Raw genomic sequence first — 144179 nt, 5'->3', positions numbered from 1 at the left:
AAAGCATATTATCATCCATCCTAAAATAGCAGCAGTATAACTAGTGTCACCGCCATCGTGTACTGACAGCGTCTCTATTTACCAAGCTTGAAGATATACGTAATTTGTGATTGACAGTAATTTTAGCATTAAAACTAGCTATAATGGTATTAAGTACCTGATACAAAGTAGGTACTTGATAGAGGGAGTTGAAGATTTCACGCCCACCGTATTAAGAAGCCAGCTGCTCGTTTGACCCTCTGCGGCGATAAAGCGCCGGAAAATTGTATGAAGCAATTTCACAGGTCCTCTATACACTTCCAGTCTTATTCATTCTAATTTACCGTTGCAAGCTTTCAATCAAGAAAATGTCTTTCGGCTTCTCATTTGAACGCAGTAGACAGAATTTGCTCTTTGAAATAAATGGTTGCGTTGCCAACATTACTATATATATATGTTAAATAATGGTATGTAATTTCCGGCAACGTGGTTCATCTATAGGATGTAGGACTAGGACGGTGACAATTTATCGAAGGTATAGGTTCAATATTAAATGTTGTAGCTTGTTGCATATCAGGCTTTGGTTGTATTTATAACTCTTATGGCTTAGAACGCTTGCCAACTCCCATAATAAGGAACAAGAAAATAATTGCAAAACTTCGCTTGTATTACCTTACTGTTCTTCTTTAATTCGCTATTATAGTGCGAACATCATCACTATGTAGTATAGTTCATCAGATTTTTATTTCTATGTTATCGTATTTAACGAATAGCTAGAACTGCTGGAATTAAGTACCTGCTATTTTGCAAAGATGCGTTTATCACTCCGCCGAATACAAAAATCATCCGCATTTTACTTGTCTTCTGGCTTTGGACTGCAAGACTCAAGTAACCTAACCTATAAACCAATCTAAAACAACAAGATTTTGTGTTCATAAATTGCCTCCTCTACACGAGTATTCACTGTGTAAGGCCAGGAAGAAGCGCGCGGTGATCTCCAAATGATTTTGCGGCGACAGTCAGAGCAGGATGAAGACATTCAGTGTTTTTTTCAGCAAGGCCTATTAAAAAAATAATTTCAGATAATAATGCAACTTTTTGTAGACTTTTCACACTCTCACGAGACAAGACAAACATCCTTAATAAAACCCTGTTGGCACTACGTGACATTCGATTTTATACTACCCATATTTTTTAGATTAGCTATAGCTCAGAAACGTATTTCTTTCTTTTACTAAACAGCCGTACTTTCCAGTCACGTGACCATGGTGGTGCCACAATATCCTGTACTTTATAATGCTTTCCTTATAAATGCTAATTTTTAAGTACACCACATAGTTATTCTATGTAGTCCTTTATCGCAATATGGGTAGGGAGATGGTACTTCTATGGTGATTGATAACACTGTGAATGTTCTAAGCACCAGTCAACCTAGAAGTTAAGAAGAATAAGGTACCAACTTCTACCATCTTCTCCAGTAATTTACAGTAAATATGGGATGTGCTTCGCTATAACGATGGACTCATCGTGAACTTGTTAAGGGCTTTTAATCAAGCATCAATCAGATGAAAACATTTTTAGTGGAAGTAATTCTCTATTTTTTTTTTTAATTTAAAAGAAATAGAGATTCAGTTTAGGGAACAATTTACAAAATTTAGAGAAACACTTCCAGTTCTCTGAAAATGCTTTTTACAGCAAAGATACGTAATTTAGCTCCTCAAATAGCCATAAACCCTTTTGCCAGTATCTCCGGCAGGAAGATGGGCTAGTGTGACCCATTTCCAACGCAAGTGAGAAGTATTTCTGTTTCGATACCTCCGGGACGGTTCCACTACTCAGAATCTGTATGGCCCGTTTTGCAAGCTAAGCGAATCTATTGACTGTAAGGGTACTGTCAGGCCTAAGGACCTGTTCTATTTCTAAACGTGTGCTACTAGTGACCTATGAGCTCTTTCTCTCCGTGTGCTTTCCCTATAGTACGAAACTAAAGCTCAAACGAATGAGAAAAACCCATACATGGCTTTTATGTCATCCATTAACGTGGCTCTGCTTCCTCTGCCTTAAGCTTCATTATATTTTATGGATGTTCCCAAAGACCCTCCTTAGCTTCTAGTAGGTGTTTCTTCCGGCAACTCCTTTTGCTTTTAGAAATCTTTTTTAAGCGTCACTCTTGCGTTGTTTGTAGTTACTAGACGTCTTATCGAATTCTTGCGGACAGCCAGAAATTCCGATTGACCGTAGTTACTTCCTAATTCTGCTGCATTTGCGCCCTGTTTTTGCATTTCACCAGTTTTTAAGCTATTCCGGATCTTTTTTCTTACAATGAAACATATATACACTTCCACTAGACGCTGTAAAATAGTCGTGTCTTATAATTTTCCGCGCCAGGCTATGTTAACGATGACTCTTTTTTTAACATCTCAAGCCTTTAGTTGAAATGATACGTTTGCCGACGCTATCTGTATGCTGTCATACGATTCATTTCGAAGTCGTTCGCAACCCAGATCATAAACTTGTGCTTCGGGTGGACCATATCATGAGATCAATCGATAAGGCCTCGGATACTTATTAAAAGGGAGTAATCGATGATGCATTTAGCGTTTACAAGGCCTCAGTAATCACCCGTTTGCCTATTACGTACGTTCCCTAGCTGTGCGGGCCGGGCTTTTTATGATAAGGCTGTGGTAAATTTTTCAACGGTAAGTACCGTTACTTAATTTGCTTCTTTCATTGACTTTATATGGGCTTCAAAAGGGTTCACTTTCCAGGTCCGCTTAAGTTGCAGTAACATTGCTATTAGGGACACATGTACCTTTGAATCTCACCGCTGCGCAACCCCTGTCTTTTTTGCTTTTCGTCTCATTACTAGCAACATTCCTGCTGCAAACATCCTGATCCCTGTCCGTAATCAAATGTCCATGAACAAGTGACTTATTCGACTCTCTAGGTGGTAACCGCTTCATCCTTCTCCGGTTTGCTATTTCTTGGCGAAGGGCATGAATCGCTTTGCTCCATGGCATGGAGTGCCCTTCGCATCTTTCAGGTCTCTTTCAGCCTCGATGTGCGAAATGGCGCTACTTGCATTGTTTGTACTTTCGAGTATTTTGACCTCTTGAGTTGAACTCTGCCTAAAAATTGTCGACGTTTAGCTATCTAGTGTTTTTTGTGGTGCTAAAAGATAGATCAGAGGTTCAAGGATTTGCTTTAGGGCGAAGTCCGCACTCAGCGCATGTTTGTCTGAATGCTGTCTTAATCTTTCGGGCAGTCCGTGGTGCTGACCGCGAGTTTCTTTTTATTACAGTTTCAATAGAAAGAGCTTTTCGTACGATTTCTTGCCATATTCCTGTCTCTTCAACAAGTTAGTTTATGCATTCTGCAATCACAAGACCTATTTGATGACATTTTTGGCAGCGAAGCTCCGAGCTTCCTTTTAGCAGCAGTCTTAGTTAAAAACCTCGTTACAATAAACGTTTTATCCGTGGTAACTCTAATCGGCATGTTCAAAATGTAAGCCATCCGGACCCCCAAAAGAGCATAAAAATAACTGGTGACCTTTACAGCCATTCTCCCGACTAGACTGATAAATTTTTCAGATCAGTCTTTTCCAGTTTAACCTGACCCATTGGATACCCAACACCTTCAGGAAGCCTTCTTATCCTTTTTGTCAGCCTTTCTTGATCAAAATCCTCATACGCCATTTTGTGGCTCGATTTGAATATTGTCCTTATTAGAATTCACGTTTCGCTGAATCATATATTCAGTATATCAGCGAAAGAAGACCCATCAGCCCGCGTTTTAGAATAACCCCTACTTTGCTCACATCAGGCTCCGACTATTCAGGAACTTTATTGCTTGCAAAACATCTGCAGTTGCAATTTAATAACGGCAATTTCTACTAACTTTCGTAGGTGGCCTTCATCCTCCATACTGATAATATAGAAGAATGCAGCCGCAACCGAGAGGTTTATTAAGAGGCAACTCCGAAAACTTACCCAATCACAGGGCCATTATGAGCTGGCATATATGGCTTCGGCAGACGAGCTAGACCAAAGCCCTTAGGAAGGCCATGGCATCTTCCTTCAATTTCTATTTAGTTCAAATGGTAATTTCGCCCATCTGGGTCATCGCTTCTCTTTAAAGGTTGTTAAATCGGGACGTCATATCATTCCATAGCAGATCATCCGTCGCATCCTTTTCAAGTGCTAGGAGTATATGAAGTAATCCTTCTTTCAGAATGAGCCTCTGGGGCAGGTGGTATGTGTACATAGACCTTTTGATACCCTCACGGCAAGATTTTCCACAGAATTACATCCTTCAATTTCCTCCTGATGATCTGAAAAGAGAGTGTTTTCTGGAGTCGCATGTACAAAAAAATCCACAGTTGCTTTCAAGCGCTTCAATAGGTATAGACAGGCAAGCAAGGGAGGCGTACATGACTATTTTTCTTCTGTGCAATCTGCTTGCAAGCCCTGGCTGCTTCCATGATGTTCGAAAAGCAGACTTTCATTTCGGGGTGGATGTTGGAATGAATACAGCTGCCCACCCTTTTATCACTATCCCTAGATGTCCAATTTCTTAATAAGATCTCCCAGTGCATACGAGAAGTTATTTCCAATTTTCCAGAGTTCGGTTCAGAAATCTTTCGATCAGACATATACTTTACAATAGAGGTCCAGCGGCTTAGACGTTGTTAAACCTGCTCTATTCCCAGGTGGTCCTCTTACTATGTCGGGTGTTGGCGGATTGTGGAACAGTGTTCCCGTTTTATACGATTTTCGTGTGAAATGCTTTCATTATTTCTAAACCTTGTTTATTTCAAGGCCGACTTCTGTGACGTAGTCATTAAGAGTTGCTAGAATCTGTTATAAGCGAACTTTATTCACAGCATGCTCTGCGAGGTAATTGGTATACAAGACCGATTCTCAAAATTAGATATCGTCGCTCGGTGCGAAAGGGGAGATTATTAATGCGAAACCAGAGAAACACTGAATTCGTGTTTTTTCTTCACCCCAATTCAACATAGTTCTTCCGCGACGCTATCATCATATTGTATGATCAAAATTCTATGGGACCTATTTCTTTGGCAGTTTAACATCTTCGTTATCATTTATCGTAATGTCAGTTTGGTCGGTACAACAAATTTTGATCCTGAGGATATCGCTGCCTTAGATCCATTAATAATGGGGTCTTAGGAGACTAAAAATGATACTTTGAATTTTTTGTTTATAATTGTTTCCATAAATATTTGACAATATATCAGGCGGCTACAAGCAAATCTACCGGACTTCGAAATTGGATAACTTTTGAACTTGTTAGGCTAGAATAAGGATTTTTTAATATATGTTATTATGTGTGTAATTAGACTTACTTGTTAAACTTTTTACATATTTGTCCCAGTGTTATGGCAGATTCAGGACAGCCATATACCTGCCGTTCTTTTTGTCATATCTATTTCCTCTACTTATGGGCTGCTCGGGATAAATTGTTAGTGGGATATGCTTGTCCATTAATCGCCCTTTTTAGGGCTTGGAAAGTGCGGAATTTCATGGGCTTAGATTGGCAGAATAAGTGGGTTGAGGCCAGCCTTGGATATCCATTTGCTTCATCCAGGTAACTGAGGCATTGTGATAACGGCTGGCATTGTCGTTGCTTTTGATTGCCGTGCCACAGTCCATGAGTCTCTTAAAGAACTCGAAATAACGGCTACATTCATTGTTTCATTTTCAATGAATATCTCATAGTAGCAGATGGCCGTGATGTGCAATGCAGGTATCACCTAACGTCCAAGCCTTTTCAAGATTACTATCGAACTCGGTTTCTCTTAAGGGCAATAACCATTATCTCACCTAGTTCTTTTCTGGCTGAGGGTACAGATTGATGTCTCGTCTACTCGTGTTTCCAATTGATTTGGGATCAAACTACGGGTGACCCATTTTTCACTTAATTTCTGCATTCTCGGTATTTTTGTAACAATTTTGTAATGCGCTTGCTATTTAATGCCCATTTTCACCGACAAAGCTACTGGACTTGTTTATTAGCATGAAATGTACTCTGGGGCAATCGAATCCTAAAAATGCTGGCGAGTATGCGACAAACGAAGTACAACAATGTTCTTCGATATTGGGCAACACTTAGCGTTAACGCGCGATCCGTAGCGGATGTTCGCTATAGTCATTTGATTCGATGAATTTAATCTATACGATACTGGCTAAAAAACCATCAAAAAATATGGATCGAAGCCTTATCGCCAGTATCTGCTAAAAGATCATTAAGGGAGAAAATACATTTCAATGCCTGGGTCTACTTTGACTCTACCGCCCGTCCGACTTCTACTACAAATCCTGCCATCGATTACATACACATCTTATTACAGATAATTCCGTTGAAGCCTACTGCATAATTTTTGTGCGTAGTGATTGTCCTTCTAGCTGATTATCAGCTTGACAGTACATAGATGATTAGGCAAACAGTATGACGTCAGTCTGCTAAAACTGCATGCATATCAGACAAGCGTTAACACAGACACGCAGACATTTAGCTTTCATATAAAACTTTCTCGTTTCTGCTAAAAAAAGCAAAAGTGTCATTTCAGCTCTGTGATTGACTGGGATATCTAGGGATCAACGCACACGTGTGAATAATTATTACGGACATTTCTCATTTCCTCTGGTTTTAATTTCGATTTATCTGCCACTTACTAGTCATCGAAGGCCATCATCCCACAATTCACATAAATGGGACCGCGGGCCATCATGGCTTTGTGATGTAACCCGTCACCATCATATCTGGTATAGTTTGCTAGGAGCCGGGAATTGCCAATGGGTATAGGCATCCAAATCAGGAATGCCGGACTAATCGGCTTGAAGCATGAGTATGTATAGCATCGTGATAGATTATGCGCTTTTCCCAAACGCATGTATTGCAGTCATGGCACGTCCTCACTGAGTACGCACTCAAAAACCTAGCAGTCATGCAGATCTTTGCGCTTGCACAGGTTTTACTTAAACAGGTCATGGCATATTGAACTACACTTAATAAAGTTTTTGTTGCTCCGTATAAATGTGTTTGGATGAGAGTGATCGCATGCAATGCATGTATTATTAGCAGGACTGTTTCCCCGGCCGCTCTGCCATCGAGTAGGCTGTTCGTACCTAACCTGCAAGTTCTGACGTCATGCTTACATTGGTTTCTTTGTATTGGTAGACCCTTTACAAACAATAGAGATGCCCACTGCGGCCGTCAGGCCAACAGATCACTTATAAGTCATATTCTGCTGTTGTGAACATTCTAGAAGGGCCAACTTCATATACGCCAAACTCGGTCCGTGCTTTCGAACCTAACTGCTCGTGAATAAGGGTGCGTACAGGTTCAAAGATGAACAGATAGAGTAGGCTGGATATCGGACGCGATTCCTAACCTATAAGATGGTCGTGTAAAGTACTCAAAGACATCGTGTAATGTATTCGTGCATTATTCTATAATGAAGCGTTGACTGCATATTTATGCTGGAACAAATCACCGTGCTGTCGAAAGAAACTTTTACCAAGGTAGGCTCTAAGTTTTACGTTTTTACGTTTAATTTATACGTAATTCAATTCGCAGCGGAGCCGCGCAGCAAGCGATACGTCCTATGTGGTAATAACATCGCTGAATTGAAGCATTAGCGAACTTGCAGCGTACGCGTACGATTGAGTGGTAGTTTCAAGCGGGAAAATCCTTTCAGAAATTCTGACGATACTTCGGAATTCCCCTAGTTTCTGTACATACGATTATGGGCAGAGGCTGCTGTAGTCGATAGAGTAGGTAATTTACGGGTGAAATTTGGATCCTATTGGGGAGAAGGGGCATTTTTTATAGAATAACGATACCGTGTTGTAGAAGGGAGACATCTTGATTGATTCAGCCGCATGGGGAACTGCAACAATGAGATTTGTTTCCTCGAAGAATTTGTGCGTTTGTCTTTGTTACAGTTTGACGTTCTATTACTCGATCGATGAACTACATTGCCCATACTTGCCCTACATATACAAATCACAGTGTTTTATCAAGCATCATCGCATTTTATATGGTGCTCTTCGTGGAAACTGGCAACTTATGTAACATTTCCTAATCTAAAGTAGCCGTTCTAATTACGAAGTGTATGTATAGGTTTTCGGACTTTCATATCGTTTGCTGACTAGTTACCTAACCACCTCAGTCGACCACTGCAGTAATTATATATATATATATATAATATCGCATGTACTTCAGTTTACTTCAGTTTACCTGAGCTCATAGTCCCTCTAATAGTTGATCTTGATACAAGAAGGTGTTTGTGGTTTAATTCGTCGCTGACGCACATCCTTCATTTCGGTCAGCAACTGTCATCACGTGATGTCGACGGTCTTACATGGAACGTCGAGTCATATGCTCGACCGTTAACACATTGCTGCTCCATGTAATCATTCTATGTACAAGTAAACAGGGTGCTTACGTCAAAAAATGTAACGATCAGGACGGAAAAAAAAAACAGGGCCTTTTTCTTAGTTACGAATTTATTTTGAAACTTTCTAAACTAAGATAACGTTGATAATAAAACAGGAAAGTGACATAAGTCTGAAAAAAATTTATATACCAGTTTACATTACAATATAAGACTAAAATATATTCAAATTTAACCCTTTAAAGCATTGCACTATAAAGATAAAATCAGTGCGATCCGGTACGCGCAGAGTTGTCGATACAGAAAGTTGTCTTGAGCTGTTTTGTCAAAGTACAACCGAAAACGCCTACGTTGCTCGTGTTCGCTTTTGTAGAATTCAAATTTGGAATAAAACAGAGGAGTACCGCTAATTTTTAGTGTTTTTTTTTGCCTCGCTTCGTTTTTTGATGCAACGATAGTTTTCTTCTGTATTCACCTTCCTTCCTTCCTTCCTTCCTTCCTTCCTTCCTGATACTTCTAGCATCTATTTTATAAACGCGTTAATAAAACTATCTCTCTGCTAGTTTTTTTTCCGCAGAACTGGTACGGACAGTGAACCTAATTCACTTAAAACTAGTAAAAAAGGCTAAAGGGGTGCGGAAAAATTGGCCGAGAACTTGATTGGTTTTGATTTTATACTAGTTCAAATATACTATGCATGGAATATGTACATACGTAGCATGTCTAAACGTCGTCTACGGGCGCTTTAATGTATTTTTTTGGATTACATAGGTATGGCTACAATTTAATTGTTTGCCATTATTTTTGGCTGTGAAATCAGTTGTTATTAAAACGAGTGTTGTTATTATATGTGTATTTTCCGAAGTTAATTTTGAATCCGAACATTATTAAAAAAGCGCCTTTTAGCAGATTTTCTTTCCTGATTAACGAAACGTTTCGCGGTTTTCAATACAAATGATAAGTTATACTAATTTTCGTTGTACTTGTTGAATGATTACGACAGAGAAATGCTGCTTCCTATTGTTTTTCTTTTCAATACACTACCGTTCTTCGAAACAGCATCTCTGCTGATCTTTCGTTTTCTCGCGGCTACACTTCAGTGCATCATAAATTCATCGTACGTTTATTTGGTGTTTTTTTACCTACGTTTCTTAACATTGGGGATAATTCGCTCAACGATTCAGTCACTTTGTCTATGACGGCGTGATATACGGAGAAGTATTGTACCTTATTATGGACGAAACATTGCGTGCGTAAGTTTCATGCTGACAAACTGTGTACCGTTATTTGATTTTACGGTATCTTAAAAAATGCTCTTTCTGACATATTTTTTTTCGCGCTGTTCATTAGATAGTACTATAATCCTTAGCTGGTCCGACATAGCCAACGCGCAGTTCGGTCCAAGGTTCATTAGGTAGGGAACGATTGTTGGAGAGAACCGTTACCACTTATCGGTAGAGGCAAACTGTAATTATATCTATATAAAGTAGAAAATGTTCTTCGTGTAACGAAGTTAATCATCTGACAAAACTAGAGGGCAACAACCTGTTTGCCGAGCGAATGGCTGTAATTACAGCTAGAGAAGACGATGTTTTAAAACAATATATTAGCAAGGTACTAAAATTTATCTCATTAGGGTAATTATCCGTATCGACAGTTAATTGTCATCTATGACCGTGACTATGCAGAATGTGATACTTGTGTTCGAGATATTGTGCTGCACCAATACGCTTATTAACATTTGATCAGAGGCGCGTTGTTAATAACAACATACTATTGTATATACCTTAAACACAATCCTTAATAGCGCTGTGGAGGATCACGTAATATACGTTTGTGCAACGACTTCGTCTTGTGAAAAAACAACTTGGGTTCCGTTTGTTTTGGAAAATGTAGGTCTGGGACAGACGGAAGAACACAAAGAACTAGTTAGATTCTAACACAACGTTGAAATGTGTTCAACTAACTCGAATCGAATTCACTTGGTTGTGTATTAACCTATTTTATGCCTAGAAAACGCCCTTCTAGCCACTATCCATAAATAATGTCAATCGTTGGTAGACTTGACCTACCATCTGTCAAGCCACATGCACAGACCCATGTAAAACCAGTGTCCAATCGTCTGCTATCGTTTTGTATTGAGCTAGTGTTTAGTCTACCTATCTATATTTATTTCTACTTAAATTTCGTGTCCGTTCGCCCGTCTCTCTGAGTCAGATTGACCACGCAAAACGCTTGGTTTTTCTGGTTGCTGCAGCAATAAAGGATTGTACAAAAGGCGGAACCGGTTGGATGAAGTCCTTTTTCCGCCGGGGGAAGCCTGTCGTAAAGGGTTATGGGCTGCTCGTTTTATGCGATTGGGACTCTGTGAAAAGTTCATTCCTTTGTGATTTGCAGTTAAGATAACATAAAAATAAAGGTGGTTTATATCTGATTAAATATTGATACATTCAATTCACATTGTTTTTTTTCTGGCGAGGCAGTTTCTTTGTTTGGACGAAAGGGTATAATGTCCATAACTTAGTCTGCGGAATAGTTAATGTACATAAATTATAACGCTAATCAGATTTGACGATTTCAGGCTTTACCAAGCAGCTACAACACTATAATTTTTGTCGATTCGTGCTCTATGATTTATGACGCATATTTTCGGCACAAGAATTATATGCCTGCGACGACTTTTTTTCAGGGGGATGAGGTAGTATGATGCTGTTTTGGTCAATTTAAAAAAAATCATAAATCATCCGTGCGCATCATTCAAGAACTACAATCAGATATTTATGGATTTATGTATGGTCATCAGTCGAAGGTTAGATTCGAGGACAAACATCGCGATAGCAGGAGAAACGTAACTGCAACGGAATGGACGGAAAATTAGGAAGCTGCGATGAATAACGGAATCATTGTTACAAGATGTCTAAATAATTAGAGAATATAATTAGATAAATAATAAAAAATTAGAACTAGTGTAGATCTTTGATCGAACTAGAGTTTCAAGCGGATTATCAAACTGGTGCATATAAGAACGAGCTGATATGTAATAGCAAACGGGTGATGTGCAGTAGGGTAATTCCGATGGGATAGGCGTTATTATTTGAACGAAAATATTTAAACTGATGGCAAAAAAAAAGATGCGTGAGGTGAAACTTGTTTTTCCATGGCTATCCTCTAACACATTGTGCTCCCGTTTATTGTAAAGCGTTCTCTTCAAAGTACCCTGCTCTAAATGGGTTTTGGCTGACGATCTCTCGTAATTGCAGACATATTATTATTCCTTTCGATTTACTACTCGAATGCTGGAGACCACAAGAAACTTAAATGAATTTTACACAAATTCACGTTTTAAAAATTTATCCTCGGTTATTCTTCAATCGTGTGAGTTAAGTCTTTACAAACGGTTTTTTGTGACCGCTGTGTGTTTGTGTGTGTGTGTGTGCGTGTCGATAACCGAATGTTACTGTTATTACTATTGGCGCTTGTAAGTTGCATCGAATTTTTTAAAATAATATTTCAGTTTATTGAATAATTTCGATAATCTTCACATTGTATAGTTTTACATTTACATGAATTTGTCCATATCAAGCTCCAAATTTTTACGATCCGTACCGACATTCGTATTGCCTAATATACTGTAGGATTCCTTATGAGACCCATTTTTATTTTACTTTTACTTGCTGTTTATTCTAAGGTGAAACAAATCTGTCTTGCTCGCGCAAAATAAGACTTTGGATCAATTTGGCAAAATTGAATTATTATTACCACACAACCAGCTAGCTTGCCGATACCATCCTATCCTGTAATTTTTGGCAAGTCCGTGATCGTGCTTAAAGTTAGGCACAGGCTAAAGGCTTTAATATGAAGATAGCTTTATGAATTCACACAAGCACGCTCGGCCTAAGATATATCTTCCATATTAAAAGTTCATTTGCGATACGCTTTATACGGAGTGAGCTTAGGTTCAGTTTACTGAAAGCATCCCTTTCTAAGCAATTTCTCAAATATAATTAAATCCATAGCTTTTTAACATGTTGTGATTATTTGGTCTACATAAGACAGCTCTCCCTTTATATGGCAAAAATAACGTGCGTTTGGCACGCTACACATACAACAAGTGGCATTGTACGTTCCAACGTAGTTCCTTATTACATCTGTATCTGGACGACTGATCGCTTTACTTTTCCTTATAGTTTGACGTAACGTGATTTTTCTCTTAGTTTTCAAACGACTCATAAATATAATTTTTAACATTGATATTCTGAGACTGGGAATTGCTCTGCATCGTAAATTTACATAGCAATAAAAAGGTGTCTAAGCAATTTGGTTGCCGAGAAAAATATCAAATAATAAAATTAGATCTATATTTAATTGTTTAGCTTAGTTTAAACAAACTGTAAAGAAGCAAGGATTTGACAGAAACTATTTATATACAATCAATCAATTAATTAATTAATAAAATTTCTATAAGAATGGTAATTCGTGTGATAATACTTTTTATTACTTTTCTAAAAGGTAATCTAGGCTTACTTAAAACATCAAAGCAACTACCAACGCTGAAAGTTAACTATACGAATCTATTTACGGATGTAGCGTAGCGCGTTGTCTGAATAGGACCAATACACTTGGCTATAACTATGAAACTTTTGCGTCTAACATACGTCTTACATCTAAATACGTCTTTAAAGTTACCGAAAGAAATTATTCCTCTCTCAAAAGCAAGAGACATGTTCAGCCCGTCCTTGATCTCAACTTGGCTTTTTCCAAAAGAATTGTAGGCTGTTTTGTGGCGGCGCGTGTGGGAAGTATGAACGTACCCTCACCTCAATGGTACAATAGTAGATCTCTCACGATTGTGACAGATGTGCTGTATTTCTCACTGTTTCTTTAGCTCGAGTGATTTACTTTTCGATTTACACAGTAGCCGTATATATTAGGAAATGGCTGTTTCTCCAGGCCTGTGAAACACAAATAGACTTTATCTTTAGTTATATGTATATTTTTCATGCAATACAGACATATCTATAGATTCGCTCTTTCAGAAGCTCAAGTTCGTGAACCGTAACTTACAACATGCCATTCAACATCCCATCCGCAGAGGAACTCCTTCATAGGTAAGTATTTCGAGAAAAACAAAGGACCACACAACATGGACGTGTAGCCTTGTTACGTTGCGTCTCAGCTAGCTCCATTAATTTAGCCAATTATACCGTGTTTTTAGGAGAAACTAGTTTTTCATAGAGGATGCCGTTTTGATTTTACGGCATTACGAATTGCAGTTGCGTTTCAGGCGATTTACATACATTGTTCAGTTGTATCATATTTTACTCGAAGTGAGTAAGTTATAGATATATAACATCTGGAAGCAATCGCATCTGCTGTGGCATTTTCTCCTCAAGTGATACCTACTTATTTATGATTTTCGTATTCTGATAATGAATCTAGGTTTACCTATTATGATTACGCTATCTTCCTCTGCATGGTTGGGTCTTCTGGAGTGTTGGGTTTGTACTGTGCTTTTAACGAAGGTCCACAAAATACAATTCGTCAATTGCTGACAGCAGATGGAAAACTGCCCTCACTACTTGTCAGCACATCGTTAATGGCATCTTTCATATCAGCGTCATATATCCTTGGTAAGTAAGACAGTTACTCACAAAACGAATCGTCTACTGCTTCCTTCTCCTTCTAGTGCTAAGGATAGCCCTCAATGAGCTCTGGGTTTAATTATGATGCAAACCTGTTAAAAATATTTGTGTCCAACAATGCACTCAAGTACAGTATACCTATGGGTGCAAGTGGACAATAGCTTAATCTTGAAGTGGGTCACAAACGTAAAAACTGAACACATTTATAATACATGTGTACAAAAATACACTTATATGGTATAAAAGAAATACTAAAAAAAAGAGCCCCATTAGAGGGACTGCATTGGAGGCGTACTCCACCACAATAAAAATCCAGGATGTGCTAAAAAAACATGTGCATGTAACAAACGTAGAACTTAGTAAGCTAAACTTGAGGGCTTCTTCACTTCGTTTGATGACGATGACGACGCTGGCGATGAAAGTAATAGCGTTTGCACGCAGTGATCTATGCGACAAGAACGTTTGATTCTATTATTACTTACACCAACAATTGTATTAGGTATGGTTTAAAGTTGCGTTGAACTTCAGCTGGTAATAAGTTATGAGTATGATCCTTAGCTTATTGGGCATATTGGCCTTCTTTTTCGAAATAGGAAATACTTCTGAGATCTATCAGCATGGCACCATGTATGTTTTCACTGCGTTATCGTATTGTCTGGTCATTCCGATCACAGCTCATCTGTACATGCCGGTATTCTACAGGAGTGAAGTGCTCACGTGTTACGAGGTAAACGTGAAGTCACTTGACTAGCAAAGAAATTTATTTTAACTCATTAATATCGTTTATATATAGACCGCCCCACGATCATTAACAGTTTATCACAAAATCCGTCCGTTGGTGATACATACGCACGTTGGATCTTTACATATCAAATTAACGGGTTCTTATCAAATCGTCACGCTGAAAACGCGCTCACTTTTATGTAACAGTTGTTGAACGAACGGCTTTCCTGATCGTCGTACACCTTTAGGAATTTGTCAATATGTCATAATGATGATACAACATTGTAAGTTCAATTTTTCATAAATACTATGCGATCAGAAAACGGTAAAGTGGACGAATCAATAGATTATGATGTTGTTAGATATTTGTTGCGCTCTCGTCTCTTGTGTTCGAGATCTAAGATCTCGAGTAGCTTGTCGACTCAACAAAACAGTGTTCCGACATTTTACATTCAATTCCAGCTTCAGAAACAAGCAAAGTTCTCGTGAAAATTAACGTGCCGCAATTGCGTCGCACTTCTTCAGCGCTTGCTGATAAAGCCGTTGCAGAGTTCAGGGTCGAGTGAGACGACTATACTAGCTTTCATTCAGGAGGGGCCAATTATTTTACATAGAAATTTACTAATCTAAGAAATGTACACTTTTCCTGTTCATATCTACCCTATTCATGCTCAATCCAAATAAGTATATATCCACATACATTGAAAAACGGCCATCGTTTTAAAAAAGATCGTTTTAGGCCAACACTGAAATAAACAATTTTCATTGTTACATCATAATTCTCTCGCTGTTTAAGGGAAAAAAATGTCATATGATTTTTACATCCCTCTATTGAACATTGTTCTGCAGAAGCCGAAACAGATGACAATCTCTCGATTAGTGAAAAGTTCGAGCCCTATCCAAGTTGTTTCAACTTTTTGCCTGGTAGATAAATATGTGTATGATTTAGAATTGTGCGGTAGAATCCGATACCTTCCTTGTTCACTAGTTTCTAGTTCAAGTTGATCCTTTTCAATGACTTGTCATACCACTGTCAATTATCGACAACAGAGGTCCGAATCAGTCATTTTGCCAGGCGGCACTAATTTGTAATGTACGATTTAATCCCACCAAGACATTTTTCTTTATTGGCACATTATTGATATACTTTACGTCACTTATGATAAATCGTTTTAAAAAAGCTCAACTTCCTTTCGTTTCTGTAAAGTTGCACAGATGAAAATACGATCAAATAAATTCTTTCGGGTTTATTTGTCTAAGAGGAAAAAGTTTTAAACTATTTGACGGAGGATGTTTAGCTTCTTGACGATGTCCATCTTGTTCAACTTACACAATAAGTTTATGAAGCTTCTCTCTATTTGGTCATTGGAATTCGCTAGAATTTTTGCTTCTATCGCAAAACAAATTAAAGATGCAACGAATTTTCGTAAAAGGTTCACTCATCCTAAGGCGCACAATTTTAAAGCTAAGAATATTGAAAGAAGCCAACGCCGATTCGCCATGACCTATTTATTTTCAGATATATATACATATATTTTATTGCCACATAAAAGTCCGGAGTTGATTTTCAGAACAAGCGTTTCCTTATCTATCGGGACTTTAAGCTGACTTATAACCCATCTAAACGCGGTGACATTTTTTATTTACTAATAAACGTTATTTGTTGTAGTATCTCGAGCTACGTTTCAACCGCCTGGTCCGTTACATCGCTCTGGGATTTTACATCATACAAATGTTAATATACGTTGCTATTCAGCTCTACGCTCCAGCTCTTGCTTTATCCTATGGTGAGTCATTACAAATCTCTTTGATTGCGTGTGAACTTTATTCAAAACTGATACAGTATGGCGGCTGAGTGGTGCGTTAACTTAAGGCACGTTTACTTTGAATACCGATCTCGAATACTTGTTTACACAACGATGTACTATTTAAACCTATTTGCTACGTAAAGGAAGATCGATCTTGTTCAGTCTTCTCTCTGTTCATTGATACTGAAATATTGACGCAGTTGCGCCTAACGCTCTTGAGTACAATGCGTTGTGCAGTAATTAGAACTTTTGATTTCACTCTTCTAGGGGCATATGCCGACATAGGGCATAAGCTGACGTTATCGGTCCCTTTAACAAATAAATATTTCCGGATAGAGAAATAGAGGCATTTAGCTCACAACTCATCTTGCAGTCGTCATGAAGGTATAGGGTACTTGTCAAAGAGGTAGTTTTTATCTGCGTCACGTAGCTTACGCACTATGGGTCTCATCGGCATAAAGCTGGGATTTGACAGTAGGATTCAATATTTTTATTCGAAGTTTGAGCAGAATCCCTGAAACTTCTGCAAAAAAATTGCTAATGTTACGGTGGAAGCACAATGCAGCTGATTGCGAAACCATGACAAATGAGACACGCACGACGTTAATGCACGAATTTAGCAAAAATTGAAAAAGCTATCCACAGTCTATGGAAAGGTTCAAACTGACACCAAAGAAAATGATGGGATTGGAAAGGGGGCATTACGATTTGCCGCTTTCCGGCAAAATGATTGGTTCGAACCCCTTACTGTCAACAACTAACAACAACACTACTACAAGCCATAAAACAAACCAATCAGCGACGAGAAAACGCATCGATTTCTACCATGACAATGGTAGACCACGTACATATTTAACTACTCGGCAAAAGTTGAGACAGCTACGATAGGAAATTTCGATACATCCGCTATAAAACTTGCAGTATCAGACTATCATCTGCTGGGGTCTCTGCAGAGCATTTTTAATGGTGTCAGTTTAATTTTAAAGGAGAAGAAAACCGTAGAAGTGTTACAGTAATGCTATTATAATGCTGTTTGAAAAAAAATAACAGTAGGTCATTATAGTAGAAATAGTTGAAATAGCGTATAATTAAGTTAAAAATATTGTTCCGAAACACTGAACATACCTGTCTTGGTTTTGGCTTGAAAGCCGTTCGCATGTTTTTGACCACCCAATATGTACACAGTTAAGGGTATCTTGAAGGGAAGTGATACACACGTTTAATTTTTATTAACGTAAATAACAATTTACGTAAAAAAATATGATGATATCCTTTCTTTTTTGTTCTAATTAAACGATTCAGCTACCGACATCGGCCTCCGTTCATCAGTCGTTGTGCGATCGATTTGCATATGCCAATGGATGTCATAAACAAGCCATTTTCCCATTAACGCAAGTAGATTCTTTGTAACAGTATTGGGTCATCGCCCCGGATTTAAGCCAGATTGAATTAGTCCAAAGATGGATAATGCCCTTTCACAGAATTTCCGTCTTGCTCCATTTATAATCTTTCTAGACGATGTTAAGGGCAATATGCACGTATGTAGACAGCTGTGTCTGTTTAAAGTAACGATTTCAAACATCTGGACTTTGCGAACTTTATTGATCTAACTTTATTACGCAACGCACTCTGTAGTTCAATCGCGCGTAATTTTAAAATGGCGAATACCTTAAAAGGTAACTAAAGTGACTGACAAGAAACTTTAAGTAATCTTTGTTCCATATTCAGTACATGGTAATGGTGTGAACGATCGTTGGATGCACTGTTGCTCTACTTTGATTTGCTGTGTTTTATGATGCCTAGTGACCGGCATGGGATTGTGGACAGCTGTGCTGACTATAGGGCTCATCTGTACAGCCTACACCTCAGTTGGGGGCATCAAAGCTGTGGTTTACACGGATTCTCTTCAGGTAACTTTAATTAAAGCGTAATTATTCGAACGCCATAATACAATATGTACATTTTCAACTGCTGTACAGAACACGAGTCATCTTCACAACAATTCGCCTCTCGATATCTCGATGATAAATTAATAAATATATTATATTTTGTTTCACGTTTGATAATGAACATTTTTGTAGCTTAACGTATGTGCATGTGCGGAACTGTACATTGCAGGCAATGTTCATGTTTGCCGCTTTGACGGTTGTCGTGGTTTTGGGGTTCCAGTCTGTCGGGGGCTTTATGGCAGCTTGGAGCATCGCCCACGAAGGAGGAAGGATTCGTTTTGACGAGTATGTAGCTGTTATCCGATAACAAATATTTATATGAACTTGTGATGTTATGCTCGTATACGCTTATTACGACTCTGAATTACACAACAGGGCGGCGGCTGTTGTTACAACAATTGCGACGGTTTTTTTCCCAACCAAATTTTACTATCTGCTATTAAGTAGAACGAAATTATATTTCAGTACAAGTTTGGATCCTACAGTGCGACACACATTTTGGGGAATGATCTTTGGATCCTTTTTCTCAAACCTTGCGTCGTACGCCACGAATCAGATGATGGTCCTCAGATACTTCACAGTGTCCTCACTCACCCGCGCGAAATGGTAAGGTATAGGCAAGATACGTACAATACCGTGTTGACCCCGCTACTATTAGGCATATTTATCCGCATGATAGAGCGGGAAAAGGGAAGCGTACTCTTCAAAAAAAAGAAGTCACTGTAAAGAGGAGCTGACGAGAACGTTTACTTCGTATTCGTTTACTGGTCCAACGGTGTCTACTCTAATATTAGCATTATACAATGACGCGGCCACTATGATAATGGGCAATGATGTGGCATGAACGTATAGATCAGCATATTGTCGCACAACCCAAATCAAATACGGGAAAAAAAGAAAGTGACGAAAGTTTTAGGTAATCAATATTGCGGTTGTAGATAGTTATAATAATAAATATAATAGAAAATGAGTATTTGCGATAATGTAACTAATTATTTCTAGGCTGATGAAAAGTTTGACCAGCTGCAAAACTAAAGTCAAGATTATGGAAATTATCAATAATTAAAGGTATCAAGAATTTTTAAATCTTGAACAAAAAAAGGCGTACCAATCTTACAATCGAGTGAAGAAATATTTTCACCAAATCAGGCTATGAAGGTCGGTCGACCTGTGAAAAATTTCAAAAATATATAAATAATTAAATGCAGTTGCTGAGCTTTACAATTAACCCTGAAAATTTCGTGACTCTATAGCCTTTTAGCTTGATTTTTTTGTATATATATACGAGCCAATTAATAGCGGTAGCTCGTTTTAGTTAGCTAACGAAATCTGTACGTTGTTCATTACCAACGATTCAGGCTTCCGTAGAGAGCCTGCGTAATGTAACAACGATGTTATCAGGCAGCATTATGATGTTACGCAACATATTAGATATCACACAAACGTATATGGTCCATATGTTTGTGTGCTATTTTAATAAATAAACAAATGGGAATAGGTAAACAAAAGGCAGACGATAAAAGATATCCGGTAAGGCTAGTTCCTTTCAAGGATACTTGCTGTTACAATTGGCCGGTTTTAAGATAACTATACATTTTCGTGTACGTAAAGATGTTGTTCTTTACTTAAGAAACATAACTTCCGCTTCTGTTTTCAATCATTGACTACGTCTGATTTTCATCTCTATATCAAGGAAACGCTGTCCCGTTATTTCTTATAGCAATAGCCCAAATTTCATTTAGTTGTATTACCCTCACCTTTACCCGATAAACCATATTTTAGTTTTAGAACGAATTCAGAACCGTCTACTGTTGAATTCTTAAGCTGAACTGCTTTTCGATGCCAATTTAAAAACATCATCTCAAAACGTCAAATTAGAGCTGATTTGAAAATGATCAATAGTCTTAAAACGAGTAGTGACTTTATCACTATGCCCGTAGCTGATCTACATAATGGCTTTAATTTTCGAAGCATGGAAATCTTATAAACTGGTCAAATGAACAAGAGATTTTTTGTGATTAGGACAGGAAGGCTCCATACGCAAACACTAATGTTTTATTTCTATTCCGGTATGATACTTGCAGTTTATATCGAAGAAGCTCCTATCCCGTATTCAACATGTAATTATAATAATATGCATCATATTTAAATGTGTTATATTAATGCATAAATTAAAAAGATTTTTTGTTTTTCAAATGTCTATATCTACGCACTTCTTGGTAGTTTGTCTTTTTTTTTTTTCGATGCGCCCTCGCCCCCTGTTTCTGTTATTGGCCTCGTTGTGCGGCAAAGAGCGTTTTCTCTCAAGTTCGGGCTCCGAAAATGAATATTCTAAATGCAAAAAAGCCATTTTTTATAACCTAATCAATTTCGCGTTTGTAAAAAATCTATAGAAACAGCCGAGAACATTTACACCGTATATAGCAAGAGCTCGTATGACCGAAAGAACTAACTAAGGATGGTTGCTAAATTTCAAAGTCGCATGCTAGGCTCAAAAGGTACACTCGGTCTTTCTTCTGAGGTCGCTAAAAGCTGCTTGAACGTACCTTTAAAAGAAAACGGTTGGCAAACAACTTTTGAATTTACGAAAAAAAAAATGGGTTCGGAACACTCAGTTGTAGCCGGGCACCTTAAATCAATGAAATTTTCTTTCTTAACAAACTGCATGGAGCCTTGGCGTCCCATAAAAGGCTCAATTGAACACTGGTTTTTTGCTGTCTGTCAACATCTCGCCCGGCATTAAGTAACACGTGACCGCGAGGAATGGATCCATGGGTAACTACGTCTGACCCGCTGTTTAGTTAGAACTAATTGGCAGCGTTTAATGCTCTGCTAGATGCTCTAAAAACCAAGCCTGCTAATAAACACTTTTATACGACCCAGCTGCATAGAATGAACGAAGCTCTTTGACAGAAAAAGCAACTGACGAGGCAAAGTCACCTCTTTGACCTCAGATATGACAAGGGACGGATTGGCCAGACCAAAGTTTGTTGAGAAATGGAAAAAAAAGTGGTAATATGACGGCGAATATATAGCAAATGGAATAGTTGCTACAGTCTTGGTAATATACTGCATTGCTATTAAATGCATGACCCATGCAATAACTTAATTAAGGTATACTTGACTGTACATAATTTTCAGTGTCGTCTGGGGTAACCTATTTTATTTAACGTGGATTCTCACTCTCTCATGCTTATGTGGTCTGATGGTATACGCGTACTTTCACGCCTGCGACCCTTTGGAATCGAAACAAATTCAAAGTTACGACGAGCTGCTACCCTATTTCGTGATGGTTAAACTTGGCCATATAACCGGACTACCAGGAGTTTTTGTTGCTGGCATTTTCGCCGCCTCTCTCAGGTACACTCAAACAATCTCTAACTAACAATTAGGAAAAAATCGCTTTAGCAATATATTGACCACAAAACGTTATATCGATTAACAGAAAACGACTAATATTCCTGTTATTACTAAATCGTTTTAGCTCGATCTCTTCCGCTGTGAACGCCTTGTCGAACGTATTGTATGTAGATATAATTTCTCTGATTCAACCGAATCTTTCGAACAAAGCTGGATCTCGTATCATCAATCTGCTCGGTGAGTTCGCTGTTCCACGCACGTATCACTCTTTTTATTGATAGATATTTGTTTATCTTTAAATTAATCCAAGATCTAAGAACTCACTTCAGATCTTAATCAATTCGTTATATAATAATACAATAATGTGCGACCAATTCTGCAGATCCCTGGCCTTGGAGAAGTAGTTATCGAATCATTTCCTCTTCCTGCAAGGTTTAAACTTATTACTTAAACAGAATGTATGCGTTTAGGGTGGGGACAGGTAAGCTCGTATGGGACTTGCGCTTTATTTCCTAGGCCACTCCATTTTTTCTAGCAAAAGAAGGCTGGTCTATAACTTTAACACTACCAAACCTCAAAAATTTAGGGCCATATACAACGGCTGATTTTTTTCTTAAACTAAATTTATTTTGTTGTATTTAACCGAACTCTCGTTGAACAACGAAGAAGTAAAATAGCCCCGTTTACCGATTACAGTGTCGACTGTCACAAGACCACATTCGGAGGCAAATTTAAAACAAGTTACTTTTTCTAAAAGTCACTACGTTAAGCTACATTGCATTGATTTCTTTAAGAGCTATATAGGCTACTGCATTTTGAGCGTATGAAACCCAGCATTAGTGATACTACGGCTAAGCAGGATAAAATGTGAGAAATAAATGGCACTAAATCTAAATTTTACGTCATAAAAAACATCACAATTTTTTCAGTCGTTGTGTCATACGTTGCTACTACCTAAATTGCAGATAATCATAAATAAAATTGTAAAAAATCGTAAAAAACATAAATCAGAATTTGTCATGGATAGTTATGTAAATTAGACAGGCATAACCACGATGTACATGCTTCAGTGAGGTCAAATGGGCCTTAAAGAACGATTCACACGTTGTTACTGATCCTCTTCTTTTGCTGAATGATATCCATCTCGTGGATCTGCCGGCATTTAGGCCATTCGAAAGCCAACCCCATATTGGTGGCCCATGTAGCATACCACTGACCTATATAACTACACCTTGTAATGCTGGGTAAATAAATATAGATATCCTTAATTGATACTTTCTGGTAACTTGCAATAAGGTCATATAATAAAAGTCTTTGATGACTATCATTTTTCCTGTGGCACTTGTCCTTCCAACGATAACGCTAGGTAAAATTTTGTCTATATAGCTCCATTTATTTTATAACAGATGTCCACTACCAACTAGAATGCACTTCTTAAGATTTTTCAAACTACGGCAGAGAACATATGCTGTTGTGCGTTAGTGGATACGTCAGTCGGTGATGTTCAGGCAAGTAGGCTTCTGCTTCTCTTAAGGTTCCAGACAACACTTTTACTTATTAAATACGATATGATTTGCAGATTAGCAAACGTGACAATTAAGAAACAGTCAGTGGAGTAACGAACGTATCTGGTCGTGTTTATGTGCGTTATTGGTTTCTATCCAGGAATTGTAGTTGGGTTTCTCTCTGTTGTGCTTGTAGCTGTAGCGCAAACAATGGGCAATGTGCAGGCTGCTACAAACGCTATAAATTCAAGCGTCGGGGGGCCACTTTTAGGTCTGTTCACAACAGGAATGTTTGTACCGTTTGTAAACTCAAAAGGTATGTTCTTTTTTGAATACGATATATGCCTTTGCCGCACACAGATTCATATTAAAGGATCTTATGGGTCAAAAAGCTTGACTGTTAACGACTAACATCCAGCGCACTGACTCCAACACTATTATTGCTAATTCACGAGCCTAATTTGAAAAATAATCATTTTTGTAGGAAACGCAAAAGTATGCGTTGTTTTATGCTCTGCTTTGATTAAAAAACGAGCTTATATAATAATTTCTTTTATTGCTCACGAACCGCTTGCCTTTCAGGTGTTCTAACAGGGTTTGCCGTGGCTCTGAGCATCTCCTTGTGGCTCAGTATTGTAGGCTTTTTGTACCCAGCCAAAATTATTCGATCTCCACCTCCAATTTCTGTGGATGCTTGCAGGAACACATATATGCGTGTCACTAATTCGAGCAGCTACTTCCCACCAACACCAAAGCCATGGGCGCCAGGAGAAGGCTATATTATAGCTTATCGGCTGTCCTACGTATGGAACGCTGCGCTTAGTGTTTTTATCGTACTGGTGGTTTCCATTGTTACAAGTTTGCTTACGAATCCACAAGACCCCCGGACATTAAATCCAAATTTGATTGGCCGACCGTTCGACGTTCTTTGCCCTTGGATATCCAAAAAGATTCTTGATTCGTTGGCTTTTAACGTTGGTGAAGACTATGTAAGTTACAGTCCGTTATACATATATATATATATCTAATTTCTTATACAAAATCATCAATAATGTGCATAATTTTTCCGGAAATTTGGCTTGCAGCCCGAAAGCTAATTTCGATCTATCGCGGCCCTGGTAACGTGATTTAGCCCACGTGTAGGCATTACGGCCTCGTAGTACTTGAATGAAAAAAAAAAGCTCACTAAGTAATACATTTTTCCAACGGGGACCATGAGAAGCCGATATTTCTTGTACTCTCAGCACTTAACTTTTATTAATCAAGTGACTTAGCACTTATTAGACATTTCACTTAAAAGATATGAGATTGAGTAGTAACTGTTTAGAGAAGTGAACAAATGCTGGCAAAAAAAGGCTTGCCCTTTCTTTTATAAGTAGTACGCCAAATAGGTAAATACTGTAATTTATTATGTTTGCTTTTTCGGCTTTACTAAACTTTTTCTTACAATATGTGAGGTAGGAGCAACAGCGTCAACATAAGACTCTACTCTTTTGTTTGGTGACATATGGAAATGAATAGAGCTAGCAAATTATTGACATATGGTTCGGCTGCTTTTCCTGGCAGGATTCAAGAGGTAGTTATTAGCTAGGCTATTTGCTGATATATATATATATAAGTCATGCAGATTAAGAAAGATCAATTTCTTAGAATGAATTTATTAGAAAAAAGCCATTGATGAGGCCGATAAATCTATGAAATACATTTATTATTCGTAGGCCTTTCCATCGTCGGATTTTCTAAGTATCCTTTCTGTTCTGATTAGTCCAATCAAAACTGATAGTAGTATTTATTCTATTATTAATAGTAATTCTATTATAGCATAGTGGAATCTATCAAGAATTGTTTAAATATGTACGCATGTTTCTATAGTAAGAAGGACAACCAACGCACCACTTCTACCACCATCTTATCGTTTCTTTAAAAAATAGTGGAAAAACAACTGCCCCGATTGAAGCAGTCTGCGACATTTTTGCTAGCGATCTTTACCATATATAAGCAGCACTCGCGAGCCGTCATTATGACGGATACGACACGAAAAAAATACGAGTGCTTCTTTTGAGAAGTTAGCCAAAGTAAAAAGGTTGTGGTCTATCTTTGATCTTGACTACTTGTTACGCTAAATATGCAGTAGTGGTAGTTTAGTCGTCGTCGTCTTTGTTATATGTTCAAGCGTTAGCGTAATTAAAATCGTCATTTGAAAAGTCAAAATGTCCCAAGCTCTACCAGCCGTTGTACCGCGATGGTAATACCGAATGTTGATGATCTTTATACAAAACGATTGACCTGCATCTCGACGATGCTTCTTAAACAATAGGAACTCATCTTGGGAGCGCTCGCCATGGATATCCGAGTGGTATGAACGAGCATGTCCGCTCACAGAAAATGCTTTTGTCTCAAATCCTTTTACAGGAAATTGCAAACAAGCTGAAAGTTAGAAGCATTCCAGATACATCTGGTAATGATAACTCCGCCCACGTTGGCTGCGTAGACGATCCATAAGAACGCAGGCCAAGCGTTGGTAGTACCGAACAATGCTACCGTCATCAGCTCCATATTCGACTGAAAGGAAAGTCGAATTCGTTTTGTATTGGTCAAATTCATTCATTAAATGTGTAAGTCCTACGCGTATGTACCAAGAGAACTAACAACCGAGTTACGCACCGAGCAAGACAGCCATTTCGGTACGAGTGCACCAGTCAACGAAAATAACTTATCAAATATTATTATATTGCTGTTAACTTTAAGAAGTTTTATTAGTTAAATAAAAGAAGTTAATTTGTTCCGCAAGTGAGAACGTTCTCGCCAACATGCTCACTAACTACGATAGCTATAAGAGACAGTTGTATTGCTCGCTCCATACCTCTTTCAAGTAAATAACCTGTTTCAATTTGTTGACAACAAAATGTTGATACGTATAAAGTGGCTACTGATTCCCTACCAATCGGCTTAATTATCTTGACGTTAAGTTATTAATATTATCAATAATATACACAGTATTCCAGTGTTCTCAGCGATTTTCATCTAAGCACAAACGAAAAGAGCCACCACATCGATTCGGCTTTCGTCTGTACAGACGCGCGGTACACGGTCGCAAAACTTGCGACTTTTATAAACGCGTTCTATATTAACAAACGATCAAGTGCCGAAGCTTTACGGTAACTTCGCACGCTCGGCCTGATATCGGCCTGAGGCTGCTTCTAGGAAGATTCCGGTGCGTAACAGGCTATAAAAGCTTCGGACCGCTCGCATGAAAAACCAAATAGTCAGACTGTCCAAAAGAGCACAAGGGAAAAAACAGATCACCGCCATTTACTTCGTCAACCGAGTTCAGCCGACCCTAGCGCCCGTTGACGAAATGGTGGCGATTAACTGATTTTAACAAACCAGGACTTTGATACTTTCCGCCTCTCATTCCACTTAGCTTACGGCCTGCTAATTCAAAAATTATACCACAACAAAATGCTATATGTAAGCAGTTAATTGACCGCATGCTTCGATCTGTTATTCAAAATTTCAATACTTGGCTTGTCATGCAAACAAAGCTCGGAAAATCATCTAACTGACATCGTGTTACATACGATAAAACGCAAAAGGATCAGCGTTAAAATAAAATCAAACTTAGTTCAATCTCGATTCACTTTTTTTTAATTGAATTGACTGAAATCATTTAGCAAATAGTCTACTTTTAGGAATAATCAAGTTATTTGATTTATGAGCCGTTCAATTTACAGAAGTTCGCAAGATACGAAAACGAAAATATACGAATTCCTTCGTCCGTGTTTGAGAAGCGAGCCCATTGCATCTTACATCGATACACCGAATGCACGAATCGTGCACATGGGAAAGAAAGTTTACTACTGAAAACAGTGAAGCTGTCCCGACAACCGTTATACATAATAAAATAGTTAGTCGGTGATAGCAACAATCACAGAGCTTCATGCCCAAGATGTCTGTATATCTTTTTGACGTCAATATTGAACACCTCAGCTAGATGAAATAATCGTGAAGTGGTCGTGATCTGTGCGACTACAAAAAATCGCACGAATGATACACTTCTGGTTAATTAACAAAAATATTTTACTGTTAATAGAAAAAAAAGTTACTTGAAAAAACTCTTTAGACGTCTTAAATATGTATGTGACGTTTGATCTTATTACATACAAGCATTAGATCGGTAAGAAAGAACTCTGCTTTGGCAAGTTTTAAATTTCGCTACCAGTACGGTGTTTTCGATCTGTTTCCCTATTTAATTTAACTTCGAAACATTCATTTTGTCAGGCTTTATCAGCAGGGCTTTCTGTGTTATTAAATTATGAAACTAAAAGATTTCATGAGAGTGCTGTCCCGCTACCGGCGCACCAAAGATAATACTAGGAAGAGTTCTGCGTGAAATTAAAAAAGTAAAAGGTATTATGCATGGAAGACAATGTTCTGAAGATAAAAAGGCGGATCTCGCATAAATTGAATGAGAGTACCGTTGTTAATAGTGACGATATTATAAGACAGTTCTCAGCGACAGAGAACATCGTTTGTGTCCGGCATACCCTTCCATCAAGAGCTTAACTTGGAAAAATTTGGGGAAAACGAAGTTATGAAAAACGTAGACGCGTGATTTTATCTTTCTTCCACTATTCATAGAAGTTTATTCAGTGTAATCGAATTGTTCTAAGAATAGCGAAATTCAGTATTTCGCATCATTCCGCAGTGTATTTGCATTTAAGTTACCAGCGCTCAGTTCCACTGTAACTAGCAGCGGTGCTCTTGGCACCAGAACTTTTTTGGAAATCATCAAAATATATTATGCACCATCGTTAATTAGTATCTAACCGCGCGCATTATCGTCAATATCACTGGCGTAATAGTCGTCTCGAGGCAAGTAACTCAAAACAATAGAAGGTGCTGGCAATGCCTCTTAAATAATTTCTCAAGCGAGGCAGTAACAGATATCAAGCTATGTACTCTGAACTCCTGAATTCAACGAAATTGAAGAATGACTGTACGCTAATGGATTGATTTAGAAAACTGCTGGTTTTGCATCAGAGTCTGCTAAATAGGTTCTAATAGCTAAAAAACAGCAATATGTATTCCATCAGAATAGCAAGGCAAACGTTCAAGTTGAGTAATGAAAAAATTTTATGCCAACAACCGTCTACTTAAACTAGACTACCGTTTAGCTAAACACTGGACAACTGAGAGCTAAGAACATGATACATGACATCCACTCACAGATCACTTGGTTCCAATAAAGATGTGCACCATTATGCTAATGGCTGGCGATTTCTATAAGAACTAATTTAAATTCAATTTCTGCAGAAGTGATTTTTCCTCAGCTAACACAACCAGCGCTAACAAAGGATCATGTACCTTACGTCATTTACGTTGCCTAATCTCACGTATCTTAACAGAATGAATGCTCTCGAGTATGTATCCTTTACCGGCCTACGAAATTATACGTCGCAGAGATTATTTACTATCTTATATTGTTATAAAAATTATTGAATTTTCTACTTCCTAACCAAAAATACGTGTTGAATAGCTGTTTTTGTTCTTTTTAGTCATTGCTAAAACATATTAGACCATTATTAACATTATTGATTAATAAATAGCCTCAGTCAATACCTCACCCAATTATAAGGCCTACTGATTAGGGTTGGAATGCTATATTACTTACTAAAATATGGTAATTAATTGTATGTTGGGCTTCGATGTTTGAATATCGATAGGTGTTCCGTAATATATACAAGGTAAGTATTAAAACGATACTATCCAATTACTTAAGAACAGTGAGCTTTACGGGAAAAATAACATTGCCGTTGGACTCGAAGCGCACCTACGAGTTAGCTAAAATTGTAAGTTGCTGACACGAATGTCTCTTTTCGTGAAAAGGATCTGAAAGTCGTTTTCAGTAAATCTTCACATTCTAAGCAATGAACACATTTTGCTATAAAAGCGAGACAAACATGAGGTAAGGATGAACAATGAAAAGATGATGAACTTTCAGTAAAATCGTGAACTTCTCTCTGCGCCTGTTTCGCCATTGTTTTATCTAATACCACCCAACCTAACCTAGACTATACAGCTGCATGTATACAGCAGCAATTGTCCTATCGCTTTACGTTGTTTTAATAAGTCTGCCAGGGGGCTCCTTCAACTCTAGATTTGTCTCTCTTATGATATGTTGGCTTTTAGTTAGATTGTTACAATAAAATTACGGAACTTTTTTAGCACTGGGTGATTAACTTTTAGACGCACGTAAATTGGGTCGACCGTCGGCTGACCTTTAAAGGATATGCGTGAATCGAGTATCAAAAAGACGTTGCCATTTATAGAGTCGGTTGAGCCATTGATCCTGTTTTAGGCACGTTACTAAGGCTTAAGGTCTTTTTAATTTTTCCTTGTTTTAATAATAGATAATTATATAATAATAGATAGTTAAATTTTCTACCTCTTTACATATATACGTTTTGTTACGTAAATTCATTCTGTCCCCGAAGCCCCACCAAGACTAAACGTTTTTTTTTATATTTTTCCTCTGGTAAGTGGCTACATATTCTATTCAATAGAAATCTATTAAGTATTTCATGGTGATTTTATGGATTTCGGTTCATGCATTCACTTCAATCCTAGGTTGTCACCAAACTTTGGAGATTTTTTTTATCTCTTTTTGGAAATGAATTAAGAACTTTTCTCACAAAGATCAACTCTACATTAGCCGCTTTGACCCTCTAATTGTTATTTATTATAAACTGGCTTAGACAACCCTCTTTTCAGATAACTAGAAGACGCATTTTTGCCCCATTGTTATATAACCAAATCGATACGACTAATAGGGTTTTCGAAATTTTCGCTCAACAATACCAGTTTCAGGTTTAAACATGTACGGTGCGTATTGATTTAGTTCGTCAAGATCTATCGATTGGTGTCCTCGCTTTACATGGAGCAACAGGTAAAGTTTTCACCTCTCAAATGGCATTTTCGACGTGAAAATGGTGATTTGGGTATATAAAAATGTATTGCATTACGATTCAGCTGGTCGAGAGTTTTTGGTTGGTGCCAAGAAATACTCCTTATGTAAACCTCCATGCATGAAAATTTCCTTCCAGTATCTCTCAAGCGAAAACGCTAACATGCTCGGCTTTTGGCCGTTTTCGAGAACGAGCAGAAATATTAATTTTAGGTATTGACAAATGTATTGCATCTTCACTCAGCTCGTCCAGGTTTATAAACTGGTACTTTGTTTAGAAAATATGTTTTTCTTCTTATAGTATTTTTCTCAGAAAATGTTCTAAGTAATATTTTGAAAAATAATTTTTCAGCTAATATGCTTTTAACACCAATCAATACAACTTCCTAATTGACACTTACCACAAATTCGCTGAAAAAAGCCTTTCGAAGCAGCTCGAACCATATTTTCAACTCATTGTCACGTAGGCGAGCCGAAGCCCTCAATCGGTTTTTGACCATATTCACGCTGAAATAGCTGAAATTCACGCTGAAATTTTAGGTGTGGGGACATAACTGCATCTTTATTAAGCTTCTCAGGGCCAAGAAAGGCCCAGTCTAGATAGATTTCCGGATAAACGATCGGCTACAATTTTGTCTTTGGAACAATGTTTTATACAAACATTTCATTAAAATATGGTCCACCTTGGCCTCTGCAACTTTCTTATAAATATGCATGAAAGATTTTTGTTTTGATCACTCATAATCACCACTATTTCATTATTTCTGTACATATCCAATTTTTGTTTTTCTTCTTATTTCATTTAAGTATAAAAAAACGCATTTCACTTTTACTCGGCTCCTCGATTTATCTTGATCCGCGTCAGGAAAAGCTGCCAAAAAAATAGTACTTTTCCTCTAAAAAAAATTTCGAGATTTTCGTGTTTCTTGTAGAAAATACGTCAGAGGATATTTTGTTAGTTATATCAGCCATTTCAGCCTCCGGATTGACATGTGTTGACGATTTGCTTAGAAATCATTAACTGCTTTGGAATAGATACCATTATTTGGTATTTTACTATTTTCATAAAAAAAAATATCCATTTTATATTTAAGGGCATGAATTGCATTTTTACTCAGCTCAATGAGACTTATTGGGGGTAGCAAAAAAGCCCCCTCTCTACATCTGTAGGAAAGCATCTCGAGTTTTCATTCTTTAAGTGGCATTTTCGACCTGAAAATTGAGATATCGGTTTAGAAACATAAATTACATTTTAATTCAGCTTAGTGTGAGATTTCGATTGATATCAAGAATAACCTCCTGTATATAGACTTTCATGTAAAAAATTTCATTAACCCGTCTCACATCGAATAAATAGCTACTGTGTTCAGTTTTTGGATTTCTTCATGCCATTAAATTATTTTTAAGTGTAAAAATACATATAAGGTTTGTACCTAGTCTATCAAGATCGAACTATTAATAGCAAAAGATACTATCGCAAGTTTTTACCTTATAAACAGGCATTTTCGTCGTGAAAACTCGATTTTGTCCATAGGAACATGTATGGAGCTTCAATTGAGCTTTTGGCGGGAGTTTTCGAATGGTGCTAAAGAATTGGTTTGCTACATAGACTGCCATGCAAGTGTAGCTCGCATCAACCCTTATAGTTTTCCCATAGATATGTATGCAACTTTGAACAAGAACAAGGCAATCTAAAAGCGAACTCTCTAGTCGAAAAGACATTATTATTGAACGGGAAGAGTTGATTCGCGCTATCTTGAGCCAACTAAAAATTCTAGTTCGATTGCCGACTTTCAACGTTTTTTTTATACCGTTGTGGTTTCGTGATAATAATTATATTTTCCTGGTTCCGTCAATTTACTAGCAACATTATATCTAACTCCACGTATTCCATTTTTTTCAACTTAAGTAGCCTGACACTTCTATTGGCGGGCCACGCTTATCTCATTCACCTGTGTTGCACCCGATCTCTTAGATAGCCTATTTTTCCATTTAGGTCTATATTTCTATAAAAGCCCAGTTTCAGCTAAGTTCGAACTACATAAATTCTATTATCCCAGTGCAACCGTTTGGTTAGAATGGTTATATCCATTTAATCTAGTTTTTCTAATTTGTTACTTGGGGCCGGCGACTCTATTAATTTGGTATAGTTGTTCTAACAATGACTGGTTACTGTTTTGGAATAATTTAATTTTTCCCTTAGAATTGCCTAGTAACCCTTTCACTCTGCTGTAATTAATCCGCTCATCCATTGCAAGTGTCCTGCTGGTGGAGAAATAACTAAACTCGATCAAAAGGTACCTAAACTGTGTTCATCCTGTACATGGAAAATTGAACACTTGACAAAAATGTATTCACCCAATCGAAGAATTTTAAATACATATATACCAAGATGGCTAAGATCAATTATTTTTCAGATAGGGAACCTAGCGTTAGGCCTCCATGTAGGAACCGTCTAGCAAAAGAAAGCATTCGCACCTGGAAAAATGAATTGAGCTAGTTTTTCAGTTATAAACCATTTCAGCAATCATAATCTGTTTTACGATTAAGTCGCGTACGTGTAGAAAATCGACTTCTTTCCCTACATTAAACGCAAGTAAACATTACGTTTTATGAAAAAAGAAAATTTCGCCTTTTATAAAGAAAAAAACATTTCGGCTCCACTTTCCACACCGACTTTTTTAGAGTGAATCTTCAGTGGCCCACGAAAGTAACCTGATCAGACGACTTTAAGGGTCATCTTCAGTCAGATGAAGCTGCCACCCAAGTTTTTTTAGGGTAAAGCAGAGGGAACCGCAGACTCTGATCATAGGAATGGAGAGTATTAAAAAATGAGAAAGATTTAAGTGATAATTTGATAATCGAACTTGATAATGAGAGTTCTATTATTCAGGTTATAGGCAGACCATGGACAAAGCTTCGCGGTACCGAAAAACTAATACAGGTCTTACAGAGAGTAGCAAATGGCGCAGCGAGCATGCAGATGTGAATAACCCACGAAGCTACAGAACGTTTCATTTAGAGTTCGAACTTTGCGCCGCAGAAGAATGAAATCCGCTATATTAAAATATTGATGAAATTAAAAATAGCTGCTGGCAAGCTAAAAGTGTTATAAAAATAATGAGGAGAAATCTCGAGCGAATCCCAAATTTAGTTGGCAGGTATAGATATTGCGCAGAAAAGCTAAAAAAATAACAAAAGGTGAAACAAAATACTGGTAAAGCTTGATCGCAGATATAAATGAAGACCCTCGGGTCAAGTTATATAGGATGGTTCAAGGAAAAATTACCGAAACATACTTAAAGAAGAGAGAATCGGGACCTTAGAGAAACTATGTTCGCAGCACGTAGATCTTGCCCGAAAACCCCATGAAGTACGGGTTTCGAGTAATCACCCAGCAGCTGAAGAATACCGGCAGTCAAATAGCAGCTATACACCTAAGAGGATAGAATAAAATAAAGTATCTGGGGTAGGCGGCACCCCACCAATGGCGGTCAAGGTCTCGTTAGAGTTTCCTAACCTAGTCGCGAAGATGACAACCGGAATCATCAAAGAAAGCAGGATTCCAGTGGAAATCAGCAAGGAAATGAAAACTATAGAACCGTATGCCTTTCACTTGTTCAAGTTCGCGTGTTATATTATTTGAGGCAATCATAGAAGAAAAAATACGGACATTTGCAGGAGAAAATAGGCTTATGCCAGACAGTTTAATCACAGAAGCACCATTCATATTTTGCTGGGACCAAGGAGGAATTTTTAAGTAAGTTCCTAATAAATAAATAAGTACGTTACTGATAAGAGCTCATGCCGTTAATTTCATTAGACGTGAGGAATGTCTTCAATGGTCTTCTATGGAAAATCATCCTTCAAACTCTGACAAGAAGAAGCGTTGTTCCCAACCTTGTTAAGGCAGTCGTGGACTGCGTACATGAAAAGGTCATCAAAAGCGGGAGCAGGATAGTGCCAATGACTGGGGGGCGGGGGAGGGGGGGTACGCAGGAATCTATTCTGAGACCACTGTTCTGGATTATTGCATATGACGACATACTACAATTACAAAGTCTTCCAGGCGGTGTGCATCCAGTTGCGCATACAAGTGGCTTAGCTCTAACGAAAAAAACAGCAATGGAAATTGAATTGGACGTCAACAAAGCAGCGCAGGCTATCCAGGAATGGACGGCTGCAGCTGGGCTCTCAATGGTTCTAGAGAAAGGTTAAGGGAACGCGATTGCTAGGAGTCCCCCAAACATTAAGGGCTTCAGGAGCGCGGAGTGTAGGCGACTTGTTATGTCGGTAGCTGAGTCGACGACCTTTTCGACTCAACGCTATGGTACGAACCCACCCTAAACTACTAAAGAAGCATAGAAAAAAATGAAGAAGTCGCATCAAACAACTGCTGCGCTAGTCATCCTGTTATATAGAGCTTGTGAATGAGATAGGTTTTTTTCCTAGTTTAAGTTCTCACAGTGCATAGCGATTTTCAATCATGTCCGCAGAGGTCTGGTCTGACCTCTGCGACCATGAAATGGAGGAGGACATTGCCGATACACTGCTGACATGTGAAGAGTTGAATGTGCAAGACATGATTCCACAGCAAAAATTCTGATGAAATGGCAGCGAGAAGGCAATCGCGGAGCTAGGGCTTTCCAACACGCCGAGAAATAGCATGAAGGGATTTGTCGGATCCATATGCAACACGACGTACGCATAAGCGATCAACTTCTCCGTAGCTTCAGAAATTCTCAAAGAGAGTTAGATTACACCACAGTTAGAGCATGTTCGCCGGTGTTGGAATATACCGCATTTGGCAAAATGAAGAACCCGAAGGGTTATCCTAGCCATTCAACGTCTACTGCGCATACTAATAACTAAAGATTCGAACCGATGGAAGTGAAATTTGAGGAGGAGATAATATTTTGTTGAGTGCAACGGTTTACAACGTTAGTTCTGTTTCGTCTAAATATACCAACTATGAATACAACCTTCTGTAATTGGCAGCCGTTATGTATTGCATAACATTGTTGATCCGTAAACGAGTGGAGTATAGTAAATCTTGCCCCAACGTAGACATGCTGGATAGAGGCGGGCGGTAATATTAGCTTGGTGTGTGGGCGGTTTAAGATAGATGCGTTCCTCCTCCATTTAAACCTTGTATGAAACTAATGTTATTTGTAGTATTGTTGTATTGGCCAATTGTAGAACATTTCTTTGTAGAGCGTCGGTATGGGGCAATCAACCTGCCTGCAGAGGGATATCTATTATGCTAACTGTATGAGCCTCTTGTGGCTGTCGCTGCGTTGTACAGATGGACTTTCCTGGAAAAAACGAATTGCTATTAGGTATATATATATATATATATATAGATGAAGCTGATGGATGTATCAGAGCGGAAAATACAATTAGCATTCAGCCTAAGTGGGTGATAACTCTCCTTAGATGAGTCGGGCTAGCGAATACAGTGGTTCCCCTCAGGGCTTTTCGCAGCATCGAGCAGTACGCCCGCGTCTTTTCTTTCACCGTCTAATGGAAGTACATTTTACTGTTCATCCTTTTACCTCGCTACAAGTTGTATTGAAGCACCTCTCCCGTGTCCCCGTAATGATAGGGATGGATTATCACCGCCGACGGCTTAAACGGCATGGCTGCGAGTGAGCTGTTGCTGAAGGCGTGGTCACCGATGATTGACGGCTGTGCTTACGTGGTGGGGGTTCATTGTGACGGAACATGGGTCGATGTTGGGAGTGTCATCCTCTACCGGAACTTACTAACACGAGTTACAACCCTTTGAGTGTAAGGGGATTGCCTTTTGGAGCCCGCTGAATGACACTCACCCGACTAGTGAGGCAGCAGTGGTCTGACCGACCACCAAGTCGAAAACACAACACCTATCGGTCAGGTCGCCCCCAGAAAGCGAATGACTGTCGACCAGATCGCAACCTGTGTCAGGTTGCGATGGAAAAACCGTTAGTATCGGTAGTTGCGTCAGGCCGTAGTTCACATGTTCGGCGTTAAAGCAAGAGAAAGCTCAGCCGCGAAAGACTAGGGTTAACGGATGAAGGCGTGACCGATAAAGGAGACCAGACGTGTATTGTATGGGAAAGACGAGACCGTACGGAATCCCCAGAGCCAGACCGGAAAAATAGGACGTAGACAAGAACATCGAGACCGATGGGGGATAGTAGCGACGATGCGCAGCACAGAATAGGCATCATTGAGTGAAAAAATGTTACGGGTGTAACGAGTAGCACACTAAAGTGGGTTTAACATCGTTAAACTACATCGGTTATCGTTTGTTTTTTGTTTTATCTGTTTAAAATAGCTTTTATGAGTTTTTTGTTAAGTAGTTCCACCTTGTGTTGCGCTGTGCATTTTATCTTGATGATCAATTAATTCTTAATTCAATTTAAAGAGTAGTTTCCTCCTAATTTTGACCAGTTTGACCTCGTTTGAACAACTTGTTCGGTAACCGTTCATAGATCTTGAAAATCGTATATTCGAAAACAATTTTTCTTTTTTGTGGGAAAAATGCGAACAAAATTAAATTTTGAGTTTTTCTACATATAGTTGAAAAGTCGTCATATATAATAAGGTCAAAGTAAAGTTGAAAAATTAGTGGTACAAAAAATTGGACAGGGAATGCTTTCAATCACCGTAAACTAATAAGTTTGCATTTAAGCTAAAGTTTGAGTCATGTAAAGTCCTAATGATAGAGTTCCGTTATGTACGAAGCCAGAAGTTAACTTTAGAATTGCAGCTATAGTGAAATTTTTTTAGTTCACATTGATCATTTCTAAGCCAAATCTGCTAATTTCCTCGGATAACCGCATAAATTCTACATGGTAATTGATCCATTGCAAGGCGAGCACGAAGCAATCTAGTAAAAAAATGAGCTATTTATGCAAACTGAGCAACGAGGTTAGTAACACATTTTGATAAAAAGACAGCAGGATAATGAGATTATTGCAGTAGGATGATTTAGAAGGATGTATAAGTTAACTTGCATCCAACTAACCGCTAGAACAGGGCAATAGGATACCCACATTGGGGCAACGGCTTTCTATAGTTTGTGTGCAGTAGAGTTGTAGTTTATTAGATTGTGTGTAATAGTAGTCAAATTTATTAGCTTCTGGAAAATAATTGTAGTAAGGACACGTTGATGCGAAAACTTTACAACTGTAAAGGGGTAACATGGCAGATAAAGTAAGTTATAGCATACGTTATCCAATACCTTCCCTATCCAATATCTTTTAAAACCTAATGACGTCGCAAAATTGATTTTCTGATTGATTAGTAGAGGCGACAAAGCGTTTTCTTTCTTTAATAAATTTAAATACTATTAGGTGTGCGAAAGAAATTTTTAATATGTATAATAATAATAATAAATATTTACGTGATTTTTACTCAAAGTAAATGATCAAAAACGACAAAACTTTAAGACATTTTTGAAACTCTGTTGACTCGAGCATGGTTTTTAAATTAACAGTTTAAGACGTTACGGCTACCTTGTGTTCAAAGGCAGATCATTACCTGAATTATTTACTCCAGTTGTCGTAACATTTACCTTAAGCTACTTTTTCACATTTTAAATTAAGATTACCTATAGATAATAACACATTTTAATTATCCTTCTTTTCTAGGAATTTATTACTAATATATTCGCGCTAGTTGATAATCTCGGACAATGATATCGTATTTAATAATGAATTAAATAGATATCAACAGCCGTCTGCCTAACACACGACACGGAGTACAATCGCTGATTCCGTTGAACACTTCGACGCGCTACTAACACTGTGACATTGCCGAGTATAAGCATCTTAATAGGTTTATATATTTTTCTCCAACTCTTCACTTTTTGGCAATAATAAATTCAGAAATAATCATAATAAGAACATACAAAACAACAACAATATTACGAATACCATTACAATTATTTCTACATACCAGTATTTGTCGTTATCGTGTATATATATCGTCACTGTTGTTGTTAGTATTATTATCAATTATTAACTACGTCATAATTATCATTGTAGTTGTTTTCCGTGTATCTTTCCACTATTACTCTCACAAGGGCACAGGTGCAAAAATGTTCATGAAAAGGATATATGTGCGAGGATACGGCACCACATTTTGTTCACATATCTATGTGCAAAAAACGTTATTGACAACAACAGTGCTCGTCAAAACAATGCTAATCTAAGTCACGACGACAATAATAGTAATAATACAAATCATAGCAAAAGCTCGATATGTCGACCATTACGTAATATGGCCGTACATTACAACAGCCATTTAATGAATAAAATTAATGCTTCATTGTATAATTATTATATTATCGTTAGCGTGTTATAGTCTTGTATTTATTGTTGCTTTGTCAACCGAGCTAAACCACTGTCATCGTATAGCGTGCCGCTTTTACCCATGCTATTATAATTAATGTTATACGTTTTATGAGCATTGTCAAATATCGGGGGAAAGGGACGGAAAAAATGCGAACAAATGTAGAGTGACGCCATCTTCTTTTTATCCGGTCACTCTCTGTTACAATCGGCGATCTTCTGTTCATTCTGTATATAGAGAAACACACGTATTATATTAAATATCACATTCATACATCGGTACACACAATCGGCTGTCAATTACAATTAAAATGACAATAACTGTTGTCTGTTAGTCCAAGGTCGAGCAAGGCGTTCAATCAGTTCCTCTACATCGCTTTCTCGACTCCTATATCCGTTCTCTCACGTTGTTCTCAGTGTTTCGATTGCTCAAGTTAACAGAATTGGATACATAACATATTAATAATCTACCTCTTTGCCTTATAGCTGTAATATTTTTATACTGCACCGTTATTACTACTTATATCCTTTTTACCTCACCCCAACATTTAGAGTATACTGTAAAATGTCATATATGTCTTCCCGTTGGCTGCTATATCAATCTATTATAGTATTAAAAATGTTCACAGCATTTGTGTGTAATACCCCCATTAATTATTGGTGATGAATGTTATTATAACACAATGAGCAGAAAATGATTATGTTTTCACAAACAGTGTCCAATTTCTCCTTTTTTTTTTTTATTTCACTTCGTGCTGAATGAATACTTAAGGGGACTTTCTCCCTTTTTAGCACTTTAGCAATGTAATGAGGTGGGACACTATATATATATATATATATATATATATATATATATATAAAACAACAGCAATACTACCATTAACACGACTTAAATCTCTTTGATCCTTTATCGTTTTCTACTTCAGTACATTCTTTCTATACTTCTAACGCATTTTATACCTCTTTAAACCCAAGTGCTCCAAAGTGCGTGAAAATCCTCCCTTTACAACAATAATACAAGAAACCCACAAGGCAAAAATGTCGCTATACAAATACAGAATATATATATATATATATATATATATATATATATATATATCAGACAAATAAATAAATAGTTGTGGCTTTTCGCACGTAGCAAAACATTAGTTGATTAGTACCAAATGATCTCGTGAGCCCACAAATTAGTCCCCGACAGAAAATTGGTGGACGAGCTCTCGTTATGGGCCCCAAAGTCCGCCCATTCGTCTGTTTATTCAATCTGGCGACGAAAATGGTTGTCATTTTTCTCACTCGTATGCTTTCTTTAGCACTATTTATTTATCTATTCGTCATATATATCAACCAACTATGTGTTACAGTTTTACTGCCAAAAATGAAATGATAATGGCACATCCTAGTTAGAGTGCATACAAATATCTTATTGAGCTAGTACTTCATCGTTTTATCTGAACACTAGTATTAAAGATCTAATATTCTGTAGGCGGTTATTTACAAGGTTTCATTTTACCGCAAGCCAAATTTTTATTCAAGAAATCAATGATGACAGACATTTCTTAAGAACCGATCCAAACAATCTTGAATAAAGTATGTTTTGAATTGACAGATAGTCGGCCCTTTTGGTCTTTATGTTGATATATCAATTATAGCAGCGTAAATATACAAGACGCACAGAGGCGACCTCTGGCATGTCCATAAATTTACACAAGGGTGCCATTTTGTGTAGATTTTGAAGCTTTTGCAGTCGGGACGTTGAGCTACATACAGTCTGCCGAAAATTCAAGCTGCAGAATTGTCTCTTAGAACTGTAGTAGACTCATGCACCGGCTCGTTGGATGGATAGAAGTGGGCGAACGATAGCGAATTTGGTTACTTAGCGTTTGATCGCAACGAATATTTGATTAGAGGGCCAAATCACTATCTATTTAAGCCCTGACTAGTTAACGCCTCGCTTATGTATTCGCAAAATCTGCAAGGTAACATTGAATTGCTTTACTCATTTCTCCATGTGATGCTGTGTAATAATATATTCATTCATGCTCTACCATAAGCTGTAAGTTTGTGAGTCGCGCCTATAAGCGATGACTGTGTGTGTTTGTGGGTGGGGTATTCCACTGCCAGGTGTTGAACGACACTTCGGGCTATAAAAGTATGTTGGTTTAAGAGAATTAGGGCACAGCAAGTAACCTCACGCCGTTCCGTTGTGTCTGTAATATTTCGACAAGGGAAATGTGGTGAAGGGTATATATGTATACCCTTCTGATGATGAACTATATATATATATATATAGTTCATCATGGCGTGTTAGCATTGCTGCAACGACCATATCCATTGCCGGAACTTCTCCTGTATTGCCAGTATAATAATGGCAACGGTCTTTCAACAGTGAACATCGACCAGTTGCAAGAGCTTTTTAGCAGAGATCTCTGTCGTCTATATCTTCACATGATCATACTTCAATTCATGATGTCTGTCATAGAACAATGGATATTAAGACAATCTTAGACAATACACAGTTCGCTATAGACCTGACGTGTTAAGCAGTAATTATCTACGGCACATATTTCTCCCTCTCTTCCTCCATATATATATATATATATATATTTCACATGAATGCTACTCCTCATATGGTGCTTGTCCTTGTACCGAAATTGGTCCTTCGACATAGTTGGCCGAGGGCCGTTGAGCATATATTCATATCATTGTTCTACCAGCCACGAGATAGATAATTTCTTTGTTGTAAAGAAATACCATTCTTTTCTGCTTGTCTTTCGACCGATAGAATAGTCATGATGTGACACGGATTTATCGGCATGTGCTGTTAACCTTCAGCTTCAACTGCTTATTCGAGTTAAGACATCGAGGAGCAAGTCATGCGCGGAGAGCCCATTTGTGTCAGAACCCTATCAAGCCACTGAAGTGGCCCATTCAGATGAAGTTCGATCCAGCAAGGTGTTGAGGTCACCGTTTGACGCCTGAAGAACTCATATGAAAATACAATCAGAAAGTTTACTTTATACCATCTGCGTTAAATACGGTCTTATCGCTAGCGAAGTAGCGAAGGATTTGAAACCCAAAAAATTAAATACAGTACAAGAAAAATGGTGTGATAAAAGCTGTTTTAAAATAACATGTGTAATGTACCTGTATTCGGCGCCCCATCCTTTAACAAACGACATCCGAATAGTACACATTCGCGTAAGTTGATAAACTGCTTCAAATCCCTGGGATACGCTTTGCGTGAGAAGGGCAGCAAATTCTTGGTTATTGAAGATTTTCAGATTGCACCCAGGGGGTATCTTACATACCGTCGCAGGATGCCAACCATAGCGTTGATTGCAATTGGGACTCTGAACGAAGATTGAACTCTCCGAAAGACATTCAGCGAACACCTGTTTCAATAAGCATAAATAAACTAAATAATCCAATTGGACCGACAGCTTGGGCTGATAAATATGCAGAGAGTAAAACCTCTTCGCATATTTATTAGCCCAAGCTGTTGGCGCGTAAACAAAGCTTGCGTCACGCACGTAGTATACTATGTCTCTACGACATGGTTGGAAGCAGAGACCTTTAGTTCTTTTAGCTAGATATAAACAACTAATTAATCACTCCATCCATATTAAAACACATACCTCTCCTCCGATATAATAAAGACGAACTCCACGCGTGATGTGCTTTCGCGTCTGTTCCACAACCGGATTGCGGTTTACATTGGACAGCAGGCCAAGGCAAAAGCGGTCACAACTTGAGGGGTCCGTGAAACTGGAACACATTAAACGATGCTCAACTATTTTACGCAAAGCGCATAATAATTCATAAGCTAAATATAATTAATTTCTATGCGCTATAGTAAATAACTGTTTTAACCGGGATTCTTTCATATTTTTCGTTTCGCCACAAAAGTATCATTTTCGAGGATCTTTCATTTTGAATTATATTAGTCTACCATAAAGAAAGGAATAGAGCGAAAAGAAAAAGCGAAGAGCTTACCCATCAACGGTTAACGATGGCTGCGATGCATGAAAACTGTCTCCAACACGAGTATTTAGCTCGTAGTACGAGATACTACACCAGAACTGCGGTTCGGTGTAAGTGACAGGATGAAGTTCGCCTACGTCGGTGGCAACTTCAGGGACGCTGTTAAGATTTGCTGGGGGTGGTGAAGGCGTCGCCAGCTGTGGGGTTCCCTGTAAAACGTAAGTTGCACAATAAAATCGATAGAGTAAACATCAAACCAACTTGCATAATACAAATTTCGTAACTTGTTAGTTCGAGTAATGGCCAAACCGGTTCGTTTTCAAGTCTCGTTCTCTACTATTTTGTACTGTCAACGGAAGTGATGGTTCCATCATTTTTTAGCATTATCTACCTTGTTCTAAAACTATGTGAGAGTACTGCTGACAAAAAATATTTATCCATCAAACAGTCCGAATCAAATATTCGAAGGTAGATCGATCCTAAAAATTAATTTTTCAAGTTCCTCCTCAAAACTCGCTTTGGTACAAACGCTCCTTTTCAATTAACCATCAACATACACAGCACAATAAATGAAGTGGTAATTAGAATTATCGAGCAAGATGTTCTTTGTAGTATATTGAATTTCTCTCTAAGGCTACACGAGTCTAGCTTGACTCGTATACAAGAGAAAAACGCCTTTTCGGTTCAAAAAAAAAGAAGAAAGAATATGCTTGTGCTGTATTGATAAACAATACCGTATAATCTTATAAGTCATACCATTGCGTCCATGTTATCCATGCCGTGCGGCGACTGCTGATCCATAAGCGAAGACTGTTGGGTGACGTGCGTATGCTGTCCCCCCTGCTGAAGGTTGTTGTTGTTGTTATTGTTATTGCTGTGAATAGCCATATTTGAGCCGCTGCCGGCTCGGAACTCGGGACTTGTCGGTGGGGAGCCCGGAGACGACAGATCCTGGTTTTGCAAAGGAAACATCATAGTGACTTTGTGAGGTCAACCTACACTTTCCTTCCATAATAAATAACACGAGAAACTTGAAATATTAAATTGAGACAACTGGTTCCTGCTCTCAAAACTTACGCAGCGATAAACAAATTAAAGGCATTTCCTCAAAAATTGCGCCCCAGTTCTTTCGTTTCTTAAAGAGCCAACATTTTTTAGAACTTCATATTGGACCGAAAAAAAAACTATTGCAAAACCTATCAGTTTATTAGATACATATTTAAATGTTATAATAAAAGCCGTTCCAATAGTACGACTATACCTACTTCGCTCATATAGCCGGGTGGCGGAGTGTCAGGTGGAAATTCTGCATTCTCAGGCACCGAGTTGTCGAATTCGGGCAGTTCATAAAGACCTGGTGGAACATCGCTCGCTACGTATGACCAGAGCAACCCGAAAATAGCAATTAAAAATTATATTCGAAACCAAACGCTTTCTTAGGATGGTGTTTGAATGAAAAAATAAAGCATACGAAACGAAGTAAGACAGCCTTGTTAGGGAACAATAGCCGCGTTGTAAAATAAAACCCAAAAATTTTCAACATTTTTTTGTTATTACTGGAAAGACAAACAACGTAAGAACGTTTCTTACGATTATATCTTGGTACAAGTACAGTAGGCAGTGGTGGGGCTTGAACCCGATCGTAGTGCCAAGGATTCACGCATACCACATCCTCTGGACCCCTATGAACCGTGCGAGCACTGTGACACTGGGGCATTGGACGTAGTTCATTTGCATTTTGTAAGTCTTGCCATCGCCACAAACGACAATAGACCACGTGTGGGACACCCTTGCGATGAGAAGTTGACTGTGCGCGCGTTCCATCCATAGAACTGCGATGATAGACAAAACGCATAATATTCATGTTGACTTGTTCTGTAACTTACTAGGTAGGCTACTTTTATTAATGAATTCATACCTCGAACTGTAAAGCGAACTACTCATTTGTCGATGACCACTTGTGTAATCAAAGTTGGATATCAACATTCTTGTTATAGTAACAAAATGCAGCAAACGTCAAATGAATAAACTGTAAAAATCCCCTAACAGAAAGTACGCCAGTAAATTATAGACAATTTACTTCTCACTTCAATTTAACGATAAATTTAGAATTCAAAATTACAGCTGTAGTAATGCGAAATGCATTAAAGTGGATTGTTGCAGAAAAACATATCATGCACTTCATCATCACACGGGACTCTAGTAAAAGTCTAGTTGAAAACACTGTCCTTAGGAAAGAGTGTTAGTGAGACATATGAGTGCAAAGAAGAACGACAAGATTGAAAAGACTTCATTACTCTTCCGTCTTTGGAGGCAAACAGCTCTCACTAAATGCTCTACAGGCCAGACAAAACTGGCTTCAAATATAGAGTTTATATGAGCAGGACTAAGACCTAACTGGGCCTGGACCTCCTTCCCAGTCTCATATCTACTCCCGGTGGTAATCTCCTCAATTTAATCGGTTTATTTTTATCTCGCTGTATGACTCCTTAATATGTAACGCAGCAACAATCGTTCTGTCCGCCGACGCAGTGTTGAAAAGAAATGAAAAATATCGATTCACATTTGTGATTGACTCAGTGTTTACACTCAAGCTGGCGCCTTGAGTTCAATGCATCAAACGCAACTTCACGCATAACATCCAAGGCAGAGAACGATGGAGTCAATCTGATTAATTATTAATCTCTTTGTTGATACAGAAGTATACACACTAAATACTATCTGCATTATTTGTTCAACAGACCATACATTTATTACACTTGCATAGAATTTCATTGCTATCATTAAAAATTTATAATTAAAAAAAATTAAAGTTTCATACAATCCGCAGTTATTATTATTGAATGAAAATTAGAAAAGACTCAGTAGGCTATATCCTTACATTTAGCTGATTTGGTTACTTACAAGTATGTAATCATATTCAGTAAAAGTTGCCTGAACATAATAAATATATATATATATATATATATATATAAAGATTTTTAAGACATTCAATTTACGTGAAGTGGTTATTCGTGTGATCTTTTACGCTTCTGCAAGTTTTTTTTTGCAAGATTTTCGTATTCGACTCTAATTCTACAAGGCATGATGATGCTTAGATAAACAATAAGTAATTCGTTTGTTCAATTAGTACTCAATGATGAAACAGTTAGTAATCATCATCTTCGTTATTGGTTAGCGACGTCGTGTATATAAAAATTTTAGTAAGACATTAAGTAAGTTTATTTCTAACTGATGGTAGTTAATGTCTTTTACGAAAGTTGTTAATTAGCGTTAATAATAGTAAAAGCATTTCAATAAATTATATGATGTGGGTGGTGCGCCAAAGTACTTCATTGGAGTTGCCTTAGATATAACAAACCATGTAAGGACAAAGGTTATTCGAACAGAATTACTGACATCATTTAATTTAAATAAATAAATTTAAAAAATAACAGTAAACAATACGACAGGAGCTTCTGACACTGGTTTCACTCAAGCTGCGGCAAACCAGTCTACTTCGTCGGTGCAATTGTTTATATTAAGAATATGGTTCAAACGTCTAGGGATGCTCTTGAATGTACCAGCCGGTTCGATAGAAGAAACATTGGGTGTGATGACGGCGCAGATTTACTTCCTAAATTTTAGCTTTTCGATTATTAACGTCTAGGTGCATCGTAATACCGTGGGATGGTGACGCACGATGTATTGGGATCTTGTTTAACGATAGCTTTTTCAAGATCTTCGAGTGCTGTGCCCTGTTTCGCTATCTTCTTGACCAATGCGCGCACAGCTTTCTCTCCCCAGCGCTCATCAGATTCACCACCCTGCCGATATTGCAGCAGTTTTTTTACCTGTATTGATGAAAATGACAAATAGCAAACAAAGCAGATATTCATGTGCTTCATATATCCGTAGAATCAAGGGTCTCTTAAAAGAGTTTACATTATGTAAGTAATTTATCGATTGCACTAATCAATGCCATCTAAGAAGCAATGACAAGAATGATTCGGAAACCGTTACAGGCCATAGACTCTTCAAGTCATACCAAGACAAAATTGACCTGATATTCTTCCATTCTGATCTTTGCAACAACTGTCATCGAACAGCTTACTATTTCGGTATACACATATCGGACTTGACTTAAAATGCAATACTGTCTTGATTTACTTTTTTGGTTGCTTGACGAAGAGGTCCTTCTTTGCAAGAAAATAAAACAACAATGAGCACAGTTGCGCGAAGCCCTTTATGAAAAGCAAATGTCTAATGAAAGTGACAAACAAACATGGATGTGGAATCTAGAGCAATGAATCGCTGGGAAGAGATCATTCAAAGAGTTAAAACAGCGGAACTGTTAATTGGGTTTGTTGATCTCCTTATACAAAAAAAGTACAGCACACAAAACATTGATATTAAATTTGATTACTTACTTCCAGCTGAATTTATAATTGATAATTATTTTATCAATTAACTAAAAAGTAGAGAATAAAGCAAAAGACTTTGTCGATTACTTACGGATTTTCCAACCCGAAACAAACATATATTACCTATGCCAAGTCCCCCGCCCATTGTCTCACACGTTGTAACACTTAACACAATATAAAATAGTATTTATATCTAAACGATGAGTGTGATATATCTATTATTGAACCAATCAACCAACACAAAGAACCTAGCCATGAATTTCAATGAAAAAATGCTGGAAGTCAACATAATATTTTAGAAAGGCTATTATATGTTTCGATTGAAATTATTTTTTAGCATAAATTATTATCTTTTGTCATTTCAGTATGCACATTCGGCCTCTCAACTGGCGTAGCCCATAATATCTCTATGTACACACGCCATAAGCGGCATTCGAACGTTAACAAATGCATTGCGAGACGTTGTTTAATTAGACTTCCTTTAGAAAAATCCGCTATTGAAATATTTGTTGCTCAAAGGTTGTGAGAGTTTAAAATAGTCAAACGATAAAATATATATTTTATGTACCGCTGCTCGCTTATACTTCTCATTCATTACCTTCTAAAATACAATAAAAAAAACTCTGGTTTCGGCACTGGAGAGGAATTTTGTCGTAGTAGCGACTTCTCCTTCCTTGCTATAGTAGTCAGTTTTATTCTGAGGGCTGCCAATCTTCGACGTTTTGAATGGTAACAAACCTTTAAGAGTGAAACTGATAACCAATGTCATAAACCTCATTGGTCACAAAAGTGCGACTCACCATGGGGTGCTGAAATGCGTTTGCCAGTATTGAAGCCATCTTGGTCTACTCGGGTGAATTGTCAGACTTTACCGTGTAAACACTCCACTTCCTGGTTTTCACTCTGCTCACCTGAAACTAAAAGAGCACGAATACATTATTCCAACATTAATTATTGCCAATACACAAATTATTCAAGGTTTGGTACCTCTGTACAATCTGTAAGGTATAATCTGTAACATTAAAATTAAGCAGTCGATTGTATATCAAATTATTAAAGCTTAGGGTCGTCCAGGCTTGTTGTTAACTAGAGCTCACCTATAGAATATATACTATATTACATCGGTACCCACGGCGATATTTTAACGACCGGTAGCCTACGCTACGTACAATAAAAAAAACGGTAACACATATTTATGTACGCATGCCAATAGATCGGTGTCAGTAGCTTTTATCTTGAAAGTCGCCCAAAAGTTTCCTTTAGTGTCTGCGTCGTTCTTCCTAACTGTGGTGTCATAATGAAACTGGTGATGAGTTACTTTCAGCGTCAATCGATTAATTGTCTAACCGTAGATTGTCCTGTTCTGTATCATTGTCTCTCATGTCTTGTATATATGTACATATACGTAGGTATTTCTCTATTTGCCATTGTGTTCAACAAGAACAATCTTCGTTCTGTAATAATACTAATAATCTATCTTTGTTGTTATTATTAATAAGCGTCTATTATGTGCCTACTAACATACTCTGGACGATAGCTTTTTTGGGAGCTGATCGAAAATGAACTAGACACTAAACTTTTTAATGCCGAATTCGCTCACGATGTGTTACAACACCAGGGGCATTGCGCCTGCATCAGTTATCCAGTGATGTTAATATGAGCAATGACGCGCTTTGTTTTGCACCAGTGTTTCTAGTTGCTGCGCTCCCAGCCACGACACGTTGTGGTCGGCCGGTGCACTAGCACGTACTTGTCTTCAGGCAGCAGCAGTATCGTAGGCAACAGTAACTCAAGCGACAGTGGTCACAGCAGTAGAACTTCCAATCTGCTGTCGTTGTTACCGCCGCCTACTTATGGTCGTCGTGGTCGTGAATGATGTCTCTGCTTGTCTGTATCCTGTCCATTTCCTCTCCCCAACCGCTGCCTGCCCTCCAGGGCAAACGTGTTGTATTCTATGGGGAGAATACGGCAGTGGCGGTCACGGTTGCGCCCTCGATTCCCTCTGCTTATATCAGTACCAACAGGGACCGGAACTAATGGCCAATATTTTGATGATGTTCACGGCGGCCATAGCGGCAATGCCTGTCGCCGACGTCACTTTGCCGTCCGTCAATGTCTTTTCGTCGCTCTAGCTGCTGACTATTGGCCAGTATGTCGTTATAATTAGCTCTCTCTAATATGGGCGCCGATGTTGTTGTTGATGAGGTTACATTGCGGTTGTTATTTGATAAAAACCCCCTCTTCTTTCGCGGGGAGCGATGTTATTATTAATCAAGTCCACCACGCAACTGGCTGGCCGCGATTCTGTCCTTTAAATCGGTACACTTCTATTTACCTGTATAAGAACTTTAGAGTACCTAGCTCCTCCACGATATGGCTGGGATTCTCTTGCTCCCGCCGATGACTGGATCCTTCTCTCCAGCAAGCGACACCGGTCGCAGTGGGATATACGCGCCGTCGTAGACTCTTACCTTTCTTCTACCGCTGTTGTTAGCGCCGTCTTCGCCGGTAAACGTCAGCACAGTCACTGCTGACTCGATCGCTCGGTCAGTACCAGACGGAGCGACTAAGGCCCTCAGCGTTCGCGTGACGACCGTGGATAACAGGGTAACCAGGCAGGCTTGTAACAGTACTAATCGAGGTGGCTCTTACAGTTGTCGTTGTTATTGCCGTTGTGAAATGATGTGATGACCACGCGCACACGCAGGAGTCCATAGCCGCGCGGTAAATACCAGATGGCACGGGACAAAAACACTGAGCAATATTACAGGCAAGGAGTTTCGACGTACACTCGCGTCTCTTATTATGAACCGAGATCACCAACGGTACTCAAACAAACGAGTTCTCGGCTCGGGAAAACACCCGAACCTACTTTCCCGTATGAAAAGTGTATCTCAGCGGGGGTACCAGCAGTAACAATAATAATAATGGTCGTCTGTAAATGACGAGAGCTCACGGCGAACCCAATAGACGATGCTACACAACTCTGCAGATAGCCTGTAGCTTTCCAGTGACCACTGCACCGACTAACAGTATAACCAGGAAGATAACAAAAATACTCACTACAAAGAGACGGGTCCAACCCTTTGCGAAATCAACACGATCGGCATTCCCGATCGGAGCACACGATACTTTCACAACAATTACTCCCGAAACAACAACAAAAACATACATATGTATACGTCTTATGGCATCGCTGCTCTGTTGTAACAACAGCAGGAGCAATAACGCAGTGAGAATAATAACAACAACAGCACAGTATCACTAGTGCCGTCAGCTATAAACAGTGCTCACTGCGGCAAAGATGCCGGGCCGGGCCGCACCGAGCTAAACTGGCAGACAGCGATGGACTCCGACCCAGACGGCGACATTCTCACTCAGGCCGGGTGCTTACCCTCACTCTTTACTCGCTCAGGTAGGTTTGCCAAAATTTGTTGTTGTGTCTTATGCCGAAACATCCGGCTGCCAGTAGTAGATGTTTTGAAGAAGGTCATAGCGATGATCTTTGCATCACTTTTCGTCTGCTACGAGTGCGAGCTCCGCTCGCTCAACGAATGTAGTGTTGGCTGTTTAAGCAAATGCGATGGACTTGCGCATCCATAACAAGCAGTTGATGATCGTGACGTGTGTTGTCAATTCACTTTATGGCATTACGGCCAGCGGAAAGACCTGGCAAGAAGTGGCGGGAACTGGTGGTCATAAACGTAGAACAAGGGGGCGAGAAGATACACCATCAGAGCAGTAACTAGGTGGAAAATCGATATTCATTCAACGTAGATTCTCGATACCAACATAATGATAATGTTTAAGTACGTGAACTTGAAAAAAATGTTTGCAAGCAAAATAATACTCGTAGTAGTAGTAGTATAGTAATAGATTCGTGTTTAACGCATTATATATACTCTATATATATATATATAATATATATATATTATATATATATATATATATATTTCAAGTATATAATAATATAAGAAGAATAAATATATACATATAATAGATGCATTGTATACCATAAAATTAAAACGTTGTTGCGGTAGACCTTAATTTCCATAGCCAAACACAAATTTACCCCTTTTTGCTAGCTACAGCAGATAAGGCACTACATTCTATCCCGTTATTGTATTTTAACGAATACTCTGTGGCCCAGAAGAACACACTTTAAATATATTATGAATGAAGGATCTAATGATATTTATGGTGCTCAGTCGTAACTCCAGAACTCTCTATTTGATTAACTCAAATCATTCGAAAAATAATGCTAAATCTCAGCCGAGTATCTTCGACTAAATTTCGTAATTACAAGTAAAGCTTCTAAAATAATAAATGAAACTGTGGTGGATAAAAATATCATCTACTCTAACTATAATTCGAGCTTACTTTTAAAGGCAGTTATCTTTTGTGTAGTGTCTCTTGATTTTTCTTAAGTAGACATTGTGGTCTATATTCGAACCCGAGCATAGACATACGGGTCATTTCATGCTGGGAGTCAGCCCTTTGTCTGATGGAATGCCTGACGGCGGTACCGGACGTAAAAACTCGAGGAGGGTTTCCTTGATTTGCTGGTAATAATATCTCATATACATTGATCTACTAAACCATCTAGCCAAACCAAAAGGGAGTATTAGAAATAGAGGTGTTCTAACTGGGCCTTTATACAAAACTGTTAAACCATAGTTAGCCACTGTCAAACCAAGTAAGTTAGGAGATGTTTGTCGGACAGTGCCAACTGCAGCCTTCTCTTCTCCTTTAACGAGTGCTGTAGGCGATCGCGCAACTTCATTTCTGTCTCGTTTAGCGCCGCCTTCTCTAAAATTCTATTCACTCTTGTGGCTGTTTTGCCGAATTTGCACCTGGCAACGAATATAAGAGATCGCTTCTCACTCTATTGCTCACACATACGACTTGTTCATTGCTAGGTAATGATAATGCAATGCGCCCAAGAAATGATGTCCACAGAAATCAAGTGAGGTGAAAAAATAGGTATTAATAATTAATGTAAATATCGTAAAAAAATTTTAATATTTTTATATATCCTATATGATTTCCAACTTTGACAAGGTATTAGCTGTGGAAACGTTTTTATAAAATTTGAATAATTATATTCACTAATACATCTTCTTTAAGTTGGATCGGAATCAAATTTATCGGCGACGTATTAGCCCTGAGCCTGGCGGTCCTCTGTGTTGCTCATTATGTAGTTTGAAGAACGCAGTGGACACAATGTGTATTTTAGATGGTCATTTCTGAAAAGCTGAGCGAGACATGTCGACAAACGAAGCTCAATCGGATCAGGATCAAAGTGCTAAAAAAGAGGATGAAAAAAAAAGCCTGACAGCGGCTGAAGATGTAAAGGATCCTTCGACAGTGACAAAAGAAACTGCGAAGGAATCTGAAACGACTAGTTCAGGTATAAAAGCTGCTACAGCCTTGCATTTGATAGGCTAGAGTCCAGTTATTTAAATTAGTTAGTTAAATTTTGTGAACTTTGTTACAAAGATTTATTCTTAACTGTTCTATTATTGTGTGTTTTTCGTTATGACATTGTACTACTACTGACTAGGTTCAATTACGTTTTTGTACGTAGCATTCAGACGCAATCAATAATAGTACTAATACGAACCCAATAAGGCATTTCTTGAAATGAGATGCACGAGATGTAAGTGTGTATCTATACTTTATTTGCTTGCTTGCAAACTTCGGTCGTCAGCGATGTTTTGAGGTTTCAAAAGTTTTGAACTTACATTGTGTTAATAGAGGCTACATGCAAATACATAATCATGATATAATGATAATGTATACGTATGTAATATGTGGACAACAAAGGTTGACAACAAATTATTCAGCCAATGATACTTAACACATCTATGCAATGCATTGCATGACCGCTAGCAAAATGAATAATAGGCATGCTTCAACGAATACATCATTTACAGTAGGCCCCGTGATAGCTGAGTGGGCAACGTACTTGCATGCTAGTCATATGCTGATAACACGTCACGGTTTAGGTTCGAATCCGGGCATAGACACGGTTACTCTCGTGGTGGAGCAATAACATACATGAAACTCCAAACAGAAGCTTGCAGTAGTAGACATATAAACATGGTTCCTAAGAAATTTGAAAGCGCTAGTTTTTATCTATGCGCTTTGAATCACTACAGCATAATTGCTGCCTATTTCATCACAGCTCATCGACGCTCGATGCCTATTGCAAAATGGGCAACAGGTCCAAGGTTGTATCCAATCATGTAAGAGCAGATCGAACGTATTTGTACGATTTTAAAATGCAGTTTTTATTCCGAAGAGTAATAGTAGACCGTATTAGGTGTTATACTTTTCACTTCCTTGATTCCGAAACGAATTCCGTGTATTCGTTAATTGTCTTAACTATAAGCGATCTTGAATAGTGTCGTTCCGGCAGGTACGATAAGAACGGAGGTGCGGTGTATAAGTTCTTGCCAAAGTTAGCAACCTTGTTGGAAGTTTATTATATTGTACAAACATATATGGATCTTTTGTTGTTGTTGTAGGGGACATTCGTAGATTTCAAAGTTTCCGGGACAGATTGCGGTGGTGGTGAAGTTCTGACAGTAACATATATTGAAATTAATGCAACTCTTCAGTTTGGAAATGAAAGCAAAAGATACAACGATGTTGTGAGAATATGCTTTAAGTCTGCATTATTCGTTGAGCGACCAGAACATTCACATATGACTGCGGCAGTCCAGAAAGCGTTCAAGAGATGATGTGAACCTTCGGACAGAGGTTGATGAGCTAAACTTATTATTCTTTGCAATTTTTTGGGACATTTAGGTATAAAATCGAGGGCTGGCTCGTACTAGAAGCCAAACTGGGTGGGTATCTTCAGCGGACCTACGCAGTGGCATGGCAACCATACAAGACCCTAGAAATTATCAGTATATATTATAATATAATTAATCCTAATACCTAATCATTTCTAATTTTCCACAAATTCTTGCTGATAATTCTTGCCGACGCTGGGGCTTACTAGCATAACAGATGCGCATTAGCTACCCAGATCACGCCGGCCCAAAAGGTGTTCAGCCCATCATTACTTCTATTGGGCTCCGTCAACGAAGCTTAGTATAGTTCCTATGTAAGGCACTCCTAATGATGTCACTATTATTTTTTGTTGCAGACAGGACATTCTGATCTAACGGTAATTGACAGTTCGTTTTCTCCAAATAATTGACGTTTCTTCATACTTGTGTACAGTAATCCTTGTTTGTCTGTCTTATCTGGCCTTTTTTTTTGAAAATCCCTCGCATGTTATTGTCATTATAGTACTTTTCATGTTTTTCATCCGGTGCTCAAGCCGGTAAACATTGCTTGGGACGATTGGCTCCGAACATGCAACAGTGTCTAGGCAGGGATTCAGATCTAGACCACTACGTGCCCGTTGTCCGCAAGTTTAGCACACAATCAAGTTACTCACTGTGCTATCACGTGGACTCATTGTAGTACACACTGATCATTAGCGTTTGTACGAATATGTAGTGTTTATGCTATGACTAAACGGAACAAGTTCACGGACGAACAGAACTTGCGAATATATTTTTTGCTTGTTTTTCGATGCTTCTATAATCGTCAGAATCCTATGGTCTTTTCAACAGAGGCTTATTGGGCGCGAGCAAAATGGGCAAAGGTACCGCAACCTATAGAAAATCACGCAAAACAGTGTTCCCGACGAGTAAAGGAAATACGGGACTTTTCGAATAGTCTGCCTGCCATGGCGGGGGTAGTATGGATCGAAGTTAAGGTGTGCCGTCACAATTCTGTAAATCTATCATTTTTTTAATGGTGAAAAATAATTGTATTATTTTGAATCGCAGGTGTCCTAATACAAAGCACTATCTCAGAAGGGTTATATTATTCTACTTCCCCGAATTATTTATACATTGCGAATACATTTGGCGTCTGTGTTTGAACATAAACATGTTCGAAGGCTGTCTTTTTTATTTCAGGGTGAAATCGACTGCTTGGAGAAGCGTCTATATCAGCTCGGCACGACCCTGAAGTCACTGCAAAGCGCAATCGGCGATCTCAGGCTGAAGATGGCAGACGAACGAGCACTTTTTGAAACACTTTCAGGCTTCGAATCTCTTCCGCCTCGGGGAAAGGAGATTGTTGCTAGTTCCTACTTCAACCTTGTGGTGATGACATGTTCCTTTTTGATATAAGAGGAGGGCAGGATCCAAGAGATACATAAATGGGGTTGGCAGTGAAGATGTAGATTGATAATTGAAGTAGAGGCAATATATCTACAGCTTTTAATTGGAATAAATGTGGGGAGAGAACTACTTCGAAAATTATTCGTGGTCGAAAAAATACGCAGATTGCGAATTCTACTGTTGTAAAATCACGACATAGCAGAAGCGACTTAATACGATCTCGTTAGTGTTCAGTGTGTGTGTTACAACTGTCGTATTTCATGTGGCGAACGTTTGTGACATAATCGCTCCAAGTAAGCATTGAGGGCTCTATATAATTAGGGCCCATTGGCCGATGCTTTGTGTGAGAGGACATAGTCTATAGTGTAGAAAACTATTATATGTTCTGGCAGTTTGCAGAGAGATTTAACGTATGACGTAAATACTAGAATCACGCAGACACCTTTTAATACACCTGAATTCCGTTTTTGCGACAAATGTCACCACCAGTTTTCCCAGAAATGCGCCATATAGATAGAGCTAAGAAATCAACTACCGAAACACGTAGGCGTGTTCTATCTGGGCCAGCTTATTTAAAGCTGAAATCAACAAACGGCTGGTTTAGGGCTGTTTTTATGACACCACACTCGCTTGCCCGTTTGCTATTCATAGGTTAACTTTCATGTCAATTAAATTTGCGTACTGCACTTGAACACGAGTTTAGAAACACAAATGGTGCGGAGCAGGCTATGAATTCCCAAGTGCGACATACGAAAGCCTCGAAGCGGGATCGTTCTGTGCGTCGTGTCATAAGTAGCTACAAAGACTAATGAGAAACCACTCGTGCTGGAAGATCGCCAAATGACCCTCAGGGCGCTTGTGGAAGGTCTAGAAATCTTTTAGGAATTAAAAAAAACTCATGGGTTCTCTAATACAATAATGGATTCGTTCCCACATAGTTACTAATGTCGCATTTTGCTGCTGGATGCTTGTTATCTCTCTCGCTCCCCTTATTCTGAAACAGAAGGGTTGAGAAAATACGAGTAAATAAGAAAAAAGCAAAATAACAAAGCCTGTGAGTATGAACACTGTTTTAAAGATTCATTAATATCTGCGTAGAATATGATACGGATTACACCTACGGATACAGCATGGATGATCGGTTTATCTGCATTACGAAGATTTCTTGATGTTTAACCTCTAGTTGCTGAGACCCAATCAAAGGAGCAGATTATGATATTGACAACGTGTCATTGGTGTCTGCCGTATACAGATTCGGGTATTTCATCTATTCAAAGGGTTTCTAGGTCGGCTTAAGGGCATGAGTGCGATGGACACTGGACTGTGTCAAAACAGACGAAAGCCTTTGGAAAATAACAGGGAAACTGTTAACGAACTTTTCCGGTTGCTTTTTAAGGCACAGCCAATTTAAGACCAATGGCAAGTGAACGCTTGCGTTCTGGAATGATGTATCTTGGCGAAATCTATAGCACGACGTTGTTATGTCAGCACTACATCAAATTTGAAATATTTAATGAATGTTGAGCAGATATAGCAGTTTGTATGTGTGGCCACTCGTGGTGGTGATAACCATGCGTAAGTGAAGCCTACTTTGTAGTTGATAAGGATACGCAGTGTTGGTTCACAACGTGTTCAGAATATGGCTACCCAAAAAGGCCAAGATTGTAGTATTTTATAGTAGTATACAATCACAAGAACCATGTTACAACAAGGGCAAATACCCCTTTGCCTCTAACATCACCTGTACTAAGTCTGGACCAAAACTGACTTAAAGTAGCGAACGGATCAGTGGTGTCAAAAATTGGTGGCTTTCTCAACATTTACTAAATCGCAACATAATAGGCGATAAATTAAACTTCGGAAACGAAATTACATAAATTGACCGTTATATTTTACGTGATAGTGTTAGGAGTACCGCCTGTCGTAATAGTTGCATAACGAATAAACGTTGCAGAAGCGTTAGGCTCATCTTAGCGTTTGTGTGGCGATCAGTGAATAAGCCAAACCTAGTTTTTCTTCGTTATCACCTGATTTCGGTCTTAGACTAGTGAATCGGATCGTCGCGAAAACTTTTTGCTTACTCTTATAATATTGATAACTGTTCACTGTTAGCCTCCTTGGCTCAATACTGGGAATAATACCCAATTCCGTGGGATGTAACTTTCATAGAAAATCTGACGTGTCAATCGAATAAGATTTTGTCGGTCTGTAAGTTACGGGGCAAGTTCCCAGTGCGAGAATGTTTTATACTCATTACAATTACCGAAATCGGAGAAATATATTGAGGTGCATCAAAGGTACAGGATTTAGCGTAACTCGATTTTATCGAGTCACTATCGTTACTTCAGAGACCATTTTAGAAACTTCCTAGAAACGAAAATCCGCCAATTCTTTCGCCCACCAATGCTCTAACCAGAAAGATCGCTTTGCGTATTGCTCACAATTATAATTTATGTTAACAGGCAACAGACCTGAGGAGAAGGATGCAAAACCTTGCAGCTCGAGTCAAGCAGATATTAAGCATGCGAGCACCTGAGGGGAAAACAGATCCGACGTCGCAAGCTATGTTGCTTCGTAGGGTTATAGTCAAGAATCAGGAGATTTTATCTGCTACGGCCGCCAGAATGTATAACATTCATGAACAGGTTTGTTTCATGAGTAAACTATGAAGATTATGAAGACTTGATTTTTTTTTTCAATACTTTTGGTGCTCTGGTACCTGTGAGGCTTATCTAGTTAGGCATTAAAATAATCGTAGTAAGCAAAAACAAAAGTACTTCGAGAGTGAATAAAGGAATGTAGCATGTCCATTTTGCATCTTGTTCTTCAGTTTGTATAAACATCATCCAAACCTGTCAACAGCCTAAAAAAGTGGAATTTAGAAGATGTATTTCCGCTTTTTTTTCTACATGCAGTGCATCGACACCCGTAAATACATGTGAAAGAAGGAACGTCAATGTAATTGCAGAAGAATTTATAGATAAAAATACATAGAGTCGGTGCTCAATCAAGTAGACTAATAAACTAATTCGGTTAGCTTAAACGGCCGATTGCGCAGAATTTAAACGAGATGTTTTCGAACGGTTTTTAGCCTTCTACACTGGTAGCCTATAGATCTATAATAGGTCGACATTGCTTTTGTCGTTGCGTAAACTCAGTGATAGGAATCGAATGAACTGTACGCGAAGTGGAAGGGCCGTTTTTTTATTATTTGTCAAGTCCAAAACATTAGTTCGTCTCGCATAACGTACTCCAGAGCAGACTGAAAGAGCGTGGATTTATTATGTTATTATTATGATGTGGAAAATTACGGTTCTCCACTGACTGAAAAACGCTACCTTTATGGTATTAAATTTGTTAAAAAACCATGAGTTAGGTGCTGCAATGAAACGAGCAAGCGCGTTTTCATTGGGCAAATAAAAAAAATATAGGTCGTTAAGAACTGGGAAAAGTGTCAGACGAATTCCATTTTTAAATTTTCGGAAAAACTCTCATCAGCTCTCTGTATTGGCGAACGATTTTTTGACAACTAACCCATTTATACTACCAATCAAATATCTATCAAAAGTTATATAATTCATGATTTCTGATCAAGGCGTTGGGATGATACATTTTGCACATAAGATGCTGGACCAGCAGGAGGTTATCGAGAGCAATATTCTGTCTCAAACCAAAAAATGATTCTCTGATGGTGACTATGTTCTCATGCACGATGGGACGCGTGTCACATATTTTCTAGAGTACTACTAGACTACTCGCTACCAATAACATTGGGCTGCTGCTCACAGAGAAAGCAAGATCATCAAATCATACAAAAGATCGGGAAAAGCAAGACATAACAAACATCCATATTTTCCGGATGAAATCGTGTGTGGTAACGGGTAACATTCACTGCATTAGCGGCATGTCCTAAAGTGTAGCGACAGGATATCGTTACAAGAGGTAGTACTATAACGTACTGATAGTCGCAACATGTGTTTGATCTTTAATAACATGTACTGTACCTTTGTAAATAAAAGAACACCGCTTTCATAGATCAATGACCGCTTAAAAATATTTCGCTTTAAAGCTGCGCGTAATTTCAAGTTGAAACAATTTGATCGACTCTAGATAGAGTCGTTACAAGCGAATTCGGCGAATCTTTTTCTGTGAATTAGTTGTATTATATATATTGATATATTACCAGTTGCTCTTTCAAGGGAACGGAAAGCCCTGCAGTCACACAGATTCAGATCGGAAAAAAATAAGCGGGTTGAAGTCAGCCTTGAATAGTTTTGTTCAATCCAGGGAGTAACTGGGGCGTGGCAACGGTCTTGCGTTGTCATCAAATAAACAGACTGCGTGCGAACGGTCCATGAGTCTTTTGAGACAACAGCCGAGCATCTAATAGCAGTAGAGATGGCTGTTGCAAGTACTACCGTTTCTTTACGTCTGAACCTACTCAACAATGCCACCAATGTCGCAACAATGCTCAACAATGTCGCAAGGTTGTTTCCTTGCCTAATGTCGTCGCCAACATTCCGTATATCTCCGCACGGCTGCAGCCTTCGAGAAGCAAAAATGTAACCAATGAACATTGATCTTCGAAATTAAAATAAGGATCCTTTTCTTATTTTTCCCTTTTTACTTATTTCTCCCGAAGTAAACTCACCGGTTTTCACGCAGAACGAGTATTTACGATCCAAATCATTTGTTAGTGTCGCGTAGTTAAAGATCTTTAACTACTCCTGTAACTAACTCCGCTACTGATATATAGGGTTGAAAATACTAATAACAAAATATATCTTGTTATCGAGCAAACGCTTTGGGACAATAGTCTGCTCTTAGTGAAACTTAGCCTGAATAGCGCTGCCCGTTCTGACTGGATTGATACGGATCGATATTTTCCTGTATTGAAACGGCTCGGTTCCTATATTGCAGTTTCGCAGGCCGCTTTTTGGCTGTAGATTTTAATTTTAATTTACGATTATTATGCGGAGTTTTTCTTTCCAAGTATCAAATTTTTGCATCACGTTTTCGAGTGGCTTGAACCTAAACCTTAGAAAACTTATAATGAAGAAGCCATTTGATCGGCCGAAGCTTGAAAGGTAAATGAGCAGCAGGTGTCGCTGTCTGTCTCGGCGCTGTTGTGAATGGCATAGCAGTGCCCAAAACATCTACTTTGTGGTGGCTTATATTTTGTGAAGAATGCACATGTGGTAACACCACGTAGGGGTTTAGGAGTTTAGAACAGATGGTTTAAGCTCTGTTGTACCGGGTAAATCAATATAGTCGATAAGCTGAGCAGCTTACCAACAACGTATCAGCACGAACCGCTACCATAGGAATGTCGCTTGTGAAAGCAGCACGTGTAAAGAAAACAATGTCTGGGCGCTCAGATGATGAGTAAGCGTCAAAAGAATATCGCTGATGCTCAAGTCTTATGAGAAAACATTAACGTTGCTTGCAAGGTGTACTAATCCTGCCTTATCCGTGAGGTAACCAGCACTTAGATTGCGAACTACGGTATCCACAGTGATCAAAAGGAGTCCATAGGTGTGATCTTCGAAGGGTTTTTGGTGACAAAATATTGCTTCCCCAAAATATCATGCTACTGTACTTTTACCCGTATCTAAAAATACTACTCGAGGTCTCCTAGAAGAGCCAACATACAAGGAGGTTGACGGGCTGTGGGAACTTTGATGATCATTGAAATATTGCTTTCTGCCCTGATACGCTGGCAGCAGTTCACTGTGAAATGAAGTGACATTTCAGAGAATTTACTGAAGAGCATATGGCTCTCTAAGATAGTGATTTTCAACGATTCGGATCTTCAACTATTTAGGAACTAATCAGGTAACTAGCCCTGTTTGTAGTCCAACTATCTCTAGTTATAGTACGATTTTTGTGTTGTAACAGAGCGGCCGCTGATTTTTTTTTAGTTTTAGAGTTTTAGAGCGTAGACATTATTACAATGCGTGATTCCCGTCGAGAATTAAGTGTTCAGTTATCTTGCTTCTATTTGTAAAACAAATTGTTTTTCTTATACATGTTTATACGTGTTAATATGTATAAACCATAGAGGTCTATACTAGGCCGTACCACAAGGCGTTGCTGTGAATAACAGCCACACACAATGAGGAGTCAGGGAGTTACTATCTGCTCGGTTATACTGCGCTCTCAGATCGAGTGCCCTAAAATGCCACGGAATGATTTAGCGCCTCGTTTTGACAGTACTTTATTGTAATATGTTCGATTCAGTGTCAAAAACAATGGCACCCAAAGATTGTACAGGTTAAGCTCTACCTCAACTAGAGTCAATTACCCCCCCCCCCCCCACTTTTTCTAGACCTTCTAATACCTCCTAGCCCCTAATTTTCACAGGCAGCCGTAAAAATTAGGAAGTTACGAGGCTGAGAGCGCTGAGACCAAGCACTATTGTCACCTGGGAGGCCTTAAACGGTATATACAATCGACTGCGATCTTTTTTCATAGCCTTCTCGGTGTGGCATCTCAAACAGTTAGGAAAAGCCAGTCTATCGAGAGCACGGAGATAGTTTCTGATGCTGCGGAGTAAGCAGAATCTGTTGGAATGATGCAAGTGGAACATCTTACAGTGTAATTAGCCGCATCTGACAGCGAGCCTGTCCTTTCCTATAAATGTTTTTCCGATGGTAACGTTCAGAGAGACAACGGTTAGGTCCTTCTTGCATTGCTGCTCAGTGTTAGCCACATCGAAGGCCTACTAGCCTCTTCACTTAATGCCGTCGGTTGAGAACTTGTATCGCGCCGGCCTGGCTAAAGTCGTCGACATTCCCGAATGCACGCCTGTACTGATCCTGCTGAGTCTATTCGACGCCCACTTGTTTCAGTTGTAGAGAAAATGTTATTTTTTCAAACTTATGGTTCTCACATTGAGGTTCAAAAAAACTGTTTCGGAAAAATTCACTGATATAAGAGAAAGGCAGCTGAGAAGTTGGACGGACAAGCTTAGGGCTGCTATAGTGAAGACAAAATCTTATGAATCAAGTCCGAATTCATAGAAGCACACTCAATGCGATTGGGAAGGACTCGTCGAGTCTATTACACCTCATCTATACGGTTGTATAAACGAAGCACACAGACAACTTTCGGTTATTTGTCTAGCAATGTATTCGTTCGTTCTGACGAGTGACCTGCAGATGTTGCAGAAATTGCTCGAACTAGCATTTGTTTTTCCACTGAAGATCTGGGACAGCTCTCCATGCGAGATATGATAACGGTACACTGGGCAGGAACTATCCCGTGATGTTTCGGGTTGTCTCCGTGATTCGAATTTCAGCGTGAGTGAGATATAACTCCTGTTCAATCCGAAATACATCTTTAAATAAGAAAGAATAAAAGTTTACAAGTAAAGTTTTTCCTTTCAGGAAACGGCACAGACTACGAGTGAGCCAGTCAGATCAGCTCTCCGAACCAGATTGTGTAGGCTAGAAGGTTCAACATTTTGGGCTTCTAGAACAACTTCATAATGGAAACGATGGCGTGTCTTTTCAGTATGTCCTTGCTCGAAAGTCGCGTCTAATCAGGCATCATTATGAATCGTTGATAGTGTTTCGGAATTGCCATTGAGTTTACGGTTCCGAATCTCCTTCTCCCAATTTATCCCTGACCCATAAGAATGGGGAACATCTTCTTCCAGCCAAAAGACCTATTCTGGCTGCGTTCGAGTAACCGTTGGCGTCCAACAGACGTCTTAAAAACTGCACACATGTAGACGATCTGTTGCTGCGTTGGAAGCAGGGCTTGATTCAATGCTCTTTTCCCTCCAGTAGAAGCATTTTTAGACTGTAAAATTACGCGCATCCTTGTTTATCTTCATTAGGGTAATCGTTTGCCTAGTAGCGCGATGAGCAAACTAGCAGATCGCACGAACTATACTATTTCAGAATCACTGTTAGTTGTTTTAGGCACATTTACAAGGATCCTATTGCGAGCGTTTTTATATATGCTTAAGTTTGTGTAGAGGATGAACATGGACCTTATCTTGTCATACAGAGAAGGCTCTTCCGAGAAATGTCACGCTGGTCTACACTTAGCTGATTTGCACGTCGTAATACTGTGATAACAGGCAGTAGTAGCCCTTTGACAGATTAAGCTTAGCTATAAAAATACCCCGCTTTTTGGGTGAGAACAGATTTCCTATCCGTTGGCATCGAAACGAAGTGCCCATCTTTTGCAAGCAACATAGATGGATATCGGGCCCCTAGAGGCTGCAAGCTTGATAACGACGGATATACAGACGGGAGCAACTCGAAAGTTCGACGCTTGTGAAAAACGTTTTTTTCTGCACGGGAAAGGGGTGCGACCTCATTCATATATTTCGTTCAATTGATATTATCTAAGAAAAGAAGTCTGAAAAGTATACACTTAACATGAGGTTTCAGAATTCAGGCTTACTTCGGTTACATGCTGTGAGTAATAAGAATTTAACTTCTATCTCGGAAAATTAAGCTGTAATGCGTTTTTTTTTTCTTTTCAGAATTTAAATTCTGAGGCGTGTTAACAATAATATAAAAATTCATAGAAATAGTTCTAGGAAATTATGCAATCAAAAGTAAAATTGAAATAAAAAATACTCGATCCATTAATCTACCAAAATGTTACGGCGGGCACCAGGATGTTGACAAATGCAATGTTCAGCAGCGAAAATGCTATCTATTTTCTAATTTATGCATTGAATAGCTCTGTCTATGAAAACCTGTTTCTAACTGGTTTTAGGTGTTAGAGCTCGAGCACCATATGGTGGATAATCAGCACGGGCCGCGGAACAACGCTTGGGCCTATTCCACTTTCACCAGCTTATTGCAAAGTGGCACTTCCGGTAATACACACTTCGTTTATGACTCGTCCAGTAAATCTAATGCTGGACCACCCCCACTTGAACCTATTACTGGTCTACGACTGTATTCTGCCAGCGGCGATCGTCGACTGCCTCTTCTAGGACCAAGGAAAGAGACGTCCTACCGAATTGACAATGAGAGTTTAGCGTATGTTGGGATTCCAGATCCATCAGGACCACATATCATAAAAGTGGATACATCAAAACAGCGACCAATCATCCCAAATTACGATCTTCGCTCTCCGCTCGAACCGTCTGAAAAAGCACATGCAAAGTCAAACAAAAGCGAGCAGTAATTCCGTGACGGAATAGAGTATTAATAGGACATCTGGAGATTCCGTATTTTGAGGAATTTTGTATTTGTGGCATGACAATCGTAGGGCACCAGTTTTTGCAGTGGGCAATGGCGGTACGTTGCGCGGCGTCATGAGTAAAATCTGACAGATCCCGAAAAAAATGTTATATCTGTATTCAACGGAAAGACAACGACATTGTCTACAATATACTGCCATTTGTCTATTGACGTATGATTACTGTCATTTGCTTTCTAATAAACGTGTATCAAATGGCTTCTAGCGTAATTTGACATTAGTACAAGAGTAACTTGCTTTGTTGAAATAAGCCTGTGAATGCTTGTCAACAAATCTGCTCATATTTAAATCGGGTTGCCGTTGGAAGGTAACTAACCATTGTTGCTTTTGGTCATCCACAAGCAATTTATTATGCAAAAAAATCGTAGAAAATTAAATCGTTCAGCCAAGCATGATGTTGTCGATTATTCGGTCGCTTTCTGAGAAGAAACGTTATCCTTTAAACCGTAGATTAGGTATGCTAGGTAATTAGGCTAACGTAGTAAGGACAGGAAGAAAAAAGCTTCGTGCGAAGAAACACGATGTCTTTCAGGTATTTAATATTTCATTATAATAATAATAAAACTAATTTACTTGGCGTACTCAATTGCTGTAACGATCTTCCATAAATCTATGTACATGCGTCTGCTAAATTAGATATCTTAGTAGTTTGCAGTATATAAGACACAAATTAAGGAGTGTTTAATAAAGATCAGCTAAAACATTTGCGGACGTTGTGGCGTACGTGAGAATAACGGCAAACCACTGTAGTATCTCAAGTTAGTATACGTCTAATTTTGAAAGTTGAACTCTGATACTGTTGCTGAAAATATTAACTAGCCTAATAAGTTCTGATAACTAGAAAAAGCTCTTTCTCGAACTAAAATAGTTTAAATTCAGATACCGGTCAAAGAGTAGGAAACTGATGTTTCTCTGCGAAGATTCTAGTAGCGTATGGCGATATGAATTCAGATTCGAGCATGGCCTGCGTTCTTTAGTGTTGAAAGCCAGTGGTAGATAAGTTTCATGTTCATATTTAGGCTACGGAAAGCTGATGACTCTTAGCATCCGTAAACTAACCCCTTCTAATTTTGCTCGTATATTAGCCATCCACTCGGAACTTTGTTTTCAAAAACGATCTAGAATCTGGTCAAATAAAGCGATTGAAGGCGTCAAAGGCAGACGTTGATAGAAGTCCTTCAGACGCAGTTAGGTCATGCGAACGTCCTGCACGGTTCTTCAAGCCCCTTCATCTGTCTCAGACCACTGAAACAACAAGAATTTATCATTGCAGTTGTCTTGCCAGTGAAGGTGGAGGTATTACTGACACGGGTCAGTAAATGTCGTCCATGGTTGGATGATCTCAATACTTCTGTGCCTGAGTGGGGGACGGGGATCGAAATCCTATTGATGCGTATGTGGCAGTCTGCTCTACGCTGCTGCTGTTATGGTAGTCAATGCCGATACGAGAGCCCATCAATGACAGAACGGTGACAGGAGTTCTGTGAATAGTATCCGTATGACTATGTTTGGCAACCTATCAGTGAAATAGTTGGGCTATGAAATTAATGAAAAAAATAGCCTAGAATTACTCAAATAGACAACATATTTTATTATCAATCTCTTTTACTGTGCTTCTCATAGTGGTCGTGTTAAATTGTATATATGTTTGAAATAACTAGAGGTGAATCTATCGCCTTGCTGTGCAAGTACCTACCGTTTTATTGTTATACGCGAATCTATTTTTTCTTCCTAGACTTCATTGATGACAATAATCTTTCAGTATCTCTATACATACGTATGTATGTTACAAAATATTTAATAATAAACATCGCCAATTTGCTTCCCTGGTACTTTCCAACTATTTAGCTCACCCCTTCTGTGCCTGTGTACTATTACCCCGTCATGATACAAGAGGCATGAGTCAAAAAATTAACATACCATAAAAAGTAACAAATTTACAAGACCGTTGCATGAATTCTCAATGGATGTTAATCATGAACAAATGTACAGTTCTATAATACAATTGTATTATGAAATAATCCCACAGCAACCATTCATTCGCCGGTAACTGTTTATGTGTATGTACGTGTTTATTTCCGTATAGGACCGTAAGCTATCGTATACCAATATATCAGTTAGAGCTGATGTTCAACTATTACCGTAGATCAAGCGTTCGGTACTGGCGATAGATTTAGCGTTGCTGCAGTGCTCTAGCACCGGCAGGCTCCGATTATTTACAGAGCAGTACGTAGCTGCAAATCTACATATCTTGTTCGGCATTACTATATATATATATATATATATATATATTTACAGTAAATTGGACTCGGGAGGAATGTCGATCAAACGTATCTAATGTGTAGACCATATAATTGATGGATTCCGTTAATAGTCTTCGCTGAAGAGCAGATAGCATAAAGCGGAGTGATAACTGGCTTCGCGATCGATCGTTCCTTCTTTTCTTGGATGATCAGTCCTCAACTTCATTGAAAAAAAAGTCAGTTCATTCATCATATGCACAGATTCGGCTTGTTAATCGACCCAGGCACTTCCAATTAACCAAATAAAACCGACATGGAGAACTATCTGAAGATAAATCTCAAGCTTAACTGGAGAAGATTGTTTTTAAAATATACAGAGCTCTTCGTTTCGAAAAGTTAAACGGGTCATCAGACCAACGAAATTACAATTCAGATACCAGGGCAAAATAAACGCCTACCCATTTACAATATACACTACATTATTTTGGCACCGTTGACAAAATTATCATATCACTAGCCATATGAGCCAAGATGTACTACTAAGTCACTCAATAGAGGCTCAATTATCATTAACGAGCAGAGCAGACCCATCATTTTATATAGTTATCCGGTAAACTAATACTACAGAGTCAATAGGGCCGGGTCAGTTAGCGGCAAATTAATTAAATCTTAACAGGCAGCTTCACTTAACAACAAACCCTAAACTATAAATACTATATATTGCACCCAATGTGTGGCGACAGCTTTGGATGCTAGCTTGATTCATCGCTGAATCCCATCGTTGAATTCAGCCGCAATCTGCAGCGACTTTCCCATGAAAGGCGCAATTTGCTTTTTGGAGCAGAATTTTTGACGAAGGCGATGACATCACTCCCTCTGTTCTATTCTATGGCGGCCAGTACAGACTAATGGCGTTGGCGTATCGGCAATAAATTACTGATAAATTAAAGGTTTATAGTGCATTTGATGCTAAGTTCTGCTCTTAACTGGCCAGACTGTTGATATTTACCAGGAATAGTCATTGTGAGGGCTGACAACTCTGTTATCGTCAATTCCATCGCCTGATACATTTAAGGCCATTCCAGCAGTTAGTCCGGTTAATTCTTGCGGGTCAACCATTCCGAGTCCGATCATATTCTGCTGTTGCTGCTGTTGTTGATGATGATGGTGATGACGACTGAGGGACGGTGGCAATGGCGGGGGGTAGAAATCTTGTAAGGGACAACTTCCCAGGCCCATTCCGCTATCTGAATTGCGAATGAGCCCTATCCGCTTGCCACAGTTTCGGACCTTTAAACCAATGAAAGGTAAAAGGGATAGAGTGACTACTTGTAAGCTGACCTATGGAGACACATCGCAAGGGTGATTTTGCAATCTGTATAAAACGCAAATAACTTCTATAAGTTACTAAGTACAATCATCGATTGTACTTCCATGGTTTCTATCAAACGAACGTATATTGATGTGCCGTGTTCATATACAAAGTGCAATTCATTAAATGGCTTACCTTATAAATAACTTCTTCCTGCATCAGACTGAAACACATGGCAATTAGAACCATGCCCGCGAGTAAATACAACGAGCAGATAACCAACTTTTCTTGACTACCCGTGTCAGACACGCCTGGCACGAAGTCACCAAATCCTGTTTAGAGAGAGAGCATCGTATGATTACAAAAATGGCACAATTAAATGGCTTAATATGAGTATAATTATAGATAAGGTAATGATTGTTCCCACACGTCGACTTTTGCACGCAGTATTAAGCATAGCTGAACCAATCAAGGACAGAGTATCATAGATGTAGAGCGTTGTTTAGCTCATTTGCTAGCACAGAGGTACCATTGTCGCCCGTCTCGCATCGCGATATTTTCGCGTCGTAGTGGCAGTATGGCTGATTAATAATTCGTTCTTAACTCTCACAAGTCAGTCGGTGTCGACACCCATTAGACGGAGTCGTATGGGTCGCCCGACAGCAAGAGAAGTCTGGGCTGGACGGAAAAAACGAAACATACGTACATAATGAGAGGGTTCGTGGCGGAAGCCATGGGGCCATCTCGCGAAATGTTCATGAGACGGCGACCAGAAGTTGCTAGGGGAACTGCCGGTTCTAATATAGCTATTCTTACCACCTTGCCATGTGGTCTCATCAGAAGTTTTCCCCAATTAACATTCTTCCATTTGAATTCATATGCAGAGATCAAAGACTGGGGTTGGGAAGGGAATTAGCAGGAGTCCTTAAACGGCAGCGACCGAAACCGCTACTTCTAGGCCAACTGGAGAGGAGGGGTAAGGGCAGTATAGTCGCCATGAGGCGCGGGGTAGATTGTCTCACTCTTCATCGCGGGACGACTAGCAAAACAACAGATCGATTTCGGTGGCCACTGTTTGATGGCTAGTGATCAATAGTCCCACAGGATAAGGCACCCGGCCCCAGCTGACATATTATACTTAAGTTGAGCCTTGTATTTTGTCTTCGCATCATATATAATAAATAGACAGTGACCGACGCAAATGTGGTTAAATGGAAAAACCTTAATAATATAGTACGTAGCAGCAAAGTGACATTTACTTAGCTATAACTTTCACTGCATTTAACAGTAGCATAGGGTATATATACTGGAGTAGTGAACATAACAAGAACCGAAATTCTAAATATTTGAAGTACAATTCCATATTAGTTATTCCTTTTTCTTTACGTTCATCATTTCTTTGTATAGTTTAGAGCAATCCATATTTGCATAATAAATCCGTTGTGTTATTACCGTTAGACACATAAATGATTATATTTATCTGTTTGTATATGTATTCCTGATGCATGTGGTGTTCAGCTTAAATGTACATTTACGGTGGCTTATATACATACTGTATTCACACAAAAAGTAATTTGGGTTATAAAACACAACGGAATACAGCGAACTGAAGACAGTAAACTGGTTTTCGACAATCATCAGCTGGTGTTTCTGCTCGAAGGTAACGTACCTATTGTAGACAAGGTGACGAAACAGAAGTAGGCTCCTTCAAGGAAGCCCCAGTCCTCCCAAAGCGAGAAGAGAACTGCTCCGCCAGAGATATACGCTACCATAATCAGAACACATAGCGGAATTGGTACAGCGATTCGCTCCTCTTCGCGACCTCGGGATCCTTCAAAACCTGCTAAGCCCAGCGAGGGACCGATCGGATAGGATGGAGGTACAGGCTGAAACCCGCGTGACGTATACAGCCCAACTGGGCCGTTATCAAACTTTGGACCAGCATTATCCATTGAAGGAAGCATCGGTCCTCCTGATACACCGCCTATAGCTGAACAGTCAGATAATAAGGCATAGGAAGAATATGACTTAAGAACAGTTGTCAAGTGTTATACGTAGATGGATAGAACAGTAAAAGTAAGTAAAAGGCGTCTGGAACCGACGGAATATCCATCAGATTAATGTACGGTAATGAAGAGCGCCAACAATGTTGAGAGCGTTCTGCTACTGAGAATTGAACTTATTCCATATTTCGGACGCCCAAACAATAGAATAGAGACCGTTACAACAATAACATCAATAAGACAATGAAAAACACTATAGACACTTTTATTGTAACCTTTTTATCGTAAGTTATTCGTTACCCATCACCAGCAGCAAATCAAACTCGAAGAAAACTCTTGCTCCAAAGGTTTTCCCTTCTCCACTGCTTTGTCCTTCCTTCTACTTTGTCACCTTCCGCATCTACCATCATCGAAGTTCAATCACTGTATGACACTGTGTGAACGCGTGTATTGAGACGGACTGGCTTAATTTTGTCGTTGACTAGCAAGAACGAACACTTGACAACCGTTGGCTGTGCGCTTCTACCCCTGTAGATGTGTATTCATGATTATGATGGTGTTGGCGCCATTAAAGTTTGAGTAGAATATACATTTTATGATGGAACGATTCTGTAGCTGTGGTAAAGGTAGAAACACGTGCATATTTTTACTTTTCGGCCCTACTTGTACACTTCCGTTTTCTGTGTTCGGTAATACTTCTGCTATGCAACGGCTATCCAACTGCTCGCGCACTGGTCTGGGTAAGGGTGCCGAGCTGCGGCAGCGTCCTGCTCTTATCGATCTTGTCAACCCTGTTTAGCTGGACACAAGAAAAAATACGTACGAAAAAGCCGACGTCGTCGTCGTCGTTTGGACCGGCCTTCGTTTATAGGCAATGCGGCTAAGAACAAACAAAGATGCTACGAGAGTGCATGACTCACGGATTCGGGACGACTTCCGTTCCCGTACCCAGCGCATAGCCATAATCAGATCATTTGCTTGTTGCGTCGCCATCGTCTTCGGCGGTCTCTCTTTCTGTCAAGCACTGTTCGACGAAGTCTATCCGTGTGCGCCTGTACGTGCGTAAGCGTACCTATGTAGAGCTCCGCATGTTCGTTACACGTCAGAACATGATGGAAGACGAGTCGGACGGCAAGCGGACGAGGAAGGCCGTTAGGGCAACGGGAAGTGGTAGGCCAGGATAAGCTCGTCTAGTTAGCAGGTCCCGACATGTTGCATGCAATTTAGCGCCAGGCTTTGTCAGTTAGTTGTGCATGTAGACATCTAGCCTGCCAACGTACCAATTTGTGGCAGGTCGTAAGCTTACCAAGCTCCGCGTCCCGCTTACCCGCATCTGATGTGCTTCTCGGCCTCGAAGATTATCGTTAAGTAAATTGTAAGACACAGCAAATTCTACTTACTGACTTCATTATGATAATGGCTCATTAGACTAGTCCCGTATTTTCTGCTGTCAGGAATTACGTTTCACAACTAACATCCGACTTCGCGCATGAGTTTTGGCATACCATCAAAGGGAAGGTCCGAAAGACAAATGTTCTATGTCGGGACCGAGAGAACTTTTGGTCAGAACGCGGTCAAATAACGCATGAAACGAACATCTGTACAAACGAAGACTAGTATGTTTGGTTGAACAAATATTTAGCAGAGGCCTAAATATGAGTCTTGTTCTATACATAAAGATTCTCCACAAAAACATGTACGTTAACTTTTCGCAAGGTTTACTTTTATACAACGCATGCACTCGTTTTTAAATGGAAAGTGGTGTCGATACGTTGGCACTGCTGTTACGTAATGAGCCTCAAGAAATTTAATGTGGCGGTCCGTAAGTACAACAATACCGTGGGCTCTCGAAAGCAGCAGAGAAATGCTTTGTATCTGATTCTTAACCATTGGTGGTATTGGAACTTACATCACGAAATAGGAAAGATATGACCTCTATACGTATTTCTCACCACAATGCCATATAACTAGAACAAGAGACCATAGATTTAACCCGCATACGTTAGATTGCCATTAAATTTCCAATGCGTCTCTCGACTGAACGAATTGTCTGAAAAGCTTCTTGGCTTGCTCTGAAAAGAAACATTCTTCAAGATGAAGGAGATTTACAATACCTCAACTGTTCGACAACGGGTTTATCATGCGCTTGGAATGGGTGTAAGTTCACGCAATAAGCTTTAAAGAGAATCATTTTTTCCCCCACGAAGCTGAAAATTAACATAATGGAAAAATAACGCATTTTAAAAAAAAGTAGCAATTAGGTAACTGTCATTTGAGACAGTTGAAAAAAATAGAAAGACTAGTACTAGTAACTTTATGCCGATATAAAAGTGAGATATTTAACTAAAACTGCATTGAAAGATAGCTATTGACAAAAACAATGGATAGCAGCATGCTTTCTATGCCGGTTGAACTGTGACTTTTCCGGGTATAACGTTATTACCGTGTGAAGCTTGTCTATTGTTTCCGCCGAGCTCATCAGGCGTCATATCATCGAAGTGTTGTGCAGCAACGGTGTCATGTGGCGTCTGATTAAAGTCAAGAATCTGTGTGGTCTGAGTTTGCTGACGTACAGACCCTCCTACTTTCTCTGGAGGGTCTACCGAGTAGTGATTCAATGGAGAATTATGCTTAGCGAGTTGCGGACTCTGCTGCACCTGTTAATTATAGAAAAACGTGTTAACTAGCATAGCAAATGATTCTGTAATGTTATTTTTTTTTTATTAGTTTTTAGGCATAAATAGTTATCTCAGGTTTATTGAAGTGTCCAGCCCTGACTCGAATTGCCCGCGTTCAATCCCATAGATTCGATGATTGACTTCTTCTCGTGTATATTAGCAACCTCCATTCTGCTGCGGCCAGCTGCCAACGATGCGCAGTGCACGTACGGATCGTCAAGGCCCCCCACGTAAAGCAATTAGTGGGCCAATCTTTTGGGGGGTCTTTCATAGCGTTTCATTGACAGATTTGTATAATAGCATTGTCTACGCGCGTTGTTTGTTAAAAAGTACTACTGAATCTTCAACCACGTTTTGCGTTAGATGACGCCCATTACACGTCATCTATTTAGAACTGTACATCTCTAAAAACATTTTAAAGAAAAAGGCATTTGACAGATTCTAATAAAAAGCCAGATTTTACAGTTGTTACGTACTATGTACAGCATTATACACTATACAGATTACATACACAAGTATTACCTTCTGGAGAACGAAATAAGGTCGCATCTTGAGCGCAGTATGTGCGTGCATGATGCAAATATGTTCTTCGTACGCAAGGACAGATGAAATGTTAGGCTAACCAGCAATTCTTTGTCAGCGATGGCAAATATATCCTACTTCGTTTGGTGCATTTTCATTATTTCCAAACAGACTAAACTGTAATGAAAAGCGGGGAAGAGATGTTTTCGTTTTCAAGAGGTATTCGTAAAGGCGGGGGAACCAAAAACAAATTGCTAAGAGCCATACGAAAAATGCAGGGACAACGAAATCGTACCATTCGGTAACTGGAGTAGCTGTTCTGGCTATTCATTCTTGCAAGTGTGTTCTGTGCCAACGAGAGCGAACCCGTTCCGGGCGGACTCTTGACGGGTGAAGCTCGACAACACGAACATAGCTTTCCGTACGTATACCTGAAGTGCGCGAAAGAATACATCAGCGCGAAAGTTTCGTTAGTTGAAAGCTTTGGCTGGATCACAACAAATTCGGGTATCATGGCGATGGAGGCGTCTCAATATCTCTAAATTTTTATATATATATTATAATGACGGTTCAAGACGTCTAATTATAGTAGGCATTGCGCTGTTTGTTTGATCTCCACATATAACGTTCTCCAGTATAGAAAGTAAACTCAGAGCATACGTCGTGAAACTGGACACAGAGCTATATTTCGCTAGTAACTTATGGTAACTGAATCCTCGGCTGTGTCAGCTCAGAGAAATGAAGTTGTTGACTAGCTACGAGGTTATTATTATTATACTTTGTACGCCATTGTTCTATTCAGTGTTCGTAAAAAGCCTATAACAATGCAAGTTAATCATAATAGAGGTGTCGTTAATCATTAGAGTGGACTGGCCCTCGCAGGCTACGTATCTATGTCTGACGCAGCGGAGAACTACGAGTAAGCGACCTGAGAAACGTCGAAAAAACAACGGGACTGTTCCCTGTTTAAAGAACTCTCCAATACACACGTCAAATAAATCTCTTAGTCTTCGTGCTAGCTTTGCAGCATGCAATTAACATTGTAATAAAGTTGAAATGCATAAAATGGTAGCAATACTCCCTGTGCGTTTGATCTCTATAATCAAAGAACCTCCTGAGATCGAAACGTGAAGACATCTGAAAAGCTTCGTATTTTCGCCAAACGTTAGGTAATAGTCCCGGCTTCACCGTCACTACTAATGATTTATTATTAGTCAATAAAGCACGCAATAATCTTGTTTTTCGGGAAGTTTCGTACAGATGCCTAATATAATACACGAGTGATTACCATTTCATATGAGTTAACTGTGAACAAAGCGCCAAGTTTTTGCACCCTTAGCTGTTTAAAGCGCCAGGTAACTTGTTTAGACAAGGGCTCACTCATCAGCCGTTTGTATACTCCAAATTCAGCCCTTAATTATACCGTGTATAGTGGTTGCTTTCGTTTGATAACGGTATCACCGTCTTTCTAGCGTCAGGCCGATGTTCTGGGCATGAAACATGAAGGATTACAGAAAGCGTCATCTTGTTTTCAGAGAAGACGAATGTAACGTCTTGCAATGACGTTAAAACTTCCAGAACCCAAGGAGATGTGAGGACCATTCGAAAGTGTAGGCAAGTGGTTTGGCCTGAAATGTTACAGTTTTCGAATGAGCCCGCAATGCGCATTATCAAGGTGCTTAACTGCTTCGCTCAAATTAGAGCCCTATTAGTCAGATTAGACAAATCCGTTGAAGACTTTAACTGTTCCGCTTACAAGCGTCAGGCGCCGATGGACTGTCAAAGCCTATATAATGTATCAGAACCCTTTGAGAAATATACGAAACACTCATTAAAATATGATCATTTGGCTGTGATTGTTATTAGCAAGGCGTCAGATTAGCAAAACAAACTTTTGTAACAGCATCCCTTATTTCTAGATAACGCAATAAAAGGCAAACTGGAATCTCTTACGTACTCAGTACAACAAAACACATAAGCGAAAGGACCGCGTTCGAACTCCACGTAATAACAACTCTGTGTGTAGCTGTTTGGTCAGCTAACTGGTACATGTAACGTGAGCGCTGCAGATGTTTGTGTGCGAAGGCCGGACTAAGGTCGTTCGGACGTGGGCAAACACAATCTTACTTATAGCAATCAGTAACGAATCGACTAGGTCGACGAAAGATAAAAAAGAGGAGGTGAAGGGAGAAAAGCAAGCGCACGACTGGGCAAATGGAAGGGTGGACGCGGCCCAAACAACAGCTGCCCTTCCGACTCTGTCCGAGCGTGCGAAGCAAGCCAAATTGAACCCAGTGAACTGAGACGCTGCCATCAGCGTTCAGCGTTCGGGAATCATTCGCATCTGTTGATTGAAGAAGAGGGCATCACAGACATTATGAACGGCTAGTAAATACTACGGTGACTCTATACATATATGAGCATATCCGGATAATAATAATAATATCGTGTATCTATGTATCAACAACGATGGAAAGCATCGGATCAAACGTCGACGCATCTCTAATATATGTCGAAAACACTTTCGCCTGACAAATATCTATATTAAAATACGCGCATTGACAGGTACAGGTTCAAATATGTCTGGCAGTAATACGGAGACCGTGACATCATCAAAGTCCTTACCCAACGACGTATATGACGTCTGTCTTCATCGTTCATCGATCATGAGCATCAGTTGTTTTTCTACTTGAGAGACCATGAATAATGAAGCCCTTTGGATATGCTGGAGAACATGGAAGTTGCCCTATGACGAAAACGGTAGGGTACAAAGTTTCAATGTTTATGTGTAAGTTCTACAAGTGCTTCGATCACTTGCAATTCAACGGCAGCTACGGTATTCTAAACGGCGCAAAAGTGGCACACACGCCATGAAACAATGGAATCTAGGCAAATTTGGATAGTAAAAAATACTTAATCTTTAATTCGAGTATTTGATGCAAATAACTTTGTTAAAAGGCCTAAAAAAGTAGCTTTACAATGTACAGTGTATAAAGCTTGACCAAGTCAAGCTCTACCAAAGCTGACTTTTAGCATTTTGCAACACCGCTGCGTAGTCGTTTCTATTTCTGAAACACTTAAGATAAGATATGATATTTTTTTTGAAAGAAGAATGTTCGATCTAACAAATAGACTAGGACTAGTTTCAAGAAAAAACAAATTCCGTAACAAATGCTGAATGAGGGATTTCATCAAGGCCTTCCGAACGACCAAGCTATTTCTAGATTGATTCACTTGATTGCTTCATAGACTAAATTAAATATGTCTCATCACGACCTTATGCGTTATCTGAAACACTCTTTAGACTTCCTGGAGGGTCCATGAGACCAGCGCCAATAGAACGAAACCTGTGCATCTGTCTAAGTTTAATCTGTGCTTCATACAACCTTATCATTCACATTGTTGTAAGACAAGCTAAGGCGTGACAAGCAAAAGGCAACCCGTCGAATTCTGCGCCAGCGTTTATACAGCAAAGAAGCAAAAACACCTTTCTATGTTCCGAGTTTTACGTCCGGTATCGCCGTTAGCTAGTATCCCATCAGGCGGTTGGCTGGCTCTCAGCATGAAATGACCCGTGTACCTATGCCTATGGGTTTGAACCTAGACCACAACGGGTCCCTAAAAAGTTAGCAGGCAAAGACGTTACCTACTAAGCTATCATTGGGAAAATGAAAAACAATATAACAGCTATCCAAGCAAAACCATCTGGGTAGATGCAACAATGTTTCAAATTTACTTAAGCTGAAGTCTGCGAGCGCAACACATATAGTTCGTGATCCGGTTTAATTTGAACTGTTCAAAGAGGAACAAGGCAATTTCGAAAAAAGTTGAGACGATGTAATATTTTTCTTTGCTCTTTTCAGGTCGTTATTGGCTTAGGGCAAGATCTTTCGAAATGCTGATCTGGAACCATCGTATTCCGTTGTAGCCAGAGCAGACGAATCACTGACAACAGTTCACGAAAGCAAAACTTCGGAAAAAAATATTCGCTACGTCTTCCTTTCCAATAGTTCATCGCACAGTAATAAACTTATAGTTGTGAACGTTTTCTATAGAAGCTTTCGTTCTTGTTCCGCTGCTTCGTTCAATCTCAAAGATTCAATGCAGAACTTGGAAGTTGCCAGGGAAGAACCAAGGGACCCACGGCGAGAAATGCAACTGACGCCGATTGCCGACAACAAAAGTGTAAACGAAGCAAAGACATATGGCCAGATCGAAGGCTGTACAAACAGCTAGATGGAACTATGTTCTATAAACAGACACATACACACGAACACTTGCGGAGAATTAAAGACGTCGATGCATCCATAGCGACAGCCAGACTCTAGGATGCGACTGCAAACAGATTCATGGAGCCGTTGCCAAGAAAACGCAGCTGAAGACAAACACATATCTGAAGCCCTTGTGATTTTGCCACACGATCTCTAGGCGTAGCGGTTATGCTAATGTGATATATCTGATGGCAAAGTACTGGCCATAAGCACAGAAGAACTACATCAAGAGATCTACATGACACCGTCACAGTGGTTCCCTGCCGGGCGAATCTGCCACATGTTGAAGTGGCACGTTGAACATGAACAATTTTGAAAACAAAATTAAATTTGTAGATTGAAACGACAAGCTGATACTAAGCATATTATATACGCAATGATCAGGCTGCCGTATTTTATTGATAGAACTAGATGATCTGATCGAACGGTGGATCGTTCGGTCTAACACGCATCCTTGTTCATAGAACTACGCTTGTGTCAGCCAACCTAAGTTTGGTCAACAGAATTATTTGAATCTTTGTAGATTTTCTCTAAAAATATGAAATCAGTAAATGTGCCCTGTGATTTAGCTCACAACTGTGTGACATTGCCTTTATCAAGGGAACCTAGCACGTTCTTGCGTGTAGGTCTAGAACACCTATAATCTACTGAACAGTGTTTCCGAGAATCGACCATTTATGTTTGCTGGACAAGCTGCATCTAACGTTGTTATATCAGTAACGAAGATGCGGGGGTTTATATAAATATGCTATTATCAATCATAGCGTCAGATTCGAGCGTGTAGCAGGTATCCGTGTTGTAATTCTGTTCTGCCTACTTAATTGAAACTGATCATGTCTGCGAAAATGCTAAGAGAACTAGGACGAATATCTACAAGAGGTTTTCCCTCACGTAGGCAAGGGCAATACTTTCTTATGTACACTAGATAGTTCAGCTTGAATGTAAGTACACCGAGCACCATACCTGAAGGCTTTGGCGAGAATGTCGCCGACATTAGTGAGGTAAAGCAGCATCAGGGGTATTCCTATAATAGCGTATAGCATCGTGACGATTTTTCCCAGTTGCGTTCTGGGTGCAATATCTCCGTAACCTGTTTGAATAGGAACAAAAACACCAACATCACACGTATCAGTTAATCTTAAGCTCTGTATATATATATCTCTTCATTCAGTTTGTTTTTTAGGTAACTCACTGCTTATAATATAGAAAAATTGTACTTTGAATTTAGGTAAACTCTCAATTTAAATTTTCCGCGAGCAATAAGGCCACGATATGATAATGAAACAAATTTGTAATTAATGTTGTGTATGTTTTATGACGTTTGCAGATTGACGCTCAAAAAATAACTACGTTTTGATTACTATTATTTTCTATAGTAATATAGATCTAGAAATCGGACTATTGCGAATGCCTTTTCGTGTTTCTATTTCTACTTATTGCTTCAGGCTATGTACAATACTTGCATAGAAAATGGCCGAACGAAGGAATGTCTGACTGTCCGCTGATATGACGACAGCGTTGCCTATAAAAGGTCGACTAACTCATAGACTCTAAGGCGTCAGACAGTGTACGACCTCCAAAACGCCCTTCATTACACTTTCTTCAGTAAGTTAGAAAATCTAAGCGATACATGCAACAAATACCGTTATAGTTTGCCTCTAGTCACCACTGACTTTCTGTCCAAACAAACATCCAGCCGGACGCAAGGACTTGGAAATACGTTTTCAGGTCAGAATTTTGGAATAGCTTGGCTGTAGTTAGCTGGAGTAGTAAGTCTCTAGGAGAATACCGAGTTAATAGGATTTGGTACCTCAGATCATCAAACCCGCCGCCTTTGAGCAATTTCTTGATGAATGCAGACGAAGTGGAACATCGATCAATGGTGCTAAACGCCCAACGCCTTCCGCAAGACGCTGGTTTTTATTGAAACCGAATTTTTCTAGTGCGTATACACTGGCTTTTAATGGCTTACCTTCATGCAAAGATGAACAGTCGTAATGGCTGGATGATGTTACGCAGAACAAAAAAGGAAACATCACAAATATAATACCAAACAAAATGAATAGACAGAAAGCAGAGGTTAACGGATATTCCTATCAATGCTTGTTGCACTTGTATTGCTTTGATTAGTGAAAAAGATCGGACAATTCAACCCCGTGCGTAAGTGAATCACTGCAAATTATACAGCCTCAGAACATGCAACTACCAATATAACCAATTCATCTGAATACCGTCAGAAAAATAGGATTTAAGGTTTTGATCAGGTTGCTTGAACATTTATCAATCCAGCTCTGATATCAATATTCAGATTTCGAACCTAAGCTGAGTTTAATGAGGTAACCAAAATCAGATTCAAGTCAGCTTTGCTTGCGAAGTCATCTACACGATGCCACATGCTCGTCCACACGCCATTTCGGCCATCAAATTGAATATCATTACATTCTGTATTAATTATATATCGAAAAGTTCGTTTCCAGCTAGCCAAGACTGTTATACGCGCCTTTTTACTGCACACTTTTAGTCTAGCTTCCCGCCAACAGAAATTATAACAGCAAAGGAAGATTGGAAAATCAATAAGGTACGGTTTTTGATTAGGAGTCACACCGAGTTTTACCAATTATCGGTAAATTACCATTGCAGCTTCGGAGATCTAACACACATGTTGGACTTAGCCTATAAAACAACGTTCTACCTTGTTACAAGCCATACAGAGCGCTGAATATACAACTATACGGAAGCGTTCCAAAATAGAGAAGAGGGATTTCGAACAAAGGACCAACATACTTGAGGGAATTAAGAATTTAGTGACTGTGGTAAGTTTTAATCGGCACAGAAAACAGGGACCGCATAATTGTTCTCGACGGTCTTTCCGTTGAGAATAATAACTTCGGTGCTTTCTTTCTCTTAAAGCGAAATCTATTGGGAACTTCGTTTCTCAAAATAACTAACCACAGTATCGAGATCCTAGCCATTAATCAGCTTCTAGGAGATTAAAGCTATAACACATACATACACACAGCTCAAGTTATGTGACAATAGATAGAAACTTTCATCTTTGTCTAGAGCATATTGGGGTCTCTGAACATGCTATACCTAGCGATACTATTGTGTTATGTTGTTGATTTACTTACAACAATGGTTGTACACGTAACTGAATATACTGTATGCTATATAGCTATGTACCTGCCATTAGTTGCTTGTAATTTTGCATTGGGACTTATTGTTACTAATATTGTCTCTTCGTTGACACAGAATACGTGGATTTCATACCGTAAACAGTTCTTAGATCACCCAATGTCTGTCTTATTGACCCAAATACATGTTATAGCCTCAGCTTACGAGTTGCCTAATTTGACAGATTCAGTAGTCATTATTTAGATGAGCAATTTATTTCTTAGCTATTTCAAGAGACATTTTTGCGCTAGTCCGTATATCGACCCACATTTGTCCCATGAAGGACGTCTTAAGTATTATTCAATGGGATTTTATCTAACAATTCCTAACGCTTTATACCACTTTCTTGAACCGTCCTAGCAGTCCTTAGTGCAACTAAGTGTCTAAAACAAAGCAAACACAGAATGAGATGTAAACCTCTTTGTGCCGAATTCGTGTGTTTATGGGAACGGTTTATCCAGCCACAGGATATGGTCCTTATACCCTTTTGATCATGACCAATGTTGCTTAATTAAATATAAAATCTTTTTGCGGATAACTACGAATAAATCGAAACAAGAGCTAGCCCCAACACTATGACTTGTCAAGTCGTTTGCTATAAACGTAAAATGGCTAAATTAGCCAGATTACATCAAAGAATTTCAAAATTTAAATTAAATTCTCAAAAAAAAACAGCGGTTGAGCTGTTACTCTTAGCCATACAATTATAAGTAGAGTGTATTGATAAGTTACGATTTCTGCAATGTTTCTTGCCTACGATATCTATAACGGCCCCTACAAACTTGAGAAAATAGACAAATGCATTCAAGGCTAGTTCTCAGGGGCGACTAACTTTGACGAAACCTCGTCCCAATCGAAACTGTATATCTAATCATTTGGACATCTTCAACTGATGTTAAGTGTTCCATATCATGGCGCATTCGATTTAAAGTTATGAGCCTAGAGGAACTTCATTAGAATCTCGAATCAGTGTCAGCCTGATTCTATGCTTGATACCTTTATCAGTGTTCATTTGTTAAACGTTCATTATAATTATTTGTACAATTATTCAAGTATCCGAAGTGAGTATTATAAATGTTAAGGACTAAGAAGTTATTTATAAGACTCTTGAGAGTCGCAAGTTTCAAGTGGTAAAAACGACCAGACCTTTGGCTAGTCGCGCAAGTAGGATTTACCTAAACTCTAATAACTCTAAGTCAAGCGACGTGTCCTATTAACAACAGTTGTCTGTTTCTTGATTTAGTTCCTATATATATATATATATATATATATATATGTATTGCATTTCCGGCATAACTGAGGGCAAAAGTTGGATACGCACTATGAAAACGAGTGGTTTAAATTGGGTCTGCTTCCAAGTCAGATAGTAAACTATTGTATGAGATAATCGACTTTCGCAGGGTTCACACTAGATTTTTACGTGAATGCTGCTCCTCTGTCGCCTTTTACAAGGGCTTTATGTTCGGTTACTTGAGGTTGCTAATGTAACAGCTGGTGCAATTAGAGTGTCATCGTAATCCCCTTAGATCCATAGGCATTGATAAGGCCAACACCATATCGACTTTTACTTCAAAGACGAAATGTTGAAACTCCTATTTAGACGAGCTCTTGCTTATCTACACAGGAAAAGAAACAGAAATACATACTCTCGAAAGATAAGCACGTTGGCTGAGCGTCAGAAATTTCCCTTACACATGCTGTTGGAGTCCTGCTGATTTTTTTAATTGACTTATCTATTTTTCTTTTTTTTTAATTTATTCAAGACTAGCCTCGTAAGTCCCGTTGTGTCTTCGGAGATTACCTTACAACATAAACTGCCAACATAGTGGAACTTAAGCCAAGCATATTTGGTATCCTAGCTTGATGAGCAAAAAAAGGACTACCAACAGACACTCAATCTAATGGAAATATTTGACATTTTTTTCGACCATCAACCACCATGTGAGAAATAGTAGCGATGTTTACAACAGCTAACCAATAGCTATTATCATAATGATACGAAGGACAAGATGCACTACCTCAAGAACGACTTTGGCCTATGTATATACAACATTGGTACTATCCAGCGAATAATCATTGAGTGCAAATAGATATACACGCATACGATAGATAGATGCCTAGAAAAATATATAGACCGTTGGCAAACTCTAAAACCGTGAGCTGGCTAAATTAACCAGAAAATCGGCTGCTCTTCGTAGTGCATTGTGAGGCATAAACTTTACAGCCGAGACCCTTGATAGCTAGCTATGCGTTACCAATGCAATGATGTTAAGACAACAGTTTTCCAGCATGACCAGGTGTGGACTGTTAGTGCCGCAGACCGGTGAGTGTGCCCAGCTCGCCGGCGTTTCATCCAAAATCATTTGGCGGTAAGTAAGGCTTAGATTCTGATCAAAATTTTATGGGTATACTCTACAGGAACCTGCTATCACAGGCAAAACGCGCTAGATATGCCAGAGATGAAAGACAATCCATCTCAACAACGGAAGTTTCGACCGGTGGCTTAAATGCCACGCGAGATCGTGGGAAAACCACGCCTGGAACGTTTTAATGCTATTCAACCTATGGGGCAATGATTGAAAAAGCGGGCGGAAATAACAACACAAGAGCAATTAGCATGCACACGTTTATTTTTGCATTTAGCTTTAGTTTCTGACTAGACCTTCTGTCTTCGAGTCGAACGCAACGCATTGGATCGAATGGTGGCGGCAGACATTCGGGTGTTGGAGATGTTATTCCATTGAAAAGGTTACACTGGCGGATGGAAAGGACCCTAAAGCGGAACTAGATCGTTCGAAAGACCGGCGACAACAGAAGGGTCGCTACTGCTACGATCATTGATCCTACTGTCGTCGGCGCCTACCGAAAGCCAACATCTATTCTCCAGCTACTTTTGCTTGACTTGTAAGAGCGGCCATACTACCAGAGTGAGACGCAGAGCGAGTTTTTTTTCCTACTTTTTACGGTTCTCGTGTGACGTACTTCCATAATAATATTATTATTTGTTTTTGAAGAAGCACCCTACTCGAATGTTGCGCATCAATGTGCGCATATACTGTACACTGTACATACGGCTATGTTACTTTAGCCTGTAATAGCCGCGCTGCAGGTGTAGTTTCCGTACTTCTCTCCGGCAATATTTAGTGGAGAGCGGTTTATACCTTTGAGATGCACCGGCAGCTCTGAGATGAGCTTTCGACATTTGGCGAATGTAACGATGCTGATTTGATGAAGATCGCCGTGATGATGGTGCCGGGAAGAAAGAATGAAAGGCCATTAATAAGAGTTACAGTTTTGAGCCTCTGTTGGTATAAGATCGGTTGTAGGCTTACGATATGGCCTGAACATCTTGTCCCTCGACATATCAAAACATTGAAGAGGTTTAACGAGAACGGTTCCATGGAGACTTGAGATTCCTGTACGGATTTATTCAGCGGCTAAGGGGTGCATCATTTAAATGCTTGTTGTCGCCGGATACCCTTGTCCAGGTCGCGCTTATGTGTACTTTCGGTAGTTTTGCTAGATAAAAGCTGTTGCATTAATACCATGAGAACATTGATATACATATATATATATATATATATACATTAGGTGTGAGGTGGCGAGGTGCATAGACAGTCAAAGACGCTTAATTTGGCCCTTGTCGACGGAATGTCTACATATATATCACAAGAAGGCACATTTAAGAGCATTACTTATTTTTTTAGGCATATAAATACTTTAGCCTGGATTAGCTGACTATTAGAAACACTATGGCAGGAGTCCGGTACTGGTTTTTCATCTAAACACAAACCTTTTTCGTAGTCGATTTCTTACGATGCGCGACTTTACTTTTTTACCATAGGCTCTCATACTGCGACTCGTCGATTAATTAAAGAAACCGTTAGTCGTTAGAGCTGTTAATTTAAAACTAGTTCGACTTTGAGCCCTCTAGCAGCTTTTAATTTAGACATTTCTAAAAAAACACTGTCCCTAGTCGACGATTCGGTGTTTCGTTTCAAGCTAAATTTTCCAGTCAGATCTCGCCTCTAATACCGACTTCATATATAGTCTAACTTTATATAGAGAAAAACAAGGTAAATAATATTTGCTCGGCCGATAAAGCTGGAAGATTTTGGAAGAACAACAAAAAACACAATTTTAAATATAAAATGGAAAAGTAAAAAAGATAAATATATTTACTATTAATGTACTAATGCGAAATTTTTTTTGCGGAGCTGAACTGAAAAGCTAGGGCGTCTTTAGGCTGATCGTCACATCATTTGGTTTTCATCTGCTTTTTTCCATATATGTATATAGATAAAAAGCTATATTTGATATTAGACCGGGCACAAGTTTCAAACATATGTACGACGTCCTTAGCGATGTACTAATTGCTGTGATGTAGAAGATTTGCATTGTAGTTCAAAGGAACCTTTTAAAACGGACGCGCATATATATATATATATATATAGCTTTAATAAATAGTCCTTTCGGCTTAGGCTAATACTAGCTAGATTTGTCCAATACGGTTCGAGACTTTTCTGTGCATTTCATCAACCGGAATATCATTAAATCTGCGTTGTGATAGATACTCTCTACGGGCCAGCCATAAATCCAGCTACAAGACGGATTGTCCGTTGGGAGTTTGTTTTTTTCGTCCTTTACGCATAAAAAAATAGCAATACTTGGCGAATTAGAAAAAGAGTGCATATTAATAATGGAATATTTTAAGCCAGACCGACAATCTCAAAGCAGTGAAGGAACTTAACCCTGCAGAAGTTACTTCTTATTTACACAGAAGGTTACAGAAGGAAAATAGTTCGCATATACTACTAAGCTCGATTACTTACTCGGTACTTGTATAAAATGTCTCGATAATGAAAATGTAGTAAACTTCGCGAAACATTTTAACGATCATCTACGCCAAAGGAAAATCCAACCTAGAAACGTATAAAAACCGTCTACTAATCATACTATAAGTCCGATAAATCAATCTAGTTATCCTTGAAAAGACCTAAAAAAACGAATTTTAGTCGTATCTTTACCGGCTCTACAGAGCAGAGATGTTTGAAACAATGGGTAAAGCAGCCTGAAACAGTGGCGAAAAGGATATCTTGGTTGCATCGGCAACGCTGGCGACGAAGTGTCTCAGGGACTGTTCGAAAAGTGTTGTTGTACTCGGCCTGTCTTCTTGACGGAACCTCAAGGAAAAGAATATGACGCTCGTTTCTAAATAACTTTGTCCTGCTACTGCAGTGAATATAGCAGTAGCTAGCATAGCATATGGATAATAGGCGATATTTCTTGCAATAGCAGTTTCTACGAAAACAGCCATTTTTTACAGGTGGCATCTTTCTGTTCAGTTTAAACGTAGCTGCTACTTTGAACTATTTTTCGCTAAGAAACTTTGCAGTACAAAGCAAAATAACTTGACGAGTATTCGTTTTTTTCGCTTATGCCATCCCGTAGCGGCTATTCAAGCCAGTAATATTCTAATGTTATTATCGGCCTATGTCTATCCCGACTGCAACTTGTGTTTGGCTACGTAGAAACACATACACACACATATGATGGCGCTGTACTTAATGGTCGATGGTGCACATATAGGATAGCGGGGCTGCAATTACTACTAATGATGATGTAGCTTGTTTCCGTGCGCATCCTTAAAAGGCTCACTAGGCCTTACCATCTGTCAGCCCCTAAAAACTAAGTGTGAACCGTATACCAAAACACAAATACGTCATTAGACACGTATATATGTGCTGTGTGCGACAATACCGGCGTTAACCATACGTTTATATTTCTAGAATTAAGCGCGGGTGTTTACTAATTTTTTATTTTATTTTATTTTTACTAATTTACTACTAATAATAACTAAAGCTAAGAAAACGCTGTGTATGTTTTTTAGAATTTCAGTCACCTTGCACGTTATCGAGTCTGCTTGGAAGTTATGCCGAACCGCATAGAGCTTTCGTCACTTGTAACATTTTAGAAGCGCTACTGTAGCAAAAACGGTAAACGCAAAAACACATAGCCGAGCTTTAGCAAAATCGAAGTTGATTTAATGTAGGCAGATCCTGTGAGAAGGAAAAAAAGCAAGCTTTAGTAAGAGAATAAATGCTACCGGTAATTTTGAGTTACAAAAGCCGAAAAAAAAAATTATGACCGGAAAGAAACCGGTCGTGTCCGTCTCCTACATGCAGACCTGACTTAGACTTAAAGCTTGTTTCTCTAATCTGTTTTTTAGATTGCTTCGTTACTAGACGTGCAGAGATAAGAAAACTGTTTTGCATATAGAGACTATTGCAGTAGTAACGACATAAAGGGACGTAAGGAATCCTCGCAAATCAAATGATAGCGTCGCATTTGAAATTAGCTTTGGCGAGCCGCACTGATCTGCAGGCATCGGAGTTAGCGTGTCAAGGTCGACACATAAAAACGTTTCCTTATCTCACATATGGGACGCACTTTCGTTGCTTGGCAAATTCTGAAAAAATTTCACATAAAAAGGATAGCGCGTACGTAAAAACTAGGCCAAGCCAGATAAACATATAAGGCCTAAAAATGTCTTTGCTTTGAAGCGCATTGAAGCACAGGTAGAGCTAGGAAAGTAGCCAAGAAGTAAAAACCAATATATGCTACGAGGATTAAAGAGAAATGACTATAAAATAGTGGTAGCTAGCTAGCTAGCTAGCTACCTTCAGCCAGCAGGGTAGGAGAAGAGATAGAGTGTCAGCACCTAGAAATTATGCTTACATATAATTTCTAGGTGCTATTGTAGGCATAAGAAAACATGCTGCCAGCGAAGGGCAGATACATTGGGGCAAATTAAAAGCGGCCAGCGGAGAAGAATGGGGGTGGAATCTCTTTGTCGATGTATAATAATATGAAGTGACAAAAACTAGCACGAACATTATCGTCTTACTGAGGTAAAAAAACGAAGGCGATTTAAGCGATGTCTGCTTGCTAACGGCGAGCGATTTCGTCGCTACTGCCAGTTGAACAATCAAGGAACGCGTGACACACTGCGCAATCGTCCTTAAGAAAATGCCAGTGAAGTCAAGCTGGACGGCTCAAGCGAAACAGCGATCGGGTGAAAGCCCGAGAGAGCGATACAGAGAGAGAGAAAGGGACAGAGAAAATAACCAAATACTAAGCGAGTGGAGGGACAGAAACACAGGCCATCAGGACTATTTGTTGGCCGCTGCAAGATGGGTAAGCATGTATGAGTGTTTGTGTGGATGTATCGATAAGGGTACGACTAGGATCGACACAACGGTAAAATACCTATGTATATATATATATTGGTTTAGTATTGGTGTATTCACAGATAAGCATTTTGCGGTACAAGAAACACGGTTCTAGAGGAACAAAGAATAAAGGCATTGTCACACGAAGGCTAGTGAAAAATATGGTCAGATTGGTTACAGTCTGAGATGCGCGGCATAACAAACGGCCATACGTTTACCGAATTGCAAATGGATCGGCATCAATGTGCCGATAGGAAGCAAAATAGAAAGTTGGATATGTAAGATAGCGCCCGCGGCTTTTGTTATTGTTGTTGTTGGTATAACAAACGAATTATGATTTCCCTTACACTATCCCGTAACGGTCTAAAGCTTTGTCTAGGGCATCATAGCGGCAATAACGACAGCAGCAGGAGTTAAGCCCCATAACAAGAACAGCCGTCAACGACAAACAAGTAATAACAGCACAGAAAAACAACAGGTAACTGCAACCGAGTTGTTAGACGAGCTACGGTACAGCCTAACGGGGCGGCACGGTCGCATCGACCTATAATATTGCCCCTATGACTGTTAGTGTTTCTACTAATTATGGTGTTGAATGCTAATGAAAAATGGGGCGGCGGCATGCTTGTGATGCGACAATAAAGGCAGTGCGAGTGAAACAGAAAATTTCTGCTGGTTCTCGCGCATTTATTTTGCGAATTCGGGGGGTGAGGAGGGGTAAACGAAAGACGCTAGAGTATATTAGCAAGCACGAAATGAAGAAGAAGGCGAAGACAATTGTGAAAATGAAGAGGGCTACTAGTCGCAGACGTACAAGCAGTGACTTTTTGAATGGCACCTTTTTTGTCTCGCGATAACAGCCGCGGTCCTGAGAGTTTGCCTTAATCAGGCCACTGTTCCAATATGTTTGTGTGTGCTTCAGTTGGTTGACGGAAACCTTCGTGTCATCAGGCGACCATAGTACCACATGAATTCCCCAATCATGGCTTCGATGGACTGTGCTGCTGTCTCTTTGCTATAATGTCCTTTCCATGAGACTGGTGACCCTTCAGACAGGTGACCGGAACGGTTCAGGGCGACAAGCCCTTTACTACTCTCTCCCCCTGAATTATCTCCCAAAAAGCATAATCGGAAAGGGCAAGTATGTGGGAGCAGATGCTTCACTGTACGCTGATAGCCGCGCGATCTGGAGGATAAAACGGCTTGAGGATCGGCAAACGTCGGTCTTCCTTCAACAGTACGTAACGAATGCCGATCTAGAACTAAACCTGGATAAGAGTAAAACCATGAAATTCTGAAAAATGGAGTCACTAGCAGCAAATGACATTCTCTGGTTACGCTTCTCGTTTCTGGAATAGGTGAAGCATTTCTGTTTCTTAGAGTTGACACGATTTCGTTCTGGAACGTGATATACAGAGTATATAACAGAACGTGTTAAAAAACACGAGTAGCAAACGCTACCATAAAATGGTTGTCATTTTTCTCCCTGAATAAGGATTGAGAGTAACACGCCTTTCCAATATCAAGCTCGTACAATGGCTTTACGTGGCAGCAAACGTGTCTACAAAACCTTATCATAGCCCAATTGTGTCGACTGGTTTGTGTAAAGCTTACTTTCTTCAAGACAGCTCTGAATCTGCGTACATCCTGTCATAATGATTACGTGTATTTGCTAGCAAATAGGCTGGTATTGATTGAGGATCTATTGTACAGCATGTCTGGCTTATTAAAATCACCTGCTTACCAGAAATTCATCTGACAAGGAGACAAATGGGTGGTTGTCGTCGATTTGGAATTCTGTACCACTGGCGCTAAGATATACGTAACGTAGAAGAAACCCTACTGAAAAAAGAAACATATAGTAGTCCGCCACAAAATGCATGGCTTCCACTATGGTGTGTGTATGTGTTAGTGAATTGTACCATGAGGCAAACGGAAGTTGAACCTGTGTCTGATGCGGAAGCCCCCTGTGAACGCTACCGCATAAGCTCATGTCCGAGAACGCCATATATATATCTCTCCCTGTTCTGGCTTTTCTCTCCCTGTTCCTTGCGCGCCTCCCTGCTCTGTCGAGCAAAAAAGTTCGCTGTGAATTGGACACTGCTTGTTTTCAATGGAACTGGGTTTATTGACACTCGCCTTGACGGACACCTCTCCACACATTCGTTTAACTCCATTCGGTGGTTCAGCTTATTTGCCTGTACAGTGGAGGAGGTTCCGTGTCCTTTGTCGGGCTTACAACGACCTGCAGTCGGAAGGCTGACAACTCGTCAGTTCAATAAGTCCTCAATATTTGCTGTTTATCAACTTTGTTAGCGCGTTAGTGACAAGAGCTCTTCTTTGGTTTTCTGAGTGAGTATCCCTGCATAGTTGATCTATATATTTTTACGAATGCGCGCTTTGAAAGGCAACGGAAGGTGCTAACTTATAATGCATACATAAGCCATAGCGATATTTCTTGTTTAAGTAGTGGCGGTCACCGCTTACTACGAAACTAGCATCCTATTACTATAGTTTCAATAGTAATGGTAGGAGTGCTGCTGCTGCTGCCCTTCTTAATGGTTGTAAGAAAGGCAGAGAAGCCTAAATAGTGAAAATAGAGATGGACCTAGTGGTGGGGGTATTGACACTAAGGAGTGCAAAAACGATGTTGTTATGCACGCGGTACGTTCGTCCGCTCATCGTACATACATATCTAGCATATACAAAGGTTGGAGCAATCTGATGTGGAGCATCGTGTAGCCAGACTCGCGCCCGTAATGCCAAACCACAATTAGCCTTCGTCAAACGACTTACCGGCATTTTCTCACAACTGCTTCCAACGTTAACCACCAGCGCAAGGTAGAAGGGCCTCAATCATTCGACTGTTAAAACAAGGTAGAAAATCTTCAGCGGCATCTGTTCGTCGAGTGACATATGACGGTGCGTTCAGTTGCTGGGTAACAGGTAGACTACAGGGGGGCAATAGACGCGATGATGGCACCGCGAACTTTGGTATACATAGTCACTGTCGGTCCCGAGTCCGACCCTACTACCGCAGCAGGGAGCCTTAGCGAGAAGCGTGAGTCCTGCTGAGCTTACGGTAATGGAAATGCAATTCTGGTCAGGACATCACCAAGTAGTTGCTCGAACAAAAACAACAGGACATCAACTTAACATTAGGACATAGCAGTATTATTGTAGTGATAGCAGTAGGACAAAAGATATACATTAGTGCATTTCGATATGACTCACCCACACGCACACGGACACACACGGAGTGAAGCATGGAAGACAATTAATCTCTGTAACTACCTCTGATATTCTATAGGAGAAACACCTACAATCAGCTGATTAATAATAGAACATGAGAAAGTAGTTACATTTTCTATATTTAATTGTGCAAGCAAGGAGTATGTGTGGGATTGTAGCTTCTTACAAGTTAAAATCAATTTGCGATACATCAGTTAAGATTTTTGCTCACTTATTTTATTATAGCTCTTCGAATTATCGTATTAGGGTTATGATTCTAGGTACTATTAAACAAACCCCATCTTGCGCATCTGCGCCCATGTATCAACGATCCAAACGAGTGTCTAGCAGGGAGTATCCTTCGGATGTAGAACGATTTCCGAAGTGTAATATTTGGCAATGTACTTTTCACAGAACCACTTCGCTATGTGTAAAATTTGGCCTATATGTACACGGGCAAAGGCCCGATGGTAGACTATTTCGGAACATTTTGGCTCAATCTATTGCTAAAATATTGCACGTATGTTTAGACTCACAGAGCGTTTTACATACATGTTAGATACTCTCAACAAATGACCATGCATTTGTATGAAATCAGTCACACTTCACCTATAGGAAATATTTCGGACCGTTTGTATATATCAACTGATGATTATGTCGATTTGTTTTTTTTTTTCAGAAATGATAAATAGCATCTCGCTGGTCTTCCACTGAATACGTGGGACAGTACGTTTCACTATATCATCATGCCTCTTACTAAATTCTTCCTTTCCACTTCATTGCACAATGTATACAGAGGATCGTAGCACGGGGAAAATTAGTGCATATGTTGTGAGGCAGAGGCATGCGGCTATTACATACGTGATAACGCTCGCTCCCAGCTGTCCATTATTCAATAGTAGTCACTGGTAGAGTTGTTTCCGCCGCTACTGGCCTCCGAACAAGCGAGCGCCCCCACGCCTCCACCTGCTCCGCTTCGTTCTTCTGACTGAGTGCGTAAGCCAACTTCGCGATGCTAAGTAGAAGCCTGCCCTGTATAGGTGGGTCGGATTCTCATAGCTTCCACCGATCTACTGTCGCAAAGTGGGAGCCGATTCGAAGAGGAGGTATATGTTGACTAAAGCAAGCAACATGGGGCTACTACAAACTATGGGCAACTGAACTAAAGCGCCACAACGCTCCTAACCGATGGCAGCTGCAGCAGTTGTCGGGGTAGGTGTTGTCGAAGTGTTAGACATGTGGTGTTTGTTGACTTCTTATTTGTCGTGTAATAATACACGATGGAATCGACAGTATCAGCGATGGTGAAGGAAAAGTGCAAAGTGAGAAGGGGATTCGATGTGGAGTCTGAATGATACGTCCTTTTTTGGGGGCTGCTGTTGCAGCGACGGCAGTAGCGGGAACAGTAACGCAGTCTGCTACAGCGGTAGGCGCCATTGCCCTTTGCTTACCTCCGGGCATGATTCTCGGCTTTTACGCTAAGGGCTCTGTCACGCTAGAGCGATGCGATTGTTGTCGTATCGAAAAAAAGGGAAGAAAATTTTTTTCTTTACGAAAAAATAACAGCTCTTACATTGGGCTGTGTGTTGTTTTTTGCGAAGCAAATATCGAGGCGAAATGTATAAGGTGTCAAAAGTGTTAGTCAATATTTAATCGAATGTTTTTGAACCGTAAGAACGAATCAACGAGAGGCGATGTACATGTTTTTTTCGTGTACAATAATGCAAACGCAGTCAGCATCCTTTCAGAAATAAAAAAAAAAAACACATTAAGCGGAAACGATCACGGTAAGAATTCAGTACGGAAAAATTGTGTGAAAATTGTCGAAGAATACAATTTTCGAAAATACATTTACTAAACGCTTTCAACCGGAAAGCCATGGCCGAGTGTTTTTTTTTTTTTTTTTCATTTTCAAAATCTTGAAAATGGCCTACGTTACTCTTATCGACAATTTAGGGAACTACAAAATCTCAGCGTGGAAGGAATCGTCAGTGTCACTCCGATTTTGTGGATGGTGATGTTCGCTGTCAGAAGCAGCATACATAAGAGTTTCCCTATGAGGTCTTAATTGGAGGGAAAATAGACAAGCAAAATTGACGGTTGAGGGAACGTAGCCCCAAACAGCTCTAGCTATATATACTTGAAGATTCTCAAGTATTTTTTTCCCATATTAATCTACGTGACTACAATAATTAGTGAGTCGCTTGATCAACGAGAGTAGCGTCTGCTAAACGAAAAGGTAGCGTTTGCACAATGGTGCAGTAATTCACCTCGGCTTTAATCGCTTATCAAAGCAGACTGCATGGAAATATAGCAGCTAGAATACGTTAGGAGCTCATATTATCAACGACGTTACCGTAACTGGCGCAAGAAGTATCCTTATCAAGAAAATGAAGCTGAGAACTCGTGAGTTCACAATTTAGTCTATGTAGTGTCATGGTTTGAGAAAAAGAGGCCACACTTCTTCGCCTGGATATTGCTTTCAAGAAGTTACGTTTGTTCACAGCGCGCTTTAATTGCGCAGGTCTGCATTTGATTGAAGGTCTTGGTGGACATGGGAACGAAGGGCTTGTTCTGATCCCTCCCTTTCGGCGAGAAGTATCGAGCACCAAGGTTATTTCTCAGTGCAGAATTTGTGATACCTCTTTGTTGATTGATCAACCGCAAAATATGACAACTATAAACATCACTTTTGGCTAGTTGATACCGTCGCTAATGTGAAGCTTACTACGACCCAGGATTGGCTTTGATGTGCTCTGCGAGATCATCACTGTAGTTATTCTAAAGCCTGAACTCTTACAGTTGGAACCTCGCCTCAGGCAATGCGCACACATGTCCTACAATTAACTTTTGTTATTTAGGACTTGATTTTACGCAGTTACACTATCAGCTGTTGTCAGTCTATCACTGCGGGTTAGATCGTTTCTAACATACTTGAATATATCTGACAATTATTATTCTAAGAGACTTATACCAGCTTAATAGATATACGTTGGGGCATTCATAATGCATGCATTACCTGTATGGACCTAAGTCTGAAAAAATACATAGAAACACTCAAATGTCAATTCTTGCTAATTCCGAAACCGGTTATAAGCAGACATTTGAACGTATCAAAAAGCATCTAAGCAGCCCTAAAACGGCAATGTTCAATGTACAATCGAGCCAACATAGGATTTCGCGACACCCAAATTTATTGCGAGAAGGCCATGTGTCGGTAACCTATCCTCATGGAAGGTAGCATGTGCAGTACGCAAGCAGTTATGGAAAAACAGTGTATATACAGTAAACCCTTAAATGAAGTGTCTCATTATATAGTATGCTTTAGGGCTTGTTATATTAGTGAAGTATACGCGAACAGAGATTTTTGACACTTCAACTTATTTCATATCTTATTACTAACGGTCACCTTCGTGACTCGTTTCAAAATTCCTATTGGCTCCAGAACGTGACCATCTATGGAAGTTAAAGACTAGTATGTTAATGCACGACAATGATTGCTATTTGCTCGTATGTAAACCTCAACCTGTGCCTAGCGATACTTTCCAGGTAAAAAAAAAGTGTACGTTTCTTTTTTTATCAAGTACAACGTAAATCCATATTACCGTACGTTAGAGAGCTGTGCAAGACTCGAGTTAGCATCATCGACTATCCTGGAGACATATAATAGCACTCAGTAATTTCACTCAAGAAGAAGTGATGACCATTACCTTTGACCGTGAGCTGTCCTTCCCTCAGTATCAGAAGAAATCTGCCAGTTTGGAAGGAAAATGCATAATCAAGTACACCGATGTACAAGTTCTCTTTGTATCTGTGTAAAGTGTTTGGCAGAATGGTGGGTAGCCGCTAACCTTGAGGAATGATTGTATAGAAAAAGGAACGTCTATGGAAGAGTGTATTTTCTCTGTTAATTAGGGGCCTTTCAAGGCCAAGAGTCGGCCATAAGGGATACAACACGCCTGCTTCTTAGCCTGTCAGAGATTTTTAGTGCCGTAATTTTTGTTGTAATGCTATGTAATATATATAGTGTGAGTAGAGAATACATTAGCGTCATCAGAATACATCAAGAAGCCGATGTGTGAATCCTAAACAAGATAACTCGAGCCAGTCACAACCTGAAACTCGACGTAAGCATCAATGGATCACTGCTATATAAATGTATTCAAATCATTCATTTTTTAGTACATAAGAGCATATGGAGCAAATGGTCTGTATGTGCTCTATTTTTTTCGACGGGTGTGCCAAAATCGAACTTAAGTTCGAAAATATGGCAAGGATTAGATAAACATCAATTTTTTTGGTGTTATGTATTCATAAGAGAGTTGTTCTTAGCTTGTTTTTACTGCGTTTTGAGTCTGATAGGCTTTGTAAATGATCTTAATCTTGAAAGAGTTTGCATTATACTGTTGTTAGCTAATTGATGTTATGCCACAGTGCCGCTGGTGTCCAAGGCGTCGTTAGACCGCGTGGTAAACAAACGTTTATTCCAAAATCAGCCGACTATAACATAGCATTAAGCTGGTTGGGAAATCCAAAGATATTTCCATAGCGGTACATCCTCTTCCCGCTTAAGTGACTTTTATGCAGTCGATCACTTCCGTATTCCCGTAGTACATTCCGAAAAGCCGACCATCTGCAGGTTTCCATCGCTGTTTATATTGAACATGACTCAAGTCGCACATTGCCATGTTTGCTATACGACAGCAGTACTTATAGAGAGAAGCAACCCTTCTCGTAAATTTTTCTCGTGACCAACTTTATGTAATAGGGTATCCACATAAATAAATGCATACTGAACAAAAGTGTATTTCTACTTACTGCTGAGGCTCTGTTCAGCGCTCCTCTTTGCTATTACCGTCCATAATTGCCCCCTTTCTTTATACTGGGGCATTGATTTAACAGGAATTTTACGAAACCGTACAGTTTTCAATGGAAAAGAATGCAACATTTTTTATCAGAGGACCTTTAAATTTCCCTTCTCCTCTTCTTCATACAAATGGCAGTCCAGATATAGCGGCAAGCGGACTCGTGAATTGGTTTCGCAAACTACTAGTCACTTCATTTTCTCTGCATACTTCAGCCCAACTCTTAACACGATCGGCGACCATCAGAACTGGGCACACAGATACGTACACAGATGTGATAACGGGTGTGTAAATTGAAGGAAGTCCAGTTGATTCTTAAGGACCTAGTTGTGAAGCCCGACGTCTTTTGGTTAAATCGGTGTTTCACCCTCAAACACCCCCATCTAATCCTTGTCTACTGCTACGTAGTAGCAGTATACCTCGCATTCAACTAAAGCTTCGTATCTTTCATCGCCATAGGCATACAGACGCAACTCAAACACACAGACACATACTTATACACGGGCATCTAACCTTCACCTTCGTTTCTTATTCAGTCCCTCTCGTCTACATATACTATATATGTGTAGACAGCCTGCGGGGATGCTATAACCGTTATATTATACGCTCCTTAGTGCATATATTATATTCCTCCCGTGGGCTGTAATGACTCTTTTGTGAAAGTATTGGTGTAGTGTATTTCATGGTCGTCGTCGACGGGGCAGCCGTCTCCCCGCAGCACCACCATCATCACTATTGCCACTACCACTACAACGGAAGGGGCATCATTGTCATCAAAGGTGTGGAAGAGGCACTTGTGGTGTGTAGGCAAGACACTCCGTGTGCGTATCATATGCTTGCCGCACGTACATAGTAGCCTATATGATGAGCTTCCTGCTGAGCTTCTGCAAGCGTAGGAGCAACTATTTTCACTATCCCTCTTTTAGCCCCAGCCTCACCTATTCTAGCCTTGCGTGGCCTTGATCCCTGTTTCCCATTCTATTGTCTTTCTCAGAGTGGTTTTGACTAGAGCTGCCTAAACCCAGTCTGCCTTAAGAGTTGCTCCTTCGTTCTGTCGCGCACGGATGCGCACTCTTACTGCATAATTAGACCACACGCCGTGTAGCCTGTACGAATTCCACCCGCCTATCTACTCGTTGGCTGCGCGCCTCGGCAGAGCAAGCTGTCTAACGTTCTACAGCTCCATATCATGCAATATGCGATAAGGCGTGCTGAGGTGTCGAGGGTATGGAAAGAAGGGGAGGGTTGAGTGTTAGTAACGGCGCGGAAGGGGGTTAAACCTGGCTGTTCATATCATGATATAATACAATCATGTGGTGACGTGGTTTTGCTGCCTATGAGAGTAGCGCCCCGAGATTGTGGACCGATGGCGGTGGTGATAGAGATAAATACATGCGGGGGTCCTTAGACCCATAGAGTCGGTTCCTCACCGGCCAAGCCAGTTCCAAATAGGTTCCCTACAAACAAGCTCTTCTTCGTCGCTGCTGTTTCCCAGCCATGCCGCTGCTGTTTAGTACCTCTGTTTCCCCGTCACCGTCAAATCCCACAACGCTCCTCCATCCGCCATAGCTTCTGGCAGAACGGTTCATGGCTGCCTACTATCCGGTGGCTTCTTATAGATCCCGACAGATGGAACGTCGGGGGGCGGGGGGGGGGGGGACTGTACATGACTCTATGTGGATATCTGTGAATCGTATTCGATGTGCGGATAGCGAAGCTGGAGCACGCTGCCGTACGTGCTTCACGTGCCTGCGTGAGCCGTGTTTCCCAGTGTTGCTGCAGCAGCAGTGACTATTCTACGAATAGAGTTCCATGGTCCACTGACCTGATCTGGAGATCTCCACCGCTAGCTTCCAACTAACCTACCTAGACACTCCGACCCTGCCTCCATATAACCAGATGTAATATAATACTCTTTGTGAGGCAATGTGGGGCATATTCTAGTGGACAATGCATAAATAGTAATGAGACATACGTGCTAACCTAATATTGGGCAAATCTTTAATGTACCTTGTTTTTGGAGCGGTTACTTTGTTCAAGTCCATTGGAAATGTACGACAGGCTTACGCTGTCTTGACTTTAAATGGCGATGTCCAAAACACTAACAGTCACTTGCTTTATCATACATACAATGTTTAAGCTTAAACTAGCAACCCTAGGCTTTTCGGCAAGAGGTCTTGCCTTTTAAGCTGCCACCCTGATTTTGTGCGAAAATGCAGATACAATTTGTGCTTTAACTGCGCTTTGTACTGATAACATTATTGAGAACCTACTATCATGTGGGTAATCTCCTGCACAGGCTATAATAAACAAAAATATAAATAGGACACTGTAAGATAAACTACGGTTATGAGCTTGATCCCCTAGCTGTCCGCGGCCGACGAACGAACGATCTGACGTCTAAAATAATATATAATATACACTGGTATTTAAGAGACCAGCCTATTATTACTTTATTTTGTACGACTGCAAAGTGAAGTTGTTTCAGATTTATGCAGACCGAAAGCGACACTAGTGAATATCAGTCATGAAAAATGGCCTTGAGACAAGAGCACAAGCGTTTGGCACAGTTATTAATGATACCATTTTAAAAGACACCTTTTAGAAGCTTAAGCTGATAAATTTATTAGAAACCTAAGCCTTCTGAAATTCCTTCCGATGTCGAGTCACAATTTTGTTTCATTCATCGGAAAACAGAAGATCTATCCCGAAGCTGCAAAAATGTGAGGACTGTCAGTTTAACATAGAGTTTATACGTGTTAAATGTTAGTCGGTATCGGACAGTGTTTACCCAAGCATTAGTATCGCAGCGGTAAATTACCAACTGCTGTAGTATTTCAATACTATTATAGAGCGGGCGGACAGTGTCCATTTACAAAGAGCAGACCTATTAAAGCCCAAAACCTTTGCTAGAAAGAACATATCATCCAAATACATGGCTGGCCAATTGGTGATTATCTTGTCTGGTCACATTTTCAATCCGTCGGCTTATATCCCACTGCGAGATGCGTTAGATTCGTGGTCGTCGGCTGCTTGACTTCAAAAGGTTTCTATTGTTTTATTATTACTATTATGCCTGTGTGAAGATTTCTTGAGCTATCGCACCACTGCGACGGCTTTCGCGAAGCTCGCACGCGATTACCGAATGCACCGAAATATATGAAGTCGGATTGCGTCTAGATAGGTCAAGCTATTGTGTCTCATGCAGTGAACAGAGTTATTTCGGAGTTAAAGTTCTACCGCGAACAGCGGCCAGATCCGGTGCGTTCCTGGGACACGCAAGGACCCATGTTAAATGCAAAGCTCCTGACACTGCCCGCCACAGAGTCGGGAGGTCTTGAGGTGGCGAATGTCAAGGACAGACCCTCATCTGAACGACATCATCGTTGAATTCGACACAAGAATGGAGGTTCCAAGATATGCAGTCGTCTATGAGATCCTGTGCCGTTTCTTTTATGTGTTGCAAGGGGAACACCGCACTGTTAGGCCAGGCTGAAGCCGCGGTCACGCAGGAATACAGAAGACTTACACAGCGGGCGCTAAAGCGCTTCTACATTGGGCACGGCGTATATTGTTAGATGGGGAAGGTGGTCGCTTGGAGAGAAAATTGCCGAGGGTGCGTACACGAACGTCTGCTCCAATTCACGGAAATCTGCACGTAGAGAGACGATCTGTTACGGAAAATATAAATGTACATACGCGCACGGCTCAAAGGGAAGACTCAGCAGAGGAAAGAAATTAGGTTGGAGCAAAAAGAACAAGCGTCGCACTGTTGCAAGGAGAATATGAAATAGCTGAATATGACCGGACCTATAGGAAACCTTGATAAATTTTTTAAGCGAGTGTCATCGCAAGTCTGAAAATCTGGCGTTTAGGAAGAAGAATTGGCCGCGAGCGCGGACTGTGCTGTTCAGTGCGTTATCACTCCATTATATATATATATATATATGCATGTATATATGTATGTATATATATATATGTACTCGTCAGCGTGAGACTGCAAACTCGATTTGATTCAAAAATACTTGCCCTTATATGAACAAGTGTTTTCTGAGTGAGGTCCTTGAAGTTGTCTGACGATCGGCGTACTGGATCGTACATAAGTATGATGTCGAGAAACACAAGACTTTGTTTATGTTGTAGGAAATCGCGTCGGTCATATATAAATCATTAATTGACGATAACAGTTCACGTACATAAATATGGCTTAACGACATTAATTGGGTGAATTCCTCTGTTGTGCCGATTCTACTTCGCAGTGGCCTCAAGTTCGTTGTATTAAATCGATATAGGCCAAGCTCGAATATATTGAACAGGGAGCGTAAGTATGATAGGACTCACTGATCGGCAGCTAAAAAACAGACGCTAAACCGCATTCTTAAAAAAAACTGCGTTTTGGATTAAAAATATCTTCGACAAGATCATATTTGTGGGTTCTCCTCATCAATTTTAACGAACGTTGCCATAGATAAAATTCGTTTCATCAGAAGAAACAATTCGTTGGAAGAGGGTAGACACACAGATTCCGGTTGCTATAGGTCTCGTGATGCTAGTGGAACCGTCCCAGATCTCTAGAAACCAATCCTTTTACATCGCCTGGGTGTGAAGAATCTCTTGAAGCGAGCTCACAAAGTCGTCCCGATACTCCATGCTATCTACACAGAGAACTATATATAATAACTCCTCGAAATCATTTAGTCATCCGTGCGGCCAAAAAAGACTGACCCCAATTCGATAATTTTTGTCGTTCCGCCCAAGAGCCTACTTTCAGACGGATAGTAGAGGTGCAATCCGCAGCTTATCTTTTGACTGCCACGTTGAAGACAATTTGCGAAATAACATACGCCACATAGTAGAAGAAATCTGTGAAGATGTTGGGTGTCGGCATATCGAAAAGGCAAAGCGACAGTCATACAAACAGCATACGTGCCATGGATCGACCTTATGTTCAGTGGGCCCAACTACACTGATTAATCAGTTCGCTGGTATTTTCTCGATGAGTGATACGATTGTCCTCTATGATTAGTGATGAGGAATTCATGATACAGCGCAACCTAGTTGAGCAAAAGTTCACTGTAGAAGCCCTACAGACCTTCTAGAATCGCTAAGGAGAGCGTATACTAAAAGCTGCCCGCTGGTTTGCTAACCAAGACACAAAAAGCAGGAAGTTATACTGAAGGAACAGTATTGATTTTGGAGAGATCGTTCGACGGGGACAGCATACGGTGTTCTGATGGCTGAGATTAAAAAAGCACTCAACAATCAAACGAACCCTCTATAAGCGGTGGTTGATCTCAAACCCGCATTCAATTCTGTACCCAAAAATCTGGGTCTACGTTCCTAGTGTACGTTGGTGTACTATGGAATAAACTCATCCCGCTGCCTATGATCTTACAAGAGAACGATACAGATATTGATAACGAAGCGGTAGGGTTGTCTTGTTCTCTCAAACGACTGGTTTTGCCAGAGTCAATAATCTGAGCTTCCCTCTGCTCTCAATCTTACTTAAAGGCTTTCCTGAAACAAAAGGCCAAAGGAAACTAGTAGCAGTTACCCTCTACGCGGATGACTTGGTAATCCACGATCGTCGCAAGTGCACCAGGATCTGGCTATGTTTTACATGGCGGCAATGAAACTGTAGGGAATAGTCAACCTACTGCTATGAAAATCACGTGCAGAGACAGGATCGCGGCTAGTGGTACACTGTCTCCAGCAGGACTTCTCCTTCGGTACGTTAACATGACCCTGTATCTCGGGCTAGTCATCTCCATCAGCGATCGCTCCGCACATCGCCAAAAATCTTCGACTGCATTTTGTGCGATAAGCACACCAGGTTGCTTTACTCTCATGACAGAGCTCCGCCTATCCGACCTCAAACTGGCACAGGCAGTGGCTTTCCGGACAAATATAGTTTGGGAGGACCTTACAGTATAAATTGGACTATTCGATTGAGTGAACACCTAATTCTTGAAGTGCATTCTTGGCCTTTATCGTACACCATGGAACCGACTAGTTTACCTCCTTGCAGACAACCTACTGTTTTCTGAACATCTGAGATCTCGTTTCTGAGGTCGTTTCCGAGTGTCTCAGAAGGTGGCAGCAGAAGCTCGCCGAAGTAGATGGTGGATTTTTTTAGCACTAGAACAAAGAGAAACAATGGCTGAAAGGAATCGGGCAAACAAACCGAGACGTAGTCATCCGCTTTGCGGTTTACGTCTTCTCCACGAATTATGTACGGACCGCTGCTTTAATAAACCTAGCGAGGAGTGTATTTGTAATTGATGCAGGGAAACTGTGAGAAGCACCGTGCACGCTGCTGTTTCATCGTGCCGTCGCTCGGGTCTCTTGTGCATTGATCCTGTGATATATATATATATTCTGTTATTGTGTATTTTTATACAAATATGTTGCTAAATATGTACTATGAAATGTAAATAAAAGAAAAAACGCTATTATATTGTAAATCGCCGTATGGATCGAAACGATTTCAGAGGCTCATGTGAAGGCTACCTCACAATAATAAGGTAATTGTTATTACGTAATTTTTCGATGATAAGACTAGTCCTGCTATTACCTAGTGCGACTGTTAGGTGATTTCGGCCTAGGCTTTCATTTATCAAATGAACTATGCAGCACTATTCGTATGTAACCATACATGCTTTCACATAAGCGAAAACACTGTTAAAAAAGATATATCACTAAATCGATGGGAAGGGTTTTTAGTAGCATGAGTATCCTCAAATCCTATTAGCAAGTCCCAGCTAGCAATAGGAATCCTAGCACGAAGTCTAATAACAAACGAAACCTTAGTATGTTCGTTTGATGGCAAGCTTGATAAAAGCAGATACAGATGTAGGAAATTTCTGGAAACAAGTGTTGTTTGGCGTTGCCAAACCGGGAATTTTTTATTTTATGTTACTATGCACATCGGTTAGAAAATGAAAGAAAGTACAGTTTATTTAAACTTTTACATGCAAGAATTAATCCGTGACTTTCAGCAAAACACTTTGTGCTGCGACCTTATCAGGACACTCAATATCATCCCCAATTGTCTATTTAAATGACAGTATGATTGTGCGGCTTCTATAGTATAATAATTATTATTTTTTTTTTTTTATAACAATTCTAAGCTTAGGGCCTAGCAGCACTAGGGCAGATGTATTTAAACTGATCAAGTCTATTTGTTTTGCGCAATTTTTGTATATTTACACGGTCACATTTACGGTCACAAACACAGCCGATGCTTGTACACACAACAAGTTGTTTCAATATATAAATGTATACATAGGTAGATTTCATTGAAGCCACAGACCGGACGTGTTGTAATATGTCAAATACGAACACAAACATGCATGTGAAATACTCGATCCGTATTGGCGTAACGTCATAGGCCTCGGACGTATTCGTTTCTTTTATGACTGAAGCAGTATTGGATTCCCATACGAAACTTGGAACGGGTACACAGGCGTATCCAGGAGATACTGTTATTACTGTCGAAATTAAAGCTTTTTCCCTTGCTTCGAATCCAATCAGGGAACCAAATATTAGCAATATGTCCGTGTATAACAAGCGCGATCTTCTCATGTTCGATCTTCGTGGGAAAAGGCACTGACCTATCATCCGCTCCGGCTACCGACATCTTCGCAATCAATGCGCGATTATATAACATGCGAATAGGTATTGAATATAAACTTGAACGTCAACGTAAATGTCCTTAAAATTAAGCTTTTTCTATTTGGCGGTCAACTTGTTTCACGATGAACTTGAACGTGAAACTGTAGTACAGTTGCAAAACGATGTTGACTGCAACTTAAGTTTGCTTCTGCTGTAAGCGATTTTGGGCAGAAAAAATAATAACTTGTTTATTTTGTTATCAACCATCTAACTCGTAGATGCAGTTGTTAAGGACAGCGGCCAGTGATGAACACAGTCAATGCTTAGCTGTTGGGCGAACGACAGTCATTGCTGAATTGCCAAAATAACACCCATTTCGAAATTGGGTTAAGCATAAATGATATTCATTGCTATTCAGGACTCGATCAGGCAAGCCGCCTTCTAACAAGATTAGCATAATATGAATAGATCGATAAACGCTGAGCCTTTGTCAAGTTCTGTTTCTTTCATCACCACATCATCCGCAATGCAACTATGAGAGTATTATAGATAACATGAAAGGAAAGATATTGTTTCATTCATCAATCGTAGTATAGTAAGCTGAACGGCAATACGTAATTTACGTGCAATGTTAGATATTTGCATTGAAACATCCCTATTTCCACGTACTCAAGCCGAACAAATGTATATAGCGTGATCTCCAAAACGTCATTTCGTGTTATTTTTCTCTCTCACATATTGGGACTGCACAGAGGGCCATGGCTTAGGTACGTAGTAACTGTACCACGTAAGAGTTTTAAATGGCCATCTCGTATGTTATCATAGTGAGAACTTGAAAGCGTATTCTATATCTGTCTACCACCGCTGTCTCGAAGCAATGCCACACACGTATATAGTTAATACTATTTAATCAATATATTATACATTAGAATTTTAAACCTTTTAATAAGTAGGGGTGTAAGTTTATTTTTTCGCGGCTGTCGTGCTACGCGGTAGGTAATGCTTTTCTTATACGTTATTTTTTAGTGATATGAACTAGATATTAATGAAACGCTATCTACATTGTGTTGCTGGCATCGTACTATATGCCAGACGTACTGTTATAGAATAAAAATTGTCGTCAGGCGTGTCGTCGTAATAGACTCATAACGGGCATGCACTCATCCGCTATTCTTGGTGCCAGAAAAAAGCTAGTTCTATTTAGAATAACGCGTACAAGGGTAAAATACCCTTCTAGAAAAAAAGCTAGTTCCATTTAGAATAACGCGTACAAGGGTAAAATACCCTTCTAAAAAAAAGAAAGAAAGAAAGAAATAAAAAAAGAGATCCACCCGTGTTTTCGACACAGGACTTAACGGTTCTTCTTGACAGATGAATAGTAATTGTTAATTAGGTCATCAATTAGATAAGCTTTAGCAAAGTTGAGACGTCTTGCCCCTTTGTGCTGTTCGAGTCCTTGCATTAGTGGATCTTTTAGCCTACTGTCAGGCCAAAATTTGATTCTGCTGTTTGTATCTAACGTTTTTAAGCAACGCTTTAACTACTTACACGCCTATCAACACCGCTTACTACAAAAACTCACTGCAGCTGAAAAGAAGGAATGATAAATCAGCGCTATAAATCCCTAATCCGCGACGAAGGCTATCTCAGATAAACACTAAAGTTTTTTGGCACGTGTTAAAAATCGAGTTTAGATAACTGCTTTTATTCATACGTAACCTTAGAGACAACTTCGGCGAAAAAAGTTTGGATTTAGACAAACTCACCTATGGCTTCCTGTTAAATGTGACTTATTTGCAAAGTTATGACAATGACACACTCTAGAATTTTGTTGCCTACTTCAGCCAAGGCTGGCAGTTGTCGAGAAGTCGGGCTACAAAGGATTGCTCACAATTGTGTGAAAACGATATTTTATCGTGAGTGTAATGTGTTTGTAAATATTTGTCTGAAATATAATTGCACCTTCTGATACCAATGGAAGAACTGTGAAATTAACGACACTAACAGAATATTTATTCTCAAAGCTTGGCATACGTCCTGCTTTTTTGTTTGGTTCCGAACATCATTAAGGCTCGCAGCCTGTTAACAGTGTTGAGGTGGCGCGGTAGTCAACAAAAAAGAATTAGGGAATTCGAAGCGTTACAACTGCCAAACCTTCTTTTTTTTCTATAGCGATGCGATTTTGATGTTCTTCCAAATCATTTTAGATTGACAAGGCAAATCTCGCTTATATCATATATACAGAAAATGGTAAAAAGTCACCGTCGTACTTTATACAGATCTTAACAATGTTTACGTTTACGGTCTTTACATATACATAGTAACTTTTTTATCACTGGAGATAACTTGGAACTACAGTAATCTCCCAAATAAGCGTACCGCGAAGTCGAATATCGGCCGAAGAAAGTCGAAACGACATATGAAGATTTCATTCACGTAGGTTTTTTTCCTTAGACCCCTTGCTCAATATTCCGATGCAGACCTCGTTGAAGGTCAGGGTGCACGTCGTTTAGTTAAGCCACCGCACCTATTTGTTTTTTGAAGAGCCCCCTCCTCCCCGCCCGCGCTTTACGTAGTTATATAATAACACTTCTATAACATTTCCTCGATTTCCAATAAGCCGTCATTATTTGATTTTATATTTAGCAGTGTTCCATCTAGGTCAACTGAACTATTATACTGCGCATTCTTATCACGTCGTCTATATCAGCAGAGGCTAGTTTTTCTATATACCATATGGGTATGGTGTGCGATACTGACTAGTTATGAAGCAGGCGTTTGGTTGAACAAAATGACATTTTTTCTGTCGTGGTTCAAAAGCCGAATTTCCTAATATCAGAGGTAAGAACCTACAGAATCCAGATATACTGTGAAGACGAGGCTTAAGATGAACCGTAGCAATGGTGTATCGCACCATTAAGCGCTTCGTATCAGGCGAAATCTCTTGGCTCTGAAAATTATTATAGCGGCTAGGTCTGAATCGATCGCGGTCAGCGCCCGACAAGCATGAAACAGTGCTCAAATAGATCAGAACATACAGCACGATATTGTGAAACGTCCTACTACGCGTCATACGCGAAGCTTGGTCGGGCGAGTTCCGTACATTGAGGTTATTTTGTTATATACATATTAGTAGAATTGAAGACATACCTGTTTGTCCATTTCGTATTAGGGAAACGGTTTGTCATGCATATATATATATATCTTGCGCAAATCTGTTATACGAGCAGATCTTAATGATAGAAAACGAAAGCTTCATAGAAAAAGTAGAAGCTTAACCTACGTTCCAGGTGGAGCATATCTACGTATCTTCACAAATAGAAACGATGTTTCAGCAAGCTATGTCGTTTGGTTCGTCAGATTACGTTACTAAACTTGTACGTTACATGAGATTTCCGACAAATGTACGAATAGAATTCTTCTTCAAGTACGTCGAGACGAGCTAAAAAAAACAACACAATAATATTTGAAGCCATACTAAAATGCATTTTATGCAAACCCATTTATGCAATACTTACAAAAAGAAACACGCCTGTGGTGGTCAAAGCGGTAACTTCTAGAACGGTCGTATTGAAGACAAGTGGTAATTGAAGAATTAAACAATTCATATAGAGTATCAGCGATAAGCATTTGAAATACATTGTTATCATTGCGGGACTATTCGATGTATCAATGTGTCATGAATAAGCTCGGAACTTCCACTTTCAACAAGAACGATCCTCTGATCATTCTGATCTAGTTTGGCCAATACTAAGCAACAACACCTTGCACTAATACCGGTTAGATTTATTACCAGTACAATAGAAAAAACGATGATACAAAAGATGCACCGCACTCTTTTACTGCTCCGAACGTAGCTTCTAAATTCTACAGTCCGAATCAACGTTAGACCCCTACCCCGAGCAAAGCTCCCATTTTTTTTCTGCCAGAGCAGAAGTCGGTTCTGGAGAGATTTATCTTTAGTTCACCTGCCACTCAGATGCTGTGATCGGTCATCCAGCCACCATAAGTTGTATTTAATGTTGTTCGTGCGTATGCCCGGGAAGGAACCGGGGATTTTGTTATGGCACGTAGGGAGAAATGATTCTCAGGCGGTGAAACAGAACTGAATACCAACTCAAGCTTCCTTTAGTCCAAAGGTATATCTATATATAGGGTGATCTGTTTAAATTAAGGAAAAATTTATTGCTCTGTTTGTCGTAACGGATATGATCCGCTACCCCTCCTATCTATTGGAAGCCGCTTTTTTGCGGCTTATTATGGCCAAGTGAATCGTGTTTGAGATCAGTCTTTCGGTGCTGCGCCAATTTCTATCACAACCAAAAAGCTTCATTTTTGATACGAAATCGACAATGTAAGTACTTTATGAGGTTTTTAATAATCTAAAAAACGAACGGAAAAATGCTTAATGAAGTTTACATTCAAAGGGCTCGGGAATCCATCAAAATAGCTCAAAAAGCCATTTTGATACACCTAGCTTTTTGATATAGGAATGAACGACCGTTTTAAAGAGGAAAAAGACCAGTCGGCAATGTTTGGGACTTTTGACCTACTGTCAGCCCAAAATTCAACCCCGTGTGTATTTTTAAATATAGCGTATTTGTATGGTACTCTAATGAATTTAAGCACACCGATGTCCCGTGACGCGCGACTGCTGTTAAGCAGTTACTTGCAGATTAAGGAAGTAATATTTTTAGTAATGAACGGTTTAGATCTCAAAGCTATAAGATAAATATGACCATCAACAATGACATTCTAGCACACATAAAAACGTGCTGACATATCTAATTTTAGTAGCAGTCCCAAAGACAGAGCATCTAAAAATTTTGAACTATATACGAGGCAATAATTATGTACAGGACGTAGTTTAATTAAGTTACATCCAGGATTATTTGCTTTACATATATTTGCAATAGGTTCAACTAAGTATATTCACCGTTCGCCAATGTTGATCGGTAAAATGAGGCACCTGCATACTGATTCAAATGTCAGAACGAAAGTTATCACGATTGAGGTCAAATTGGCAGTGTTCGTAAAAATTTTCCAAGTAAGTTAAATTCTTGAATATGTCTTAGGGGACTAGTGCGTCAACGAATCCTGTCAGTACAGCGTCGTATAGTTGGACTGCTGCGTTTCGTCACCAGCAAGCGGGTTAGGCAATATTAGTTTAACTCTTTTAACCTGTTTACTACTATCTCTAGTATTGCGAATAGAAGGTTAAACTGAAAACTCTCTGCCTGGATTGCCTTTCCACCTACCAATTAAGTGGCAAATGGCCGCTCGCCATACCATCGCTCGAGGTCGGCACGCAATCCCACAATAGAAATTCACTGGACCTCGCGTCCGGTTTCTGAGGACTTAAGGTGGCCGTGGCTCCTGGTGTACTACTAGGTGCATCATAACAAGGTACAGCAGACTGCTGCTTATTCTAATGGTAATATTGGAACAGAGAAGACGAAAAAATAGCCAGGCGAACATCAGTGGTACCTTGATTGTGAGTGAGGTAACATGCAAAGCCCTTCAATCGGGAGGAACTAACTTAGCTGAAAAAAAAATTGCCAGTCGTCCCGTTAGTTTAGCGGTATAGAAATTGAACCGTCTGACTTTTACATTAACTCTTCTACATGTTTACACAATCGGGCTTTCAGTTCGGTAACGTGCTTCACCAGGAGCTCTTTAATTATTCCTCTACAGCCAGAAAGGCAATCAGAAAAGGGTCTTGTTCAGAAGGAAGCAAAGCTATAACGCAATTCATACTAACCGTTCTTCATGACCATCTTAAGACCATATGAAACAATAGAACTTATCCATTAAGCGTTAAAAATACGCAGCCGAAAAGGAAGCAAGCGGCAGAGGACAGATAAAACTAACCAAAGCCAATTATGAACTACTACTACTACTGCTACTCTTGGACTAAGGACAACGTACCCACCATTTACTCAGATTGCTTGCACAAACCTTCCCTTGCAATATTGTGCTTAATATCTCGAATCATAACCGCATAGCACTTCTGGCAAGAATTTTTTTATGTCTTGTGTAAAAAGCCAAGTGAAGGCACATTTAAGTAAGAATACATTCAGACATAAAGATGAACTTCAATAGCTCGAATATTTGACATTTAAGCACCACTCTTAAGACCTCTTTTACAACTCAAGCAGTAGCGCCAACAGCTAAGAAGAGACCGCAACAAATTCATCATCTGGTTGGCACAGTATAATTCGGGCTTTACTCGTGCGGCACACCATTCAAAGGGATCGAGGCTATGGTAAGATATTTGCTAGTGATTCAATCTTCATCGAGCTACTTCCAAACAACGGACCATTGAGCTGCTACTGCCACCGCTGCAGTTTTAAGGACGTAAACATTCGAAGGCAGGTTGATTGATCAGTGGCATGAGTACGCGTCCTTGAGTAACACTTTTAGAAGTGGCAACAGCAGCACTAGACAGTGCAAAATGGCTCAAGTCAAAGTGGCTGGTTGAAAACTGGGTCGATCCCTGGAGCATGGGCTTGTCCCCTATATCCCAGCATAGGCGGCGGCTTGACGCGACGAAGCGTACTGTAAAGAAAAGGCCCGCATGGGCGTGAACCGGCCTTCAGAGCACTGCCAGAGCGAGAGTGAAAGGACTCCACAAGCATGCTCATCGGAAGGTATTTCCCTTTGACAGCGCAGCCGACAGACAATAGCTGGCAGATTCCCATCATTTCTCCTGCATAGCTGTATAGACGGTCGGTCGTTTTGTTCATGGATTGCGCTGCTTATCTCGACCGGCCTGTCGGTCCTCCTACGTCTGCTCGCTTTCCCATCGTTGTACCTTTCGTTAGTTCGTTTGCACGGCGACGACGGTGACTGTCGCGGTGTTAGTGGTGAACTTATTAACAGGCGCCCTGAGCCAAACGTAACGCACCGTATAGAGCTGTGTGTTCACCCATTTGCGTAGTAGAAATTTGCACTCGCGTTGTTAGTTGCGTTCATAACAGTCGAGTTCGGCCCCCAGTTGAGCCGGCCTGACGCCTTAAGCGCTAAATACTTTAAACCCACACAAGCACTTGACGACACCTTTGGAAGGCTAAGCGAAGTAGCGAAACGGCCATCAACGGCAGCACATATCGTATGTACAGCCCCCGCAGCGGTGTAGCGATTAAACATTACTTTTACCACCTGATGGGCTATACGTTCAGTGCTGCTTAGCGAACTGCGGGCCATTTACCTCGTTCTGCCAAATGCCCCTTGCAGGAAGCACCTTCAGCGGGATTAGTATCAGCAGAAGCGGGAACGTCAGATTGCAGATGTCTCTTTCCTCGGCTAAAATATGAACAAATAAAGGGCGATGTCTGGCCATTCGTTCGTTCATCCGCTGCCGCTGTTTAATTTTCCGTCGCTGCTGATGCCATGATCATCAGCACTGGCGAAGCCAGCTGCAGAAGGACGGCCTTGTCTGTCTTTCAATTTTTCCTGTTTTTCTTCCTGTTCCTCTGCGTCGCACGGCAGCGTTGCAATCGCTGCAGTTGCCGTCATTTGCGCCCCGCTCTGTTGATGGCTACGGTATTATGGGCTCTGGCTCACTTACATAAACTACACAAACAATTTAGCCCATTTGATGTAGAATAACTAAAAAGGCGTAGGGCTCTATGGGCAGGGAATGTGGGGCAAAATAACAAGGGATTGACGGGAACAGGAGTCAGTCGGTCGGTCGCCAGTGGTCAACAGTGGAAGCACAAAAAGGCAGAAGAGGGAGTTGATTCGAGGGTAGAATTCTAGGGAAAGCAGATTACCGAATCATGACCTCAATTGAGGGCATGCTGGTTGAACAGTAACCGCCAGCGCACGATGAGCGAACTTAAACAGCGGACAGCGGCCAATAGAAGGCGATGCTGGATAAATAGAGGTATAAGGGGCGGGGAATTTGCCACAACCTTGATAAAACGGGGCAAGAGACAATGAGGGTTAAGCCTAGGATGACAGGTAGAGTGAAACAGGGGTTAGGTGGACACCAGATAAAGAAGAAGAGGTAAGGAAAAAAAGAAGAAGAAAAAGAAATAATATATAGTAGCAGCGGTAGAAGGCCATCGGCAGTGGCGCACTTAATGCCCAATACTGGGCTGCCCGGTGACCTTTGCCGCTCACCATTCTCCGAAGGAAATCAATATCGCTTTTCCGTCGGAACCGCGAGCCCTTGAAGCTGTGAGTTTTGACCGGTGATACACCGAGAAAACAAAAGGGCGAGACAATCTATCGAGTAATATCACGGTCGAACGCTTTGTCTCTCGAACACACGGTGGAAAAACACCTTGCAACACTTTGACAAAACGCGTAAATTACCGCGACAGTGAGAACATCATTACCCCAGAGTCCTTTCGTCTCATCATCTGATAATCGATGGGTGAGAATGCGGTCGATAGACAACTAGGTGCTAAAGGTTAGATTCGAAGGTGTTGTCCTTACCCTATGATAATTAACATGGCATAGCAACAACACCCTTAATGGCAACGAGGTATCATTGTTATTGTAACATTATACTTAATTTGTATAATATAAACAATAGTGATACTTCAATCAAAGACACTGCCATATACGCATACGCCAAATTTATTATCAAAGATAACAATGCTTTAGCTACGAGGATGCATTTAGAATGAGCCTTTTTCATAACGCTTCTAAAAGGAACTAAGGACATTGTCTGAAGGCTAGATTACGACAATTTCATGACCAAAATCAGGCTGCCGGGTTTTCCTAAAATTTTGAAAATACTTGACGCCAGCCCGCAATGGTAAGAAATAGCAGAATCGGTAGCAAGTAAAGAAATAAATACAAATAAGGACGTACGCTCTAAAAAGTTTACTGAAATCATCGTGTTTATGTTTGTAGAGTGAAAATACTTTGAGGGTCGAAAAATAGGAGGTCAGTCATTAAGCTGATGATTTGAAATATTCCAAAAGCATATAGAAACTGTTTTTCTTTGTAATCATCATTATTTACCGTATAGAGGCATAACGGTCAAAGTTCACGCGGTTTAGCGTGAACCGCTCTTTCCTCGCGCATTATATGGCTTGCAATAAAAAAAAAAGATGCCGAATCTGAATATTAAGTATGAACTTTAAATAGATGGTCGACAAATGTTCATCGAACCAGTGTATTTCAAATGAGAGATAATAACCGTCAGAAGTTTGGTCCAAAAATTACGGCTACGATTCCTTTTGTAATGCTCGTACCTACACCTAACCACAATCCAAGCGTTTCTACCAGTAGTTGTGGCGTACATTACACCTATATGCAAGTTATGTTGGATTGACGGCTTCACCGGCTTCATAACACAACGAAGTGCAAGCTAGCGGACCTAGCCTCTGTAAAGCGACAGAATCCGTTCTAATACAACTGATCTCAGCACCGTTGATGCAGCGCTCTATGGGCATTTGTGCAGCAAGACTGACTGAGCGTAGTTTTAGCTGAATGTTAATATCAACACATGTTCCTCAGTCCGGGAAAAACCATATAGTCAGGATGTTATCCAGCACATGACCCTATACGAGATATGCTATTTTTTGTTGCAATAATCCCATGGACCGCTTGGCTTGACAGTTATATGGAAACATCTCTTTCTGGAAATAGCACTTCTAGGTGAAACGCCCGTTGCCAGTTTTAAAACACTCGGAAGTAAAACTTCGATAAGATTGATTCAACAAATGTTTGAAAGGTACCGTATTCGTATGCTATCATGTATTATTGACGAATAGGTTTACCGTACAACCGTGAGATAAGATTCTCATACGGTTAAAACGGATGCTTATTTCAAAAACACGCCTCAACGTATGTACATGAAGACTTCCATTAGCGAATAAAGCTGCTGAAGCACGTGTCGGTGATGAAAAACGCGCGTTGTCGATTTAACAGCGGGCTTCACAGCGCGTGTCCGCCCAAATTCGCTAGGAAGTTAGTAGATATTGGAGCGTGCTGCAGATGGTTGCTTGGCCTCTTCTCCAACGACCTCAGTAACCGGCAGGACACGAGGCAAAGAACTATGCAGCTAAGTCGCGCTACGCTCTACAGTTGCAGTAGTCATTCTCCCCACTAACCCCAGCTTTATTTAGGCTTTAAAAGCTACCTTTGTATAAAATTTATGATTGTTGTAAAAGTACAGCTTTGTTTTTGGTCGAGACTTATAAACTGCTGGAAGAGATGCAAAATAGTTTTTTTTTTTTTTCAGAAACATAATTAACTTGTACTTTAATGTATTCCCATTTTAGAAACACTTCAGGAACTTGGTTCCTCTGGGCGTTTGAGGTAATATTATGTGACAGGATAAAGTTTTCTCGTGCAATTCTTTAGAACATTTTCAGATGTAAATATTCATTAATCCAGTATACTTATAATCCATGATACTTTGTTCCTGTTGCTCGGTATTGTGCTCCGACTGTTAGAAAGAACCAGAGTCAGAACAGAACTTGAGTAACCGGTTTATGAACGCTTCTCAAAGCACCTTTACGGATCATAAGAGAACACCCTAATAACAGTTGCTACAAACAGGTGTTCTTAGGTTTATGTTCAATGTTTATAATGCAGTCGTTATTCTCTTGAGTAAATTAGGCCTCGAAATGCTGCAAAGATGAATGGTTTGTAAGCACACCTGCACAGAATAGATCTGTTCCATCAGGAATAAGTATAATTTAACTAGTCTCTATTTAGACTCGCATTGTTAACTTAGGTTTTCATTCATCTACAATTGTTACCTTGAAAATTCCTACACCGTTAAGTACTCAATGACCGCTGTTGTTGAAGTGAACTCAGTTGAAGTGATAGTTGTCTGGCTTTATGTGCCGTAATTGTTTGAAGTACTATATATATTTTATAAAATTATAATTTACAAAAAGCATGCGTCTCTCTCACACAGGTCACTCATGTAACCGTTTGCTTGGCCTGCATCGATTAAATTTTATTGAGTGATTAATTTATATCTATTGCTGCCGAGGGAATTACAATTGTCATCCTCAATCCCAACCCTTCGATGTGTCACCCACTTCGTGATGATGATAGAAAGTATAGTCGTTCACTGCATGTTTTCCTGAATAGACTAGAGACACTCAGGATAATATAGTCGAAGCAATAGACTCGAAATTCTGTATAAACCACGATTAAGCCTCAGTGTTTATTCCTAGTGTTTTTCACCGCATGAAGAGCAGCCAAGTACAAAAAAAAGCCTAGGGAACAAAAGGGGTAATTTGGACACGTCACAAAGCCTATAATAATAATCATCGTAATAATAATGGAATACATCTCTGTCTTTATAATAAATAAACGTATGGTAATATATCTCTTGTACGCTCGAGGCGATCCACTGCTCTGGGGTATTAGTTCATGGCGACGCTCGTTGACACTTGCGAGGTGTATGGCTGCCTGGTTACCTCCCTAAACCGTAAAAAGAGTTTGTCGTAACTCGTAACCGAGTGCCAGGAGCGACCCATTGATATACGGTGTGAATAAACGAGTGACCCAGTCAGTCGTCGAGTAATCGCAAAGCTACAGATTTATGGGTAGATCTGAGAACTAGGCAATTTATCCGGGCGACAGCGAGATGTCATGCACGCGCATATGTAGCGTATCAGAAGTGCTGCAAATAGATAGTAGATTACTCATGCTCTATATGATGGTAGCTGGCCTAAAAAAGTTTTATCCGCCCAATCAATCCCCATGCTACATAGAAGCATATCACCGCCTGCGACGGCGGCGATAGATCATCGAAGCGTGACGTAACGACGACATACCAGCTCTAGCAAACACCTTATTTGAAGCATTTCCATTTCGAAAATTGCTCTATTCTAGGAGAATTGGGGAAATAACAACAAAAACAATAATGATGATAAACGATCCAATTCGTTAATCCTTTATAAGCGGTAATCGAAAAAACGTTTGTTAAACGCTCTGTGGACAATACAATGGGTTGATCCTTACTCTGACAAAGTGTAAAAATTATTCGTCAGCTCGTCTAGCTATTATCATATTTTACAATGAGTGTCTTTCATAAAATTCGACCTCTGTCCTTAAGCTCAGTCCTAAACTGCCGAAAGCAAACAGTGTAGAGGCAAATTTTTGCGTAGACATTGCGGATTTAAATAAAGTCATCTGGTCGCATTCCGTGTTTTCAGGCCCACTTTCCTTAGGTAACGTGTGGCCATAAGAACGGCACAGTTTGCGTTTGCGCGCATAGACCTACTAGAGGGCTGCGTTATATAAGAGCAGGCGGTCAGGTAAAGTACTGCGTTTTTTTCAAAAATGCATTGTCTAACTCCCGCCTGCTAAGATCACGTTTAATGTTATTACTAATTACATTAATTTAATGATAACTTAAGCATACGTTTGCTTTTAGTGTGCTAGTGTTGGACGAACACGGTTTTCCCCCCATATTGATTATTAGTTAGCGTTTCTCACTAGTGTGATCGATAGTTGAAATCAATACGAACACTGATTCAACTGCCCCGATATAATTTACTAAGAATGTTTTTCTCTTATTTTCAATTATATAATCACGATTGACGTGACTTAACTCGAATCCTTAATGAGCGTTGTTGCTCCAACGAGCTCAGGAGAGACAATATCGTTCTCGATCAACTTACACTGTTGCCTGCGTCAGGACAATGCCACGCTTAGGAAACGATGACGATGTTATTTTTTCAAGCTGCGGTAAGAATCGGTATTACCAACGTTACGGTACAAGGGATCGGGTCGAGATTCAACAGACCCAAATAAGTCATTGGTAGGCATAAATCGTAATTGCTGCCTTCCGATTGGCACACATGCTTCGTTTCGTGGGGAACATCGTTAAAATAGGATTTGTTGTTACACGATCATAGTCTTACTACTTAATCACATGTAGAATATCTGACAAGGGTACCTTCCGCAAGCGAATTCGACATCCAGTAGTATGGTTCAATAAAACATTTTTTGAGTGAGCAAAATGGGTCGAAATCATAGCGTTTGCATGCTAAGCGGGACAGTAACTTTCAACTGCTATTCGACGCCTAAGGCCATTATTAAGGTTCAGTAACTTCGTGATCATTTTAGAATGGACTACCCAGTCGAATAGTTGGAAGTAATGAAATTTAACAAATGGTTATCATTAGTTCTCTCGAGGAAGCGACTTATTCCAGCTGTGTAGCAGTAGATTTTCTCTTCATGTTATCTACATGTACGATAGCCTCAGATTGCATCATATGTATAAACCCGATTGGGAGGGTTTGATTTCGTAGAAGAGTATCGAGTCCTATAGCAAAAAGAGGTCTATCTAATGTCCTCGGAAGTTTTATTTGACAACCAGGACTTCTAATGATCTGATTGTTACTGTCCTTTTCCTGCAACTAGTTTTCATATATTCAGTCAGTCGTAAACGTACAAATAGCGAGAGAGACAAAAACCTATGCGACGCACACTCTCAGCTGGCCAACAAGAGATAAAAATGTAGTACACATAATTTGTGATTCGTCGGCGGTTGCCTGTGCGAGACGATATTAGCAACTGCGTCAACATATATCAGCAGTGTCGGTAATGGCGGACGAATACGCGTTAAAGACATCTTTTCTGCGATGTTATTGTGTCGCCGCAGTGTCGCTGCTGTTGCTATAATCGTAGCTCCTCTTTCGAGTAAATTCGTTAGAAGGCCGCGTTGTGTTCGATTTCTCAGCCAAACCAGCGGGCGACGGCAGCTGCAGCAACGGTACTCGTATAGTCGTTGTCCTCGTTTATATCAAACTCGACTGAGAGATAGAAAATGGCAGAGAGGATGAACGGGTGAGAACAACGACAGGGTCCACTAAATATCCGAATACGCTCGTTGTATCCTCCGCCGTCCACTTCGCGGCGAGGCCGGCTTTGGGCCAAAGATAGGCCTTCAACGATTCAATCTACACGCCTGAATTCCTGAGGGTGTCAGGGTATATTAGCGGCCGTGGCTATGCTGGCGGCGCGAGCAGTGCCAGCAGCGGAGCTTCAGAGTCGGCGGCACCACCATTTTGGCCCGGCATTCTTTTCTTCTCACATGCATCCCTATCGGCCCACCAGTTACAATGCGCGGAGTCTTTTGTAAAATTTAAAGAAAGCGAGATTAATCATGAAAAAGCTGAATATTGCTCTCTGAGAAGCTAGCGGTCCGACCGACCTGAGGTGAGAATTATTTCACCGACAATAATTGTGATGTAGAAGGAGATATGGCAATAAAAGACGAGGTACTAAGAGATATAAAGGACGAAATCAAATGGGGGATATGAGAGATATAAAGTGCCCATCTTCCGGCATATGCGAGTCGGAAAATGGTAATGGCGTTGATCGTACTGACGATACACGTCATATCGGCAAGGGAACGCGCTATTTTTGACGAACGAACGGTCACAGAAGTGTATCATCATCGTCCATGTCTAGTATTGACACACAAATTGTAGCAATGTCTGAACAACTAGATATTTTTTTGCAAATCGATTGGACAAATGAAATATGCGCTACACAATTGATAAAAGGCTATTCTATGTATGCCGCTCGAGTCTACGTTTTCTTCTCGTTTTCTTTTCTCTTTCGGTTTCAGAATCCTAATTTCTGCTATAATAGAGTATCGACGACCTTTTTAGAAGCGTTATTCAAATGCCGACTGAGTTACTATGTAGTAATCTACATAGCTGTAGCGATAATTAACTTTGTTTTTTTTGCCTTTTGAAGTGTTTACATGTGTTATGATTATACTGACCTATGGTGGTAATAACCGTGAGCGAGTAGAGAAATGCGCCGGAGAGAGTCCAACGTTGGCCCTGCCCACTAGGTCTTCCGTCATAACCGTCTTTGACAGCTTCGATCAGTCCTCGCTGAAACTCGGCCATTTCACGCCCCACTTCGACGGTCCAGTTTTCTCGGTAGAGTACATTATACCGGTCGGTTATCTCCCATAGTCTGTCAACGGTGGCATCCCTTAACCGTTGTACCTCATCGGCACGTTGAACTTCGTGGGGTGCCTCTAGCGCGCGGAATGCAAACGCACCCAATACAGCGTAACCGACAACTAGCGCGCACAGGCCGACGTGCGAGAACAGAAACGCGGTGAATCGGCGACAGCATTGCGCTCCTCGTCCACGTTTGTGGCTGTCGCAATGATTGTGAGTTCCCCCGTTGGTTCCCCCACCGCTGTTGGACGAATGCCTTTGCCTAGAAGAACTGCGCGACCGGCGCTGCTTAGCCATCGCGTCTTGAAAACGGCGGCTTCTCCGGGTTGCTCCCGTCACTGCGGCAAGGAGATGGTAGAAGAGGCAGTACCGTCTTTTATTCGTTGCTAAGTCGCTGGGGGAAGAAGAGGACGGGCAGAAAAAGAAGAAGAGGGTAACGGAATAGAAGGGCAAACCCTTCAATCGAAAAATATAGCCGTCGTCGTGCGTCTATCGCAGATAGCGAGTGCGGTTGGTTCAACCTTCTGAAATCTTTTCTGTAGTTGATTATGCACAGCCGTTGAATGTGGCTATGAAGAGACCGAAACTGCGAGAGGCGGATATTCTTGAGAAGGCCAAACGTACCAACAAGGTGATGCAGCCGTACAGCCAGGCCCTAGCCAACTGTTGTTGATGCGGACTACTTTTACGAATGCTACTATTGCTGTTTACCTTTGTTGGCCTGTTGCGTATTTCCAGCAGCGCCTTCGGTTGCCACCATGTTAATCATGACAGCCGACAAAAACGCGCGCTTCCTTTGTAAAATGTTGGTTATCTTGCGTCATCTACATTCACTTCTGTTCTACGAAACGCCATCTCTGTACATGTATACAACTCATGGTCAACACTCAATGCGTGCTGAGCAGATATAAATCAATTTTTTCCAGGCTTGGCGAATTACGAAAAGTTTTGAGGTTCGACGCTCGAGGTCTTGAGAGACCTGCCCCAAGGAATGAAGAGCAATGTCGATTAAATCGACTGATTGCTTCGGCAGTGCACGGTCTTGTATCTCCTCTGTTTGCCTTTATTGATATATATGCATGCGTGTGCTAGTTAGGTTCCCTGAACAGAGCCGCGGATAGCTATCTATTTGGCTAATAAGCTCGTACTACTTGCGGCCTAGGCTTGTCACCGGCGTCTCGTAGAGGGGAAGAGGGGTTGAGAGGACCACGTCTCTTTCTCCGAATGCGTTGCGCTTCCTGCTCGTGACGTACGGGAACACTCGATCAAGTTCGAAGGAGAGTTGTTTGTTTGAAACTGCACTCGTTGTTTTCCTGAACAACTAACTTGGCATGCGTCACGAAACCCGATAGCAAGGCTGCATTGAGGCTATGCCTTTAAATATTTATTTGATGAACGTATCCTTAGACACCATTGCGGCTCCACAAGATTACTATTGCACGAACATCAGCACTGACACACTCACACACAAAGGTAACCGTCAAGCCTCTGCGCAGACCCTGGCGTCTAAATCCACATGTCTTCAAGTTTTAAAAGGACCTGCGTTGAAAAAAGTAAAACAAGCTAAACTCGATATCCGAGTGCTGGTTAAAAAAACAGACTCCAATTTCCTAAACAATGCTATGTCGAATCAAATATAATTCGCTTCTAAGAACCGAATTTCTTCAGTACTATTGCCGTCTGCCATTCAGGCAACGGGTTGACTAAGCAAAGGGTCATTAGGCACAATTCTGTAATTTGCGCACACTCCCGTCGCCGTCTTCTATACACTTATGTTACGCTTTGACGTTACGCACTGCATGACCTGCTAGCATAATATTGAGCTACTTAGTGACTATTGTAGTGGTACTAGTAACAGAAGTGGCGCGGCATTATCGAAGAGTAACCATCATCGTACATTTACAACAGTGGTTGGATGTATCCTCTTCGTTTGAAGCTTTTGACCCGTTCCTCCTCTTCTACAGCTACTATAGCTCCACACGGCCTCGGTAGCCTCCTTCTCCGGCCTCGGCTGTCCGAGCCTTCGTCTCGCCACCATCACTGGGAAAGTGCCTGACGGGCGAGGGGAAGAGCGCAGCTTGCCGCAACGGCCCTGAGAGAGGGGACACAGGAACCAGCAGCCGGCTATACTGGCCACCCCATAGGAACAGCTAACCAACAGGCCAGCGGACGAGCGAACAAGCAGGCAGGCAGGCAAACAGCTCAACCGAAGAACCCAACCACTCGCTGCAGGGTCCTTCCTATAGGCCGGCCGATAGCAGCACCAGGCGCCTACTAGTGGCCATGCCGTCGGCCTGTACGATGCGCTCTACTTCGTCCTCGGACCTCAACAGCTTTAAGCGTTAGCCTCTGCTTCAGCTTCGAACGAAGGAAGACTAGAGCACTCATCGTGACGATGGCGATGGCCATGGTAATGATAGTGGTCGCAGTATTAGTAGTATTGGCGGTCTTGAAGCTGGTAACGGCAACTTAGGCAACGGCAGCTACGGCGGCCGCCGTAAAGGGGATTCGTTCAGCAGCCGGCCAACAAGAGTCGACCGTGTCGCGCCCTGGCGAGCGCCATTGCAAGCTGTTTTCGTGAGACTAACAAGCAGGCGGAGCACGGTGTCAGACGAAGCCAAAGTGCGTTGGCCCGGCTCGTTGATCATGCTATGGGTGCTCTGTTGTGGGTGTTGCGCTGTCCCGGATGTTGACCGGATGGGCGCGGAAGATTACACAAGGAAGGAGCAGCCACATAGGCCAACCGAAGAACCGAAGCAAGGGCTAAGACTAAGACCAACGAACGGACTGTCAAGTCCTGGCAGCAGTCGCTGTCAACATCTACTAGACTATACCATAGCAGAAGACAGTAGCAGGCGACGACCACGTTCGTCTGGTCTGACCCCAATCCGGGGCAACGGAGGGGGCCAGAAATGGGCGAAAGGAAAGAAGACGCGAAAAGGCTAGAAAAAGAAACTGTGTGGGGCTTACAAAAAAGGATAGGGGTCGACAGGGGTGAATCGGAAAGCGTCGGGACGGTAAGGGACACTGTTGAGATCTAGCTTGCCGGGAGGAGGGACAGAGAAGTGGGTAACGAGGATGTTCGTTCGTTGCTTCAATGGCCGGTCCATGAGGGCGCCGTGGGGCATTTACAAATGTTTACCCATCCTCCAATGACGTGCCGCTGACCTGGGCGTTTCTGCCGTGGGCCCCAAATGGTTTTTAAATGCTTATTTAAGTTTCTATTAAAGAAATAATTGTTTGCCAACTTATCTAATGCTGGTCTCAGCTCAGGATGAGCTGCTAAAACGACACCGACGTGCATCAAAACATTGTTGTGACTGCAGCCGATGTATGTACAGTTGAATGTATATAGAGGATATACACATTAACTTCCACTACCAGAAAGGCCATATACCTACTACTCACAAAAGATAATCTGTTCTCAGTGGTATCCAGGGTTCGAAACCGATTGTATACACGCCATGGAAGAAATCAGCCATATGAAGCAACGCTTAACTAAGGGAATGCCAAACGTAGAAGTCTAAGCATTTGCTTTAGTTCGATTCGTACGGGACTTTTTATGCTGAATTTGATACATGCTAAACTACCGTAATAAGCAATATGGCAATTCGACAGAGCAACTGGGCTTGATTGATATCAACGACAATGATATGTCTAACTAGCTAAATCATATCTTTATGATCACGTACAATGTTCGCCGCCATAATCTAAGAAGAAGTTTGTAAACGGTTGTCCTTTTCATGTGGCATACCGTGGTACAGCGGCAAGTCCTTTGCTTACTGTTTGAAGTAACGAAAAGCAGCCGAATGGCAATGCTTGCTTCGTTCCGATACCCGGTCGGAACGGACGATCGAAACATATCATGAAGGACAAAATAAACAGCTGACAAACGGGGTTAATCAAGTGGGGGAAGTTGAGAGTTTCACTGAGGAATCCTGTTTGCCGTTGCTCTTTCTGTCTCGCAGTGAGTAGTAACTACAGCAGTAGTTGCTTGCAGGATCCGTTCACTTTTGTTGCTCTCTATTTGTCTTCACCACTCCCTGGCGGTGCTTAGCCCCACGAACTTAGCAGGCCTCGTGCCCTTACAAGTCCAGGACGCTCTACAGGACTCGAAGAAGAAGAAGAGTAGGTCTAACCGACGGAAAACTGCCCCCTCTAGGCTATTGCAGCTGGGATAAAGGGCTTCTTTTCTGGAGTGCGCCCTGCCTTTAAGCTGGTGGCCCAGTCTTCTTCAAGCTTTAAACAAGGCTTAGCGATTGCTAAGATACGCCAGTAGTTGCCGTTGTATGGATCAGTTGGGCAAGCAGCCGCACTATTAAACCTGCCTTATGAAGAGGAGGCAAATGAGTATAAGTGACGAACAAACCAACAGAGTGGTTCACGGTTGTATTGAAGTGGTAGTTCCTGAGAAGATAACAAACAAATTATAACAATGTTTCACGAAGTTGGTAAAAGAAAACGCAAGAGTAGCAGAATAGAGTCAGACAATGATGTCCAGATGTTTTTGCGAAGACTGAAAAGCTTCAATGACTGATTTTGTGCATGGAAGATTTTAAAAACTGATTCCAAATGTAGATAATATCTTTTCCGGAAAAAAAGAGTTGATTTACTTAATTTTCTCATATTTGCGTGCTTCGACCCGGCTCATACGTGAAACTGAATTGGTGCTTTCGGCATACGATCTTACTGAAATATAGCTACTACCGCAAGGATACAGTATCCATAGGGATATATCACACACGGCTCTAACGATAAAGCGCGAGAAAGCTATGGCTTTTTAGTTATAAATTAATTTTTGTTATCGCTAGTTAGGATGTACCTCTCAGCACCAATTTTAGTAAAAGTGTCAACGCCGCGCTTTTGAGAATAATTCTCACCTCGTTGGCAAACAACGAAAAAGGAGAAAATGACACAGGAACATGTACAAAAGCATGCATGGTCAACTGATAGGTACGAGTTCTTCCCTTAATGCCCCTGAAAATCATAGGTGCAGTCTGGCGAGTTGAACGTTTCATGCAGCCTGAGAAGAATTAAAAAAAAAATGGGTGATATTTAAATCCAAACACTCTAAGCTGTATGATATTTGTTATTCGAAGCAGTCTTTAGTAGACCATAATGGCTTTTTACGCTACGCTACTTTAGAAAGTGAAAGCTATGCGGAAGAACCATGGTTAGAGAAAAATGAATTTAGATCTAAATACGAAATAGTGCCAGTGGACCTACAATGCTTTACCTGCAAATTATCTAAGGAAAGCTCATTGCCGGATCGTTTTAACCCTTATGAGTATTTAACACGTTCTACACAGTGTGGGGTACGACAAGTATGTCGGAATAGGGGGTGAACTGAACGCTATGGCGAGGGTAGATAGATAACTGAGCTCTGTAGCGCAGTTTTTGCGTGACGCGTTCATTACTCGGTATACTATACCTACTAGCAGGCCAATGGGCTTTAAGGATATGGGGAAGGAGGTTATACTGAAAGCCAAACGGCCGGAATGCTTTACAGACAAGCAGGTCTCCCGCAGGAAAGATGGAACTCGGAGTGTTGCTGAGGAGCGGGGTCAATGGGAGGATACAAAATTTCACTGAGAAAGTTTACGCAGCGCTGTGCACCCCGCAGAATCGTGCGCGCTCATCAAGACTCCTCGCTTCCTTGCGTTCTATGGCGTCCTGACGCCGTACAGCCTTCATAAATGTTACTTCTTCTTTTCAAGGCGCATCGTGAGCCGCAACAAAAAGGCTGACTATTTAAATGACTTTTTGAGAATGCGCCGCGTGAACAAACTGAGTCCTCATAAAGTAAAAGGGGTTATGCGAGACGGTACCCCTAAGCGAAGGATGGTAAAATTTGAACGAGAGCTGCAGGAGGAGAGAACGATAAAGCCGAAAGAGGGAAAGCAACCACTCTTCTATATTTTAGGCCATAAGAGTCCTATCTCAATAAAATGGGATGCAGCTTTGACACTAGCCTAAAGCTGCATATGGCCCGACGAAAAGCGGTTACCGGCCGCCTCTTTGCGTCCTTCGTTCGGCGTCATTTTGACATGGAGAAATGATTGCTAGTTTATGAAGTATGATAGTGGTGGGGTTTAGAAGGTACTGCGTACCCGTGCTCACGAAGAGAGCTTTCTCTCCACTAATGGCGAAAAATGGTCGACGAACGACAAAACTTACTTAACGTCTTCAAATGACTCGAATGTTTCCGCGGTTTACTCCTCGCGAGACTCCTTTCATTGGGTGGCCTTCTATCAGTTTGGTTTTGCCGCTCTCTGCCTGCTCAACCAGTTCGGCCACTGATGACTTCCGCTGAGCCCACTTCCTGTTGCGGCGTGCTGCAGCATGCTCGTCCTGCACGACTCAGCTTGCGTCAGCTGTTTAGGTCACTGGCGGAATCTGATTAGTTGCTAGCGAGAAACACATGTTCGGTTAATCTTAATTACTAGAAAAGCCAGTCTATGCAAATAATTGGTAAAAACATACAAGATATGTATTTTTTTCAAAATAAAATTGTGCTAAATGATAAAGCATACTATGCTAAAAAAAAGTGATCCACGCGCACGCCTAATCGCACTTGGCTTAAAGGGCCGTTCGCGTCCGTTGTATAGTAGAACTCGTTTGTACAGCACTTCAAGTAATAGAAGAAATCACGTTAAGAAAGTGTCCTAGGGATACTAAGTTCTGCTGAGCTCGTGGAAAAGGTTGAAGTGATTCGGTGAAGGTAATCGAACGAACACGAAAAATATAAGACTTTAGGTAGTGATTTTATTATGTATTTGGACCAGGAAAATACAAGGAGTAATATCGCTTATAAAAAAAAAAACACATGCGATCACACAACTTTAAAAAAAGCAGTTACTATGTAGCATTTTAAATTAAATGCTTATTTTGAAGAAGCTGCATCTAGAATAGGATGAAAGACAAACGACTTCAATCGACGAAACCAATTTTATAGCTGCACAAAACGTACAAAAATACGCATCTAATGAATACTGTTATTATATAATTTGTAAGGCGCCCAATTATGTAATTTTATATATATATACATATGTATATATATATATATAAACACAAACATTTGTATTTAACTTGGTGTGAAAAGCCATGATTAGTTTCCATGGTCTCTCCTCTGCTGATGCAGCTTTGCCTCCGGCCTGGTATGGTCTCATTCTGTGGCTGCGGCGACTGCTATTGTCGGCCACTGCAGAAGCTACTACAACTGCCACGTCACTGTCTATTGGCGGCGGCGTTGTCGCCCTAATATAATATATAGATCGTGGCTGTGGTGGCAGTAAGCTTCAATTCTCCACCTGTCTGATTCTGTGCGAGCTATTTCTGCTGTCCATTCATTGACGGTCGTCGACGCCGCCGCCGCCGCCGCCGCCCTCCGTGCTTTACAGCACAACAATCGCCGGAGCTGTATTCCACAACCCCATGTGCCTCCGCCAGCGACCCCTCATTCGGTTTCAATGTACGATGTCATTATGTACACATTGTGCTAGATATGTGTGCGCGCTCGAGTTAGTGTGCGCCTGCGGTGAACGTTTCCATTGTGCGAATGAGAGGTCATTACTGTGACGGTCTAAAGGGTGTCGAGAGGACCCCGTCGCCGCGGATCACCGCAAACGCTAACGCAAGCAAAGCAGTGGACTTCCGCTGCCACAGCTATGGCAGAAGGCCTCAGCACTACTGCTACTTGTGCAGCCGCATTCACCAGCACGGGGTAAGCGCGGTAAACTTATGTACATTGCAATGGCCGTAAGTGTCGGCATCGGCATAGGCCTATCTCTCATCAAGTACGATGTATATGTAGTTGCTGGGCCCACCAGAAATCCGTATGGTTCGGACATCGTTCCTGTCTTCAATATTGTTGAGCGCTTTTCAGCTGCTTAACTGCATAATCAGCTTCTGTATACCACAACAGCGGCCAAGGATGATGTATTGTTGAAGAGGGTTGGTCCATTTTTTCGCGTAAGCAAGGGTTGACTTGCGATTACAGGTAATATCTATCAGTGCTTACTATCGCAAGTTAGTCCGGTCACGCGGTATATCGTTGTAACATCGTTCAGTTGTACTGTATTCTACGATAGTTTGTAATGTCTATATTAGTATAATGAAGCTGGATGTGCTTGTATAGCCTATAACCTAAAACGCGCCTTCAGTCAGTCCTATGCCGCAGGCCTCTTGAAATTCAAAGTTGTCATTTTACTGAACAAGAAAACGCATTTATAAACATTTCAATGCTAGCAATAGATACATTGTATAAATTAATCACGGCACAGTATCCATCGCACTACATACACAGATCCTTGTCACGACCATTAATCATGAACGCACCTTATGAAAAAATATAATCTCTTGGAAGCTCCATGATAGACCTTTAAACATCCGTTATAATGAACACGTGGCAAGCTGCGACGAAGGTCCTTGCGAACTATATTGCAAGTGCGGTAATTTGGACTCTGCAATTACAAAACAGAGAATAAAGGAAAGACACGCGATTTCATACTCGCAGTTGACGGAAGACCATAAGGACGATAGTTACTATCCCTGAAAAGGTCTACGTCCACACTGATGTTAACGCCGCTTGAAAGGGCCATTTAGTGGAAAACAGAGTAATCGGAACTAAGTGACTCCGATGCCGGCTGAGGCGGTAACGAAACTGGTATCATAAGCCAGTTTTGCATACGTATCGTGTTGGAAACTGGACTCAGAGCTAAAAACATTTCTGTGTATCTCTTTCATGAGGAAGTATTTATTTACACAGTAGTGATGACGACTACGGATTAAGACATCAGGTCGTTTAAGGCCTACGCTGAAAGGCAAAGGTAATTTTTATTAAAGTAAAGGTGTTACGATGTGCCAACAACTCCGAAGGAACTCGTATAAAGGTCGCGTCGCTATAGGACCAAGTGTGCAATGTTACCTTTGTAGTGGCTAGTAGATTCTATAACCAGAAGCTATAAGATGATCCGGGCCGAGAATCTGCCAAAGATCAAAAATCTTTATTCAAGTCATTGGAAAATGGTTATTTATATAGGCAAAGGAAACGCCATCGTTGGCAAGAGGGAAAATTTCGTAAAAATAAAGCCTGAACTGGTGGTCTTCGTGAATGTTTCTATTTGCGTTTTTACATGTTTACACGTTTGAGGGCGACCATACAAACATATTGAAGTTTCGGCGACGATCAGAAGTAGCTGAAACGTCGATTTTATGAGTAGAAATTGATTTAAAAGTGAATAGCAAATGATGAACTACCGCTAGCGATGGATACAGTCGCGCCGATTGTTGAAGAGTGATAAAGAAAAATCGCAAAAAAGAAAACAATATTTATCTGCATAAGGCATTGTCATTAGGACCTTGAAGGTTGCCAGAAAGCGACCCATCCCAGATCACCATCAATACCATTGGCTTTTGCGCTAACGAGCTGGCGAACGAAACTCAATGCAGAAATATCGCAGCTAACATAGATTGATACGTTTACGTTTCCGAGTGAAACGTACTCCTGTTCTACTGTCCATAGGCTCTTTATCTACAGGTGCTACTAAGCCGCAGTAATTTCAAGGGTTAAGCGCACAACTTCGAGCCTTTCAGTACAATCAGGGAAGTTAAAAGATGTTAAGCAATTCCTGCAGTTTAACTGCTTCTCTAGTTTTAGCTAATAATGTAGCTAAGATTTCCTTAAAAATCTTGGATATGAAGCACCGGATCTACCTGAGCTGTATATGAGGCGAGCGTCGATCAATTACATCCATGCGAAGCTACAATTGAAATGATGTGTTATATATATACACGTATCTGTAAGTCCTGCTTTTCTAATAGTAAATGGCTTCTGCAGGACCACATTATTGACCTTATGATTAGGAAATAGTCGATTACGTTTTCGTACGTGCGCATAATCAGAAATTTATCGATGGGATGTCGTATCAGTGTTACCAAGTACGCATTGGGAATATCGGATATGATCGCCGCTTACAGACGTTTTGCATTATTACGCTAAACTGCGAACCGCGGACCGATTTCAACAAAGCCGCAAGAAGTAGAAGAACAAAGAGCTGTGTGCTAGTATGTAATCTACTACGTTACTGACAGTTGTTTACAACGTTTGGCTACAAATTTAATTATTAATTTGTTAAATTAAAAATTTACTATTACTAATAAACTTCATTTTTTAAAGCACATAACGCAGAATTGCTCCGAGCGTTTCTGTTGCGTTTAGGTAGTTTTTCGATAGCGTAATAAGTACATATTTTTATTGTGAATTTAAGTAAAGAATGAGCATGAACTAGGTGTCCTACAGAGGCTTCATGTTGTAGGACCTGCTACCATGGATATACACGTTCGCTCAGTTTGTTCATGAATTCCGTATCCTTTTTGGTCCGCTCGCGAACCTGTTGTATATATAGGCATTTATTCAGAACGTCTCATAAAAGTCCGATTTAATTTCCTCTGGAAATTATGGAAATCAATGTCCTACACCCACCTGTACCCTTGCCATCTTAACTGTGACTTACTTCTGAACACAAAAGTGTCGCTCAATCAGCCTGCGGCCGGACCTGCCCTGAAAGCATTCTGTCTTCTGGTTCGTTAGTAGTTAGAATTTCACCAATTTTTGGAATCAAATGAGCTACTTTCGTTGACTACAATAAATTTTGTGCCACATATTATTTACGTAGAGGGTACAGGAGGCGGGAACTTCTTACTCAAGTTATGCCGGCAGTGTATTCTAAAGAACCGTAGTTCCAACGAAACGTTGCAGGGGACCTCCTTCTTTTTGATCTACTTTTCATTTAACTGAAAGCATAAAGCACTCGAATATATCTATGAAGTTATCCGCGCATCCACTCATAATGTATAGAAAATACTTCGGTGTGCTTCTGAGCTAATAGAACATCAGAGAATTAGTTATTTGATTTTCTTGTCGCTGACAGTTGTATGAAACGAACAGATTTCTCGAATATTTTTCATAATCAGCTGCCTGCTGTCCGGGTGTCCAACACCGCGCCAACAGTTTCAGTTTCTTCAAAACGATGTGTTGAAATCCGCTTGGGTTGTTTTGACATTTAAGTTTTTGGTGATCCGTTTGCCGACCTATAAAAACTTCTTCCGGTAACTGGGGCCTAATGTGTAGGTACACAGTGTTGAATAAACAACAAAATAGTAATAATAATATTGTAAGTAATAAGCTTTAATGACAAATCTGCGCGTAGAAAACTGAAGCGATTTACGTATCTTCTATAAGATTGTGGCCTTCATGTTCCAGGTCTCCGGCATACGAGTGCGCCGTTTCTATGGTTGAAATGGGTCTTGAATAGGACCGCCTGTAGCACTGGCAGTGATTGCCCAACACTATAGACGCTGGTGATAAAGATGGCCGCTGTTGATCACGGGGTTGATGCGAAGAGATTGCACCGTCAAGAAGCTGGGCTATAGTCATGACTCAAATGTCATGACGTCGAGGACTGGGTCATTAGCACGGTGGCATCATCTACAGATGAAGGCGAAACCTATAGCGGTTACTTGACATCTGGTCATTTATTTAGACCTCGAGATCGAGGTTCATGCTAACTAATGATCGGTTATAAATGTTTCGCGCCTCTGACGCTGGCTACAGCTCGTATGAGTTTTCTGCAGCAGGACCCATAGCACCTGCTGTATGCAACTTGATTTAAGTCAGTATTCAGGAGAACGGCTTTATAGGCCGAATTCGCTTAGCTCTAGAAAGGCAGACAGAGCTGCTACGTGTTATGATGCATAGGAAATCCAGTATTAAAACAGAGAGTTTTTTTGCCAGAGTACGCGGTGTTTTATACTTGAAGCAGCCGGAGCAAGATATCGCAGCAAGATACATGCAATCTTTGACCCACGTCATTCTGCCAAATTAATTTTAATTTTAGGCAAATTTGATGCAAAATTAAATGGGTAATAAAATTGTTGTAGAAGCTATATCAATCTGTTGTCTGAGTTGATCTCTTTCACTGGGTTACTTGTCTTGTTACTTTCAGACAGTATAATATCAAGCTCGGCGTGCGCCCTGATGAGCATTTAAGCTGGGAGGGATGCTTTGAATAGGTGTTTAAGGGATTGCTATGATGGGTGCCATATTGTTTACGGTGAGGATCGGCAACGTCTCATCTACCTTTAGGATTTGAACCTGCAACGCTCAATTTGTATTCATTATGCCATTATATTGCAGATCTAAAGACAGAGGATCTCATAACTTCGCTACTATTTAACCTCGTCAGGCTGTCATAGCAAATCTACACGAAACTACGCTTGATTGAGTCACATTTGTGGATTACTAGAGGTATTTGGTCAACTTGGAATATATGACTAGAAATACAGATCTACTGAATAAATATATCCTTTGCTTATAGCCTATGTTTAACGATTACTCTATACGTATTGCCCGACTGGACGGAGATATAGGCATATGGTGTCCAACCGTCGAAACCAATCAATAGACAAGGGTAGTAATAGAACTCTCGTCTCATCCAATTGCTAAACGTCCAATGTAAGTTCAACGTAACAAAAAAGGTAAATTGTGGGGTATTTTATTGCTTCTCTGAGTCATTTAACAGCTTCTTATATCGAACTGCGCATTTAAAGTCTTCTCGTTTTTTGTGACTCATATTATTTGACGTAGCCTTAAATCGTGTAGGTCACGAACCTAATGCTATACAAAGCTATATTCTTGAAATTGCTTATCATTCTGGCTACACAAGTGATGACCTCGGTATCTTTCTTGATACTTAGATGACCCGACTAGAAATGTCTGAAGATGACTCTACTATTCACCGAACTCAAAAACAATAACTTTAGGTCATCAGAACGCAGTAAATAAGCCACTTGATTATCTAGCTTGAAAATGTACAATTTTAACCCACAGTACGAAGTGTATGGGTGAAAAATTTAAAGCAGCTTTATGGTCATTTCGACCATACATTAGAAGGGTGAGGTTCCATCATAGAAGTGGTTTCTCTGGTCTTCAAACTAGCGGCCAGTTACGGAACGTTTAGCTTAAATTATCATACTCACTCGTACTATGGGCAGGTAATTACTAAATGAATAGGGGTATATATATATATATATATATATATATCTTTTATGAAAAAGATGATTTTTCCGAGGAAGAGAAGAATTGTATATTACGTTTGATATTGCTGCTTAAAGAGCTTTTCTGCTTTAAATCATTAAGAGTATATTGTCGTAAGTTACGTAACGAAACAATTTAGCCAAGTTTCTGATATCAGCTAAAAAGACCCAGTTACACAAAGTCCGATAAAATTAAAAGTACTTTCCTGTGCAAATCAATGAAATATTGCCAACGGTGTAGGAAAACAGCGGAACCGTGAGAGACATTAAACTTAAAACCAAGTATATATTTAGTCAAAATACAATCATTATACATCACAACTCGGTAGAAAAGTTTGAATCAACAAAAGTATTTATTTAAGATGGATGACAGACCTTCAAAGTTTCGACCTGCTAAGCCTGAAAATTTCGACAGTAGCATTCACTTAGTATAATAAAGCAACGGCCTCGTTTACTATGACAAACAAGTTGTGGTGCTATAAATATATATCAGCTGATTGCCGCACTGAATGTTTTTTTTTTGTTTAGTATGGTAAATCTCTTGCAGAAAAAAGGTAAGGGATGTGGCAGAGACATATCATTACTCCTAATATAGATCGAAATATAGAAAAAATAGCGGAAGAACCGGTCAGCTCAGCTTTGAATAATGAAGAAATAAAAATTCATAGTCACTCAAGCTGCTAAAACAAAACAGACGAAATTAATTATCACCTTTTCACGTGTTTGTAAACTGAAGTTTGCAAAATAGGTTTTTTTGATAGCACAGATTCGGTCGTTTGCGCTTCTATTACGGAACTATTACATCTAAGTAATTCTAACGAAATCCGTCAATTTTACTTCGTTTGTAAATTGTCAACTTCTTTTGTCTATTATGTTCATATTGAGCTTTCGAAGACGAAATGTGCTCCCAAATATCATTGGTCCTTTTGACTCTGACCCGGCCTGCACATCTCGACGACAGGATCAGCTTCCAAATCACTTGATGGTGTGTAATCGTTAACCAGAAATACAATGCCTCTCTCTCTATACCGCACTATTTAGCGCCCTCAGCTGTCCTGATCATTGGTCACGTTTACCTGGAACGAGTGGCAAGAAAATCCATAGCATCTCAGTCCATCTCTGAGCGGACGAATGATAGCAGCAAGTATGAGACAACCAGAAAGACCTAACAGGAAACAGCTGTCACCCACTTCCAAGCCGATGTATACTCCATCGGTGGTCTATTGTTGTTCATAATAGATACCACTCGTCGTATTCTTATCTTCAACATCCTCATGGTAATCACCATCAACTTGCTACTACATACTCGGCCTCGGAGTACCACACACAACGGTGGAACTAATTGAATCTAAGTCTGTTGTTCTTTTTTAATGCTCTAACTAAACGAAAACAACTATAAGAACGATTTCAGCAAACAGATTCTGCACTAGAAAAATCAGTAATAGTGGTTGATAGCGTTTAACGACAAAGCTGAAAGTAGATTAGGTAAGGACTGGACCTGGATCGACGTTTTATTGTCCAGCATCCTAACTCGTATCCCATAGCACGGAAGAGGGTGGTGTAGCTGGTTCATTACTATACAAATGTTGTACGAATAGCGTCTACGTCTACCATCAACAGCATATGCTCATTAATGACAAAACATTTCTTTTTGCCTATTTGTATAATGATATTGAACATACCTATATGTCCTAGGCAAGCTAGGTCCTAAACGAAAAGATTCTACCTTAGGTTCCGACTTGCTGCAAGCGCGCCTTGCAAAAATTGGCTAAAACAACCACCTGAGCGAGTCTAAATCTATCAGAATGTATCACGATACAGAGATTAGAGATTGTATATAATGTGTAATTATAATTTCAACGAAAACGTTTTACTTAACAACGAATGAAGTGAAATCTCATCCTTGTATAAAATAGATGGCATTTTCTTATAAAACGTCAATGAGAAATTAGTGGATCATTTTATTGTGAACTTCAGTTTGTGTACATATAGGTACTACTCTGTGCGTGTCCGTCGAGGAATCCAAGTAGCCGTTGTGACGGGCGTCAGGTCCTATTTTTGGCGCGAACAAATGTCGATTTGACGATAGCTGCCTAGAGCATACAATGATTTCCTTGGTTAAATGTTAAATGCTTATTTGGCCGACTAGACACCTGCCAAACGGCTCGGCGATGAAACAACAGGTTCATGCTTTTATACTTTGCAATAGAGACTGATCATTGTTTGACGATTATTGAAAAGAACAATGTTACCGAAATGGGGTGTTATAAGTGTAAATACGGTCATCGTATTTTAGAACTGTCCGTGTTTCTTCTAGACTGGCAGCTTTCTACCTTGCCCAGTCCAATAGAAGCACCGCTCGCATGAACTCTCTCCAACTTCGTTTTTTGATGCACAAACAAAGCCACTCACGAACTTCGAAAAATTTGTTGTGAGGCTCACATAGTATCAAAGCTAGCTATAAAACGGGGCATGGGCCTGAAAGGGGAAGTGGGAGATTGAACGAAAAGAAAGGTTGGTTGCCGTGCCAGGTTGGCTTGGCCTATTATCGCTGAGTGTCATTCTCGATTTGTTCTTGCCGTTCCATCACCATCATTATTATCACCAATCGATTATTGATGTTCCCGGCGTCTCGCACGCGTACGCTATGTTAGAAAACTATTAGCAAAAACCAATACGTATGTGATCTCAACATTTGGAAACAGGTCGAGCTTTATCACGCAAACTACCGCATCGTCTATGCTACGACAGTTTAGATAAACGGAAATTTGTCGTTTTTCTGACACAGGAACTTGCCACAATGGCCCTACAAAAATAATGACTGAATTGAACGTGGTTATTTTTTTAGTGTGAACTGGGTAACATATTAATACAGTTCCGAGGAAGATTTATTAGTGGTCTTAGGGGTCAATCAGGCAGCGTGCATTTTGCTGGCTGGCAGGTTTCCAAATTGGACAAGTCCACTAATTCATTATATGTTTTACAAATGTGGTTTGCGTTGGACGCGATCCTTTACCTGGCTAGGCTCGAATGCCCCGTATTCTTCTTAGACGCGAGCAAAGGGAACCTCTATACTTTGTTGACGTTTCCTGCGACGAATGGCTTGTCGTTGGCAATGGTTGGCGCAGAAAAGATGATTCGATGACAACATCTACACAGACTTGGACTTCAAGTGATCGTCCTTTCTTTTTTTAGACCTGTGGCAACGACGTCAGGCAGTGTTCCATTGTCGACCTCGGACAAGTAGCGAACTCCTGACGGCATTCCGCCATGCCGTTCCGTCGTAATTCGTTTCTCAAAATTAGTGCCAATCAGAGAGAACCAGTATCTGGATCCGAAACGATTAGACATTATCAGCTGTGGATAACAGTTGTGAGAATGGGAAGTTTACTTAATCCGCTCAAATATAGGTAGTCCAGATGAACGCTTAAGCTAATAGGCTCAGTCGAGCAGTATCAAAACGTTCATAAAACGAGCAATCTATTGCCTTAATTAAGGAAATCAACTTTGAGCAGGTATTCGTCTATGAAATAGTGGCATATTGGTCACGTTGAATTTGACGCTTCTAGGACGCTTCTACACTACGGCTTCAGCTAACGATATTTGTCGAGACTGTTTCTAACAGCTGACCCGCACCAATATTGATTATTGCCTGCTACAGAAAGAAACGCCTACGTTCATGTAACTAGTCTTCAACGAGATTTCACAGTAGCGTTTGCGCCAAATAAATAAAGTATAAAAAAAGGAGGAGCTCTCAGAGAATTCTAAAGGAACATACCGATATATTGGCATCTATACTCTTTTTTCCACAACGGAAGTGCTTAGAGTCTCCTTTCAATTATAAATCAATAACGCGTTTAGGCTGGAAAACAATAATTTACATGTCACGAAATCCCGTTATTAAAATTTGAGTCATTTATGTTATGACATTGTGGCCAGGCAGCGGCTATTGTCTCAAATTGACAAATTGTGAAAATGTGACAAATTTAACCTCGCTCTTTTTCTGGCTTGTCCGTGTCACCACAGTTGCTGTCTGCAAGCTCTCAGGAAACCATATCACGGGATCCATATTGTTGCAAACCTTCAACTCAGGCCAAGCCTCCTCACGTCAGCGGTTAAGGTGTAATCTGACAGCGCTTCTGAGACCTTCGACTTTATTACTCAGATGGCGGACCTTCCGCTAACATTGTTACTCGTGCTGAGACTGTCAATGCTTAACTTCCAAAGTGTATCCATGTTGTCAAATGGTCCTACCGCCAGAGTAACAGCCTACACCCCTTAAAGAAAAAGGCGACCTTCAGGACATTTGAGCGATCGGTCGGTCGGTCGGTCGGTCGGTGTCTCAAGTGGGGCTTTACAGGAAGAGCGTGCTGATGGGGTGACTGGGCCGGAACGTTTACGGACATTGCTAACAGGTTGACTGAAATCTAAAAAGAATAGATTGTCTAGATATGATGTATTGCCATGTTTATCTACGCAGCGACGCTTTATCCTAAATGAGCGCTCCCTGAGAATCGTGTCAAACATTTATTTTAGTGAGAGTAAACGATATGAGATGAATGCTTAGTTTAGTTGCCGTATCATTATTTCTGAAGCCTACTAAATAAAAAAAAGAAACAGTTTTGGAACTTCACTGATGAAGAATTTCCTTAAACTTCCGTGATAGAGACCGCAACAATATGTTTGCCATATCTATATCATGTCGGCCACTGTTCTCTGGTTATCCATGCTACGGTGATGAGTGTCAGAGGCCTGTGAAAGTCAGTGTCCCGTATAACCAAAATGACCAAACGCGGACTCCATCTTGAATGACGCTTATATAAAATAATTTTTTGCCAGATCAGTTTTGGAATCTTAGATACCACTAGAACATAGTTGGCCATGCTACTTCATAACTTGGGTAGTTCTGCAAAAGCAAAGGCGATATGACGTTACTACTACTACAGTTTCTAGCTGGCTTTCTAACTGTGAGCTTTTAGTATTGCAAAGCAAACCATCTGTTTTTGATTGTATGTATACTTGGGCAGATTTCCTCATACCGAGGCATGTTATGCGGTATGCTATTTAGATTCGAGAGCAATAGATGCATTGATCGTTTCGTGGCGACCGTCGAAGACTTTCGGACCTAAAGCTAAATTCGAGCTATTATAAATAAACAACGCGATGTTCTACACATTCTTGATAGGCATACGCCATGTTACTTTGTTGCCCCGTGTACAATATTGCTTGAAGCGCGAAGAAAAAAGCAAGCCTAGAAATAGATCGTATCTGTTTGGACGAACAATGTTAAGCTTAGAGTAAAAAGACGATAACTTATTTACTCAGCCATAGGACATTCACAGCGGGCATTTATTTTATTATACTCCACTATTATTTTAATATACTCCACTAAAATCTATAAATTAGTGACGGTGCCAAAGGGCTACCATGTGCATATAATATTTCTGTATTACATTAAAGTTGTCCTTTTAGAAGTACATACAAATGAACCGCATTCAAATCCCCAATAGTTACTTCGTACCCTGTAAGGGTTATAGTGGCTATTCTGTAAGCACCGACCGACATTTTCTAGAAAAACGTAGTCTCTTTCATCACATTACTTTATTATGTTTTTTTGGCGCTTGATCTTCTGAGAAGAATTTATTGACAGAAATCGTGGACAACGACCGCGACCGCTATCATGCTATAAGCTACTTAAGATACCGTAGGTACTATGGAAACTTCAACAAGAAGCAGAAGTTTAAAGAGGCATGGTAAAGCTAATTTAGCAGAGTTGAGACTATGCATAAACTTCTGCCACATAAATAATACGTTACTTTAGCGCACATCCCTGTTTGTCTACCGTCCAAACATACCTAGATACTTCTGTTTTATGAAGGCTTGCAAGTATTATATCGTATTCGTACGTATACCCAATTTGCATCGGTTTTGCGATGGCCTTTTTTGCCTTCATTTCTTATTCCTTCAGGAATGCCAGCGCCATAGCAAGACGATATTGTGACTGGGTTGTGATAAAACAAAACCAAGTGCAAAAAAAGGAAACAAGACAGGGCCTGAAAGAGGAAAATGGGTACATGTAACCGACCTTACTTAAAAAGAAAAAGAAATTATCGGAAAAAAAAGCGAATTGCAAGCATATTGGAAGAGCATTGCTTCGTCGGGCACCCAGGGTAGCATGGTTGTTGAAAAAAAAAATATATTTTTTTTAAATTTTGGTTTTCGACCTTGTAGTCGTCATAGTGCAGGCTTTTCCTGTATTTTTTCGTCTCTCTTCCTTCGGCTTCATTTCACACTGTGCGTACCCGCAGCGGTGACCACAAACACCATCATCTTCATCTCCATATTGTTCAACTAGATGGGGCAATCAGTTGGGCTAGGTTGGCACCAGCACCGCCCTGTGCTGCCGCCGTAGACGTTTATGAGTTTTTATTAGATGACTCACTGTTGTTGCCGTTACCACCGGTAGGCTATAAGTTTCGCAGGCAAACAGCTAGTACAGAGCAAAGGAAGAGAAGAAGAAGAAACCGGCAGCTCTATCATCAACGTCATGTCGTACAGTGACGGCGACGTGGCTGCCAGCACCCGCTCTGGTCGTCTTGCTGCGTCGAACAACTGAATATGGCAGACTTCAAAAAACCTCAACACCATTCGCCCGCTGAAAACTCCTTTAAACATCGAAGTGGCGCTTGGCAGCGCAGCTACTCTTTTTATAGGAAGGCAGACGGAAAGTTTGGATGGCTGGTTCCATTTGCGATGCTCGGAACGGCAGTTTCCAACTATGGTGGGAAGCAGCCCGTAACATATTTGAGCATGCATCCTAACCCAATACTACAGTCTCCCCAGAAATCATCTCAGCTCGCCAATAGTGCCTTTCACAATGGCTTAGTATGGCGTAAAAGGCAAATAGGTGATAAGGGACTGGATTATGCTGCATTCGGTGGTTGTTTGAGTGGCCACGAGCGTTTTGAAGCCAAGAGGTCAAATCAAGCATAGTTTTTAGCCTAATGGCCAAGTGACTGTGCTTCAAAATAATTTTTAATACCAAGAGTCTAATAGGGTTCATAACCATAAAAAATTCCTTATATTAACGACAATAACAAAAACATACGAACACAGATGGCATACATGGTCAAGAATAAGAAGGCTGAGACGAGACCCACTGGACTTCCACTTAGTATTGCATAATAATAATAAAGCCTGCATTACTATATTTCTTTGCGCGACAGAACACGTTTTTGCGCCGGCACTGCTAGTTGGTTTCACTTGTTAAACAATACATGTGCGTGCCAGTGTTTTAGTTAAGAACTGGAAAAGTTATGTTGATCTATTTTTCACCAAGTGCTCAACTTACAATATACTTCGGAACTACAAAACTTTATCAAAAACTCTATAAATCACGCAAAAGTAGTTTCATAACTAGTAGTTTGTATAGATGCTTTGTTTTTCCAACTGTTCGTAACGCTAGTAGAAGTGAATAGAGCATATAGTGACTGTAATAGGTTACTGGCTAGAAACTCTTCCTGAGGGCCATGCATTGGTGCTTATATATCGCCCAGTTACCAATACTATTTGCAACCTATCCCGTTTCATATTTACGGGCTCTCGGCTCAGTTAGTTGCATAAAACGGTGTCTAAAAGCTTGCATCTCACAATAGGCAACTATTATATGGAGAATTTTTCATTATAAGATAAATAGACTTTAGAGAATTGAGTTGATAATGGAACGCTCTCGAATGCACAGGAATTCGAAAAGGGCCAGAGCCCATTAGGAAGTAGGCGAGAGTCTATCGCATTCGTCTGCAGGCTCACTTAAATGAACTCGTAAAAAGGCGCATTCAGATAGTAAAGGATAGTCCTATTATTAAGGAGCAACTCGGCCTATAATACATATCCACAATGTAACCTAATGCTATTCGTGACAATGTATACAACCTTATTAAAAGCCTAACGCGGAATAGTATGCATATTCTGCAAAGCACAGTGCATGCTTGCCGAAACACAGTATGAATAAGCATTCACTGTCGGATTATTAGAGAAAAATTGCTAAATAGAAAACGCGTTGATCAGAAAAAGAGGATAGATCAGGATTCGATGACCCAATCTGGCTCTGAACAGAAATATACTGGGGCGGACGGTGTTCCTTCGATGAGGGGAATTCGAAACAGACTTGTACTACTACTGGGAGAGATAAGTAGCTGCTGGATCGCCAATATCGAGCGTAGCCACTCGGACTGCCTTCCGCTTATGATAAAACGCTGTTCGCACGCGCTCCTGTACACCAAATTAATCCTCCTACTATTATCGAAACGTAAGATCGTTTTTACTTTTGATCGCGCATCGAGGTACGCCTTAAATTTCTTTAGCCTAAGATTGAAAAGCTTGCTAAGCCCTTCTGCTACTATCTATCTTCGCCGCAATAACTTTCCCTTTCTTGTCATCTTTCTACATTTTCTTTTTTCCCTCTTGTCTTTGCTCATACATTATTATTTATTTCATATTTCGTTGTAATTTTTTTTACATAACACTCCCATTCATGCCCATCGAGCCTGATTAAAATGATCGGTCCTGAAAAAATGTTAATGTTTCCATAGTTTAACATTAATTTTAGGTCGCAACTTTGACAGCGTTCGCATACCCGAACTTCTTGCGAACAGTTATCTTGACGGGTAGTGATAGGTTTAATGTTAAGCGTTCACTGAACTAAGCATGGTAGTTGTATTTCATTGCTTTGACCTTTTGACATGTGAATCATTGGCATTGCGCGCTAGCGTTTGGCCTTTCGCATGTACCACAAGGTTTGCTGTAAAATGTAGGACAAACGAGACAGAAGCAGGAGATGAATTTCGTCTCTTTACCTCATGCTTCGTCCCTTCCTGACTGGCAAATAGGACGGTTGTTTGACAGTCCGCTAAAACAATTTCTATTTGAATTCATAATAACATCGACACAGATTCAGGAAAGTCACGTTATCTAATTCTACGTCCTATATATAGATGTTTTCAGTAGAACTTTTTCGTCGCGAAAGGCGCTCTTAAGTCTTAAGTTTTAAAGTAAAGTACATGCCCCGCTTACCGGGGCAGTATTACGTGCATAATCTATGAAACCTCTTATTACGGTAATTGCTAATTATGTCGGCCGTGTTAAATGAACGAAGGGGATACGTTGGTTGCCAAAGTAAAATCGTAACTCTGGACGCTATATAGTTTTGAGTAAATCAGACGTATTTCAGTCCGCTTCACCTATGCCAACGACACCACAACCTATACGCCCTTACACCAAAACAAGGAGACACACTAAGAACTTAACGTTCAGAGTCAGATTTATCGACCACAAAAATCATGCATTCAGTAAAACTGCTCGCTATGAGTAGAGCTCTTCTGATAATGGAAGTCTGAAAAACTTACACCGACGAACTCCTTGAAATGTAGGCTTGAAATGGGGGGAGATCCAGTCAACGAACGAAAGTCAACATTTCATCATTGTCGAGAAACGAACGATGCTTGCTTTACGACAACTTCAACAACATATGCAATTTTGTCCAACAACCACTATATCGTTCAGAGCATATCTTTGGCACCTCTTCCCTGAATAATCTCATAAATTAATTTTTTACTATAGGCATTCTTCACTAGCCTGTGCATATTATGCTTTTCTATGCGACTTTGCTAAATTTGCGGTGTTTATTTATTGGGCTGGAACACAGGTAATTTAAGCTTTTAATTTAGCGAAAGAACGACTGACCGATAGAGGTAGAGTACATTTTCCAGGTCCAACATCCCAACTTCGTACCTAGTAGACCTATTCAAGCAGTCTTTCGAGTTCAAGATTCTCTTTGTGCATGGCATAAATGTCCGGAGCCGCTTCAACGGGCTTTTGAGCTTGGTGAAAAGCAAAATAAATGTATTTTTTTCCATCGGAAGCTTCCATCTTTAGAACCTCAACTCGATATAAAGTTTCGTTCATTGCGCAGTGAAATCATAAAGGGAAGAATTTTTTAATAATGTAAAAAAAAATAGTTAGGGGGTAAAAGCATAGGATAGATAGAAAAGAAAGCATAGGATAAAACTGGAATCAGTCATATTCTAATCTGATACGATGCAGTAAGTACTGACCAAGGAACTAGATTATGAGACCTATTTTGTATGGCTCTTGTCAACGGTTGTTGTAAGTAAAAGTATTTGCAGTACCTTTTAGCTGTGAACTAAATTTTTCATTTAAATGTTCTATCAACTCTGGTCAACTTTTACGGGATACATTTAGCCAGGCAGTTTGAATTAGATTGATCTGAAACCAGGCCGCGAAGTGGCCATTGGTTGTTTTACTCGACTCGTATCTGTCGTTTTGATGACCTAACAGATAGGCCGTTTGTTGCCTAAAAAAAGATGTCTCCTCGCATTTCATAACCAGTCTTTCCGCATCGAAACACGTCAACAAATTAAGTCGTACATTACGCTGGTAAGTTACGATGTATAAGCGTAAAAGTGTCCCAAAGAAATAATATAAAAACTGCAGCGTTGACGTTAATCTATTTTTGACCCAATAAGTTATAGGTATTTTTCCATCGTATCACACTTCATTTTAAGCAGAAGCATAAACTTTCCGTTCAACCTCTGCCGAACCCTTTTGCTCGAGAAGTTAAGCGGTCGAAGCTGCTATCTTCGGACAGACGTAAAGCACGTATCTAGTCATACCGAAGACACCAGAAATGTGCCCGCATAGCAAACGATAATTAAAGTGAATCGTCCTTCTGGTGATGATACTCGATTTCACATTGTTTTAGAATACACATGTTGCAATGTCTCTATCAATCAGTTAATACTTACAGTTCATTGGGTGAAAAGAAATAACCGGACGTGGGAAAAGTAGATCATCAGCTAAAGCAGAAGAAAGACAAGGCGACCTGGTATAAATCAGCAAATAACACTTATCTATAGGTGAACGAGGATAAACACTACCCCTTACTCCAATAGGTTTGTTTACACGAAGTGTTTATCAAGGACAACATAGGACCTTCCCACGGAGACATGTTTTACTGACCAATACCCGCTTAAGCGTAGCAAACAGACTGAACAAATCTTTACGCAGTAATACGGTGTACCAACATCTACCAAGATTGCACCATGACGTGGTTTGAATTAAAATTACAATCAGTTCCAAGCAAAGGCCTAATGATACGGAGTACAAGGTTTAATTAGAGAGAACTTTACAGTGCCAGACGAAGCTGCGAAATCTGGCCTGCATCGTTCACCTTATATCATACATATATTTTGTTGCATACGAACAGCTATTCATTTGCCTTTCTCTAGCCTCGTTTTTCTAAAGCTGCACGTTTTTATGCCATCCGCTCACTAGACAATCGAAAAAACACAATACTTGATCATTATAAAATACCAGTCCTGAGTCAATAATTAGTCATGCCTAATTTATGTATATACACACACGTGAACTCTTATGGTTGATTGAATAATTAATCACGTTTGCTAGGAAACAAGTTTTTTGTTTGCCTGTCGAGGAGCAGTGGTGTCTATAAGAGCACCGCTGAACTTGTGAAGATGGCGGCCCCTAAAATGATTGCTAAACGTTTCTAGTCTGGGCTCTGGTTTCCATATTCAAACTAAAATTGCCGCTGACATAATGCTGTTTATGCGCACATAAACGCAGCCATTGACTGTGATTACTTTTTTATTTAATCTAAATTCTGTACGTTTTATTTTTCAATAGAAAAGTAAAAAACTACACGTTCACCTATCTGATTATGACAGATCGTAAGTCGAAGACGCGACGACGAAGCTAACGCTTATCATACACAAAAGGCAAACAAAGGTAACCGCGTCTAAATTCGATTGAGTAGATTTTATATATGTGCAAGGTAAAGAGCAGATGTTTCATTTTGATGAATAGATCGTGCCACATGGGTTACGATGACGACGACGGTTCCAGGTCGTGAGCATATGGCACGTTGAGACACCCTGTGATCATGGAGGTCAAGTTAATGGAGAATGAAATAGATGACGCCATGTTTCATGCCTTAAATCATTAAAATCTTTTTGCGGCTACACCTCATTTGAAAGCACGACGGTCTGTGAGGGCTAAAGTAAGGTTTACTAGCCGTCAAGTGAGGTCTCTGTGGCACTGGAACATACAAAACATAGGGAAGCTAACCTGCTGCTTCCGATCCTTATCTTCCATGCTACTATACTCCTCGAAATTCGCATCACCGCGACATCGCAGGAACAGAGATTACGCTACTCGTACCTCAGATACGTTTAGCAGAAGTACTTAAGTATGGATTGGAATCGTGTGTAATCTTTTGACAGCTGCGAGAAACGAAGAGACAACCTATGCGAAGAATTGTTCTATTGAAGGAACCCATAGGAAATTTGGGCTTTTAGCAGCATTTTCTATGTCCAGCAACGTAACAGCCGACAGAACTAAAGATGCTTCAGATATAGCTGCTGCTTTTCCAAGTTCCGAATGATCGGACGAGCCTGCAATAAAAGTAGAAAGTAATAGCAAGAAGATG

General features: G+C 40.3%; 4 protein-coding genes and 2 long non-coding RNA genes across 15 annotated transcripts; 4 read left to right on the top strand and 2 right to left on the bottom strand.

Moving 5' to 3' along the window:
- The first annotated feature begins 7306 nt into the window (after positions 1 to 7306).
- LOC111267066 (sodium-coupled monocarboxylate transporter 2) lies at positions 7307 to 27024 on the top strand. The gene is made up of 13 exons (XM_086971186.1): positions 7307 to 7526; positions 11091 to 13509; positions 13841 to 14031; positions 14637 to 14770; positions 16436 to 16553; positions 18378 to 18484; positions 18693 to 18808; positions 18989 to 19129; positions 21665 to 21883; positions 22008 to 22120; positions 23549 to 23704; positions 23971 to 24377; positions 25801 to 27024. The coding sequence occupies exons 2-13, from the start codon at positions 13469 to 13471 to the stop codon at positions 25888 to 25890; spliced, it is 1833 nt and encodes a 610-aa protein (XP_086827312.1). The 5' UTR covers positions 7307 to 7526; positions 11091 to 13468; the 3' UTR covers positions 25891 to 27024.
- An 11183-nt stretch (positions 27025 to 38207) lies between these two features.
- On the bottom strand, positions 38208 to 50231 carry Smox (Smad on X protein). Of its 5 annotated transcripts, none has more exons than XM_022845022.2 (10): positions 50142 to 50231; positions 47879 to 47995; positions 46339 to 46508; positions 44266 to 44507; positions 43941 to 44047; positions 43432 to 43626; positions 42688 to 42884; positions 42330 to 42459; positions 41839 to 42086; positions 38208 to 41669 (listed from the first exon to the last, which is right to left on the bottom strand). In XM_022845022.2, the coding sequence occupies exons 2-10, from the start codon at positions 47915 to 47917 to the stop codon at positions 41546 to 41548; spliced, it is 1452 nt and encodes a 483-aa protein (XP_022700757.1). In that variant the 5' UTR covers positions 47918 to 47995; positions 50142 to 50231; the 3' UTR covers positions 38208 to 41545. The 5 variants fall into 5 exon arrangements, with proteins under 5 accessions (XP_022700757.1, XP_022700758.1, XP_022700760.1 ...); XM_022845023.2 differs by lacking the exon at positions 50142 to 50231 and adding an exon at positions 49550 to 49660; XM_022845025.2 differs by lacking the exon at positions 50142 to 50231 and adding an exon at positions 48829 to 49511.
- Positions 50232 to 50354: 123 nt separating this feature from the next.
- Positions 50355 to 65087, top strand: LOC111267063 (uncharacterized). Of its 6 annotated transcripts, XM_022845032.2 has the most exons (7): positions 50575 to 50887; positions 52206 to 52488; positions 54713 to 54858; positions 55064 to 55252; positions 57733 to 57915; positions 62659 to 62725; positions 64010 to 64170. In XM_022845032.2, the coding sequence occupies exons 2-7, from the start codon at positions 52344 to 52346 to the stop codon at positions 64039 to 64041; spliced, it is 762 nt and encodes a 253-aa protein (XP_022700767.1). In that variant the 5' UTR covers positions 50575 to 50887; positions 52206 to 52343; the 3' UTR covers positions 64042 to 64170. The 6 variants fall into 6 exon arrangements, with proteins under 6 accessions (XP_022700762.1, XP_022700765.1, XP_022700767.1 ...); XM_022845027.2 differs by lacking the exons at positions 50575 to 50887; positions 62659 to 62725 and adding an exon at positions 50355 to 50493 and having other exon boundaries at positions 64010 to 65087; XM_022845030.2 differs by lacking the exons at positions 50575 to 50887; positions 62659 to 62725 and adding an exon at positions 50361 to 50493 and having other exon boundaries at positions 52315 to 52488; positions 64010 to 65087.
- A 981-nt stretch (positions 65088 to 66068) lies between these two features.
- LOC111267064 (potassium channel subfamily K member 18) lies at positions 66069 to 120520 on the bottom strand. Its single transcript, XM_022845034.2, has 7 exons — positions 118372 to 120520; positions 78494 to 78620; positions 73555 to 73690; positions 72503 to 72716; positions 69726 to 70046; positions 68252 to 68388; positions 66069 to 68034 (listed from the first exon to the last, which is right to left on the bottom strand). The coding sequence occupies exons 1-7, from the start codon at positions 118856 to 118858 to the stop codon at positions 67750 to 67752; spliced, it is 1707 nt and encodes a 568-aa protein (XP_022700769.1). The 5' UTR covers positions 118859 to 120520; the 3' UTR covers positions 66069 to 67749.
- LOC147752593 (uncharacterized) lies at positions 82981 to 130822 on the top strand. The gene is made up of 3 exons (XR_015313639.1): positions 82981 to 83073; positions 86595 to 86700; positions 130567 to 130822. It is a non-coding gene; the product is annotated as an uncharacterized LOC147752593 (long non-coding RNA).
- Positions 107465 to 130507, top strand: LOC147752594 (uncharacterized). The gene is made up of 2 exons (XR_015313640.1): positions 107465 to 107785; positions 129825 to 130507. It is a non-coding gene; the product is annotated as an uncharacterized LOC147752594 (long non-coding RNA).
- Positions 130823 to 144179: the final 13357 nt, after the last annotated feature.

This window comes from Varroa jacobsoni, unplaced genomic scaffold (assembly GCF_002532875.2).
Source record: "Varroa jacobsoni isolate VJ856 unplaced genomic scaffold, vjacob_1.0 scaffold_1143, whole genome shotgun sequence".
Taxonomy (NCBI): Eukaryota; Metazoa; Arthropoda; class Arachnida; order Mesostigmata; family Varroidae; genus Varroa; species Varroa jacobsoni.
Note: the sequence above shows the minus strand (reverse complement) of the source record. Positions and strands in the feature narration are given on the sequence as shown.

Bases quoted from the DNA above. Each gene is read 5' to 3' on its own strand.
- LOC111267066 (XM_086971186.1), top strand. From the start codon at position 13,469: ATGCCATTCAACATCCCATCCGCAGAGGAACTCCTTCATAG. The intron at 14,032-14,636 runs GTAAGTAAGACA...TTTTCGAAATAG, and splicing joins ATCAGCGTCATATATCCTTG to GAAATACTTCTGAGATCTAT. The intron at 22,121-23,548 runs GTGAGTTCGCTG...GTTTCTATCCAG, and splicing joins TCGTATCATCAATCTGCTCG to GAATTGTAGTTGGGTTTCTC.
- LOC111267064 (XM_022845034.2), bottom strand. From the start codon at position 118,858: ATGGCTAAGCAGCGCCGGTCGCGCAGTTCTTCTAGGCAAAGGCATTCG. The intron at 73,691-78,493 runs GTATGGTGCTCG...CGCGCACTTCAG, and splicing joins ATTCTCGCCAAAGCCTTCAG to GTATACGTACGGAAAGCTAT. The intron at 68,035-68,251 runs GTAAGCCATTTA...ATTGGTTTAAAG, and splicing joins AGGAAGAAGTTATTTATAAG to GTCCGAAACTGTGGCAAGCG.
- LOC111267063 (XM_022845027.2), top strand. From the start codon at position 52,344: ATGTCGACAAACGAAGCTCAATCGGATCAGGATCAAAGTGCTAAAAAA. The intron at 54,859-55,063 runs GTGTGCCGTCAC...TTTTTATTTCAG, and splicing joins TAGTATGGATCGAAGTTAAG to GGTGAAATCGACTGCTTGGA. The intron at 57,916-64,009 runs GTTTGTTTCATG...AACTGGTTTTAG, and splicing joins TGTATAACATTCATGAACAG to GTGTTAGAGCTCGAGCACCA.
- Smox (XM_022845022.2), bottom strand. From the start codon at position 47,917: ATGGCTTCAATACTGGCAAACGCATTTCAGCACCCCATG. The intron at 42,087-42,329 runs GTATGTGTTTTA...TTATTGAAACAG, and splicing joins TTTATTATATCGGAGGAGAG to GTGTTCGCTGAATGTCTTTC. The intron at 41,670-41,838 runs GTACATTACACA...TGAGTTCTTCAG, and splicing joins GGATGGGGCGCCGAATACAG to GCGTCAAACGGTGACCTCAA.